This window comes from Pagrus pagrus, assembly GCF_965226575.1.
Source record: "Pagrus pagrus genome assembly, chromosome: 2".
Taxonomy (NCBI): Eukaryota; Metazoa; Chordata; class Actinopteri; order Spariformes; family Sparidae; genus Pagrus; species Pagrus pagrus.
In genome coordinates, this window is record NC_140186.1 from 8,734,643 (window position 1) to 8,878,333 (window position 143,691).

At 41.0% G+C, this 143,691-nt stretch overlaps 7 protein-coding genes across 20 annotated transcripts; 1 reads left to right on the top strand and 6 right to left on the bottom strand.

Moving 5' to 3' along the window:
* Positions 1–303: 303 nt before the first annotated feature.
* Positions 304–20,726, bottom strand: stox2a (storkhead box 2a). 2 transcript variants are annotated; one of them, XM_084373363.1, is made up of 4 exons: positions 20,079–20,726; positions 9,289–9,441; positions 3,811–6,391; positions 304–1,144 (listed from the first exon to the last, which is right to left on the bottom strand). In XM_084373363.1, the coding sequence occupies exons 1-4, from the start codon at positions 20,443–20,445 to the stop codon at positions 943–945; spliced, it is 3,303 nt and encodes a 1,100-aa protein (XP_084229489.1). In that variant the 5' UTR covers positions 20,446–20,726; the 3' UTR covers positions 304–942. The 2 variants fall into 2 exon arrangements, with proteins under 2 accessions (XP_084229489.1, XP_084229490.1); XM_084373364.1 differs by lacking the exon at positions 20,079–20,726 and adding an exon at positions 11,127–12,531.
* Positions 20,727–22,408: 1,682 nt separating this feature from the next.
* casp3a (caspase 3, apoptosis-related cysteine peptidase a) lies at positions 22,409–29,495 on the bottom strand. Its single transcript, XM_084372768.1, has 6 exons — positions 29,297–29,495; positions 28,858–28,997; positions 25,267–25,395; positions 24,982–25,157; positions 24,756–24,867; positions 22,409–23,791 (listed from the first exon to the last, which is right to left on the bottom strand). Exons 1-6 carry the CDS (start codon positions 29,353–29,355, stop codon positions 23,562–23,564), a joined length of 846 nt encoding a protein of 281 aa, XP_084228894.1. The 5' UTR covers positions 29,356–29,495; the 3' UTR covers positions 22,409–23,561.
* Positions 29,496–30,913: 1,418 nt separating this feature from the next.
* osbp (oxysterol binding protein) lies at positions 30,914–41,452 on the bottom strand. Of its 5 annotated transcripts, XM_084372306.1 has the most exons (20): positions 41,310–41,450; positions 40,215–40,385; positions 39,846–40,054; positions 39,570–39,732; positions 39,365–39,476; positions 39,083–39,281; positions 38,853–38,967; positions 38,717–38,774; positions 38,439–38,606; positions 38,097–38,342; positions 37,792–37,912; positions 37,506–37,609; positions 37,255–37,350; positions 36,922–37,106; positions 36,573–36,802; positions 36,381–36,419; positions 36,152–36,199; positions 35,347–35,385; positions 35,216–35,248; positions 30,914–34,281 (listed from the first exon to the last, which is right to left on the bottom strand). In XM_084372306.1, the coding sequence occupies exons 2-20, from the start codon at positions 40,346–40,348 to the stop codon at positions 34,139–34,141; spliced, it is 2,442 nt and encodes an 813-aa protein (XP_084228432.1). In that variant the 5' UTR covers positions 40,349–40,385; positions 41,310–41,450; the 3' UTR covers positions 30,914–34,138. The 5 variants fall into 5 exon arrangements, with proteins under 5 accessions (XP_084228432.1, XP_084228429.1, XP_084228430.1 ...); XM_084372303.1 differs by having other exon boundaries at positions 38,711–38,967; positions 41,310–41,452; XM_084372304.1 differs by lacking the exons at positions 35,216–35,248; positions 35,347–35,385; positions 36,381–36,419 and having other exon boundaries at positions 38,711–38,967.
* Positions 41,453–42,413: 961 nt separating this feature from the next.
* sart1 (spliceosome associated factor 1, recruiter of U4/U6.U5 tri-snRNP) lies at positions 42,414–46,161 on the bottom strand. Its single transcript, XM_084376000.1, has 2 exons — positions 46,081–46,161; positions 42,414–44,951 (listed from the first exon to the last, which is right to left on the bottom strand). Exon 2 carries the CDS (start codon positions 44,920–44,922, stop codon positions 42,586–42,588), a length of 2,337 nt encoding a protein of 778 aa, XP_084232126.1. The 5' UTR covers positions 44,923–44,951; positions 46,081–46,161; the 3' UTR covers positions 42,414–42,585.
* On the top strand, positions 44,920–64,533 carry pcm1 (pericentriolar material 1). Of its 9 annotated transcripts, none has more exons than XM_084375922.1 (40): positions 44,920–45,546; positions 46,875–46,989; positions 47,165–47,410; positions 47,599–47,925; positions 49,014–49,184; positions 49,648–49,767; positions 50,065–50,251; positions 50,549–50,658; positions 50,973–51,246; positions 51,349–51,499; positions 51,854–52,072; positions 52,636–52,802; positions 53,032–53,261; positions 53,681–53,823; positions 53,940–54,069; positions 54,414–54,578; positions 54,700–54,881; positions 55,141–55,341; positions 55,429–55,720; positions 55,947–56,092; positions 56,183–56,394; positions 56,851–57,025; positions 57,123–57,433; positions 57,542–57,703; positions 57,926–57,982; positions 58,163–58,335; positions 59,233–59,364; positions 60,044–60,182; positions 60,657–60,818; positions 60,944–61,050; positions 61,305–61,439; positions 61,533–61,736; positions 61,879–61,938; positions 62,029–62,179; positions 62,539–62,687; positions 62,786–62,849; positions 63,000–63,208; positions 63,354–63,446; positions 63,550–63,673; positions 63,867–64,533. In XM_084375922.1, exons 2-40 carry the CDS (start codon positions 46,894–46,896, stop codon positions 63,890–63,892), a joined length of 6,402 nt encoding a protein of 2,133 aa, XP_084232048.1. In that variant the 5' UTR covers positions 44,920–45,546; positions 46,875–46,893; the 3' UTR covers positions 63,893–64,533. The 9 variants fall into 9 exon arrangements, with proteins under 9 accessions (XP_084232048.1, XP_084232046.1, XP_084232047.1 ...); XM_084375920.1 differs by having other exon boundaries at positions 44,920–45,515; XM_084375921.1 differs by lacking the exon at positions 44,920–45,546 and adding an exon at positions 46,258–46,343.
* Positions 64,534–64,939: 406 nt separating this feature from the next.
* asah1b (N-acylsphingosine amidohydrolase (acid ceramidase) 1b) lies at positions 64,940–70,611 on the bottom strand. Its single transcript, XM_084376017.1, has 14 exons — positions 70,470–70,611; positions 70,316–70,362; positions 69,114–69,204; positions 68,839–68,925; positions 68,675–68,753; positions 68,516–68,590; positions 68,386–68,431; positions 68,147–68,291; positions 67,949–68,003; positions 67,785–67,866; positions 66,618–66,749; positions 66,219–66,342; positions 65,990–66,046; positions 64,940–65,656 (listed from the first exon to the last, which is right to left on the bottom strand). Exons 1-14 carry the CDS (start codon positions 70,536–70,538, stop codon positions 65,567–65,569), a joined length of 1,179 nt encoding a protein of 392 aa, XP_084232143.1. The 5' UTR covers positions 70,539–70,611; the 3' UTR covers positions 64,940–65,566.
* A 2,934-nt stretch (positions 70,612–73,545) lies between these two features.
* frg1 (FSHD region gene 1) lies at positions 73,546–83,620 on the bottom strand. Its single transcript, XM_084375622.1, has 9 exons — positions 83,495–83,620; positions 82,453–82,520; positions 81,157–81,279; positions 79,143–79,200; positions 78,630–78,744; positions 77,111–77,215; positions 76,828–76,919; positions 74,560–74,670; positions 73,546–73,734 (listed from the first exon to the last, which is right to left on the bottom strand). Exons 1-9 carry the CDS (start codon positions 83,551–83,553, stop codon positions 73,698–73,700), a joined length of 768 nt encoding a protein of 255 aa, XP_084231748.1. The 5' UTR covers positions 83,554–83,620; the 3' UTR covers positions 73,546–73,697.
* Positions 83,621–143,691: the final 60,071 nt, after the last annotated feature.

Consider the following 143,691-nt stretch of genomic DNA (forward strand, 5'->3'; position numbering starts at 1 on the left):
ACAGAGACTTGCATTACACCAGTATGGAGCCATTTTATGTTTATGTTTCCATCTACTTCAGTTGTTTAGGAGAATGCTGCATGAGTAGATAAAGATAATTTTTGGGTGAACTTATCCTTTACTGACAAGTGGACATATAGCGATTCCTTGACGTGGCAAAATCCATCTGCTGAAAAGAAGATCATGTGATGTGATGACTGAAAGCCCCAGACCTGATACTAAATGAACCTTGTGTTCAGATTGTTAGGCGTGTCTGTGACGTCCTACAATGTAAATGTGGTGCAGCTCATTTTGTCGAAAACATCATTTTTGGTCACATAGCATCTTTAATACCACCATTATAATAATTAGGATATCAAAAGTATCGAGTATACATACATCATTTGCATTGCGGTACACAAATCTGAGCTGATTTATGTTTTTATATCTTTCATTCGTTGTTCTCAGGATCAACTTTTATTGTCTCGACATTGTGCTGATACATTGAATCGTCCTGAAGAACTATTTCAGGAAGGAGAACATTTAATTGGACATGTATTGTTAAGTATTATAAAAAGTTTTCGATATTTCCAAATGTAACTTGAATCCTATAGTCTACTACTTTCCAATACCAATAGTCAAGAATCTTGATATAAGCCAAACTAGAGTCCATGTCACCAAAATCAAAGTACTTCAGGTAGGTTTTCTTCACCTACTGTGGTCTTGATATTCTGTAGTTTTTCTTCTCTTTTTTGCAGTAAAGTTCTTGAAGCTGTGGGAACAGTCTCTTGAAGCCATGCCTGTTTTTGTAACAGTCCCAGTAAAATGGATTCTCAGGAGTCTGAAGATGTGTGTTCATGTGTATGTGTGTGTATCGGTTGAGGAAAGCGAGGGTCAAAATGGTGAAAACACCTCGCTCCCTCTCTCCTCCACCACCTTCACGGTCTCAGTCTGTGCTGCCTGTCAGACGCTGGTGATGGAGGCCAGGCAGTTTGATGACTTCTGGAGTTTCTCAGGCTGCGTGGTGGGGGGTTCTGGGATGGCGCGAAAGCTGAATGGCAGTCCGATACTACTGGTGCCAATGTGGCCGGGGCTCAGCGCTGGATTCTGCCGTCTATTGCTTTCCACTATGCTGGATGTGTTGGATGCAAGGCTTTCACGCGTCCTGCACAAGAGACAACATAAAGTGTTTGGTTTCAAAATACACTGTGACTTAAAGTAAAAGATTTCACATGGTGTGTACTAGGGATGGGCAATCTGGCAATTTTAGATTGTGATTGATCTTGAAGGCATCCACAATCCACTTTCAAGGTGAATCGTAGAGATCGTGGTATTTAAACGAATGTGCTCTGAGTATGTGAAACCACAGAAAGATGTGTTATTTACCACCCAGCCAAATTTGAATGACTAATAAAATTGTTTATTAATGACTAATAAAATTGTAAAAAAAACAAAAAAAAACAAATCTTGAGCAAACAAATGATTGGGGAATTTAAAGATCAAACTCCATAATTGTATTTTCAACAATTATTTTCTAACCTGTACAATGTGTTTCAAAACAAATCTCTGAATTTCATGTATGCTGACTTAATATAACCGAATTGACCAGCAGATCTGCTGCGTGAACAAACCAATGGAGGGATGTAGCCTGCGAGACGGCTACCCTGACTGGATGAATTAGTTCATGTGGCTCTTCCTTGGGTGACGTATTGTAAATGATGCAACTTGAGTTAAAGCTATAGCAACATGGCAGATGAGGAGCTTGTGCCTATAAAGAACTATCCTTAAGGCAATATTGTTTGTTAACAGTACAAATAGAGAAATGTATAGGTTATTTCAAGTCTGGTTAAAGTCTATAAAGCATTTTTTGAATTGAGAATAAAAGATTGCAAGTTAGATCACCCCTTGTGTATACTACGAGTGGTGCTTAGCCAGGATGAGGTATACCACTAAAATACAAACGAAACTATTTTCAAGTGTATTTTGCTGACTGGGGGGAAAGCTGATAAATTATGACAAAAAAAAAGGAGCAACTTATTTCCGGGAGAGGAAATATTTCTTTTTTTTGCATAAAAATACACAGAAATTATATATATATATATATAAAACATAAAAAAATATTGATTCAAGCAAATTTAGGCTATGCACAAGCCTTTACCATTTTAAGACTTGAGAAATAATAAAATGATCTTAATAACAATATTTAATAAATATTTTATAGGTTAGTGAACCATTTGTTGCCATCAAGATGAAGGAATTACAACAGTGGGGTCACAGATGTGAGATCCAAGCTGCTTATAATACCATTCTAGTTATTCACACACCAACTGACAGAAATCATGTAATTAATAAATTACTGGAATGCTATAAAGGTATTGTCTGTGTAGCATGAATCTGGTGGTTGTGCTTTATTTTTTGCCAACTTCCATGTTACAACGATATAATCTGTGAATAAAATTAAATTAGCATAACAAGTGAGAACACAGAAACTAACCCCACAGTCCAGGTCTTACATGAAATGGAGTGTGAGCATAACAACGCTGCACACCTCTTAGAAACCAACATTTATCTTTGGTGGATTCTTCTCTCAGAAAAGTTGCGATACTGTTGTTAAAGCAGGAAACTGGTCCTTTGCAATTTTTAACTCACAGTTTATCTGATTAAATAAGACTATTGGGACACTAAGTCACTTAAACCTGCTTCAAAAATATCAAAAACCTGTAGATATACTCTTTATTGATAACTTTATTAGGTACACCTGTGCAGTATTGAATCCTGAATTTACACATTTTTGACAATGTCACCAAAAACAGAACATTGTGATTTTCTTAGAGATAAGAAGTCGTGGCACCGATGTTATATCAGATTAGATTATATTGTACAGGTGTACCTGATAAAGTGGCCACTGAGTATAGATACAAAGATAATTTGACTGTAAATGCAATAACCTGGGCACCTCTCTAGCATCTTTGCGATAGTTATTGAATTATCTCAGTTTGGAAGCATAACCCACTACAGTTTCCACATAATGACAATAATAACAGGTTGTCACATGACCCAAGTTTCATACTTAAAGGGTAACTCCACCAATTTTACAAATTGAAGTGTTTACAACAGGTTTTGGGGAGAGCTACTGCATATGTGAAAAACGTAGTATAAAGCCTTTTGTGGCTCCAGAGGAAGCTGCATGTAATCTGATTAATTGCCTCCAGTGATGTCACTGAGTGGCTAAGTTGCATTCCTCTAACACTGTGGGACACTTTATGTACAGTTCAAAAATAAATGATCAAAATCAGTATAGCAGACGCAGAGATATCGCCTTTTTATTCCACACATTCTTCTTCCTTTTAAAAACCTGGTGCCTACATTACCCACAATGCAATTTAGCCACTGAGTGACATCACTGGAGGCAATTTATGAGATTACATGCAGCTTCCTCTGGAACAAAAAATGGCTTTTCACCACTTTTTTCATACATGCAGTGGTAATCCACAAAGCCTATAAGAAAACCTCAATGTGTAAAATGGATGGAGTTACCCTTTAAGTCATGTGATGACAACTGAGCAAACTCCATCCACTGAAGAGAACGTGAAATGCAGCCGAAGTTCCCAGTAGGCTATTAAGTTGACCTTGAGTCAGGATTTCTTTCCGAGTGACTTTTCGTCACATCATACTACATAAAGACTGTCTGGTTTGACAGCAAGCCGGACATATCAGGATATTTTAGTTCCCACTGTATACTTGAGTTTATATCTCCCAGACTTTACCAATATTGCTGATTTGAGTAGCGGTCGATTATAATATGCATTTACAGTTAATTTTAGCACATACCTGGGGGAGTTGAATCCACTGTCCACTGTGACACTGCTGCTGTCCATGCTGTCCAAACGGGCAGAGTGGGCCGACTTCTGGCTGCTGCTGTTCTCCGTCTCCTTGGGGCTGAGTAAGGTCAGATTGGTCTCCAGTTTCCGCTGCAGATCATGGTCCTTCTCCCGCTCAAGAAGCCACTGCATGGTTCCCTCCCCACCACCACCACTGCCTCCACCATTACCACCCCCTTCCCCGTGGTCTTTGTTGTCCTCAGCCTTTGCCAACTCTTTGTGCGAGTCCTCCTCTGCCTCTTCCTCTTCCTCATCGTCTGATACATTATAATAGTCAAAGGAGGCGGAGGGGACTGTTGGCTCTAAGCAGCCCTGTAAAACTGCAGGTGACGCTGAGGAAGTGGCTGAATTGGAAGGCTGCTGGGGCTCAGGATTGTCTAGGGCCTCTGTTGATTTGGCATGTGAGGCTTTCCGCAATGTGCCGGACTTGGTGTAGCTGCTGTCCACATAGCCTGTGGACAAGGCATTGTGTGGAGGTTTGAACAAAGTGTCCTTGCTGAAGATCTCTTTCCTCTTGATCACCATACCGCCGCCTCCCCCTCCAGGATCTACATTGTGTTGGTGTGGCGTCAAACGGGCATTTTGCACTGGCTCCGGCGTCTGGCTTGGCGTCAGTCGCACTGAGCCGTTCTGTCCCTTTGCTGCCGACAAGTCCTCTTTGTACTCCATCGTGTGAGGAGAGGTGAGGTGAGGCGTTTGGCGGTCAGCCGGAGAGCCCTTTCGGAGTCCCCCTGATGAGGTTAATGTGTCATATTCTGATTTTGCCTGAGGCGAAGGGGCAGTTAGGATTGTTTCATTTGACGTATTGCACTGGAAGTACTCATCTGTTGAGGGCTTAGGAGAAAGTCCCATTAGCTCATTGTACGTTGGCAAGCTGTCTCTGCTTTTGTTCCTCTCCATCGTACTCCGGATCCTTGACTCATCCAAACTTCCTTTCCCCAAATCAGGCACATTAAAATCAGAGTGGAACTTAGCAGCAGAGAACATGATCCTTGAGTAGTGGGAGGACTTCTGCGTGGCGCGCAGGGTGCCGTCATCGGTGTAGTAATGACTACGCTCCTCCAGACTGGGTTCAAAGTCTTCTGGCGCCCCCAGCGATGGGCCTTTAAGGGAGTTGTCCATGGATCGAGAGCGTTCCTTAGCTTGATCAGACCTTTCATGACGCGACTTCCTGTCCTGATTATGACTGTGACTTCTCTGCACTCTGGACTGGCAAGTCCCACGCGATGGCTCAGGGAAGGGCATCTCTGTCCGTCTCTTGGCTAGCTCCCCAGACACGTCCCACTCAGGGGTAACTGGGCAGTACGATTCAGTAATGTTGGGGTTACTATGGACCAGGTATGTTGCGCCTCCGCTTCGCCTGCGTTCCAAGGTGTACATGGCCTCCCGAGGTGAGCGAACTAACGAGTGGCTAAAGAAGCGGTAATCCCGTTCCATGAACAAAAGGTCCCAGTTTGAACCCTCAGACGGGTCTCCCCTTGAAGTTCTGGGCTTGCTGTGTGAGCGGGACTTACCATGTGGCGCCCTCCGGTGTCCTCTCCCCCTCCTGCTGCGTGCACTGTGCTGGGCCGAAGACCCCGCCTTGTTCTTCTGCGTACGCTCTTCCTCCAGCCTCTTCATCACAGCCGTGTGCCTTGCCACATTCTCCACTGTTAGGTCTGGGTTGATACGGCGGATTATCTCCATCTCCACCTCCCGGGGAATGGGCGTGGTTGGCACTTCCTCGTCACGAAGAGGCCATTCCTCTGGGGGGAACTGGGCTGAGAAGGTGGCCAGCTGCCTCATTTTGTCCTTCTTGAAACTCAGCCTGAAGAGCCTGAGACCGAACCTTTTGGATTGCTTCTCGCCACTTCCGCCACCACCACTTCCTTCTTTCTTTTTGGTCAGAGTGTCAGTTTTATAAGGGAAAGAAGTGATGCTTTTGCTCTTATCAGCGGGATCTTGAGGCGGAGATTGCTGTACAGGAGGGGAAGTGGGAGGAGGGGGATAAGGGTATGACGGCGGTTCTCCTCGGTGCTCCTTGGCTGACGTGCTTGGTGGAGGTTCCCCGCTGTTGTGATCCTTGGGCGGCTTACTTTGATAAGAATCTCCCCTGTGCTCCTTAGGTGACTTACTTTGGAGCGCAGAAGTATGATGTCTGGACGAGTCTTCGCGATAGGAGTTGTATGAGTCATTGTGATTCTTGCGAGGAGGCCTCTCTCTCAGACAGCCAGGTGTGGATGGTGTGACATTGCCGGACTGAGGCGAAGTGCATTGCTGAGGTTGCTGCTGCTGCTGCTGCTGCTGTTGCTGTTGTTGTTGTTGCTGCTGCTGCTGCTGCTGCTGCTGTTGCTGTGACTGTTGCGGTTGGCGCTCTTGCAGCCGATCGTCCAGGTGATACCACTTGTTGTTGGTTCTGATAAGGGAGGGAGTGATAAAGTAGGTCTGGGGGGTGACAATGAAGTAGCCCTCTGGAGTTGGGTAGATCTTCCTCTCTCGCACCAGCATGTTCAGGGTATGTCGCAGAACCTCTGAGCTGGGTGTAGGCACGCCTGCAGGAAACACAGATGGGACAAAGTTGGAGCAGAGGTCATAAATTTTCACAGTAAAGTGATGTCATTTTCTGAACTTACCAGACTGCTTTACTTTTTCTGATACTTGCCTGTACCCACTTAGTTATTATATCCACATTACTGAGGATTATTTATCAAAAATGCCTTTGTGTTAATATTTCATGAGAGTACCAACAGTCATCCTGTCGATGTTGAAGTATTTGGTCTAGCCAAAAAATATTGAGATATTTGATTTGGTCGACTTGGCCGAGCATCTATGAGCTGTTGAGGAGATTTCAAAATATAGAGATATTTATTGTGCGCAATAAAACCTAAACATATCTCAGTCTCAACTATTTTAGGGCCATATTGCCCAGTTCTATTGTGGATGTACTGTACAATGTTTTATTCACATTTCTCTGAAATTCAGCTTGACATATTCAGTATCTTTGGAAATATTACCAAACACTTTATAATAACCATCATTAACAAATGGTAAATTAACTTTGGTTAATAATTATTTCCCTATTAACAAATAACATAATGTTTTGTAAATTTACTAAGCAATTTCTAATGTTGAAAATTATGTTTATAAACCTTTACAATTCCTTACTTTATGATTTATAAAGAAATGTAATTGTTAACAATAAAATATCAACTAGAGCTTAATTAACTACAAATTTAGCATTTATTAATGATGTTTATGATAAAGTGTTACCAATGTTGGCTTTAATCTACCACACAACATTAATTTGAACAGACGGAGAATTTTAACAGCTGTATATTTAAATGTTTTCTTCTTCTATTCTTCTATTTCATTCTTAGAAATTGCGAAAACATTTTTTTTTTCATTTTTATACATCCTTCCTCTGTTCACGCAAATCCAAATGCATTTTAAAATCCTCGTACGACTTCTATATCTGCTACAATACTGATACCATAATGCAGTCCAAGATTTAATGTAATGTATGTAAAAACAAATGGTACTTAACAAACTCAACACTCCCATTTCCGGATGACTCCTGAAGATTTTTAATCAGGATACAAAGCATCAGTCAGTTTACATAAATGACCAAATCAACATTAAAAGTAGTTCATTTTGAACAGCACCATTCATAACCTTTGTCTAGCGAGGCCTCGTGTTGCCTGACATTACATCACCCCAGTGTTAGTTTTTTTTACACTGACATGATGCAACGTATAAGTTCAACTCCCTTCCACTCTGCCATTGTATGGAGGTAAAGATGAATTTGAAAGACATGCTTCCCATTAAATTTGACTAACAATCTGGTTACACAGCAGTTAAACCTTTTAAACCTCGAGTTTGATGCATTTTAGACTTGTTTCACCAACATTACGAGTAACGCTGGATTTGACTGTTTTCTACAATTTAGTAAGAAGAAAATATAATATGCTACTAAAAGATTTGAGATATTAAAATAAAAACATCACAACAATTTGTAGATGGTAGAAACGGATAATAAAAAAACCCTGAGAAATCTATGTTTTTGCACTCTGCATGGTGTCGTTGTATTCAAGCTTAACAATTACAATAAGACTGGTCTGGTTGGTTTTTTTTTGTTTGTTTTTTTAAAAGAAAATAACAACTGGTTGAGGTTCTTCCCATTACTTCACACATATATTCAGAAAATGTCACATTATATATAAGTAAAACATATAGTAGAGGAGGATGGGGCAGGGAGCTGACGATGCTGTGTTCTAGTACATTTTAGGCAGGATTTTGGAGTAATTGTAGATTTAATATTCAAGTTTGTCAGAAAATAACAACAAAGTCTTCCATCATTTCCCACAGCCCAATGTGACGTCTTTAAATCTCTTATTTTGTCCAAATTTCAAAGATATTCTGTTTACTCTCACAAATATGACAGAAAAAGTGGCAAATCCTAAAATCTGAGAAACTGGCACTACTGAAAAATGTATCAAATAATTAAAGTAACTTTGCTGATTAATTTCTGGTCGATCGACTCATCCCTTGATGGACCATATTCACATCACTGCCATTTTCTTCTGACGTCGCAGAGTGGGAGGCTCAGATGTCATTCTGCTGTGTTCCAGGTTGCCAGATGGATAAAACATAGGGAATATGATAAATTGGGAAATGAAACAAGGGACTGTGAAAACCCAGAGGGACATCAGGCCATATTTTATATTTTAAAGCAACACACTTACCCGTTAGCTTCCATTAGACAACAACTAACATTAGCACTCAACCACTTCTGAGCTAACACTATTGTTTGATAGTGTTGCACACTGCGATGAGAAAAGTGTAAATGAAATCTAAAATACATCTTTGGACATCTTTATTTAAACCTCTAAGGGAAATGCACTGGATGTAATAAAATAATAACGTTAGCTAGGAAGTGGTTGAATGCTAACATTAACAAATGGATCAAATATGTTGTTTTAACCTGAAATATGGCCCGATGTCTCTCTAGATTTCTACTATCGGCCGACTTTTCAGTAGCAGATCAATCAGAAAGTGGTGAAATAATAATAATTTGACAGATTCCCTGTGTTTTAAAGGACCCTGAGCCTGACACCAGAGGAAAATGGCAGCCCTGTCATTATGGTCTATTGACTAATTGTTTCAAATCTATTCCCGTTGAAACATTATGATGATTTTACGTAATGACATGTCTCAATCCTCAGTTAATCAATAGAATGTACCCTGAGGTGAAATCAATATATGTTTAAAGCCTTCATATATGATTACTTTGCTCTTTGAACCTGGCTTTTATAAAAAAAAACATTTCCACCTTAGTATTTACAGTAACTGCTCATTTTTATAGCTACATATGCCACATGATGTATTCAGAAGTCACTCTCTGCATGCTTTAGTGCCGTCCCATTTTAGGAAGGAGGTCAGAGGAGCCTACCTGGGAAGCTGGCAGTGAGGTGCTCCACCAGAGCCTCCTGGTTGACAGGCTTGTGGGCAGAGTTCATAGCAGAGATGGCCAGGCACAAGATCTCCCCCAGCGGGATGAACTGTGACTGGCTGATAGGCGACATACTGATCGGAGACACGTCACCTGCAGGAGGAGGAGGAGGAGGAGGAGGAGGAGGCACAAGCACAACTGTGAGATCATGAATGAACAGCAGGCGCAGCGTGTGAAGCTATGATGTAATGGTCAAACAGCAGCAGTTTGCATGCTGCCTGGAACAGCTCCACCCCTCCCCTCTGTGCTTCCTTTAGCCTCTCGTTCCTCCTGTTTCTCGTAGGTTAGCAAAGCGAGGCAGCTGCTGCAGCAACCGTAGCGTGAGATCACCTGAGTCTTCGCAGCCTCATTATTCAATTCATCTCACAAACAGAAAAGGAAGCTTACACGACCCTTCAGCATGTCAAAACCAAACCGTGTTTGAAATTTAACAAAATGTAGCTCACTTTAGCACCACATTGAGAGCTTACACACAGAAATTCTCTGTTGCCTTTGTTGAATTAAGCTGGCTTTGCTGTCAGCAATAGTGAGTAGTGAGATCATCCTACAACCAGACGGCCCGGCTTCAAGCCCCTCCGAGAGCAAACATCTGCCCTGCCGAAAGGTCGTAAAGCAACACACTGAATCCACCGCTGCAGCATCTGTGCCGAGGCTGACCCTGTCCTCTGACCTAAATCTGATGATCGATAGAGAATCGCACCACACGATGCAGAAAATATACCATCACAGCCACCGTATTTCATTTCTAACCTAACATTACGTATCACCAACAGAATGAATGTTGCCTTATTGATCACCGTTTTAAAGTTATGCTAGCATTTTGCTGTCCACACTCCTTTAGCTTAGCTGAGCACTGTGCAGGGCCCTGCCTCCTCACCACACTCAGCTGAATGGTCAGCTAAGCAACACCGATGACGTTATCTCTGCTTAGTATCACAGCCCCTTAAGCTTTATGTGGCTTTAGAAGGCTTTGCTCCGTTTTCAGTAAACATGAGAAAAGCTGGATCTGCCAGTGAATTGTAAAAATAAATAAATAAATAAATAAAAGAGAAAAAAATCAGCCTGTCCTTTCCCTTTTATAGTATTTTTTGGTAAGATATACACAGGGTAAGTCTCTGAGAGGGGTGGTAGTAAGGTTGTAGTATTTATGTTTTCACATCTTACAATAAAACATGAAAAAACAGCAGAAAAATAAATAAATATTTATAGAAAAAGGGGCTGAAAGGATTAGATTCTCTGGGTAGGAACATCAGATATTTTGATATTGCATTTTCAACAAACACAAAAAACGAATCTGTCACAACATTTGGCACAAACGTGATGCGACTAATGTATCCCACAAAATCTGAACTTTTGGGTATTTAGGAAAATATCAAACAAATGAAAAAAAAAATCTCACTAAGCTGATGAATGTACATTTTGTCTCACTAGTTTTATCAATATTTTCGAACACTTGTCAGTGAATATGAACGATATGTGAAAATATGTCAGGAAGTAGGAAAGTTAAAGAGATTTTCTCAGTTTAATGAATTAAAAAAAAAAGCCAAAAGACAAGAGAATATTTCTCTTTTTCTATTTCTACTTGACCTCATTTCATACATTAGAGAAATAATTAAAAAAAGGGAAGTTATCAACATTTCCTACTCGATAACATGAAAATATTTTTCTACACTGAACTCTGCCCTTTGCCCCCCAAACCAAACTGTGTCTTTGCTAACCCCGAGTATCTCTGCGTAGAGAGAGGGTGGAGCTTCTGTCGGTGGGAGTGTCAGACTCACCTGGCGCACGATAACTTGGCGGGGACGGAGAGAAATGAGGGGGAGGAGGGGGAGGAAGATGCTGCTTCTGCACACGGATGTCTTTCTCGCTACGGGAGAGATTGTGCTCCAGCGGGCGCTCGCTAAGCTCCGAGCTGGGCCAGGCCCGCCGCAGATTGCTGCTGCGGTTCTTCTTCATCGTGACCCCTTTACCAGGTGGCCTTCACCCCCGGGGGCTTCTGGGATAAGGTGAAGGGGCGGAAGGGGGAGAAAGGGGAAGGAAAGAGGGAGGTGGGGTAGGGGGGTGTGCAGGGGGAGGTCGACCAACCTCAGGCTCAGTGCCTCCCCCGCATCAGTAAGAACGTCCCGCTAGAGCGATCACACACCAGACATGGCAGGAACCAGTGTGCACCTTCACACACATACACACGTCTCATTTACATCCACGAGCAAGCTACAAACGACCGTGTTCGCACTGTGGGTGGTTGTCATCGGCTGCTGGGCTCTCCCAGGCTGATCTGGAGCGATGGCAGCGGTGGCAGAGGTGCAGGTGATTGCGCGAGGCATCACCCTTTCATCGGCATCAGTCCCAGCCACCATTTGTAGCATCCCCATTTGCATGCGTAGGGAGGCACATTACGTAGCCGCTCTGATGTGGGAGGAGGGAGCAGGAGAGAGGTGGGGGGGCAGGGGTAGAGATGAGGGAAATGGGGCATTGGAAGCAAGGAGGACGGTGAGGAGAGATTTCAGCGGTGGTTTTGGGAATCCGCTTGTTCCTTTTGAGTAGAAGGTGGCAGGGGAAGGAAGGGAGGGGATGGATGGATAGTCAAAGATTCAAAGCTTAAGAGGCCCAGTCTTCGACAATAGCTCAATTCACCACAGGAGTGCTCGGCCGATCCCCGGAAAACAAAAGAGCCCACTTAAAAAAAAGCAGAAATAAAAGCTCCATTCACCCTAACGGGCAGTGAAACCTCAATAGTATGCCAAGCACCGGAGACGCCACGTTCACCTCCATCTTTATCCGATCAAGCACAAGACCCCATCGTCCTTTCGACAACAGCACACCAGGAGAGGGTGGGGAGAAAAAAATGGAGAGCATAGAAATAAATAAATAAATTCAAGAATAGATATCCACCGTTTCCCGCAATCCAACGGATGAAGCTCCCGAGCCGACCGCCGTAGCATCCATTCATTAACAGGGGGGGATGCAAACTCCAGTCAACGGCAAATCTCTTTCAACGCTAATGCTGCAGCTGCTCCCAGCACCTCCAGGAAGGGTGTGTGAGTATGTGTGTGTGTGTGTGTGTATGTGTACGTGTGTATGTGTGTGTGTGTGTGTGTGTGTGAGAGCGGGAGAGCGAGAGAGAGAGAGAGAGAGCGAGCGAGGGAGAGAGAGAAAGTGTGTATGCGCGCATCCGCCTGCTGCGCGCGATTCTGCGTGAGCATGCATGCGTCTGTGTCTGGGTGATTGAGGCTGAGGGGAGGGGAGGGGAGGATGCAAGAGAGGGAGAGGGAGAGGGAGAGAGAGATCGAGGACATACATAAGGCAGAGAGGAGAGCAAATATCAACAGCTCGAAACACACACACACACACACACACGCAAGAAAAAAATAAAAATATTCAGCCCTCAGATGATGTCCGGGGAATAGCTCCGGCTCTGAATCTTTGGCTGAATTTCTATCCTCACCCTCCTTCCTCTCCTGTTCGCTCACCCCTACTAGCTCTGTATCTTGAAGGATGAGGGGGGCCCCCTTAAGCCACCATCCTTCCTTCCTCTTTTCTGTGTCTCACCTGACTGTAAGGCCAAAGCTACGGACCTGACCAGCGCCACAACCAAAAGGGGAATCTTTTTTTTTTTTAAAAAAGGGGCGCTGATTTGTGTCTTCCTCATCAGTGCTTTTTCCACCGGTTGATTCAGTAACTACGCTGCGTGGAGCTGTCAAACGAAGAAAAAGAAAAAACCCAAAGCATCACCTTAATCGTGTCCGGAGTGGCAGCTCCTGCAAAGCTGCAGACTGCTGCTGACTCACATGTGTGGAGTGTGAATGGACGGTTGGAGGGACAGAATAAGGAGCAAAGTGAGAGGGCAGGACGGGGCACGGGTGGAGGAGGGAGGTGGAGGCGGGGGGGGGGGGGGGACGGTGTCACAACCAATCTGCTCCAGTTCACTGATACGAAAGAGAAAGAGGAGAGGAAGGGAAGGAGGGGTGAGGAGGAGGAGGAGGAGGAGGAGGAGGAGGAGGGGGAGAGCGACACCACGCCAGCCATTTTATTTCTCAGTAGTGCTGCAACAGCCTTAGTTGCCATGACGACGCAAGCCGATGATCTCATAGCTGTTACCTTTGAGTGCTGTTCCCTTAAAGAGCCAGTTACTCAAGATAGAAGCAGACAGACACCACACAGACGAGGACGGACCGTCTGTTACGCGGACAGAAAATACTCCTGCATCGCTGCCGAGATACCGAGATCCTCCGGCGCTTCGTGGCGCCACAAAGCGTTGAGGCGCAATTGCACAAACAAAAAATAGCTGGATGTCCTGTTTAGTGGAAAAACACATGTATCCACAGCGACTACAAAGATTTGAATTGTCGCTAGGTATCCCCTGTAAAATCATGCTGCGATCAGAGTCGGAACGATTAGTCGATTAACCGATTAGTCGGATGAACACGAGCAAATTGAAAAACGGTTTGGATTTGAAACTAAAATGGGACATTTTTCATTATTTTCTTACATCTTACAGACAAAAAGATTGCACCGATTTATTTTGAATCACATGGTTGTTAATCTGACAGATGGCTCTGTGGACCTGTAGGCCTACTTAGGCATGGCGAGGCTGTGCTCTGAGTTGAATGCTATTAGCAGCAGCTATCATGCTTGCAGTGCTAATGTGCTGATGTTTAACAGGTTGTCATCTGCAATAAATGGCCAGAATTTGAAGGTAGCTCTAAAACTATAAAGGGGCTGGACTTGCTGCTCTTTGCTGTAGCTATCTTTGGCTGGAGCAACTAGCTGCCGTCAGCAAGAAGCTCAGCTAACCGTGGAGCCCAACCTCGGATGACTAAGAGGAGTCACCGGGCTCAGTCAACCGGCCTTCCCAGACTGACTGACGTTTGTCTCTGAGACTGACGTTTGTCTCTGAGACTGACGGATGCCAGTTTGAAGACAGGGGGAGACAGTACAGAGGAGTCCCCAGGTCGGGACTATGACTCCAGGGACGAGAAGACACAGCAGGCAGGGACAGGAGAGGCGTGAAGCGACAGAGGAGCGAGAAAACGGCGTGTTGAGGCGCAATATTTTCACATCTTACTCATTTTAGACCAGTGATTGTGGAAAGAAGAGTTTGGATGAAGTGTATGGCAATTAAGCTCGTCTTAGCTCGGCAAAAGAGAGACTCGTCAATTCAGAAGGTGTACGGTTGTGTTTTTCTGTTTAGCAACGAAAACAATATAAAAATATCTCCTTTTTGACATTTTGTGAGTTCAGGTTTACCTACAGTATTAGACTAAGCAGCAAACTCGCCACTTATACCCCTGCTGGCTGAAGCTACCGGGTCTATCAGACTATCACCTCTTGCGGTACAAAGTGTTATTCGGGGACAGGACGGGCCAGGGCTAGCTTGTTGGCATGCTAACTTCAGTAGAGACCTCTGCAACACAGTACATAGAGGTCTATGATGATACATCAACACTGTTGTTTCTTCACATCCTGTTGACAATGTTCACATTTGAATGTTTTACACCATATTTTACAAATTGTCCAGTTATTGTTATTTTCATGTTCACCATCTTAGCCAGAGTGCTAGCATGTTAACGCTTGGTAATTAGCACTAAACATAAAGTACAGCTGGGTTGCCCGACCTGACAATGGCATCAGATGATGGGGAAACATAAATGTCTGTATAAAATGTTATCACAATCCATCAAATAGACTATTTCTATACAGACTAACGTCTATAGTGATGTTGCACTCTGTTTGGATGAAGTAGTGGGCTGGTAGTATCCTGCTGTTTAAGACAGTAGTCCTGAGCTGTGGTACAGTTAAAGGATTTGAGGCCTGTTACAACTTCATCCGACTTCCTTGCAAACAGGACCATTTGTGCCGGTGGTCTGCCCTCCAGTGGATCATTTATGACAACACATGTATTTTCAATTTCAGCTCTTCAATTTCAGCCAGACACAGAATAAAGAGATGAAAGAGAAAAATACACTAAAAAAAGCCAGAAAATGTTGACTTTAAGTATTTTAATAACATGTAGATTTTCAACCAAATTGTATTATGTAAGTTCATTGTATAGTTTTTACATTTAATGCAAAGTTTTTCTATCATGTTGAGTCAAGGGTTAAGGGGAACCTCGACATAAACATGTTTCAAGTGTTTTACACATAAATGTGATGCATTTCAAGTTGGTTATTCTGTCTCTTGTAATAAAAAACACATCTAGTCATTTAATTTCTACACATTGACTCGACATGATTGTGACCCCCTCCCCCCTTATGTGCTTTCTCTGCTCCTCTTCCCTCTAATCAGGTGATTATGCCCTGCCTTATATTTAAGGGAGGTCTGAGTGTTTCTGTCTTCTTCCTCAGTTGGTCTTTGGTTTTCTTTTGAGGATGCGGGTCGTTCTGTTTTTGTGGCTTTGCTAGTTTAGTTTATGAAGTTTTTCTTAGTTTAGCGAGGGAAGTTCTGGGTCCTACGGGCGACTGCATGGATGGCCCAGCCTTCCCCCATTCTTTCGTTCATTTTGGCCTCCAGACTTTGGAGAGATTTGGTTAATTTTGTTGTCATTTGTAAATGAAAATCATTTCTTTTTGCAAACCTGCTCTTGGGTATCCTCTTTATATGTTGCTGGTCACAAGATTGAGCCAACTGTTGCATTAAACCCTTTAAATTGAATGTTTGTAATAGACTTAGATGGAATTTGGACATATAATTTTTAAAAAACATAAAGTTAATGTTGTAGGCAAATTATTTTGAGTGTAACACATCCTGGTCTGACATTAAGCTCAACGGTAACAAATCTGTCTGCTGCGTAAAACATTTCCCCCAATTCTCTACTGGGACCCTCCCTTTCCTTCCAATGGAGGGAATGCACTGCAGGAGTGTTTTCCTGAACAAATGCTCCACTTTTCCTTCCTTAAAAGGCCCACACTCCTCCCAGCCCATTGTTTTTTAGCCTGCTAACGGATACAAAGTCCCTCAGTTAATCAGATTGAATTGTCAGTTTTAAAAAAGTTTCCACACAGCTGAAAATCCACAACTTTTGTCTAAATGTATTAATCCATCTACTTGTTGGCTCTCGGCCCTAATCAAACATTCTCGGGCAGTTTGGGGGATAAACCGCATTATTGAAACATGTAGCAGTCATATGAGGAAACTCGCTATAAGTGCAGAAATCTGACATAAGAATGCATTTCACAACAACATGACTTCGGTGTTTTAGACTCAATAATCGAGTGTTGCCTGTTAATTATCTTCAAATGATTGCGCTTGTTATTCCTTCCTGTTTTCCCACAGCCTTAATAATGTCTGAGCAACTTCCTACAGTCCTGTGTGCACGGCCTGTCCACAAAAATACTTTTAAATGACAATACCGTCATGTAGTTTTGCTGTATACGTTACACCAAATGCTGACCTTCTACACACAAAGGTTATTAATAGCCTATTTTGTCTGAACTTTGTTTGAACTTGTCCCACAAATTAAAGTCTCGACACTTCAGTTGAGACAATGAGTCACACAGAAACCTGCAGCTCAAGCTTCTGCAGTGGTTTTCATCTGTGTTTAGTTATTATTGCTCTACAACATGAGAACAAACAACAGCAACACCTACATTTAAGCTTCTTCTGATACTTAAAGGGGAAAAACTATCTGAATGGTTTATAGAAAGGTTTTGCATGCTAGCTCTGTTTCAGGTTAAAATGTAACTCCATGCGCTTATTATTAAACTAAAGATTGATTATGCCGCCCCTGCGCTGTTACATGCACCGTCTGACTCTTCACCAAGTTAATAAATATCCTACATTATGAGTTTCTATAATCTATATTACACAAAAACGTAATCTAATCTGCATCTGGACCAAGTGCATATACGCCGTGTTGGTTTTGGCATTATAGAGTCTGGTGAGTTATTAGCCATAAGACAAACATTCCACAGCTTATCGGTGTTTGCTTCAGTAGTGTGAGTGCAGCTACGTCATTACAGCTAACAGAGAGAGACACAGAAACACAGATACCAAAATCACAACCTATCTTAAGATTTACCTTTGGACTAAAACAGACATGAAGGTATTGAGGCTTTTAATCAATGCAGCAGCTCAATGGAGAAGTGTTTGTAATGTAGAAGTCTGGACGTTAGCAGTCGGTGCAGGAGCTGATTTGTCGAGTTGTTTGGCTTGAGTTGAAAGTATTGTATATCTGGGAAACTGTTACCAAACAGTTGCTTATTCAGACAGAGCTGCCTTAGACAGGCTACAATACACTAAAACGACTGATAGAGCTGAGGGGATCTGCATAGTCGGGCCGTTACTCTCTGCAATCTCTTACCCATAGCATTGAAATCCACTGTTTTTATAAAAATATTGATTAGAGCAGCTTTCAAGCCCGCCTTTTTGTCAAAAATAGGTTTTTCTTGTTCCTACAGTTGAATTTCTGAGCTTCACTTTGACGTTTTATCACTTTTTAAGTTGATAGGGACGTCAAATCACGTATGCATTCATCTGGAGTCACATTTCTGACCGCCTGAGGAGTCCAACATTCACTTTCCTTATGGCTTCGTTTTTGGTCTCCGTCAACACTTGAGTTAGGTAGTGTACAGAGGGTTTACCAGAGCTTTTTTTCCACTAAAAACAGCTGCTGGTGATAGCAAAACAGAAAAGTTTTGAGCTGTAAAAACAAAACAAGAGAGTGCGAAAGAATGAGTCCTAAAACCCAGAAAAAAGTTAGCATTTTTGCACTTCCAGTTCCCTCGTCTGGCAGTCACAAGGGTTTTTGGAATGAGTTGAATCGGTTGCTGCAGATGAAGTCTTAAGTCTATAGTTAACACAAGCGTAAGAGATTTTTAACGTGTTGTTCTACTAAATAAAACATAGTAGATAGTAGATACCCTGCTTGCAAGCTTACTTTAAAGTGTTTACATGTCTTAAAAAAGGCGTTTCAAGATTTAGGGTGTGACCCATATCTTCATCATTTCTTTCTTCCTGCTCCAAAGTCTTTTCTGTTTGTAACCTGCTACAGTTTGATGCTGCTCACCGATGGAGCTGATAACCTAAACTGAGGCTCAATTGTGAAAGAGACATAAATTTGGTGATCCGTGACATGCTGCACGCCTCTCTCATTCGTGCACAAACACACACAGATAGGGGAAACTTGTGAAGGCAGTATGATTGGCGCAGTGGTTAGACTTGCTCACAGTACCTCAAACCTGTCCCAGCACATACATGAGTTATAGCCTTGTCATTAGTAGATGAGTATGAGTGTGGGAATGTCGAACTGGAGTTAAACCGGGCCTGAGTCCCGGCTCTTTTATCTCAATGAGTAAGTCTACATGACATGAAGCAGCTAAGTTTAAAAGGTGAGATGCTGCCTAAACCCCCTTCATCAGACTAGCTCCGACTGGTTTTGTGCAATCTGCCAGATGAACTGTTGCCGTGACTTGCAGAGGGAGTGGACAATATCGTATAAAACCTCAGGGAAAACTATTTTAACTTCCAATTAAAATAAAAAAAGGAGGTCCATAAATGCCAATCAGCCGGGTCCTAAAGGTGTTAAAACCAGCATGAAAACAAAACAAGATGGCGACAGGTGTAATGCCAAATTTAAGGATTCAAAACGGTAGTTCACAAGCCGATAGATAGGTTTATAAATCAGCTCGATGAAGACCCTGCAGAAAGCAACTGATGCCATGAAGAAGAAACCTCTCATTAGTCAGCTAGCGTTGCCGAGGGGTTTTTCCCACTTTTGGTTCCTTGTTACTTGAGCACCTATTTGGACGGAGCATGATTTTTTTTGCAGATCATTCCGGTTGTAAGGTGCACGATACCTGAAACCTGTACGCAGCAATGTGAGCCTTCCCTTCTGCAGTTTCTTTTTTTTTTTTTTTCTTCTAGGATTTTATGACTCAAATACCTGAGGAAATGCTTTTCAGTGGCATGCAAGTAAATGTGGCCCATGGGAGATGAACATTTAAATAATTTTATTCATGTCATCCATTCAAATCATTCTGACAGACTCTGTGGTTGGTAGCCAAGATCTGCCAGATTTATAACATGTTATTGCCACTTTAGGGCCCAACAAATACTCAATATATCGGCCAATAGACGCACCTTTTTTTTTTCTTTTTTTTTTTGCAATGATCCCTGATGTCGGTGTCTAACAGAAGCTATGTAACGGAGGCAGGATTTATTTTAAAGGGTAAGTTAACCAAAAAATGAAAATTCAGTCATCTCCTCACCCGCATGCCAATGGAAAGCCAGATTTGAGGTCCATAAAACATTTCTGGAGCCAAACTGAGAGACTTCCAGAGACTTGGATTTATGCCGGACCACTTTATAGTTTGTTTGTTTTGTTTTTTCAGTCATGTTTTTACATTTGAAAACAAGTCCCCATCTACTTCAGTTGTTTAGGAGAAATGCTGCGACATTGTTTTGCTGTGAAATGTGTTGTGGACTACGAAACTCCACCCAACTTTCCATGTGCATGGGCGTGAGTAGATAATGACTGATGAATGAATTTTCATCTTTGGGTGAACTTATCCTTTAACAATAAACTTTATTCTCCAAAATGACATCAGTGCACTGAAACAATAAACTTCAGTTGGGGTATTTAAATGATCCCAAAGATCTTTATTTGAGGAGATCTAGTAGAGTAGATATCTTCATCTCACACTGTATGGAGGACTGACATGTGCACTGTGCATGGCTCTGCATGCATCTGAATGTTTCTGAAACAACAACAACAACAACAACAACAAACCCACCTATGCACTTGATGTTGAAGCCCTGTGGTGGTTTCAGGGTCCGTCGGTTCCACCCGTTCCTGAGGACCTGGAGATGGACTTCCTTCCCCTGGATGAGCAGCACGCACTCATCTATCCAGCCCAGGAAGAAGATCTCGGACAGAGCTTGTGTCAGCGCCTTGTTCCAGAAATGCTGCATGTTGACAGATTTGAAACTAGCGAAAACCTCGAAGCCGGTGTGATGCTGTAACTTTACCGATGATGATGGTGGTGGTGATGATGATGATGATGGTGATGGTGAGGGGGAATCCTCCTTATCTCCCGTGCGAGCCTGCGATAGCACCAGAGCCAGGGAGTGCGGAGCGACCTGAAGCAACTTCTCCTCCATTCCTGCTTCAGGTCACTTCAACTTCAGTCCACATAGACGACTACTGTCTTAATTCACTGTCCGACATTGTTTAGACCACACAGATGTCTCACGTTTAAATCCAGAAAACTTCATGATAATCCCAGCTGGTTTACGCATTTTAAAGACGTGGATTAAAAGGGTCGAGAGAAAAAAACAAAAAAAACACGCTGCGTTGATCCAGAGTTTGCAGCGCGACGATAAACACGCAGGTGCTCCGTGTAAAAACACTCAGGGAAGTCTGCAACCTGACACGAAGCTCAGCGCAGCCACCCGGACTGTCAGAGAGCATTAGGACCTATTTACAGCACAGCAGAGGCGAGGACTGGTGCTGCGTTCAGGAGCGACTCGGAAACTCACAACTTTCCACTTCGGAAAATCCAACACAGTCAGACCTCACCCTGAAATAGTTTAATAATCCCTTATGTTCCAGTTTCCTTTACTCCTCGATACCTCAGCATTTTATTTTATTTACCTCAGTATTTTATTTTATCTTATTTTATAACTACTTAAGCATTTTATTGTATATGGTATTTTATTGTTTTTATTGTATTTTATATATCTATGTGTAAACCCAAAACACCAAATACGTTTTTTTTCTTGTTCCTACAGTTACATTTTTGAGCTTGACTGTGAAATGTTATCACTTTTTTTTAGTAGATAGGGAAAACAGTTGCCTATTTAGTTGATGAAGGTTCTCAGTCATCCAGGTGATGCTAATTCAAAGTGCTATATTTTAAGCTAGGCAACTGAAACAAGTCCAGTTGCCTACGATATAGCACTTAAGAGTTTCCTGTTTACACATCCAGCAGAATCAAATCACATATGCAATAATCTGGAGTCACGTTTCAGATCATGAATCCAATATTCACTTTTCCTTTTGGCTCTGTTTTTGGTCTCCACCAACACCTGAGGGACGTTGCTATACTCTCCACTTTCTCCACCTCCTAGTCGCTGATTTCATACTGTGTTGTCTGCTGTTTGTTGTTGGCTAGGTAGTGTACGGTGGGTTCATCAGAGCTTTTTCACTAAAAACAGTGATAATGAAGCAAAACAGTAAAGTTTTCGGCTGTAAAAGCAAAACAAGAGCGTGGAGTCCTAAAACACAGAAATTAGTTAGCATTTTTGCACCTGAAAGAGGCACTGGAGAACCTGCATAAAGTCACATGGTTTGGATTGTCATGGGAGATGACAGTCCAGCAGCATTGACTTAAAGCAACATTATGTAGAAATTGACATTTTGTGCGGTTTGCCAACCTCCACAGATTCTGAGCGCAACACTACTGTTGTAAATACAAATCCCAGGTGGTCCCGGGTGACCATCAAGTAAACAACATTTTCAAATCTTTGCACAATACGACAATATAGAAGTTTTTCTTATAGCAAATATAACATTTTTGAGTTGTCGACTGTTGACTTTGGACTCTACGTTACCACTGTTGTGAATATTGAAGTGTATATCATGCTTGTATAGTAGAAATATTCAGGTTCAATTTGTAGATCTAGTTTGTAGTTATACACCACTGCTGTATTATTCTGTAGGTGTGTCTAAGTTTCAGTGGTGAGCCTTGTAGTGGGTGCATCCAACAGGTTGTCAGCGGTCTGTTGTTTGTGAACACTACTTTTGGTAAAGTGCGTCTGTGCTGGCAGTGAAATAATCTGAGGCTCAGCTTTATTTGGCGCTGGTCCTCAGGATCTGGTGGCCCAGTTCTTCTCACCTCCAGACATGCCAAATCTGGAGTAATCCTGCCTGTTTACACTCAACAAAGTGTTCACAAGTAGGCTCTTTACTGGGTTTGTAGAGGTTAACACTTGTGTGAGATATGAGCAACACTACCAAGGCTTTATGGGAATGTGAGAACTTTAACTTCAGTAATATATTTGTGGTTGTTGATGATCTAAATGTGCCAAAAACAAAATCAGTAAAACTGTTTTCAAGACAGAACAATGAAAAGTGGTCTTTATTTTTCAAGAAGATTGTTATTCAAACCTCACAGTATGGCTTGCTTACAAAATAGCGATACCACAAAAAATCCCAAAACTGACACGTGTAGTAAAATGACTTGAAAACTAGATTGTCAAACGTCAGTGAAATATTTTAACAGCAAAAGTGTTTTCAGCCTAAATGTTGTAAAAATTGCATATTTTCCCAAATGACCAGGACCTTGATCAGAACACATATCATGCTTTGTCTGTTATAATTCACTCAATGCTGATGGTTACATCTTAAAGTTTGACTCTGTTAAACCTCCTCGTACTAGTACCAAATATAAAACAAAGCTGCGTTCAAGTATGACAGCATCATGCAAGTGGGCTGGCTTTACTTATGCATGCTATGACGCAACAATTCATTCAAAGAAATACATACTTAGAAAAGAAAAACAGAAAAAAAAATGAATTCAGAGCTGGAATACCAACAAAAAACACGATAGCTTACTGGATTCTTCTGAATTTGCTACACAATATTATCCTTTAATGTTCGGTCTGAGTAAAAGCGTTGCATTCATCGAGGCTTCACACAACTCATCTGCTACTTATCCAGTGAAAGACCGATGATTTTGGTTGTGGATGTCATGATGTCACTAAACTGACTCAACAGTGAAAAAAAGACAACAAGGATGTAAAAAAAGAATACAAAAAAGCAGGCACACATTACACACATGATCCCTCAAGTTAAAATAAACTGAAAATGTTGATGCTGGAGTGCTTGCGGCTCATCTATGCTTCCATGATCAAGGTCAAACTTCCTATTAAACTGGCTTGTAATGTTTTTCCCTGAAAATGTATATAGTGTAAACAGCAGAGAGGCTTGTACCGGTAGAAAGTGGTGAGCATTGAATTGCAAGGTCGATTGCATTTTTTTTTTCTTTAGAGACGTGATTTTTTTTTTTGTTTAAAAGAGTTTACAAAACATTGTAATGCCTTCTATATCAGAACTGTACTCCACATGAAAAGAACCTGCCAAAGTTTTAACTTAGCGTCACATCTACTCTCCCAGAAATACGTATACCGAGGTTTCAAGACACATTCAGTCTGAAAGTGTAACCTAAAATAATTCGAGCCTTCTGAGGCGGAAGGCTCCTGCAGCAGAGACGACATTATGGAGAAAAATACATCTCTTTGGTCAGCATTGACACAATGCATGGGATTTGTTTCTTTGCGTCAAAGCCTGGTGAATTGGAGACGGACACAAACTCTGTCGCCACCTTGTGGTTCACTCGTGTCATGATGTGCTGGAGCTCCAGCTCTTTTCCATACTTGCTGATCATATCACACAGCGACTGGATGAACCAGGACCCGGTCATAGTATTCCTCCACGAGTAGTAGCCTGTAGACAGATAAGGGGTAGTAAGTAAAGGGTGAATCAAACCTTTATTTAACAGGGAAGAATCACTGAGGGCAAGCAGGCTCAATAGTTATCTAACAAAGATGGAAAACCTTGGAAGTCAACACTACAAATATCTACCCATGAAATGAAACCACTGAATGTAATATTACAGCAGTGAAAAGTATGAAAAATGTGCATGTTTTTTTGGGGTGGGGGAAAAGTACAGTTAATATTTTAAAAATGGGTTTTTCAGCTCCAAAGCTATATTAAAAAAAAAAAATGTGGCACCCAATTTGTTATGCAGGACCCAATAACTTAACACAGAATCCAAACTTGGCTACAACAAAGTGAAACTATTGATAAGAATGAAAAAAAAAGTGGCTAAATCCAGCTTAGAGGGCCAAACTTCCAAAACTAAAACATATGGCTGCATGATGTTAAAAAAAGAAATCATATTACAACTATTTTGACAGATATGATTGCAATATGACTTGAGATTAGTGGGAATAATCATTTTTGCGTCACAATTTGTAGTTTCACTTTAGTGAACTATTAAAATCATGATGACGTGACATTTGTTGGGCTCTGACCCACCCAAAAAAAAACACCCAAACATGTTTTCTCGCCTCAGTCTAAAAAGATTGTAGGCCAGTGGCACTACACTGTTTTTTCACACATTTTAACTTAATCAAATAATTGCAGCAATGTGGATATTGCGCTTGGCCATATTATGATTTCAATATCTTTCCGATTAAATTTGCAGGACTATTAAAAAATGATGCAGAGTACAGCTATAAGACTTTGAAAGGCCCTATGAATTTAACAGAATAATTTTTAGAGAAATCCACGACATTTACAGGGAAAAGTCTAAATTCATGGTGAGTTGGCATGGGATGACCAACACAACAAACAAGGAGATAATAAGTATACAAAATAGCCTGTGTTTGTGTATATGAGTATTAACCTGGAGCTGTGGAGAAAGCATAGAGGAAGTCAGCTTCTACAGGGATCTTGGTAATGCCTTCGTCGCCACTGTCTGCTTCAATGCCTCCATCCAGATCAGTGCCTCTGCAAGCCTACTCAATGACAAGACAAGACCGAATTAAAGGTGAGACAGTTAAGAAAAGCCCACGGCTAGTTAGTGCAGGAGGAAAACAAACATTAAAAAAAAAGACAAACTGTGACGATACCTGGATGAAGAAGAGTTTGGGCTTTCCCACCAGTGATATGCAGCGATCGCCTCGAAAAAGTGACGTCAGGTACTTGAGCTCTATGGAGCCATCGGTACCAAAGAACACACCCTCGTCTCCATGACTCAACAGAACGCAGACAAACGAGGCGTTGCTGCTGTGATCTTCCTTTGACGCTGGAAAAAGAGAAATGTATAGACTTTTTAAAAAATATATAAATCAGGTCAAAAGAGTCGATATTTGGAGCTTTAGTATTATTTTTTGTGTGTTCAGCTTCAAACTTACCAGAGATTAAAACTTGTTTCATCTGGTCGACTGACTGGTCGTTGTAAACCTTCACTTTATAACCCAACTTTGCGAACACTTTCATCGCATTGCCTGCATCTACATCTGTGCCATTTCGTTGGTTCATGCCTTTAAAAACAAACCAAAGACATTTTTTCTGGTTACTTGAGGGACACAATGACAACACAACTTTTTGTGGAACCAATTTTCAAGGAACCAACAACTCTTTGACCATTATCACACACTGTATGCAGTTAATATTATTAAAAAAGGCACACCCATGGTACCCCATCAACCGACTGAACTGGCACTTGTCAGGTGTTACGTCAGGTGGAGAGAACTGGCAGCATGTGGTTAGCAGGAGCCCCAGGATAGCTGATAAGGTCAGCTCTATATGTGTGTCACAGTTGACAGCTGATGGACTGTAGTGCTGCTAAACTTTCTTTTCATCCTCTTGGGAGCAGCTGGGTCCCGTGCGACAGCTAGTGGTGAAATTCAGCATTACTGTTTTGGTCCATAATTAAGCCTCATATCAACCCAGGTTGATTTTTTTTTAAGTTGGCCCAACCCTAGTAGCAGGTGTTGGGAGATGCTGTGTTAAACCTTCATTTTCTTTTCTTTACAGCTTGTGATTTTTGTGTAGACGGTACAAAACCTTTCCATTTGAATCACGCGTGTGATGTTTAGTGTGCTGAATGGTGTGAAAACCCCGTCATACCTGCACAGCCACTGTGATGGTGTAGTTTTGGAGTGCACCCATTCTTACTAGTACACCCGATTACCTCACATAAGCACACACATATATCTTCCACATGTCGTCAGCCTGATCAGCCAGAAAATGTGAAAACGCCCTCGCAGGTGTAAATAATAAAATGAGTGATGGCTGATTTCCAAGTTTGCTTCTTCCCAGACTGTTCAGTGCATCTTGTTGAATGAGTCTTGGTCTGACTTTAACACTGCTACATTTCAAACAAGGTCTAGTGGGCATAACTATGTCGTGTGCTGTCAGACTGCACCATCCAGCCACCCTGTCGCCGTCTGTATGTAGCACTTGGGTTCAGGATTAAAGACCTATCTAGTGTGTTAGCTATAGTAAATGAGGCTGTGGAGCACAACTGGCCTTCTAACCTTTACAGAAAATCGTATTGGTTCTTGCACAAAATGCTGCAATGGAAACATGCATGGTGGATATTGAAGTTACATCTAAGTGTGCGCATATCTTCCTTAACTGGAATTTCACATGGTTTAACAACTGGAAATAATTTTATATGAACTTGGAGATACAGGCCTAACCACTGCTGATGTTCAACCCACTCGTATGATGTAGCTCAAGGAACATTATGGCCAAACAGTCACGTGTGTACTCAGTGAGTCCTGCTAGACTGGTTTGTCAAACAGAAGTCTGACAGCAATAAGAAACCATCACACAGTAACTCTGTAGCTCTATATGAGCAGACTGTATTTGCTTGCATTGATATCCAAGGTCCCTCTAAGACAGATAATAAAGACTCTTTCAATAATAGCTACTGTAACACTGCTCCTCAGCTTTTATAAGCTCAAATTGCAAAATGTCCCTAAAGAGTAGGCGAGGACGACTGTCAACTCAACATTTCATACAGAATCTAAATCTATTGTAGACGTGAGACCTTCATATCCTCAGACACCGAAGCGCTGGATAAACATTCCCTTATAGATCCTTGAGGGCAGACATGGTCAAACAATAATCAACAGCTCAAGGACACATATGACAATAGCTCTAGCAGACAAGTGACTTGGCCATTAAATGAATGTTCAGAAAGAAAGATCACACACACAGACTTCTCCACAGTTCATAATAAACTTGGAAGAGGAACTAATCAAACCCAAGGTATCCATGTGATCTGATGTGTGTCAAAACATACGAAAAGTCACGCGGGCACCTGAACTTCCTGAAGGGCATTACAGACCACATTCTGAATTATCTAAATACAAAGATGTATACTGAGGGATCAGTACAGCTGCCTGCGGTTCTCTCTAAAGACAACATAAGGACTGTTGCAGAGCTAACTTGAGCATCTAATTAACTAGCATGGGATGTAGTTGAATGGTATCCACAGCAACAAGTGTTGGCACATGAAGATGTGGAGAAAATTCACCTGCTTTGTTGTACAACGAGAAGGTAGCAAAGCCTCACTTTACTGTAACCTAGGTTTGGGTAACGTTCAATACTGATACCAATACTTGTACTGGTAGAAGCAGAAAGTCATCTCAAATATTAAGGCATTACAGTTGTACCACCTTTGTTTTCTCTCAGTACGGAAATGTCATCTTGACATAAGCATGTGACCAGTGCAGCACTAAACATCCCCGAGAAAACAACAACAGGATGTGTCTACTCTGCAGGAAATGACAGCTTGAAAACTAGTTAAGCACAAACGGGGTCAACATTAAGACCCAGAGTGGGAGTAGAGTTGTGTTTGTATGAGGCTTGCACAATTATTTGAAGTTGCAATATAACCAAATGCAATATCCAAATCACAAGAAACTGCAATTTTTCAGAAAAGGCCAAACGTGAGACAGAACAGCTTTATGCTGAAGTGCTGTAGTGCTGCAGAGATGTCCTGGCCTACAAGTCTGTTTGGCACAGACCCCAATCATTTTCACCACCATTATCATGTTTTTAATGTTTTTTGGAGTGAAAATTGTGATGCAAAAATTGTCATTCTCACTAATAGTGAATCATATTGCAATATCTGTCAGAATAATCGCAATATGATTTTCTTTTAACCATACTGTGCAGCCCTAGTTTGTATGTTGTGGAGCTAAAAGCCACACGGTTAACGCAGACATCTGTCCGTCGTCAGTTGGTATAGTTTTCACATGTCAGGAATGCTAGTTTGGACCGTAAAGAACGTCCAAGCGTGGGTGTGACTAGAGGCAGCTGGTCAAACACACACACACACACAAATACATACATATAAACTTAGGGTGTTGCTACATTTTTGATCCTCAAGGGGTCAAATTGCTTTCGCCTCATTAAACAATGTTCTGCGTTCCTCCAGCTCCGAGGAACCGACTAGACAAGCTGGAAATACTACTACAGCAATGCCACAGGCCTCTCTGCAACCAGCTAACCTGTAATTAAAGTTTTAAAAGTGAACATTTCAGCCACCTGACTTATTAACCTTGGACTACCTTGCTGGTTTGGTCTACGATAACGAAGCATTACACAACGGCACATTCTTAAATTCAGATGTGGGGCCACTGGTAATTCATGAAAGTCATTTCCTCTTCATAATTAATCACTTTTGAATAATAGTTTTGTTAAGAATAAGACAAGTGCACATCATCAGAGGCCACGCAAATTTTTCCGAGGAGTCAAAAACAACCATACAGAAAGAGGAAAGCCAGCAAATATTGTAAATAAGTAGAAATTTAACACCAGATGCCTTTCAACATTATAATTATCAGATCTCCAGTTTCAGCATGAAGTCAGACTTGATTTATTTGAATATTCTATCAAATGTAATCTCATAAAGTGGTAACGTGTTCACAGCAGCTTCTTTAAGTGTGTATCATCCAAATAAATAGCAAATAACACAAAATGAACACCTGTTCTCCGGTCAAAGTTCTTGTTGTTGATGATGATGCACTGGCCGATGCTGGGGAAGCTGAGACTGTATCTGAAGCTGTGGGAGTTGGACTTGGCATCCACGTCCATGGAGGCAGAACCAGACGATGAACACTCCGACCTGAGGGACAACATACCATAATAGGACATGTAATTAAAATGCACGATAACAAGGCGAACAACGAGGAAGATGCATTTAAAGAGTCAGTCCCAGGTCTGCATTAGTGCTTAAAATGTGACATTTAACACAATATTAAACAGTTTACAGAATTACAAGCAGCTATAGGCTGTGTTTCATTATGCTAGTAACGGGTTAAGACTTCGGGGAAGTTAACCAAGACATCGTCCTCATCACTGGGCGGAAAACAATGAGCTGCCGGAGATAAGGATGCTAACTAGCATAAATAAACCGTGACTCACTCTTGCCCATCGCCTCTCCTCGCATCTGTGGAGTCTTCTCCAGGTCCGTTAGCCGACATATTTATTGATTAGAGTTAACAAATCAACCACCGAGCACACTGAGTGAAATGACTCGACCCTGCCGACAGCTAGTGCTAATGTATGAAGAGGCGATGCAGCTCAGGCAGGACGCTTTAGCTGTGCCCAAGTAGCTAGTAAACAAAGATGCTGATGTCATGGGGAAGTGCACTCGTTTTACACTCCCGCCCCTGCCGTGTGAGGGGCAAGTCACAACACAGCCTCCTCTGATGGGAGCATGGACGTAGCTAGGTTTGTAGCGATAGTGCCCAGACACAGACAAGGACATTATTTATATTTGTATACTGTATTTATTCACTTAACTGAAATATAATTTTCACTGATCACTTCACCCCGCCCGCATGACCCACGTTGAGGCCTAAATGCTATTTTTCAAGCTGCTTCTCAACACTGATATGCAACAGAAATACAATTCTGGTACCTGAATTTATTCTTGCTGGCCAAATTTAAATACTATAATCTAAAAATACTACAATATTACCCCGTAAAATACCCACTCTGTTAAAGTTTCAATTTCAACTCCTCGAAACCCCCCCAAATTCCCAAACAAAATACAGCCCTACTCCTGTTACTACTGTAACACTCTATCCCATCATACAGTCACATAATATGATCATAAAGCTGTCACACATACAGTATAGATAAACTGAGAAAAGCTTTAAAAGTAAAGGTAAAATGGTGACATAATGTTGCTTTAATGTCCTCTGAGAGGCAATTTGTTTTACAATACAGATCATATAGAGACATTAAAATGACATCAGATAGACAAAAACATCGCCCATTGCAGATGTTTGAAGTGTTCGTACAGTTAGTTTACTGCACATCCCCTAGTCCATATACTTCCCTGGACTCCAAGAGCTCACTTATCTTGTTTAAATGGGTAATAGCCATGGGAATTAAGTCAGCCTGGTCAGATACGGGTGGTACACGTCAGCCTGATGTATTCCCATGATTTTCCCACAGTTCGTCATTATCTTTCCTTATTTTTTTTTTTACGTGACTGACAACAAGACTCAGAGAAACTGTGCTGCTGGTCACCACAGTGCAGCGCCCTGGATGTGATAGATGCATTCATGATTCAAGATGTCATTTTACTGTACGACTACTGAAGACATTATGGTATGTCACATGAGGAAAGGTGCAGATATAAGTTAATAAAATGAATAATGTCTGAATTCAATTTCGCTGCGTCAGGGTACAGCCTTTTAAGGTCACAAGTCTATCTCTGTAAAACAAACACAGATGGAGCTGAACATGTTTACCAAGGCGTAAGTACACACAATATTGTGAATATGAGTCATGCAAAATTAGATGACTATTTGAGTTTGCATTTAAAACTCACTGAATTTAACCTTATTTGTGCTACATGGGTGAGGAGTATTGCCAAAGAGTTCGGGGCAGCCTGCAACTCATGTAATTAATGTGGTTAACGCTATCTGTAAAGTAGTATAAGCCTGTTAAAATGAGCACAACACAATAAGAATTAGTACGAGCCAGTTTGTTTTGCTTTGTTCAAGAAAATCAAATACACCATAGATATGCACTTCATCTCCGTTCAGACTTTAATATTGTCAACCTCTAACACAATCCTGCTAAAAAAAGAAAAACGAAAAAACTGCATTGAAGGACAGAAAAATGTGGAAAGTATTCTGAGAACAGTGAATCAGTACATATGTATATTTTAACTCATGGACATGTAGGAAAAGCTTTCAAAACAAACTCGCAATATAACAAACTCTTTCTGTAATGTACGTTAAGTGCAAGAACACCTTCAATCAACTTTTTACAAACTGGGAAGTTGTGATATTATGTATAGTGATCTTAACAGTGCAGGGCAAAAATCATAGCTGGGAATAATAAAAGGTGAAAAAGGTAGAAACTTAAAAAAGAACGTACAAACAAAGATGAAATGACAGACCTACACAAATAAGGACAATGGCTAAAAATCAAGGTTATATATATATATATATGTTGAAAAAGACAGGACAGACAGAAACCTGTGAAGTCGCTCTGTAATTGCAGAGATGTAGTGTGGCAGCTGTACAGACCTCACACATGCTCTTTTTCATCTGTTTAAATGATGTATAAAACAACAGTAGGTCATAGTGAGGAACGGTTCAGACCAAAAGAAATTAATGTCATTTAAAATAAAACAATCCTGGATGGTAGGGGGTGACTCATGGTGACATGGTACACAATGAAAACGGATCCAGTTCTCAGGAAAAAAAATAAAATAAAAGTGCATCACTGCCATTAGATTCTCTATCAATATAACCAGTTAATATCACAATTACTTTACTATTTAATATATTTACACAGAAATATTTGCAACATTAGGTTTTGTGATCTTCATTTTCAGTGTTCTCTTGTTTAAGTACACTTGAATATAAAATGAAATTTAGATTTTCATCACCCACTCAGCCCTTCCACTCATGTGACAAACGACAAAAGAGACAAATACAACGACACAACTCAGTTTTTGCTGTTTTAGTTCTCGCTTCACACGTTTCATTCTGTGCCACATGTACACCTACTGAGGCACTCTTATTGCTGTCTTGTTAAAAATCTACACTCACGACACACAAAGATTCAAATAACCTAAATCAGAATTAAAGCTATGATCAATATGTTTGAAGGAAACCAGGAGGACAAAAACACTTTTGCCTCACATTTCCCTTCACTTTACTAATCATCAAGCCGGTAGAAATCAGCACACAGCTCAGTGGCAGCCCGAAGCACGGCTCTGCTGCTCTGAAATCAATCTCAGCTGTTCAGATGGTGAACATCAACATTTACTTTGAAAGCAGAAGTGAATTCTTGGTTGACCAAAGTGATAGTGAGCGCATGAACATTAGGTATGAGGCTACAGCTACATTCTTCAAAGAGCAGCTTAACACCCAGTTTATTTTGAGCACGCAACGTTCACAGATTTAAAAAAATGCATCCGCTGCCCATCCTACATGTTAGGTGGTGGTGAGACGTATGTGATAGATTTCACACGTTTTTGAGCGTTTAATTTACCAACGAGTAACTTTAGTGTTAAATAAGTCTTTACATTGAAGTGTTGAAGAAAAAAAACAAAACAGACAAAGAGACAGAGTTCTGATTGTTTTTTTCCCCCTCATTGGTATTTTCATACTTAATTTTTCCTTTGGTACTTACTTTATCCAAATTTAACTCCTACCACTGTTACAAGTCATATAGTATTAATTATGTTATCATTTTAAATAAAGAACGCACTCTATGTTCTATTAAAATGAATGTGCTACACAAAGAAATGTCATTATTCTCAGTCAATAAAAAATGAATAGAAAAACCATGAAAGTTATGATAGTTAAAAAAAGGTTTTTAAAAATGTTCTCATATATGGAATAAAATATGTCGCCATTTAAGACCCACAGTTAGGAATACTTAAGGGACAGTTCACCCCAAAATCAAAAATACAAATTTTCCCTAATAGCTGTGGTGCTATCTAGATTGTTTTGAGGTGACTTGCTGAATTTTGGAGACACTGACCTAGAGATGTCATCACGACCCGGTTACTCAAGATAATCCACAGACCTTTTTGTGAGCAGTTCCATCTAGGAACTATTTTCTTTCTACCAAACTACAGCCGCCAAATGCATCTACTTATGGATGAGAAGTTGAGTGCCATCTAATTCCATTATATCTGAAAGTAGGAAAACACTACAGCCGATATCTCCAAAACTCAGCAACTCACACCAAAACAATCTGGATGGAAAAATAGCACTATAGGTACAGTAAAAGGAAAAATATCTGTGTTTGATTCTGGGGTGAACCGTCCCTTTAAGTTTACCGGACCAGACTTTATATATGGAGTGTATAATCTTAATTAACTACTTTCACATCGCTTCACCACTATCATGTATTTTACAGGAGGATCAGGGGAAATATCAGGGAGAAGTTAAAATCACAAACAGGTTTTGAAATGGACTAATAAACAAAAAGCTACGATGTAGATTTAGTTGTTGTTTCACTTCAGGGATTAAAGTAGCACCGCAAATCACAATAAATTCAAAGGCAAAATTCACATTTTATACCAGTTCAAAAATAATTGTTGATTTATTCCTTGAGAAACAATATTTAAGTCTCTTCTGTCAGAAACACTGAAATAGTAAATTATTGAAGACGTTGGGTATTATTACTTTGACTTACAGTGGTGCTGTGTTGGGGGAGCTGCAATAAATTCATTGCCAAATAATCTGAATGCGCAACAAAAACAAACATTAACTACACGTCAGGTGATAGGTCACTATCTCAGCAAACCTTACATATTTGAAGATGTCATCTGAATGAATTATGCCTTTGACAATAACGCTTTTAAAGACAATGCATAATGAGATTACAGGTGTAATCTCTCGCTAATCAAAGGCTGTACCAAGGAACCCAAATAACAAGCAGTGGACCAAGACAGAGATAAACCCCAGTGTTTGAGAGGCAGTGAGAGGGATTTCTGAAACACTAATGTGCTGCAATAATACAACAATGCTACAGTGTGCATTGTATCTAAGTTGAGCCGGAAGTCCAGATGCTCTTAATCCTGAGCAAATCACTGCTGGAAAAAAGAGGAGCTGAGCGGGCTGAGCAGATGAAGCTGAAGAAAAGTTGATGTCAGGCTTGATTCCCCACTTTAGCTGATGTAAGGTAAGTCACCTCTTACCGTCTTCTCATTTGTACGCACACAAACACACACACACACACACACACACACACACACAGGATAACAGGATGATTTGGCTGGGATCAGAAGATGTCGGGGCACAGGTCCCAGCTGCCTTGCTCCTTCGCCTCCCAGTACCCGCCTTTGTAGACGTGCAAGGTCTCTCCAGAAACGGGGTCGTCTAACTTCTCGAACCACATCGCCTGGTAGTTGTCTTGATGGGCGCCTAAAGGAAAAGAAAGACAATCTTTTACAGAGGAAGCTTTAGAGGGACCTAAGGTGAAGGTTAAGAAGCCTCTGTGCCATGAGAACAAGTGAGCTGACATGCTCTTAGATAGTTGACTAAAGGACAGAGATATGTAATGTTTCTGATTGGGACGTGTCTAACAACTCTGACGTTTAAACTGAAGTATAAAAAGGTGCAAAAAAGCGATTCTGGAGACTTGTGGTCTCCTGGTGGCCAGCCCGACCTACCAGCACAAAGCGTTAGTATTTAACGACCTGGGAATGGGACACAAAAAATTTAAACAAATTACACCTTTGACCGTAGACTTGTCGACTAAACACTGTCCAAAAAAATAGTCTGACAAATGTTAGACCTCTTCAGTTAATCGCCGTAGTTAAATTTAGTAACAGATGCCTGTTTATTCTAAAGCAACACTTGACTAAGAAGACATGACATGTTGTAGTTCAAATTATATTACTATGTAATTGTACGACTAATTGCGCTCATCTCAAGTTCCTGATCACTTGGTCTTCAGATGCACCTTATAAAAACTGACACAAAACAAAGAACAGGAATTGTAGATAATTATTCTTCTGCAATGTGACATGTGGAGGGAATCAGGCTCAAAACTAACGCCCAAAACTAATGGATCTCTACAGTCAGCTACAGTCTTCTATAAGGTTAAGACTATCATCCTAAATCTAAATAAGAAACTAAATAAATGAAGGGACAATGGGGAGCAACACTGATGTTACTTGCTTTTGACTTGAGCTCCATAAGGACATTCCTTGCCTTCCACTAAGAGAGAACAAGTTGCAAAGGATGTAAAGAGGAAATGATGGAAGATGAACAGGGTTTCTTAATCCAGATTAAATTAAACTACAACAATGTTTTGAAATACTTGGACTGTATGTGTTATAATCAGAATACTTGCTTAGGTAAGGGGGGAGCGATGGTCCATAAGGGGCTGAAAATAGAAGAATTAAGGATGAATCTTTGAGAGTTTATATATAAAAGATGAAAGTATAAAGAAGAACAGAGAATGAAATGTAAGAAACTACTTGCATGCAACAGGTGTATGAGGGGGAGAGTCCTCTGTGTCAGCTTAACACCAGCACAGAAAAAACAGATGTGAACCCACAACTCAAACAGTATCCACACAGAATTCTTGTTTATGTTCATTTTAGAAGTGCTGTGTGCAGCATTTAAGGCAAAATAGTATACTTATTATCCACTAAAGGCAATGGTCTGGACATTTCTGACCACTAACATCACTAATATATCACTTCCTGTCATAAAGAGGACCCCTGCTTCTTAACTCCCAAGATATTTATTGCTATCTTTGTCTGCACTTCTTCCCATTTGTGCTGTAAAGCAAAATAAACTAACAGATGATTTCCAGTTTTATCAGATTTGGAGGCAGTGTTTAAAGGGACAGTTCACTCCTTAATTATAGTGGAACTAGATGGCACTGAAGGAACTGTGCATCTACTCATGGATGAGAGGGTATCTAAGACCACTTTCATACCAAAATCAGCATGTATTTGCAGGATTTTTAAATTTGGGTAAACCCACAAAAATTAGGAAGTCGACTTCTTTCCCATTCTGTGTTTTTCTTGTTTGTCATGACAAATGTGCCAGAAAAACAGGACACAGTAAAAAGCGGCAGATCAGAGATCTTCTTTTTTTTGTGCGCTTTCAGCACCACTAGCAAAGATGTCTGAGTAACTGAAGTCACTAGTATTGAGAAACAAGCCTATATCGTCTTTCCATGAATATAAAAGAGCAATGTCTTCCTCGCTGCTCTGTTAACACAACACAAAGCACTTTTAAAAGGACATATGATGTAAAGCTGTGAAGTGATACTTGCTTTCATCAGAAACCTCATTTGCTTCTGTGCCAATCTCCACTGCATCAGCTAAACAGAACAGAAATCAATAAAGGGAGGGTAAAAGGTGAATGAAATGTTCGCAAGATGATGAAGGAAGACATTTAGCACCGTCCTATTATATACAAATATACTGTCGATGTGTTTTTGGATCTAGGGTTGATGTATAGTTAGATCGAGGGTGGGAAAAGACTAAGAGAAGAGTACTTGCTTTTCAAGGGTGAGTCATTGATTGAATCCTCAGTGACAGCTTAGGGATGAGACAGAGACAAGCAGACAAGGTATTCCAAGACAGACAGACAGAGTGGACAAAAGATGAATGGACAGAAAAATATTGGACGGAAACAGAAGACATATACATAACCACCCAAACAAGGCTCATTTCCTTTTATTTTTTTAGTACCTTCCTCAGGTGAGCTGGCTGCTTTGACAGCCTCCCTCTCCCTCTCTCGACGGGTGATGCGCTGTTTCTCTTCTAGCCTCTGTTTCTCTGCGTTCGCCTCATCCCAGCGGCCGTCCTCCATTAGCCGCTGATCAGGGCGTTTCCGACTGTCAGTTGGCGCCACTCCCTCTTCAGTTTCGTTGAGCGTCAAGGCCAGTGAGGAGAAGAAGTACATGTTCTCTGCTCCCTCTCTGTAAAAAGTTATGATGATAAAGGATCAGAGGCATGAAGCTAAAACAATTTAAAAGATGTAAATACTGCTCTACCTCCACAGATTTGTTTGAAAGACTTCTTTACAATAGAAACTCACGGTAGAGGGTTCTTTGTCCAGATTTCTTTGGCTTTGAGGGTTTGATAGACAGTCCTCTGTTTGCCTTCTGTGCCGTTCTCGCCTTTACTGCTCTGCATGATCCTGGAGAACTCCATCTTCTCATCCCAGGTTCCTGATAGCACGTAATGAGCCTTCCCATCCTTATCTGTGACTACTCCTGTTACCTGAGAGACAAACGAGCTTTCAACTTACATCATTTTTATGTTTGTAATAAACATCTTCCTGTTAAGATGCACATCATCTCTGGCTTTACAAACAGCAAGAGCTACAGAATAAAAAGAATATAAAGAATAATACAATTGAAAAGCCCACCTTTCTTGGTACATCTCTGGAAAAGTAACTGTAGGGAGCAAACTTGAGGTGGCAGCGATCTCCTGTCTTGTGGTTTACCACATCAATCTCCCCTGACTGGAGGGGCAGAAAGGAAAGATACAATATGCTCTGCTGATACGACTTAAAGGATAAACCTAGTAGAACAGTTAGCAAATATCATCTGAAGTCATATTTGTCATAAATACACGATATTCCCAAGTAGTTGTACTGTTGTTAAGCTTTGAATTTACCTGGTCAATCCATAGTTTTCCAACAATTATGTTGTGTACTGTGGTAGTCACTTTCTTCCAAGAGTAGTGATTGTTGCTTTTGTCAAACAAACACTGGATAGCACCTGAGGACAGAGGGGATAATGTTAGAGGGCAGTGATCATTTTTAACCTGTTCACCAAAAATATAAATTCCATATCCCACATCTATGGTACAAACTATGGCGTGAGTTTATATGTCTACACATCGCAAACGATTAATTTTTCTTATTATACATGTTGAATCTGTTTGGTCTGGACGCACTCACCCAAAGGCATAATAGAGAGATATTTTCCTCTGAACTTGCTGGCCAGGGTGATTTCTTGTCTGAGAGTCCAGCCCTTTTCAGAGATGGCGTGGTGAGCTGCAGCAGGTGGATGGTGGCTCACCTGAGGAGAGGCGAGAGAAGTGGAGATAGAGAAGCAGAATTTGACCATCACAAATAAATAAGTAATGCATAAAAACACTTCATGACTGTGATCCTGTGGTTAAAACCAGCTAATTTAAGTCGGAAAAAACTATAGTCTGCAAGAGCCACAATTTGAAATGATTTCCGGAGTGTATTCCACATACCTGTTCACAGAGGGAGCGGTATCCACACTCGTTTAGCCGATCAAGCTCAAAGGTTTCTCCCAGCAGAGGATTGAAGGGTTTCCCTGTGCGGTGGACAGTGGTGGAGTACGAAGAGACTGTGAACGCGGCCACATAACACATCTGCTCCAGAGAGCTCTGACATTTAGCAGCCTTATCCAGCAGCTCGTAGTACTCCAGGTCTTCAGATAGACGCTGCAGCATTGAGAGGGGCTCGTTGAAATTCACCTGGTGGGTACAAAGTCAGAGGAGAAGTTTGATGACCTTCTGATTATTCTCAAAGAAAAAGCCACTTGGTTACCAACAAGAGCACACGTTTCTTACAGGCATTGGTATCTTTGAGAGCTCCTTTCCAATACAGTTCTTCATGATGCTCCACAGATTGAGGTAATAGTTAGGCTTGTCGGGAATACGAGTCCGTCTTTGTCTAACTGGCTCTAGCTCGAGGGGCTGAGGAGACTCTGGATTGGATGCCAACGACAGTTCATCAAACTGGAAGAAGAGAAGAAAAACAGCCCTCAGGATCAGGTGGCTGGCAGAGGAGAAGACAAGTCGATACAAATCAGAACTTGCTGACAATAACAAAGTTAACACACATTTACCGACTGATCATCCATTCCAGTCTCACTGCTGAACCCGCTGACGTTGCTCCCAGATCTCCTGGTGGACAGATAAACAAAGTAAAAATAAAACCCACAAGACTTTAATATGAAATTACTGAAGCAGAGAGTTATTAACCTGTGATACTTGGGGTCAGCAGGGACTGTGATAAACTCTGCTGGGTCTTCCATAGCATCAAAGAACTCATTGTCATCATCCTCATCACTGGCATCACCTTTCCCCGACACACCGCCTAAAGTGAAGAGAGACAGTTTGACAGTTGGTGCAGGTACATGTCATGGCGGCCATGCTTTTGAGTAACATCAAGGGCCTAAAGACAGAAGTGCAGGCTGGGATGAGAGCCTTACCTTTGTTACCTAAGGCTGGATTGCTGAATGAAGAGGGGAGGACTGTGGCTCCTCTGAAAGCTCTTTCCAAGTGGTTGTGCTGTTTGGCCAGCTGCTCCAGAGTCTCTTCCAGTCGTATCCTCTGGTCTCTTTCTCCATGTAAGGCCTTCTGCCAGCGCTTACTATGGTTCTGGGCCAGGGAGAGGAAGTCTCTACATGCCTTGAGGCGCATTAAAAAACAAGAGTTACATTTCAGCAAGAGAGTCAACAACAATATTGCACGTAAGTAATAGGGTGACTTACATTGATCATGGCATTCGAGGTGATTCTGAACAGTGTGGCCCTCTCTGTGACTTGTCTGATCTTGTCCCCCATATCCCCTCCGACACGAATCCCCTCCAGTTCTGACAAAGACCTGTGTGTGCAAACAAAATAAATAAATATCCTTCACCTTTCTTTTCTTTGGGTGATATTGTTTAACAAAGGAGCTCAGTTTGATAACCGATACCTTTGGAGGGCAGACCCATGCTTGACAATGAGATCGTTGCAGGTGGTGAGGTCCTCCACCTTGCTGTTGAGCGTTCGCAGTGTGGACTGGACTTCTGAGTTACGGCAGCCTCCACCCTGTCCTGAGGTGGGGGGAACTGCAGGACAATCATCACCCGAGTCATCTGAGAGAGAGAGAGAGAGCAGGAAAGACGGTAAGACCAAAAACAAAGTTTTGTGCTGCCGTTTAAGCCATTTTGTCTCCTGCATTCTTTAACATATCTGTGTTCCCTCTCACCAGATTCAGCCTGCATGCGGACTGCCTTTGCCTTGGCGAGCTCCAGAGCTGTGATCCATCGCTGGCGCTCTACTTCTGAGTTGGCCTTCAAGTGGTAGGTCTGCGCCCCTCCGTTGGAAATTACAAAATTGCACGAGTCCTCCACAGTAATGTTGGCTGTGGCCAGGTTGATGGTGCCTCGGCATGTGTGACCCATCTCTGCCTGGGTCCTGGATTAAACAGCGAGTGAAAGTCAGTGAGATACTGCTTGTTACGTTTTCGATTTTAAAATATCTATTTAGTATATAACCCACCCCTATGTTTTCACATTGACTCCATGTTTGGCCAGGCAAAACCCTGCAAATTCATCACACGTTCAGTCAAACCTACCTATAGTAAGACAGCAGTCCATTGCTCAGAACAAACCAGCGTCTCTGGTAACCTTTAATGTAGTTAGTCCATTTGAAGAGCCATCCCTTGTAGGTGTCTCCAGGGGTTGGAGTGGGGGATTTAGGCTCCGACATCACAACAGCCTGTGCTTTCACTGGGTGAAGTTAGAGCCTGTGGAGATAAAAACCTAGATCAAGATTTACATTGATATTCCAGTCTTGGACATGTTACTGTTCGTTCTGCTTAATGCACATTTGACACATGAAATGTATGCAGTTTGTCATCCTATGTCATATATTAAGGCATAAGGATGTGTTTGTTTATCTTTCTGGTTCTTTATATTAAAAGGAAATTGTTGGAATCCAGAAATACTTATCTCTACTACAACAATGAATAAATACCGACCTCCTGTTTAGCTTTTGTTAATGTAAAACGTTAGATGCATACTCACATCCGAGTGATGGCTGCTATTTATCAAACTGACGTTACACGGATAAATGTATGAACGCTGACTGGTCCACATTTAGCATTTAACATTACAAGAGCTATGACGGTTAGCTAAGTAAACAGTAAGGGCTAGCTCTCACTATCAAACCCCCCCTAACACGAATCGGGGATTAACACAGATATCTATGATGCCGTTATGACAGTTTCTTGGATTCAGCTTTAACGTGAAATATACAAACAGCAACAAAATGGTTGAGTGCTGACATCACTTCTACAGTAATAATCTGTTTAGCTAACGTTTGCCGTTATTGCACTGTAACGGCAACTCTGAAAGACTGAGAAAGCACAGGTCACTACCGATCACAGTCACCTCAACCCGCCAGTTATTTGCCAGGATTACACACTAGTGGCCATTGAGCAGTCTGGATATTTTAGATGTACTTCCAAGAACAAGAAGCCAATTCTGGGCATCAAAGCCACTTAAAACAGTGCTGCCACTAAGCTTGCTGCTAGCTAAACAACAGGAAGCTGTCAAACAGCCGGACACGTTGGAAACGATAATAATATCCTAAATATGCGACTCTCAGTTTCTTTGTCCGATATTATAATTGACATTAAATCATTATCGTGTTTACCGCTTACACTTACCGTGCAAGACTTTAGCTATAAGAGGTGTACATGGCGTACTCAATGTAGCGGTGTTAGCTTGCAAGTGTTAGCTTTGCTAACTACTTTCGTGGATGAACCATGGACCTATGGGATGAACGACTGCTTTGCTACAGGTTGTGCAACAGGAAAAGTCCGCCGTTGAGCCCCTTGATAGTCAGCATTGGTTCCGGTGAAGACTGGCGACATGAACGTAATGAAACAAAAACACAAGAAAACTTGCATTTTTAAAAAAAATTTTTTTTTAGCAAAGATATATTTCCAGTTATGATGGATATGTGATAATCTGAAAGACTGGGCGAATTGCTAAACAGTATCTGTACCAAATGTATCAACATTATTTTTAATAGAAAGTAAAAGTTTACTTATTATTCACAATTTAATTTAAATGAGTTTAAATATTTTTCGATTTAACGGAGACACCGACAAGTAATCGCCCACCACTGTCATGGCCTTTTAATAGGCCGTACAAGGCTGCCATCTGTTGTACAAAAACAAATCCACCCTATTTTTGGAGTAATGTAGGCACATGTAAACTTTTGTGAAATGCACATTCTTAATATCAGTTTATATTCTCTTCAATGTCGTCAGTTCACTACATTTAAAAGCATCATTAATATTATTTATAATAATTATTTATAATTTGAAAGGCATATCAACCAACTACTTGTGAGGAATTATCTTATACTGTATTGTTTTTTTTTTTTACAGAAAAGATGAAACCATAAAACTGGATGTTACTCAATAATAAAAAAAATGTAACGTTTAAATTCGTGATTTTCTTTATGTATTGTCATTTTGGATTTGTTTTGTGAACCAAATTTAACTTTAAAAAACCCCAAGTGGATTTTAAAATTCCTCCTGTTGTTCATCACTACTGGACCTGTTCTTAACCTCATGCCATGAAATGTACAACAGCTGAAATGAAACTAAACAAAGGCATTCAGAATTTACACTACTTATTTACAATTATAACAAATTTACATCCTCACTAAAACAACATTATCATCCTGCGTATAGTTACCCTCCAACTTGCTCTACACCTTGTAAATTTGACACACAGAAAATAAAAAAATAAAAAAGACATTTCTCTGATTGGTATTCATTTTATTGGACAATTCTTAACTACAACAACAAAGCTTTATGAAGTAAGCATGAAATTGGATCAGTTTCTTTAAGCATCGTGTGTGTGTATGTGTATATCTGTGCATGTGTGAATGCATGTCTATGTTTAAGATAATCAACTACCCCCAAAAAATTATTTGGTGATGGTGTTTGCATTCATACTTTTCCCACTACCACTAAGCACAATATATGGTGTTTTCTGGGATTTCTGCTTCTCTTGAAGCAACGCCACCGTGCCCAGAGGAGTGTCACTGCTGCTCATCTTCTTCAGCAGTGCCTCCTCCTCCAGCTTTTTCATCCTCCTCTCGGTCTTCATCTTTCCAGACCCTTTGCCGTGGAATCGATGAGAAAGCTGCCTGAAGGCTTCTTTTGGAGTGAGTTTCCGCCCAGATTCATCCACATACTCGATCTTGACGTCAGGCTTGTAGCTTTCCTTCTCCTTGAAGTCTTGAGTGAAGCCTCTGTATTCTTCACGGCGACTGTACTTGTCATCAAAGCCCATCTTGTCCTCAATGCAGTAGTTGTCATTAGGCAAGGCGCCTTTCGGGGCTCTGACACGGGCTACTTTCTGCATCTGAGTGTCCAACAGACCTTTGTTTTTGCACAGCAGCAGGGCGGCAGCAAGGCCGGAGTTGACAATGGGCTCTTCATCCAAAATGGTGGCAGAGGCTGTAGAGAAATCTGGTTGTTTCTGCTCTTCGTCCAGGTTAACGGTGCTCCATCCAACATTCTCATCCATTTCTGAGTCTGAACCTCCAGCGTCATCTTTCTCCTCTTCCTGTTCAAAGTCCATAATGTCTTCTTGGTCCTCTCTGTTGCCGGACAGTCCGTATGTTGGAATGTCACCCAGAGTTCTGCAAAACTCTGAGGTGGCGTTGAAAACAATGTTGTTCCTCTTCTCTGGATCATTGTCAATGTCAACTTTAGCAAGCTCTTTAATCTGCTCTGCCACCTTTTCCCCAGAGTCTTTGAGAAGCTGCTTCTGTTTCAGCTTCCTCTGTTTTGCCAGCTGTTTCTGCAGCTCCTGCTCTGCCTCATCCTCCTCAATTACAGCTGGTTCAGGAGGTGTAAAGTCTTCCTCGTCGCTTATGTCCATCTCTGCCATCCTGATGTCATCAGACATTTGGGGGATATTGTCTTCCAATTTGCTCTCCTCCTCCCCCTCCCCCTCCCCTTCCTCCTCCTCTTTCACCTCCTTGCCCTCTTCATCCAGCTTTTTGCGGCCTCGACCGCGTGTCCTGGAGCCAAAGTCAGTGTTGCGGGTGTCATCGAGTGCAAGTTCATCGGCAACTGTCAGCTTCTCCTTCTTCCTGATCTTCTTCACACGGCGCTTCGTCTTCTTAAAGCCCACCATTTCCTGAGGTGTGTAATACTCGGAGGCGATGCTGAGAGCGGGCATTTCCAAAGACTGGGCCTGGTTTCGTAGAGCCTCTCTCATGGCCTGAAGCTCCCGCTCTCGCTCCCCATCAGCAAAGCCCCCCGTATTCAACCTGAAACTCTTTTTCTTTTCACCCTCAATTTCCTCATCGTACTTGGACAGAACGGAGTGGGACTTGAACGTAACCATGTCATCCACACTCTCCTCTTCTTCATAGGGCTTGTAATCTGGCTTTTTCTTTTTCAACTCCACATTCTTCTCTGCTTTTTCCTTGTCCACCATTCCCACATTTACGAGCACATCTTCCTCTTCTTCGAGGACGCCTTTATCTTCTAGGGTCAGGATGACGGTCTGGCCCTCGTTGAAGGAATCCACCTTGTGCTGCACTTTGAGTCCCTTCAGATCTCGGGATGTGTAGGCATCATTTCTGCTTTGCGCAAACTCCTCTTCCACCAGACTGCTGACACCAAACTCCTCATCCATCTCCTCCAGAAGTTTGGCTCTTTTCTCCGCCATTTCTTTTTCTTTCGCCAGCGTTCTGCTTCTCTCAACCCAAGCACATGTGTCATCCAGCCAGTCATCCTCTGCTAGGGTCTTGACTTTCCCCAATTTCTGGTTCTGGATGCGTTTTTCTTTCAGAGCTGCAAGCTTCTCTCTCATCTCCTTTTGCTGTTTGATGAGAACAGGGTTGATCGTCTCAGCCACCATCGGTTCCTCTTTGGTGCCGAGCTCCTTTTTGTTGTCGCTCATCTCCAGAGGCTTGAGACCCAGCTTGGCCCTGAGTTTGTTTGTCTCATCGATGCTGAGAGACGCATCTCCGCTGGCAGACTGAGGCCCCACCTCTGCACTGCCTTCTTCATATCCCAGATCAACTTTCTCCTTCTTCACTCGTGGCTCTCCGGTGCTCCTTTCACCTTTGGTACGGCTTTCCCGCCCGCTCCTCTCCCTGGACCTGGAGCGTTTTCGCTTCTCTTTATCCCGGTCTGAACCGTCTCTTTCTCGGTCCTTGTGGCGGTGTTTCTTATGCTCGCGGCGGCGCTCCTCTGTGTCCTTGTCGCGGCTCTTTTCCTTGTGTTTCTTGGACGAGCCCATTATGTCCTCTGCAGGTTTAACAACTCAGACTCAAAAAAAAAAAAAAGTTGTTACAACACACTTGCTTCGTGTTGGATAACAGGATGAAAAATGTTTCTAGTTGTCGTTCGCTAATTAGCCAACATTAGCTTTGAATGCTAAGTCGCTAACCGACGACACAACTCACCGAGTGCCGAGGCAAAAGTAAAACCGTGCACAAAAACGATAAAAGTAATCGACGAAGAGTGATGATGTGGAAAGTTTGTTGAGCTGTATGTTTTCTTTACGCCACTTTAACCATCTAGTCCACGTTTAGCAACACGACTTCATACTTCGTCAAACGTACAGCTAAAGACAATATTGCCGTTTCCTACAAATAGACTTCCTGTAGTCGAAGATGAGCTAGCAGCTAATGTATACCGCCACCTGCCGTATGGGGGTGTTTATGACGTTATCAGGCCAGGATCACATCCAGGAGTTGCTGCGTTTTGGCACAGAAAAGACGTTATTGTTTATCAAATGGCTTTTACTAGACCCCGACGGGATTTGTAAAACCTCTTCTGCAATATATGAAGGGCTAGACAACGACAGCTTCGCCACTTTCACTCAGAACGGTAATAACCTCGACGTCCCGTGTCTTAAATTGTAAGCTAACTTAGCAATAGCCTTTTTAAAATATCATGACTAAAAGCCACTAACGTTATTTTAAACTGCTGCGTTTGTCGTTAACGAATGCTGGTGTGGGTTAGCCGTGAGAGTTTGTAAAACCACGCTGAGTGTGCGATAAATAACCACAGTCACTGCTCGACGTTTAGCGTTAGCTAACGTCAACGAGAGCTGAGACGCTTGTTTGCTTCAACTTTTATCGGGACATTTAAAGTTAGCTCCGGGCTGGGCAGCTGTTAGCAAGCTAGGTAGCATTAGCGAGCTATCTCAACAAGCATGACAACGATAGTTAGCATAAGGTTTTTTTTAATTTATTTTCAGACAAGTAGCGCTAAATGATGTTGTGGTGTTGAATCGATAGAGGGTCGGAGTCATGTTAGTCAAGTGGGTTAGCTGGTGCAGATCTGGGTTATTACGTGTTGCCATGGCGATTGTGGAACGGAACTAGGTCACAAATGTTAAGCTAGCTAACTGTCAGTTAAGTTCAGCAAGAAATAACCTCCGTACACTCACATCTGTCACGTTTGTTGAAGCTAACTGCGTGTGTTGCGCTGGTTATGGCGCCACATCCTTCCTATAAAGCTAACATTAACGAGCAGCCCAGCGGGGAGCAGTGACAGAAAGCTCGCGCTAACTCGCTGCGTGGTGGAGGGAATGCCTCATTGTTTTTCCCCGGGAATCCGAGCGGGCCACACACACACACACACACACACACACACACAAAAACCCAACGGCAGCTTGGCTAACGTTCACAGACAGGTCACCGTGAGTGTCCAGTAAGTTAGCCATTCGGTCAACGTGCTGGTGTTTCTTAATCTGGTCGTGCTCGGAGAGTTAACGTTAGCTAAAGTTGACGGCTGGTAAGAAATGACGCACTTGATGCTTGGATGTAACGGTTAGCCAAAACAGTTGGCTCCATACATGTTTTTATGCGTTATTAACATTGGTCATGTCAATGTTTAACACATCGTAAGCAATGCGTCGATATTACTTGCTCATTGTTGTTGTCCTAAGATTAATTACAGTTAGCTAACTGTCAGATTTGATGTCGTTTTGGGGCACTAACACAAGGTTAAACGTTCAACTTAGTGACAGGTGCTAACATTCAGTTAACGTCAAGTAGCTAACGTGAGCTAGTTAACCTCACGTCACCTCTTCGTTGTGAACTACAGTAAGCTAAGCAATCAGTAGTCCACTGTGAAATGTCCTTTTACCGTAGTGTTTTTTTAATGTAGAGTTGTGTAACTTGATTGTAGTGCAGTGTTATGTGTGTGATGATCAGTATGCCCTTTTGTTGTGAATTCCAGCAAGCCTTAAGTGGATGACATGGCAACTGGAGGCACTCCTTTTGATGACAGTGCAGAAGAGCTGCACAACTGGAGTGTGACCAATGGTAGTCTGGTAGATAGACTCAACAACATGGTAAGGAATGGTCCGAACTTACAGAAACAAAAGACTCTTTGTTTCATTCCCACAGCCATTGTTCACCTTACATTTCTCATTCAATCTGTAAAGTGCTTGCTGGTCTGTAAATGTATCTTACTGCGTTGTCACTCTCGTGGCTTATTGACGCTGTGATATGCATCCTGTTCATCAGGACTGGGGTGTACAGAAGAAAGGCAACCGGTCCTCGGAGAAGAACAAGAAGAAGCTTTCAGCCGCAGTGGTGGAGAGCCGCCTGACCAATGATATTTCGCCCGAATCCACCCCTGGGGCCGGCCGCAGGAGAGCGCGCACTCCTCATTCGTTTTCCCACATCAAATACACCACCCAGATGTCTGTCCCAGATCAGGCTGAGCTGGACAAGCTGCGTCAGAGAATCAATTTCACAGACTTGGATGAGGTAAAATGGCACGTATAAAAACAAATGTAGCCTCGGTGTTGTTTTTACTGGGCTAACAAACCATGTTCATGCATGTAACTCATAGCAGCATATTTTGGTTGTATCTAGTGTGTTGTGGTCATTAAAAATATGTAATAACTGTTCATTTATATGGATTTATCTGACTTGTATCTTCTTTTATTACCCAGAGGAGCATTGGCAGTGACTCCCAGGGACGTGTCACAGCTGCCAACAACCAGCGCCAGTTAGCTGGAGAAAACAAAAAGCCCTACAACTTCCTACCTCTGCATGTAAACACTAACAAAAGCAAAGAGCTGCTCCCTCCTTCGTCCTCTGCCCCAGCCACACCAGCTATCACCAAGGAAACTAAGAAACAGAGCCCAGGACTCAGGGACACGTTAACCCCTTTGGTTCCCACCAAGGATACTCCAAGGTTGAGCCGTGGTGCCAGCGAGAGAGGGCCTGTGGCGCACAGAGAATATGGGAGAGGACAGCCAAGAATAGACAGCAGCCAGGTAACACTTTGTTTTGTTGTTTTTAAGGGTTTAGTCCACTCTTACTCTTGTTTAACTTCCACTTGATGTCTTGTAGTCTGAGGATGAGAATGGATGAGTGGAACAATGAGGTGCTCATCTCAAATACAAACAAATATGTCCATCTAGAAAATGCTGAGATGTTTTACTGAAAAAGTAAAAGCACTGACTTGCCGGTGAAGCAAGAGGAAAAGTTAAAATGATCTTTAATATCAAATGTCATAGCAATTAATTTAATAATTGTCAAGATACTTCACTCTGAGCCACACGTCAACCTCATGGTGGCACTGGAGTACAAGGTGGGATCATCACAGTTAGGAGGATTCAGCCTGTGGTTACCACGAACTTTTGATAAAATGTCATGCCAAGCCATCCTTTTTTCATCGTTGTTTCAGTGTGGACCGATGTGATTAAGTGGCCAACAGACAGACAGAGAGACAGACAGCATTGCCAGCCCCAAACTCATGTCATTAGCATGATTGAAAAGATGTTAAAAAAAAAACTTCATTAACTTTTAAGGAATTAGGTCTATGACAGAAAGGCACAGAACTGGAACGTGTTTTGATATAGAACAGATCTCCTGTGTAACAACCACATTACATAGACGATACACACAGAACATTTTGCCATTTTGATTTAATGATGTTATTATGAGAAAAGTTATTTGTTTGTCGTATAAGGTGCAATCAGTCAAGTTTATCTCTAAGTAACATCTCCACCACAACAAAATAAGAGGTTTTAATTGAAGTTATCCCTTTTCCTATCTACACATGGCATTGTCTACATATCATTGCACTCCAGACTGCTCTGTGAAACCAGAACTAGGTTGAAAGTGAGGGAGTGCTTGTGCAGCTGAAACTAGACTGTATTTAGGGCAATTTATAAATATGCCACCCCTGGTGCCCAGTGAGTATTCTGCCCAACCCCCTTTCTGCCCTTATTTCGCCCAGTCTGAGCAGTCGCTACAGATGCTCACTAACCTTTCCTCACGTCTTTCTCTGTCTTCCTTTCATTTACTCTTCTGAAACCCACACCCATCGCACCACCCTCCTCTCTGTGTACCATCTCAGGTGGTGAGCAAACTGGTACAGATTCGGGAGTACATCAGTAAGGCCAGCTCCATGCGGGATGACCTGGTGGAGAAGAATGATGTGCCGGCCAACGTGGAGCGTCTCTCCCATCTCATCGACCACCTCAAGGAGCAAGAGAAGTCCTATTTACGGTTCCTGCAGAAAATGCTGGTTAGTTTTTTGCTTTTCTCATGCTCAGACAAAGGTAGATAATGTTCAGTAAAAATGTGGTCTTTCATTTGTAAAGCTTGTTTAGCTAATTAATGGTTGAAATGGAGCCTGTTTGTGTTTTTCTCTTGGCAGCTAGCCATACACATACATGTTTAATGGTTGTCTGTGTCTGTGGCCTCAATAACTTCTAGTCAAGTCATGTTTCATGCTACCTTGCATTGCTGTGACATGACATAGTTTTGTATGTGGTATCATTTTGCCTTGACCAGGGAATTTGTGAAATGTATTGTAGTATTTGCAAGAAACATTAATTTCCACATATTTCCACTTCTCCTGTATGCAGGCTCACCCATATATGGGGCATTTGGGGGAGCATATCGCATTGGATAAAAAAAAGTGTACTGCATACTTTCCTATTCAACTCTCTTTGAGTCACTGGCTGTTCTTTCCACTATCTTTATAGACACGAGAGCATGAGGAGGACGATGTGGGGACCCTGGACTCTGCAGTGGGCTCAGGTTCACTGGCAGAGAGCACTTCTCTTAACATTGAGGTCCGCTTTTCAGATGCCTCAAATGCAACGGTTTGTGGACTGTTTCCAAAGAATCTGCCACTTTCTGCTCTTGTTAATGGTCTCTGTTGAATTACACATAGCTGTGATTATTAGTGTAAAGTGATTGTAATTTGTTTTCAAGACAAGAGGAAATATAAACTCAACGATTTGTCCCTCCTTTGCTTTTTATAATTGTAGGCTAGTCTCATTTGCTGGTCCAGTACCCAACAAGCTTCCGTTACCTTTTTCCGCTGAGTAGCACCACAGTACTGTTGCTGTTGTGGTAGATTCAGTGTTTCTAATGCTATGTGGGTGTGAATTTCTTAGGGCGGTAGGCCAGAAACTGTGCGAGCTGACCAGAAGGAAGAGTTGGAGAATCTGCGTAAGCAGCACGAGCTGCTGAAGAAGATGCTGGAGCAGCAGGAGCAGCTCAGGGCCCTGCAGGGCCGACAGGAAGCACTAATGGCCATGCAGGACAGTGCAGAACAGGCACTTGCTGTAATTGAGGACACTGGTGAGATGCACATCAACAAAGAAGCCAAATAACTATCAAGCGCAGACCAGTAGTTGTTTGTTGTTATTGTCTTTTTTCCAAAAGAAAAAGTAGTATACATTACTTTTCCAACAATAAAAACTCAGTTGTGATCTTTTTTAATGAAAATGTAATTGAAAGAACTAATAGTATTATCAAGGTTATATTCATGCAGCAATATTTTCTGATAATTATGTTTCTAGCTTTTTAAGTCATATAAAATTATTAGCATTAACAGTTAAACCTCTGTTTAATTGCTCTGACATTTGTTGTCATTAGTTGTCACAGAAACCACAGGCAGTGTCTCAGGCCTGAGCATCACATCTGAACTGAATGACGAGTTAAATGATTTGATCCAGCGGTTCCACAACCAGCTACATGACTCTCGGGTACAGTACACTCTGCAATGTCTTTGATATAGAATTATGCCATCGATTAACATTTCCTACATTGAACTGTTTTCTATCTTCCGTACAACAGTTGTATTACTGTGTTATGTCAATGTCAGTGTATCAAGATATTTCTTTTTTACAATTTGATGAAGAGACTATAATCTGTAATTGTGGCATGTCCACCTGGGATCTGCCTTTCATTTGACAAGCTATGTTAACTTAATTTAAATCCTTATTTTATCAAGAAATGTGTCTTAACTGTTTTAATAACTAATTTGTGATTCAAGTTTTCCATTATTTATACCTTACAGACCAAAGCAGTGCCAGACAACCGTCGTCAGGCAGAGAGCCTTTCCCTCTCTAGAGAGGTGTGCTGGTCAAGGTCCCCCCAGGCTGTTGGTCCACCTCAGCACAGGCCTCTGCTCCACTCTGCCTCTGGTCCCCACACCGGCCTAGACACGGGGGCAACAGCTGCCAGTGCCAAACTCACTAAGCTCCAAGAACTCCAAGACAAAAAACAAACCATGGACAAGATCCTGCAGGAGCTGCATTCACTCAGAGACCAGACGCTCAATAATAACTCATGTAAGAGCATTTCTGGAGTCTTTTTTCTTTCTTTTTTTGCAGTCTTTCTTTGTTTTTTAAAAAAAAAAATAATGTAATTGAAAGTCATGTGGTTCCCTTCAGGCCGTGGATTGTCAACACAGTGCAGTCTGAGCATGGGAGGATCTACAGATTGTCAATCTGCTCTCTGCACTAATGGGGCTTCAGCTTCCACCTCCTTTCATCCGTCACTCACGCAACACCAGGACAGCTCCAATTCCACAGACAAGCTGAGGTACACACAAAAACACACACAGGTTCAAGCAGCTGAATAGACAGATCAGATGTCAGCAGCAGGCTGATGTATAGTGTGGGGGTGGTGTAATATATGTTGGTGTAGAGAAACCTTGCACCCCCAAAACCTCCCACAAGTCCACTTGTAAGTTTCAGCCTTTGCTAAAGTGTTCTTAAACAAGACGTTCAGCCTCCACAACGTATAAGGCTGTAGGTGACTGTACTTTGTACTACAGTAGAAGGATGAATTGTGAAGACACTGTCCTGGCGTGTCACATAACCTTTTTAATTATTAACAAAAATAGTAGTTTGCATTTCAGTCACGCAATTGTTGTTCTTTGTCCTCTCCCAACAGGAAGCTAAAAGAGGTCCACAAGCGTCTGAATGAGCTTCGGGAATTGGTTCAGTACTACGAGCAGACTTCTGATATGATGGTGGATGCGGTCAATGAAAATGTGAAAGAGGATGATGATGATGATGAAGAGGAGGAGGAAGACGAGACGGAGGATGGTTCTATGTTTGAGGCCATGTTTGATTCTGAACAGGAGAACCGCCATCCTGTAACTAACATCAGGTGTGTTTGTCTAAATAAATACATTTATAGTTTTATAAATGGAATAATCTTTTAACAAGAAATTGTCTGATTGGAGATCAATTAAGAGATTAGTCATTATACTAGAGCTGCAAAGATGTGGTCAATTAATTAATGAGATGATTGAAGGCAAATGAATTGCCAACTATTTTGGTAATCGGTTATATATTCGTTTATGCCAGTTTCCAGGCAAAAATGTGAGCATATGCTGCTTTTCCTCGTCTTATATTGTAATAGATTGATTACTTTGGGGCTGTAGACTATATGAAAGATTTGTGATATCATCACCTGGAAATTGTGATTTGCATTTTTTTTGTTTTTACATTATTCTGCTGTTTTTATAAATGATCATTCAACTAAGCATGAAAATAATCAGATTAATTAATAATGAAAATGATTGTTACTTGCAACCCCACATTATACACAGATTGAGTTTCAGATCAAATTATAGTATGGTAGAGTTTAGCAAAAGGTCACGGTGTGTTTCGTTTTACTACTGGTATTGAGATGTTTCCATAACAGTCACTGCACTCTTATCTGTTTAGAAACCCACAGCGCAGTGGGAACTGGACAGACTTGAATAGCCTGACCAACGGGCGCAGCGTCAGGAGCGGTGCCACAAACAACCGTGATGGCAGACTCAACACTGAGTGCGAGATCAACAACCGGTCAGCAGCCAACCTTCGCAGCCTCAACATCCCGTCAGCCATAGGTACACTCACACACACATACAGATATTTGCAACATTAAATCTCTCTTCTTTGAAACCTCATTTGAATTAAGTGGCAACTCCATGCATTTTAACATTTGAGATAAAATCACATACATTAGTTTGGTAAGACTTTTATGAAAGAGTGCTATGTTTGCAGGAGTTTGTTATTGAAGCTCTGTGTTCTCTTTTTGTAATCTAAATTATATATCTACAACCTTCTCTCATTTAGAGTGCCAGTACAATAGGGACACCCCCTATAATCAGGTGAAGGATGATGATGAGGATGAAGACGGTCTCGGTAATGATGAAGGGGCACAGGCTATGGCTCCAGACAGTGAGGCATCAGGGTCTAGTCGCAGAAGCAGTCTGGGGAACAATGAAGGTTTTGTCCAGAAGGTTCATCGGCAGACAGCGAAGCAGAAACTTCGGCAGCTTCAGGAGCTGGTGGCCATGGTTCAGGTGAGGAAGATGACAGAATAATATGAATGATTCCGAGTAGAGATGAAGTTGTTACTTTCAGAATGAAAGGAAGAGTTGTTAATGCCCTGAGGTCTAAAATTTCTGACTTTCACACACACTGGGATAAATGTTTTTTGTCATTTAATCTGACATGTTGCATTTTTTTTACAGGAATATGAAAAAAGCACCGTAAACAAATAATGAACCTTTGATTGCAAATAAAATATGGAAATGCTATTCCTCAATAGTAGTAGTAGTAGTAGTAATATTTTTTTTTTTTTTTTTTTTTTTATGAGCTGAGGTGGTTGTGGTTTAGGTTTATGTGTCATGGCATCAAGAATTATACATTTTCTAGCATAGAGACATTGATCCAATCTAAAGCTGAAAACTATAAATTGTGTGATTCTATGTGACTCTAGAGTGATGACACTGATGGCACAACAGCTAATGAGGATGAAGTTTTACACCAACAACCAAATAATACCAGAGCTGCAGTGGCTGTGTCGGTGGGGACTGGATCCAAACAGAGCCCCAGAGAACTCAGTCTCTCCAGCAAGGCCAGGTATAGTAAATGTCTGAAAAATTAATCATTGCTTTTACTGTATTCAGAATTTTTACTTTTTACCTGTGTGTTCACCTGGAATAATTCACATTGCATCAAACCTATTTTGGACAAAGGGAGAAGCTGTATGAGGAGAAGCTGCGTCAGCAGAAGCAGGAGCTGAAGCAGCTCCATGAAGAGCGTCAGAGGCTCATTGAGATCCAAGGGAAGATCCAAGACCTGCAGTGGGCCTGCCCTGACCTCCAGGTATTATACTCACAACACACACACAAGGTTTGCCATATTAGGACCGGGCTTTGGTCCCAATAAGGCCTGCTATTCCCAACAAGGTCCATGTTATACCAGAAAAGGTCTCGGGTAACACAAACGTGCATACAGGTGCTAAAAATATCTTAACAGGGGGACTAAATAATAGGAACACCTTTCAGTAAAAAAAGGCATAAACTACAACCTACAAAAAAGGTAAAGTTTCCACAGAAACAGATTGAACAGAAACAGGACATTCTAAAGTTAATGAAGGTAGGATTTATTAGATGACTGCATTATACTGTATACCCTATTAACCTTTAACTTTGTCTTCTCCTTTCTAGTCATCTGTGTCCAGCACAGTGAGTCAGCAGGGCTTGCTGAGGAAGGCTCCAGCTTCCACTCCAATCATTGGCCAGACCCCCTCCTCCTCTGGACCCAAAACCAACTCAGCTGTGCTCAAACCCACTGCTCCAGAAGCAGCTACGTCTTCAGTCACTGACCATGAGGTAACAGACTCCACCTTTCACACAAAGACCCTCGGTCTCATCAGCGATCAAATATCAAAATGAAATCTGTACTTTTAGAACAGAACAATACAGATTCTGGTTGTGTTCCCTGTGTTGTCAGCAGCTTTGGTCGGAGATGCGTCGGCACCAGATTTTGCGTGAAGAACTGCGGCAACGCAGAAAGCACCTCGAGTCCTTGATGGCTGAACACCAGAGGCGTAGCGGTCTCAGTGACTCTCCTCGGAGGATTGATGATCAAGAAGGCCTTGCTACACCCTCACAGCCTGTCAGTAGGGATGAAAGGTAGGAGACCGACTGCTCTAGGGGCCTGTCTCTCCAAGGTCCGAGAGAGAAGTCAAATATTAGTCAGTTTACATATTTTATAAGAACCAACGCAGCAGCCACATCTTATAACATGCATACAGGCATATTGTGGTAGCTGTTGTAATTGGAAGTAAAGTAAAGGCAGTTATTTCCTGTTGTTTTTTCTTTTCTTTCTTTGACAAATGAAGAGATTTAAACAAATGGCTATTCCATAAAATGTTTCTGCTGTGATTATTAGGACAATGGCCACATGGGGTTCCACTCCCTGCCACCTTGATGATGATGATGATGACGATGAGGATGATTATCGCTCAGAGATGGGTGTAGAAGAGGAAGATGAGCAGGAAGAATGTGCAGAGAGCAGCTCGGATGATGACATCCACATCTACTCATCCAGCAGGAACCAGTGCTCCTACAGTAACAGGAAGAACCAAGGAAGGTGAGTCGGAGAGGAGGCAGAAGAAATCAGATTGTGCCTATATCTACAGTATAATCTGTCTTTAAAAATAATGTATTCACTCTATAGCAACCTGAAGCCTCCACCAGCCTTCTCAGGTGAAGGTAGTGGGAATCCATGTCTTCATAACAAGACTAAGGCCAAGCAGCAGCAACAGCAGCAGCAGCAGCAGCAGCAGTCCAGAAGTTTGAACCAGTCTGCGAGCCAGCATGGAGGCACACGGCGACAAGAGAACCTGCGATGGGCCTCTGAACTGTCCTTCACCGAGGGCTCATGCCACTGGCAGGAACAGGTCAGCCAGCTGCAGAGACAGCTGGACTTCAGCACCAGCATGTGTCAGACACTCCTGCAGGACCAGCAGGTTGGTACACTGAACAAATGATATACACACAGACACCTTGATAATTTACACAAGCTTGCACCGCATCTGTAGGCTTAATTTGAAGTCATAGTGGAATTGTCAGTGCAGTCACTCATAGCTTTCTGTTCAGTCTTTATTTCGGTGACTTTTTAGTTTGTCTTTCGAAACATCATGAAATGATTATCAACAAAAAATAATTTTCCTCTTCTCTCCTCTTCTTCCACAGACACTCTCTTATATGTTACAAACCCTGCTGACGGGTCAGTACAGCGTGTTACCCAACAACTTGTCATCACCACAGGTCCACCTGGTCATGCACCAGCTCAACCAGTGTTACACCCAGCTGACTTGGCAGCAAAACAATGTACACAGGTGAAAACACTAGTATTGTACTGTACTTCATCCCTATCAAGTAGTTAATCTTTTTTAAATTGTCTATAATCTGTCACGCCTTTTCTCCAGACTAAAGCACGTCCTGAATGACCTCCTTCGCCAGCAGCAGCAACAGCAGACGTCGTCCTCAGCACCAGGTTGGCAGACACAGAAGCAGGGCTCATCCCAAGAATCCAGCTCCGGTCCCTCAGTCTCTCCTGGTGTCTTCCTCCCCTTCTCCTCTACCCTGCATCCTTCAGCCAACAACATGTCAACTGCTGCCATATCTCCATTCCCTCCCAGTATGACATACATATTTATGAGCCTAATTCTCTCACAAAACCTGTCTAGAATGGTGTGCAGTAGATGTACTGCAGCAACAGAAAGCTTAAAGATCTGAATGAGGCTTAAAAGACAGTTTTTTGGATATGATGTAGAGTGCCCAAAACCCTCTCAGCTATTCTAGATCAATAAATCTTGGTAATGCCTCTTTGCAATGCAGAAAAAAATGAAAAAAAGGTTTTGTCTTCATGTAGTTCTAGTACAGTGGCCAACCAATATTGGTGCTATATGTAGGTATGAGTACTCTTTTTCAATTAGTTCTTTTGAATGGAAGTAAGTGATGTATTTTAAAGTGACTCAGTCATGCATAAATGAAAGGCCAAAAGTCCTACTGCCATGATTTAATGTATTTTTTTGGACCATTAACACTTAAGCTTTGAATTTAATGAAGTTCTTTTTATTTCTTTAACTCTCAGGCTTTCACTTATATCCACTCTTCCCTGGTCCCATGGGTGAGTTCCCTCAGGGTGCAGCAAGTCAGGCAACCCCTGACCACCAGAAGCAGCAGCTAGACCCCAACACTTCAATTAAAACAGAGTACATGAGTTTCCCTCCTCCGCTGCAGCGTTCTCCTCTTAACACAGAGAGAGGGTATGTCCGTCTTTGCCTGAAAAGACATTCATATTTGTTCTTGTAAAAAATTTTGTTCAGATTAATTCATTAATTAATTTTCATGTGACTTCTTTAGAGCAACTGGCTGGTTGAAAACTTCCTACACAAACAACACCGTCCAGCATCACCGATCTAATACGGGGCCCCACGAGTCTCCCTCCTCCTCCCCCACTTTTGCCAACCGCCACTCGCGACCTCAAGAATTTGACAGGGCTTCACAGGAAAGCTTCAGCAGCATGCCCGATCCTGTTGATCCCACTACCATCACAAAGACTTTCAAAGCCGGGCGCAAAGCCTGTGCACAAGCCAATCTAGCCTCCCGAAGCAAGACACCCAATACTAAGAGTCGTCGCAGGAGGAACAAAGGGCACAACAAGAACAGTGAAGGTATTTAGATTGAGTTGAATCTCTGCTGTATTGTTTGATTCAACCAAATAAGCAAATGTCACAAATGGTTTCCTTACCTTTTGTGTGTCCTTTTTTTCTTTTTTTCAGGCCATGAGAGTGACAGTGCAAGCAGTACTGCTGACTTTGCCCAAGAGAGGGCGCCCTTGTCTCGTCAGAAGGATCAGAATAAGAGTCTGTTGGACAAGCTGACCCAGGAGAAACTAGACAGCAAAACTAAGCTCGGGAACAAACGAAACGATCTCTCCTCTGGTAGGGGTCAGACTATTTATAGTGAAAGTAATGCACCCACTTCATCCCTCTTGTGTCTGTGTTCTTTGTTTATATTTTTATCCTTTTCCTATATTTTTAACATCTTTTCCTTTTTGATGTAATTTAAATTCATGTTTCTTTGCACATTTGTCATGACAACCTGTTTCATTTTAATCTTTGGTTAATTTACGTTGTTGTCACTTTAATTTATCTTACTCACAGCCTATGCTTGGAGAACACCCTTCCTTTCTAACAGAATTGCATGCACAGAAGCACCAGGTAAACTCACAAATCATCATTTGGTCTTCATGTCACCTCAACATCCCATGCATGTTGTATTTATGGCCTAACCTAAAATGCCTCTAAATTGAAAGGCAGACTATTACTACTACTATTGTGTTTTTTGTTTTGTTTTTTTAACTTGTGAATGAGATTATGCTCGTATCCATCGAATCTCAGATGCAAGCAGCGACTTCTCACTGTTCGAGGCTCTGAGGGAGACCATCTACTCTGAAGTGGCTACTTTGATATCCCAGAATGAGTCCCGTCCCCACTTTCTCATCGAGCTCTTCCATGAGCTGCAGCTGCTCAACACAGACTACTTGCGGCAGAGGGCGCTGTATTCCCTACAGGTAAGAAGTACAGACATGTTACTACTTAGAAACTGCAGTTAAATATTCAACTGCAGTTTCCAACTAATATGGATATATCATTTATGCTGGGTTCAGATTATAAATTTTCAGGCTAAGTTACACCTTGATTTGCCCCTAAAGAGAACATGGGATATGTTCATGTCCAGAATCTAGGTCAGGGTTGTTTGGCACAGAATATCTGGTCATGTGACTGGTTACAGATAAGATTTGATGCCTCAGACTTTATCCAGAAATAATTTAGGGCTGTTTTGATCATTTCAAAACCCTACTTTTTTGAGAGGCTCTGGACCAAATGTCTCTGCTTTCTTGGCAGACAAGACCTGCAGCAGATACAATTAGGAGGAAGAAAAAGGGGACTTTTGAAATGGCGGTCAGGAGGCTGAGACTGGATTTTAAGAAGACTGTAGATGGCTGGTGGAGATGTGGTCTTGAACTGCAGATAAAGAAGAGATAAGAGTAGTTGAGCAAATCATGAGGACGAGAGTGAGAAAAAAACACGAGTCTCCTCAATTCTACTTCGGTCAATTATTCTGTTTTAGTACCTATTTGTTTTAATGAATTGTACTGTTTGAAGTATTTATCTTGTGATTATCTTTTCTGTTATATCATTAAAATGTAATAATTGCTTGATGTATAATTTAGTTTTTGAGCCCAAAACTGCTCAAATTTCTTAAACTGCAAAATATCCTGTGTTCATCACAAGTGCAAAAAAATTCAGCCCCAAAAATCCAGGATCAGTCGACTTCCAATCTTTTTTTTTTAAGTCATGTCCAAATTTTAAAACTCCTCAGATCTGAGCCTGACCGCAGATGTAGATATAGGATCCCGTTTAAAACTTGGCATGATTCCATTAGCTTCTCCCTGTGTCTCTACTAGGACATTGTGACCAGTCACCTAGCAGAGAAGAGTGCGGCTGAGGACCAGTTGCCCCCTCTCGGTCCTGTGGTGTGGGCTGCAGGCTCTCAGTCTGAACTCACACCCAGTGAGAGTCTGACTACCAGTGATGCAGTAAGAAACACATTATTGCTTCTCAGCATGGCACTCTCACACATTTCCAATCTTTCTACCTGCCCTGAAGTCTTTCTCTCCATCCTTTTTTTATCCTGTCATCCAGCCCCCACTTTTTTATCACTTTGACTTGCTTCCTCTTCTACATTTCAATACATCTTTCATTAGTTTCTCCCTCTCTTGTCTCCTTTCATCCTTCCCTGCCTTGTCTCTTTTAATCTGTCCATGTCTCTCTTTATTCTCCGATTTTAATTTTCCTTCCTCCTATCTCCATTGTCTTTGAATTTAACTTGACAGCAAGACTTCAGAAGCCTGTCTGTAAAAAATGACCCTCATCTCACCACAACTCTTTTGCCAGATCAGACATGTGTTCTTTGTTCTGGGCCAAGGTCCCCAGAGTTATGCTAATTGGAAGCTAGGCCTTTTGTCTGCCCAAATAATGCCTTTGTTCAAGAATGATGGATGAAATGTCTAATTTTCCAAGTTGGGACAAGCCACCACTGCAGTTGTTTATAGAATGCGCCGCTGTAAATTCTTTAGGGAGATGTTGGGTGGTGGATCTGTGATGAATCATCCATTCTCCTGTAATCCAAACTGTTGGGGTTAAAACCTTTTTGGTTTCAGAAATGTCAGATGTATTCTGTCGGTGCCTCATATCAGAATCTTTACTTTTTTTCAGGAGGTGGTGGAGGTGGTGGAGAAAAACCTGAGGCTCACCCAGGACGCAGTGAAGAAGAGGGATGACGCAGAATCTGTGGACAATGAAAGCACCTTGTCAACCTCCTCCAACCTGGAACCATTTGCTAACGATGATCTGGGTATGGTGACGCATGTAGAATGTGTTTGATTTTGGAAAACGAGGGGCTCAAGCTTGTAAAACTGTACACCTGTTTATAACCCTATGCATATCTTAAACGCTTTGCTTGTTGCCTTTAACTACGGGCCCCTTCTATTTTTCCCAGCAGGTCAACTCAAGGCCTGTCTTTGTAAGGCAACCAGGTCACACCTCAGGATCAGTAATACATGGCCAAACGAAAAGAATATCCAGAAAAAGCAAAAAAAAGTTTTGCAATGAAATGGCAGACTCATATTTTGGGAGCTTCAGTGACAGATTAGGAGTATGGCTGGCCTACTTTGTTTGATCCTGTAGTGTAACCCTGGTTACTGACTGACTGCATTAATATCCATTACAGTCGTCTCTCTCTTGCTTCATCGATTTTAAACTTTCTGGGTCCCATTTCTGTCTCTTTTTTTTTCACTTCCCCGCTCTCCTTTCTTTGCTGCTCTGATAGGCAACACGGTGATTCATTTAGACAAAGCTCTGGCCAGGATTAGGGAGTATGAACGCATGAAGCTTAAAGCTGAGTTTAACCCCTACAACGCCAGCGCTGCTGGTGACTCTGACGTCTCAAACGCTGAACATCCCTCTGCTAACCCCGCTGACCAAGTGGAAGGTACTGAATCATACAAGGCTGCCCGAGTTAACCGTGTGCAAAGACCTGTAGCAACAGAATCATCACATTCAGTTTGCTGTTTGAGTTAGCAGAAATTGTAAATGAATGTTTTTGTCTGTGAGCAGGAGGTGCAGCTGCTCCAGCAGGTGATATGCGCTGCCCTCAGATTGACACACAGCAGCTGGATCGTCAGATCAAAGCCATCATGACAGAAGTCATCCCATTCCTTAAGGTAAGATAACCAACACGAGGAGCTGCAGAGTGGATGTTGTTAGCTTTGTGCCAGCAGAAAATGTGCTCATATTGAAAAATTGTGCTTTGCCCACACTTGAATTAAGCCATTAAATTAAAGGTGTGCTTGTTAGTAATTAATTGCTAAAAGTTTTAAGGCACAAATTGAATGTCAGTACTAAGTGCACTATTATGACAGAAAACCGCTATAAACGAGTTAACTCACTCTGTAATGTTCCTCTTTTCTTTGATTAGGAGAACATGGATGAGGTGTGTTCCCTCCAGCTGTTGACATCTGTCCGGCGCATGGTTCTGACTCTCACCCAACAGAATGATGAAAGCAAAGAGTTTGTTCGCTTTTTCCACAGACAACTGGGAGGAATACTGCAGGTATGACCAGTGCCAATACCAGGCGACACAAGTTTAAGCAGATCAAAAGAAAAACATCTTTTCTGACACTTCACCTCTCTTCTCCTGCTCCAGGACTCTCTAAGTAAATTTGTGGGCCGTACTCTGAAGGACTGTGGTGAGGAACTCCTAGTGGAGATCTCCGAGATCCTCTTCAATGAACTCGCCTTCTTCAGGCTCATGCAGGATTTAGATAATAGCAGCAGCATTGCCCTGGCAGCCAAACACAAAAATAAGAAGAGGCCTGAGCAACCCAGTAAAGCAAAGTGCAGTCTCAAGGTTAGTTGTCTGTTCTATTCCCTCTTTGTGTTTTTGGTAACCTAATAGACGTATTTATGAGGAAATAATTAACACTGACGTAGAGAAATGTGTTTGAATGAGACTAATGTGAATATTTGTGTTAATTTATTCCTCAATTTAGGAAAATGCTACAGCTGGTGGTGATAAATCTGTTTCTCCCGCCTACACAGATGAAGACAAGGTCAGTCGTTTTAATACTGACGATGAAATTGTAAACACCACTTAGTACAATAGTTATGTGTTATAAAAATGTTCTCTCTTTGTCTGCCAGGACCAAGATGAGGCTGAGCAGGAAGGGGATTCTACTCTGCAGGAGCTTTACCTGCAGACAGAGAGGAAGAACAGCAGGAGCAGTGAAGCCTCAGAGGTTGAAGAGGAAGATGAGGATGAAGGGGATGGACAAGGAATACCTCTGTCAATCAGTAAATGAAAATATTTTGTACAAAGGGCCCTTTGCCAGGAGAACATATTGTTAAATAATTTTAGTCAGACTGTGGCCATGTTGTGATCCATCAATGTCAGTGAGAAGATGCCTGTAATGGATCTTCAAAGTTAAATCAGGATAATGTCAGTAACAGTTGTAAAGAAAATAAAAATTCCAGTCATGCTAAAAGCATTTTTGTCACTTTCACTTAAAATATTAAAATCATGATGTTGTGACATGTGTTGGGGTCTGTACCAAACGCTGTAGAAGCAGAGTAGTGGTTTCTGGCACAGCACTATAAACACAAGAATGTATTTATTAACACACACTCATTTTTCTGTGTGGTCTTTCTTTCAGGTCTGTCCAAAGCAGAGACTCAGGCCTTGACAAACTATGGCAGTGGAGAGGATGAGAATGAGGAGGAGGAGATGGAGGAGTTCGAAGCCGGACCTGTTGATGTTCAAACATCCCTGCAAGCTTCTGCCGACGGACAGGTGGAGCAGGAGGTTAGTGTCGCAGAGATATTTTTTCACCCAACAACCTTAGCTTCGATTATTCAACACATTTTTCTTCGTCTGACCTGTGTGACTGTGCTGTGCTTCAGGGAACAACATGTAGTGACAGCCAGGAGACCAAAACTGAACAGAAGAATTCAGATGATGAAGATGGTGAGGTCCTCTTGACATTTTCAGTGGAAAATTCCCTTCAAGCTTGAAAATGTCAGATTGGCTTTTTAGTCTGATAGGAATCTTGTATTTTTAGACCCGTTGTTGGTCCATCATCTTTTTATCACAGAGGCTATTTTCTTTTTGGTTTAGCAGAAATCAACAACTCTGTCAGGGCTCTGGATTCAGCAGAAGAGGAGCGTGAAATGGACAAGTGCCAGAGTCCTCAGGAGGAAAGTAACGATGGGGCAGCTGCTGCCTTAGAAGAAAGCTCTGCCGTCTCTGATGGTCAGGAGGTCCCCAAGGAGCCAAACACCACAAGCAGCCCTGACACGGACTCACCCGTCATGATCAATGTAGATGTAAGTCCAAGCCTGAAGATGCTTAGTTTTATTGAAAATATGCTTGGGATATTTTTGTTTATCAAAGTAGAAGAGGCACGATTACTTGCCAGTAAAACACAGAGTACTTTGTCGTGTACTGATTTTATTCGTGTTGTTGATGCAGGAGATGGGCTCGGGTAACACCAGTCAGAAATCTGATGAGGAAGACTTTGTGAAGGTGGATGACTTGCCATTGCAGCTTACAGTCATGTGTGAGGTGTGTAACAGCTATAACACTCATCAGATGTTTATATATTAAAAGGGAGAGTCGAGGTGTTCGCTCCCTGTGAAAACACCTAACGATTAACTGTGTTCTGTAGGAGGAACTACAGAAGAGAATAGTGGAGGAGCAGCAGAATAACAACCTGTCTGTCGAGATCCTCAATGGGAACACTGAATCGCTGACTGGGCTGGTGGGAAATGCACACGCACTAAAGGAACCAGGTATGGATTTACAATCCTTGGCACATAGTGATACACTTCTGTTTGTGTGGTTGCCAAATAGGCCTACCCTACATACAGAAGCCTCTGGTTACCATGTTTACTTCCGCACAGGAATGAGCTGCTATTTTTGTCTGTGCATGAGCTGAAAGTCCAACCCTAAAAGTAAATTATGTGTTTTTCTTTTCTTTTTCAGACATTGTTGGTGCCCAGAGTGTGTAAAGATTTATACCGATGTCTCAAAATCTACTGTTTTTAGCAACACTATGCTTAAACCCTCAATCTGTATTGATTGTATAATTGTTGATTCTTTATCTGCTAGTTTTAAAGGAGCAAAGGCTCATGATATTGGTCACAAGTTAGCTGTGACACGCAACAGATAAAACTAAACATCTGCACATAATCAACACATAGTTCCTTTTATTCCTGAATGTTTAATGTGAGTTATGGATAATCTGGGGAGGGGTCGTCTCTAAGCTGCTGATTACTGACAGTTAAGCCTCTGTTTGAATCTTTATATTACTGAAACTCCTCTTCAGATCCGCCTTAGTTTCTTTCTTGGTTATGGGATCAGTTTGACATAAGTTGTGACTTTTTAAATGTTTTATTTGTCTCGGCCTGGCCTTATTGCTGTTCAGCTCATCTTATCTGCACTTGATTCCTAATTATAAAGAGATTACAGTAGGATGGAAGTTCAGCTGTAGCCTGGCTGACTTCAGCTATTTGTTTCTCCAGCTTGAACACTTTCTTTCTTTATGTGAGAGCTCAAAGCTCCGACTTAACTTTTATCCCTTCAGACACATCTTTATACTGTTTTGTTCTGTCAGTCGTTAATCTCCATTGACTTTTCATGTAATTAAAATGTTGACTACAGTAATAAGTTTTAAATAATAAAATGCTGGAAGTTTCAAAAATGTTTGTGTTGACAAACTTTGTACATCATGTAGATTATGATTAATTTTTCAAGCAAAAAAGCCAAATATTCTTTGCCTCTACCATTAAACTGCAAGGATTTGCTGCTTCTTTGGCTGTGTGATAATAAACTGAAAACTTTGGGTTTTTTGGCTGTTTGTGGGTCAAAACAAGACATTTGCAAACAGCACCTTGAGCATTTCCCACTATTTTATAGACCAAATGATGTAAATACTTTTATATCATATAATTGAAATTTTAATTGCTGATGAAAATAATCATTAGGTGCAGACATCGAAGAACTTAATTCAACAAACAAACCACTCACATGGTAAAAATGACATCAGAGACAGAACCTTAAATTTGACAATAGTTTAATTAACCATCTTTAAAAATGAATAAGGGAGTGCCCAGCGATGAGGTACATCGAACAGTATCACTGCACAAAGTGGTCAGTCAATGAGGTGAGACAGACAACTAAGCTGTTAACACAGGACTACAAAAGTTAGTGCTAAAAAAACAAAACGCTACAGCAGGGCCACAGTGTGGAGGCACAAAATGGTGAGTGTGGGCTGGATTTGAGATTTTAACATAAAATGGAAAAATAATTTACAAGTGCATTCATCTCAGGGGTCCCTATGCCCGGGCTAAGCTCCACTGATAGACTCATCATGCAGTTATACACATAACAATTACAGTGAAACAAAGAAGGAAACATTTACAGTTTTTATCCATTTTTGTACCGATTTCCCTCACAACGGAAAAAAGTAGGATTTAGTATTTTCATTAAAGTATTCCTGAAAAATTAAGAAAAAGTCAAAATAACGTCACTGTTGAAACAAACTTTGGTTTATGTGATTAATCACTTGTGCAAACATTTAAAGGAACAAGTTTTGTTCCAAAATCAGCTGAACTCGTCTCCATCGCAGCTTCTCAACGCAGATATGCATCCACAAACTGATCAGGGTTCAGCAGGTCGGGCCGTTACCAGGGCATGCAGGGGTTCGGGCAGTCGCGGATGTACGACTCCAGGATACCCTCAGACACCTGCATCAGTGTTGTGTATGTCGTCAACTGTGGAAAACACAGCGAGAGAAATTTATTTACACTGAACTGCAGCCTAATGTCACCAAGCCATGAACCCAGACAGATTCCATAGTCTGACTGTCAATCTACCATTACACTCTCAGAACCCGTCCACATGTATAAGGGCATTTCTTAAAACATAGCCTTTTCTATGAGTTTTAGCCTTTTGAACTCTCAGACCACAGACCACTGACCTTAAGATGAGGGAACTGGATGTACAAAATGCTAACTTATTTCCAGGCTTTAGGAGTCATTCCTGAGGAACTCCGATGCAGGTGTCTGATTCAGATGAGAAGTGAAAAAAGTAGATCTGTGACTCACCTTGTTGAGAACCGGTTTGGTTGAGAGCACGTCGTACAGGGTCTTCAGTGAGATGTTCTAGAAAAGGAACAGATCAAAGGTGTCTTAACGCTCAGATTAAACAGGAAAGTAACGTATCAGACTTGTACTGAAGATCTACAATTCACATGACTGAGCTTTAACGACATCTGAAGACATTCACAGAATTTGTTCAGTTCTGTCACAAGAAGTTGGTTACATCAGCACTCACTTTCTGTGAAGTCTGGTTCATACACTTCATGGCAGGAGTTCTGCGATCGTCCAGGAACAAAGGCTCCTTCCAGTGATCGTAGTTTGTCTCCAGGACGAACCAGCGGTCCTGCTTCAGGTCAATCCTGAAATACAATAATTCAACAAAAGAAAAATAAACTCAACACGTGACAAGCAGCTAAACTAAGCAACTGGTTTGTGAAATTGAGTTAAGTCAGGTGATCTGAAACCATCAGCTGTCAACACTTCCTAGTTAAGCAAGTTTCACAAGAAAAGCTGCGTCATTGGGACTTTTGAGCCACACGCACGAGACCAGACACGGAAAAGGTTACAATCAGTCATTGTGTAGGTTATAGGCTTTAAATGCTCTACATTGTACAGAGTGAGCTCCAGTACTTACTCCAAGATATCAAGACTGAGCAGTCTGGACCTGGTGATGATGCAGCCTTGGCCCGTCTGGTTTCCTCCGAGGATGAAGTAGGCTGGAGCCAGCAGCTTGGTCTGAGCCAGGCTAGTTTTGGCTTCCTCGTAGCTGGTGAGAACAGGTCAAGACTCATTGTTTGGACACAGAGCGGACACTGTCGCCTCACGCAGAGAGGCTGTGTTCTGGAACAAACCGCTTCAACTCTGTTTTACAGAAGCTTAAAACTTTTTCTGTGAGCCACTTCCTTTCATTAAATTAAACTTTTATCTTCCATTATTTTACCCTTAAATCCTGTTTATGGTTCTTTTTATATTGCTTTGAGTTTTTTTTTTTTTTAATATCTTGTCTCTACTGTTTTATGTTAAGCATTGAATAGCCTTGCCGCTGGACTGTACGATACAGATTAATTTGCCTCTGAATTAATTACAGCCTTTTATTTAGGTACCCTGTGGAGCTTTTGTTGTAATATAAATGTTTTGTTTTTTGAAAGCATATCACATCATCTAAATCCTTTGGACTTAACAAACAAATGTCTCTGCCCAATAAAAACATTTGCAAAACCTTTTCTTAGTCTTTTGAAACGTTCGTCCTGTACATCAGTATCAATTTTGATGATCATTTTAGTCATTTTTCATGCCCAAACATTTCTTGAAACAGTAGATTTATTTAAGTTGCAAATTTTGTACAAAATACTTAAAAAATGAGCTCCACATCAATAAACTACTAATGATATAATATCAGTCACAAGGCCATGTTTCTACATTGACTACGTTGCTTTTTATAATTCAAGTACATTGTCCTGATCGTACTTTTTCTTGCAGCAGAGTACTTTTACAATGTAGTATTAGTATTTTTAGTTATAGGATTAGTTCACAGAAAAATTTCAATTCATTCTTCGTCATTAGCTGCTCTTCCCAACGCCGCCGAAAAATCTAGTCAGGTTTTGTAGTCCACGAAACATTTCTGGAGCATCACAGCAAAACAGTGGCGTAGCATTTTCTAAACAACCAAAATACTTCTTCCCCTAGTGTGTCCTCATGTACACGCAACTAGAACATGACATACTAATAATACAGGGACCTGCGACACAAGTGGCCAAAAACTCCACAATGTCCCTTTAAATTACAAAGAGGAATACTGTACCTATTTGCATTTTCTAGGACAGAGCGGGTGAGAAAGCTCATCCACATCCCATCTCTCTTTCCCAAGATCCACTCCAGGATTCCTGCATGTGAACAGATTTAGATGATGATGACTTAGAACACAAAATGGAGGCCGTCTCTGTTAATATGTGTGTAAATACTCACCGATGTATCCTCCATCCAGGCTAAAGCGTTCATTCATTGTCAGAGTGAATACGTGCTGGGGGGAGAAAGAAGAATCTTTTTAATATTTTCTTTCAACCAGAACATTGCAGGAAGTGCAAAACGACTTAACAGCCGCCATTGACGTTAAATTATATTTAATGCTGTTTGAACCTTCAGCTGTAATTCTAAATGACTTACAGGCTTGATGCCAGTCAGCATGCCAACATATCCAGCAAAGTTTGTAGACTTGAAGACGGTCTGGTTATTTTTCTTGAAGTCGAGGTTGACCACCAGAGGCTTCAGCTTCTCACTGATGATCCACGACTTGTTTTTCGCATCCCAGCTGTGAAGAGGCACAAGTCCGTCTCATGAGTGGTTACTTTACAAGATCAGAGTCCAGCTTATAAAGTGTGATTCTGGGCGGGCGTGATTCTTACCCCATAAATAATCCAAAATCCAGATTTCTACCATGAACAAGGTTACCTGTACAAAGGCCGAAAGCATTTTAATACTCATTAAGCATTATTTCAAGAAGGTTAATCAATCTGATCGTGGACAATGACTCACCCTTATCGTCTTCTGCAACTACTGATGTGCACACAGTGAACACCTCATAGAAGATGTTGAACAAGACGACTTCGCCTAAATTAGAAAATGGACGTCAGTGGGGCATTTTTTGTTTTAATGTTACTAAATTTAAAGTTGAAAACGTTAGTGTTTTCTTACCGAGAGGAACTCCTGAAGCAGCTGCAATTCCTTTGATTTCCTCACCATAAGGGTTTGGGAGAGTGTCCACCATCAGAGGCTGCAAACCATAATAAAACACAGTGTCCTAAAGCTTTTTGTGGCAATAAAAAGAGACAGAAACAGAGAGACAAAAAGAGACTCACCAGCGTGATGTCGACCAGCTCGATCAGCTTCCCACTGGGCACAAAGGCGTTGGCCAAGTCTCTGATGGCCTGAATCATGCTGACCAGCTTCAGAGAAAGAGATCACGAGGAAACATTTTAAAAAGTTGATATTTTTCTAAGACTATTTTTTTTCGATGATTGTTGACTGCCATCACATTGATAAAACTCTTCACGCAGACCATGTGGACCAAACTATGAATAATTTTTCATCTCTTTGAGAATGGGTTAGCCATTAAAATAAACAACTTTCTTACTTCGGTTTTCTTGTCAGTAATCAGAGCTGTCCATCTCTTGATGGGCGGCAAGTCTAGGTCCACTGTGTACCAACCGACCGCTCCCTTGAACCTGATTAGAAAGGAATAGATGTAAAACTAGTGAAGCATGACAATGCAACTAATGATATCCTACTGGCAAAAATCATTGATTAGATTAGACTGGACTCTGTTAAAAGGCATGCATTATTCTATATAACCAGTAAAACCTAGTTTAATCTAATGTGGAAACAAATAGAGTATAGGATAAAGTTGTTAGTTTAATTAATTTGCAGCAATTTAGGTAATTTTAGGCATTCATCAGGCAAAAATCCCCCAAAGGTTTCTGGCTTCAGCTTCAAACAAAACAAGCAATTAGCAGGTGTTACCTTTATACATTTTACACTCTTTATCGATCGTCTATATATCAAACAACTATTAGATAAATCACAAATCATTAGTAGCTTGATTAATAATTAAAGTAATGCTGCAGCCCTAGTCTGATTTCCTTAAAATGACTGGCATCATTACAAAAGTATGCTGCGTTCAAGTGCTGTTAGAAATGTAACTTTGACATTTATGCAACGGGAAAGAGAAAAACTGATGTAAACAAGTGAATCTTCCCTGAAATAAAAAAGAAAGAAGATTATCTACACTTGCCTGATGACTTTTGTTTATAGTTTGCTGATTTGCAGATTAGAGGAAGAAAGCTGTATTGTAAATGTATTCTCAATTAAACGCACACATCTTTTAGTTACAGATCTGTCACCTTTAATCCCGGCAGAGCTAACAGATCAATGGATTTAAACTCCTAAAGAGTCACAAAAGACTTTATATACTGTTCTCATAAGCTGGGCAGCACTTATTGTGCTGTGTCAACTGATATTAATGTGTACCGTTGGTGGATTGACTGATAAGTTAATGATCAGTGTTGGAATGACGCCTAAATGCACATTGTCTTCTCCTCCAGCAAAGGCTTTATGATATTAGGTTTCTCAAACAAACAGCAGCCATGACAAGGATAACAAACACTTGTGAATTTAGATGTTCAGGTTTTCGAGGAACACGTGAAGGCAACCTAGTTAAGTAGCAGTTGTAGTCGAGGCACAGACGTTACAAAACATATATTAGTGGTTCACATGGCTAACAAACTACGCAGTTACTTTCTGCTCTTTCTTTGACGATTGCCGATTTATGATACTTACGTAGGACCATTTGGTGGATACATTTCTGCTCGACAGTCTTCAGTATACTGTAAATTAAAGCACAAATACAGTTTAATGTAGTTAGACAACACACCCAGGCAATGACACAACACTGTGTTAAGCGTCACAGTGATAAGGCGGGAAAGTCGCTTACCGGTGGTATAAACTGTGTCGATGCGACGGTAAATAAAGCCGCTAAAATAAGAAATGCACAGTGACCCATTTTGGAGGATTTCACTCAAACTGTTGTTCGTCCTGTGTCGGTTCCTGACGAAGTTTCATGCGGAAGTTCCTGCGACTGTTTATCCCGTGACAGTGACCCTATTTTATGCACGAGAGGGGAAACCGGAAGCTCTAAACGAGACATAAATCTAATTTTATACAAATAAAAAACAAATAATTCATATGACATTTCGGCGAATACTGAAAACTAATTGAAATGTTTTTATTTTGTTCGCCATAAAAGCGAGATTCTTGGACAAAATGAGTAAAGACGTGATCTGGACACCCCTCTAAACAGCTACGCTAGTGGTTTGTTCCACACGGAAGTGAAGCTAAATAACATGACCACTCCGACCACTCACATGGTTGACTGCATTTATTTCCTCCTGTGACACCTGCTCATCTATAATAAAAAGTGTCTTAATATACCAGTTTCACACCGAGGGGAAGTTAGTTTTACATTTTACATTTAGTTATATAATCAGTTCGATAACAAACAATACACATCATATGCACCAAGTGATTAAAGCTGGTGGCAAAGAAGAAGAAAAACACTTTAAAGCTAAAGGAATAGTATGTGAAAATGGCAGCAGATTAAACAGAAACCCTTAGAGATAAATTCAATCTGTGGTCATCCAGATATACTGTATACTGATGTAAGTAACCTTTAAAAAACAGTGATGGAAAGTTCATTCAGGGCTCTGCTTAAAGCTGAAGTAGACAATTGTGGAGAAAGATAGTTGATTGTTGGGGCTCGTTCCCAGGTCATCAAATACTGATGCATTGTGTTGGCGACAGTCAGGTGGCTTTTTGAATACCTACCGAAAGCATCCGTATTTGACGATTTGGGAATAAGACCAAATAATCCACTATCATTCTCCAGTACTGTCTACTTAAGCTTTAAATTGGCAACTATCTTTGAGGTACTTGTACTTCACTTTCACAGGAATACATGTATTTTTTCCCTCCACCAGATTTATTTGAAATTGTCAGATAATAGTTCATCTTCATATTAAGATTTTAGATGAGACATGCATTATGATATAGCAAACAGTTTCAGAGGTCTATGATTTGTTTAACACAATAACAAAGATCTAAGAAAAGTTTAAAGAAGCCCAAAGTAATACAAAAAGAGCAAAAATTATGATGGACTTGTTTTTCCTTCTTTCATACGCCATTTATCGTCTCACAATTGCTCAGATTTATCTCGACTGTTTTGATGCGAGTTGCCAAGTTTTGGCTGTGGAGTTGTTTGCCTTTTCTTAAATTCAATGGAACAAGCTTCAATCAGCAATCAGCTCGCAGCACTCAAACACCAAACAGCCCTGTAATCCTCATTCACTCCTTGATGGCGACCCTGTATTGACAACTGCAACTCTATTCTCTTTGGTCTCCCTCTCAAGTGTCTTCTTAAACTTGGAAGTTGGTCCAGAAGTCTGCAGCCTGCATCATTACCAGAACTCCCTGCATAGATCATATCACTCAGGTTCCTCAGCAGCTTCACTGGCACCCTGATAAACATCGCATTGACTTTTCATATTCTGCTTCTCACCTTTAAGGCCCTTCATAACCTTGCTGCTCTGTATCTTCCTGAACTCCTTCATATATATACAGATCCTCGGAGACACAGATCATCTTCTGCCATCAAACTTACTACACCATCTGTCTTCTTGAGTACCACACGGTCCAGAGAGGCTTCAGCTGCTCTCCCCCACGCTTTTGGAACTTTCTCCCAGAAGACATCGGAAATACAAAATCCTGTCTCAAAACACTTAAAAAAAGAAAACTTGCATACTCTGTGTGATTCTGACTCCGTTTTAAAATCAAGATTTTATAACTTGTTATTGTTTTAACTTTTATGGTATACCATTGCTGCTTGTTTTTTTAGCTTGGTCTTGTAGGGTGTCCTTAAGTGCTTTGATAGGCACCTATAAACATAAATTATTATTGTTATTATTATTATTACAATGAGGGATGGAGTGTTACATAGCCTCTTACTTTTTTGGGTGACATTTATCCTGATTACACAAACTCACGGCAAACATCACACCAAATACTGTCAAACCGATTAGTCACAGTAAATGAATAATACATTCTGACCTTTCATTAGAGGTTAGGTAAAGGTCTGTTTTGGCAAGTTGTTTTCCCTGTGAGTATTACCAACCCCGTCATAGTTTATATAACATTATACTGACCATCCAATCACTGTATGGAACTACCAGTGTTGTATAAAGTACCCAAAAGTCACACTTTAGTAAATAAAATGTAAAACAAATGGACATTCTACTAGAAATATATTTATATATACAGTTTAATAAAAAATGCTACAGTTGAAATATGGATTATTTCACATCAATTGCATTTGGTATATCACCACATTGCACCGTTTGATCAGCTCCATCCTCCCACTGTCAATGTGAGCCTTCATGAACATTTTAAATGCGCAAGGGAGAGCTTAAAATAATCTGTTTTTCTAACATATTGAAAGTAAAGATATTGTGTTAAAATATTATTTAGGGAAAAGTGAAAGTCAACAATACAGATAGTACTTGAGTACAAGTCTGAAAGTATGTGATATTGAATGTACTTAAGTATCAAAAGTAATTTTCTGACCATAAATGTACTTTGAAAGTATCAAGTATCCAAAGTACAAGTAAATTTTACATAAACTTACATATGTGTACATACTGTATACTATGGGTCAACTCATTATAGGCCTGGCTGATTATTGGATCCAATAATCTGCATTTTTCTGATGATCAGTATCAGTGTGTTTTTTATTCAACTGTCAATAAAATAAATTACTTTAAAAAAAGTGACAATTTGGCTCCGATGCAGCCTGCAATCTGCAAGGTAACAAGTAACTGGAGTTATTAAATAAATGTAGTAAGTAAAAGGTACAATATGTGACACCAACATGTGGTATCCTAAAATCCATGTTTAACAGACAGTGAATCATTTACACAGAACAGTTGAATGGGTCACAGTGAGGATGAATCACAACAAAACTGATTTGACCATGTCATTTTATTCAAAATATTTTTTTAAAAACAACAATAACAAAAACAAACCGAACACTAAATGTAAGATCAAATGGCCAAATCTATAAAATCAAGACATTTACAAAGACATGATGGCAGTAATCTATAAAGCTGAGTCTTCACTTGCAGTACCTGTCTGCTTTCATTTTGCTTCTCCTGTAAAGAACACAAAGAGATGACATGTTACGTTCAGTGTCACAGTGTGTCAATACTGCGTTTAATCAATCGATTATCTGTTATCATTAAGTCAATATCAACGCCCCAAATCAATTTTTTTGAATTTGAAATCAGCCACAAATAAACTGTGACTTTTAAATGATAAATTTACAACTGTGTTGGTCTAAGTAACTGATTATTGTGTGTTTAACACGTTGTACAGTCAGTGGATATGCAGCTTTGTTTGTTGCTTCTGTTGACAAACAGATTATATGACAGCGTGCATAATTCTCACATATCCCACTTGTTACGAGTGCTAGGGTGATGATGTGAATATATTTCTCAGTTCTTTATAATGACAGCACAAGGCTCCCTGAACTAATTGCCTTTGAGCCTTCATTTGTTCAAATAACACATCTCCTGCTGCAAAGTAAACATAAAAAGATGAATGGAGGCTGGTCCAACTGGAGTGAGCATTACACTTTTATGTATGATTTTGGTCTGGATCAATAAAAAAACACTGATAAAGAAACATACTTTAGAAATGTGAAGTCTCCGACGTTTTGAATTTCATTTTTACTTAACCTCTCAGTTTTAGCTTAACATTTTAACCAGATTTTTTTCCCCAGAAGTGAGAATAATGATAGTCTTTGATGTATTTTTAAATTAAGCCCAAATCTGAGGGAATACCATAAGTGAAACAGCTTTGGTTTGGTTTTATGCCTGCTTGGATAAATCTCCTTTACACATGAAAGAACATTAAAGGAAGAGTGATAATAAAAATGAGGTGTTTGAGAATAATATCGAACGAGCTTATTTTCACACCTGTCAAGCAAAGCTTCGTGGAACTTCCCGTCTGTTCTGGCTCTCTTCAGCGTGGAGGTGTCGCCCTCATTAACCCTGAGCCGCCGATCTTGAAAACTTTGAAACTTCTTCCTGTAATTCGAACAGCAACAACAATCAGAGTATTACAAACGGACGTGCAAAGGTAAATGACAGTGAACTCCATTAACACACAAAAACACTGACATTTTCGCAACTTATCCTCCCCTGAGAACTGACACTGTCTTAGACGCTTAATATTTGAAAATATCCTGATAATGAGCCTAAGAATGAACTAAGGCACTGAATGTTGACAGTGGCAGCTAAATACCAATAAGTTGAATGGCTAATCCGACTCGCTGCCACAAATTAACATATTCTGTACCTTTATTTAAATATTAAGCTGAGGCTGAAAGTTTTATCAGGGATAACAGTGGAATTTATTAATGAGGGTGAAGGAATATCCTCTTTAATAATAAAGATTTCAGCTTTAAATTATGCATGTATATAAAGAAGCTCTGCCAGAAATTTAGCAAGGTATCACTGCACTGTTTTATCGGCTGTGAGGAATTTGTCCTCCCACTGTCGGCGTGAACCTTCATGAACATTTTAAATGTGCAAGGGAGAGCTTAAAATAATCTGTTTTTCTAACAGAAGCGATCTCAACAATATATTTAAATATCTACCACAACAGCGCCATAAACAACAGAGGCATCCAGTCAGAAACTTCCTCGATAGTTAGTTTCTCTTCGCTCTGCCTTTGTTTTATGATTCCCAGGCTGCATTCCATCCTGAAAGGCATTTTAGACGCTAAACACTACATCAAGACACAGGCTCAAGGGCAGCCATTATCAACATGTCAACATGATGAGTCCATTTCCCCAGCATTCATCCAAAACAATAATAGAGCCGCAACACAAGCCAAAGCATGCCAAGCAAAAAAAAAAACAGCTTCAGACGTATTGCCTGGGACTTAATAGGCCGCAGACGGGCCGTATATAAAACACTTGCAGCATCGGAAGCTGAAATGTAGCGTTGCCTGCTCTCTCATCCCACACAACAGCAGACCATCAATTGCATCTTTAAAGGCGCAGGACTGATGAGGCAGGTCGCTTCAAGGCGTGATCTCTTATCCGGGGATGTGATTTTGTTGTCAAATCTTATCGGTGCACACCGACACAATGTGTAGATAATGGGAAGGAAATCACTGTTTTTCTCCGCACTCAGATTGAAGTGCTTTGGCACTTGTATCAAATGGGGCTGAAAGGTGTATTACTTAAAACGTAAAACGTCAAGCTGTTGTGAAACATGAAGTATAATTATTGTTACAATGTGACAGCAGCTTAAAGACAAATACCACTTAAATAAAATCACTGCAAACCACTAAAAAAGGACAAACAATAGGGGTGTAACAATTCACAGATATAACTTTAAACTCTTTTTTAATTTTACCCAGTATTTAAACATAATATTCACTCCGAGTTCATAATGTGCAGCAACACACGTCATTTCAAAGGATCTAAACATCTTCATGACAACTAAGCAACTCATCTGCTGAGAAAGGCCGAAGGATCTGACTGAAAACTTCAGAAACACAAAGTCAGTGGACCTAGTGTTGAGAAACTCTATGTCAAATCTATTAGTTGTTAACAACATATAGAAAACTATAATGGCACTCAGTACAACGCATACCTCCACCTAGGCCCAACAGTCCCCTTTATCAATCAAGCCTACGCCCTGTATCGCAATGTTCTGTTCAGTAGTTTTTGTGTAATCCTGCTGACGACCAACCAACCAACCAACCAACCAACCAACCAACCAACCAACCAACCCAGAACATTTATTTCCGTTTTAATTATTGTTTGCATGTTTTTTTGCCCTGTCTGTATCTGTATGTATTTAACGTTGTGTGTGACAGCACGGCTGCACACTGTGTAAACATGTTGACTGCAGAGCAGCCAGGACTAAAGTTTTTCATGGATCTGGTGACATTTGAACACATATGACAATTAATTTATCAACCAAGTCAAGTCCAGGAATAAAAGCTATGTTTGTAAAACCTTTGTTAGGGACATAATGTCAGAAAGGAGTTTATTACACTCTCTAATTTGTGCACATTAGCAGCACTATTGAGCCTAGAAGATGGTGAGACACAGTTAATATTAAAGTTTAATGCAGAGAGAAGCCAACATGGGTTTCCTTCATTAGTTATTGATAGGGCTGCATGCATGTTAAGTCAGAGCTAAAGTAATCACAGCAGAGGTTACGTACACATAGTTGACCTCACAAGACTTCACGTTGCCCCTGTCCTCCTCTGCAATGTCATCTTTACGCCTGGGCTCTCGTTCCGCGGTCGATCTGATCTGTTCATCATTCAGGGGAGAAAAAACAGAAAGAAGTTTTGCATTTAATATCAATACCTTGAACTCCCCTGAAGCGAGGTCACAAACATTTACCCCTTCCATCTCCACTGTCAGGACCCCACAGAGATTGCATGCTTAAAAAGAAAAGGATTAACATGCATCCTTGTGGAAGGGCACAATTTACACATCACCTTCAGCATCTCGCCATCCCCTGCTGTCTTGCTCTTAGCCTCGATGTCCCCACTGTCACTGTAGGAGATGAAACAGCTATTTGCTGCCAGGAGAGCCATTTTGCCCTGAGGCAGAACAGAAAGAAGACAGTGGAGGAAGCAGTAGATTAGATAGAATTGCGGTGGGATTGGTTGTTGTGACAGGCATGAAAGGTTGCCTGATATTTGATGTAAGAGAGTCTCAAGGTTGTGCCGGGCAGGTTGTTTATAGGTTCAACAAAGCATCAAGGCGAGCAGTGCGCGACAGTGATAAGGTAGATGCATTCTGCATAATGAATTAGCTGTTCCTGACGACAACGCACCGTTATCTCTCACGGGCTAAACTCAAATCAGACACGAGGCGAGCCGTGAAAGACTAAAATATCAGTCCCTTACTGTATGATGTGCAAAAAATATTATAATATAAATATATTCAGGCAATAGTTAATCATATGGGCACCACGAGAAATAAGAAAATATAAAAGATGCAAATACATTTTAATAAGTTAGAGCTATTACATTATCCATATGATATTTATTTCAGCATTCTTTTGTCTGTTTAGACATTTGAAAAGCTGGTATTCTGTGACATTTTGGCATTATTGCTTGAAAAAAATGACTAAGTAGTTAATAGTTTCCGATCACTTTACTGTTGAGCAACTTATCGATTAAAAGTGTGATCGATTCAGCTCTACTTGTATTGAAGGGTTATCGATGTATGATACCGAGGGAAATTATAAATTCTCTGCCGATAATGTATTTACAGCCGATAAATACAGCTGATACTACAAAGCCATATTACTGTCACTGACTTAACAAGTGCAACATCTACACACTCCAACACAGTGGCGGATGATCTGAGTCTTTTCAACAGCTGAGGTGCACACAAAGAGAGTCGAGGCTCACTTGGGGAAAGCTGTGATTTTTATCGATGTGCCCTCAATACACACCTCTCTTAGAAGATGTCTAAGTTTGAGTCTAAATCTTACTCTTTCATTATACTCGTAATCATTTTGCCCATAAACCTGGTAACTCTCGCCCCCTAAAAAGGAACTGAACCATACGACGCGTCTCGCTTCGTAGCGCTGTAATTCTCATCACTTCCACGCAGTCTACCAGAGAGAGAGTCCAATGTGTCATCGCTGCAATTTGCACAACATGTTCCGGAAACGTTCTGAGAGGAGGTGAACAAAACACAACAGCAGTTTTAACACAACAAATCTAATTAGAGTTATGGAATATTAAATCATCCATCTTTGCTTCATACATCTGAGCATTTCTTATGCTCAGGTGTGCATTAAACTACAGGTATCAGCCATGAGTGGTAGGTATTTATCGGTAACGGCTCAAAAAACTCCATATCACACAACCTGAAATACATCTCGGGTATTACCCTGTATTTGAGACCTGCTTCTTCGTTATTTCAATTTACCTGCCGGCCAAGAGGGTTAAATGTAGGTATGCACCCAGGGAAAGGAGAAACTATATAAGATCCACTCACCTCCTGAAAGACCGGTTCCCATTGTTCCCTGGAGCCGATGGCATCGGAGCGCCCCACCACCAAACCCTCAGAGTTGATACCCAGGTACTTGCCATATCCAGACTTCAAGGCTATCCTGCAACAGCAAAAATGACCAAATTAAATATTCAATGGAGGGCACAGGCACAACCTTTACAATGCCTTAAAAAAAGAAAACATAAAAAAGGCTGATCTGATGTTTATTGGGAAAGCCAATATGTGTTATTTCTGTGGCTATACAGAATTGCTTTGTCTTCATGACAGGAAAGGTTAAATAAAGTCCGCAGAGAGTTCACCAGAGATCCAACAGCTAAAGAAATCGCTCCAGAAGGAGCAGTCCTCCACAAAGAGAGGCTAGAGGGGCTCATGGAAGGGTAAATTACTCTTGTACATCTCGACACAATAAGAGGCCCCTGCAGAAGCCTGGTATTAAATCTGTTGGTGAAGCAATATCTGCGGATGCAAATACACTGTATTTTGTCTCTGCGTACTCACCTTGAGTCTGACACCTTGATGGCAGTAAACTGTTCTGGAGGGTCAGGTCCTTCATCCTCTGAAACACATCAAACAATGTTTACCTTTTAAAGATTTTGCGGTTTTTAGTGTTTCTTTGCAAATGTCTTTATCTTGGTCCATACACAGAAATAATACATTTTCCCCTTGTTTGTTGTGTTGTGTTTTAATATTCTCTAATTCTGAACACTGATCTTTCAGCTTCTGCCACATTAAAAACAACCATTTAGTATTTAATTAATTGTTGTGTAACAGTTATTGCCATTAGTGCCACAATCAAATATGCATAATTTCTTCTCACATCAAGTTCCTTGAGAGCTGCCTCCCATTTTAGTTATGCATTCTTGTAATTAATAATTCAAACCCTCTGGCTAGGTAGTGCTGCGCTGATCTGGGTCCAATTCACCAGCAATGAGACATGGAAGGAACTGTTGTGCTGCATTTAAATGCTTGCTTTATTTTAAACTGATGTCTCTTGGGCTCTTCACGATTTTATAAATCTGATCTGCCTGTAATTAGGTCACTTCCTGACCTTTAAAATAAATCAAACTTCTGCATAATTTGTAGTGCTTCAAACAGGGTTCAGGTCAAGGGAGCGCCGAGCCTGCGAGGCGTTAACGAGGAAAGCATTAATAAACTAGAGGCAAAATGTGACATAAGATGCTTTTTCAAAAGGCTAATTATCTTTGAAAAATGTCAGATGGTGACCCTCAGAGTCGGCTAAGAGAAAATCAGTGTGTTTCCTCTGACCTGCAGGTGAATGTGGACATATTTTTCCGTTTTCTAAAGTGCTGCATCATCTACAGCGTGGCTCCTGTGCAGACGATCCAGTCAGGAGGGGGAAATCTCTAATCTCTGTTTCTATACAGCTAGCTCGCATCCTCTTTCATCTCCTAGAAACGAGCTTACGTGCATGCCGAGGATGAGGACCCACGTAGGGAATTGGGATGTTTCGATCTCCCAGCCATTTTCACTGGTTCTCACAGAACGTGGGCTGAATTAATTGTTTGTAGCGGCTGAATGGGCACCGCTACCTCAGAAGTGCCTGAAGGCAGAAGTGAGCGAAAGCTCTGAGTTAGCTCTGTCCTTACCCTCAACTCAACCCCTGTTCAGCCTTTTCAGTCTGGTGTCTGGATTTACTACTTAAATACGTACTGCTTTGTGGACTGAAAGCCCCACAACGCCTGGAGCATACAGTAAACGGGTATCCCAAAGTTTGCCCAACTTTGGGATAAGTGCAAAAATGTAGAATTGCATCTTCATTTAAAACAGCTGACATCCTACATGGTGCTATTTTTCCATTATGACGCTACTCTGCAATTGCTCCCAGGTAGAGCCCCACTCTTTTCTCCTGTGCTACATACATCGTCCTTGGTGAGGTTGGGTGACACTGATCATCATAATCATAAATGATTTATGCCAACATTAGTATGCAAATGACAAAGAAAAGCGTCACTCCTCACATTTGAGAAGCTGGAAACAAAAAAATGCAGCGCTTGATAAAGTTTGAAAATGATTAATAGATTATCATAATAGCTGCTGATTATTTTGCTCTTGATTGACTTATTATTAAATCAAGTAATCATTGCAGCTCACATTCAAACATATAAAGCAAAGACCTTGATTAGTAATTTTGTTTGTATTCATTAACTGGACAATTCTGAAAACGGTGTTCAAAAACAGTAACATTACTATACAATTCAGTTTGAAGTACAATAACACTGAATCATTGCCCAGACAAGCAGTCAAGAGTATTATTTCATGTTCTGCTACAAAACATAACCTAAAAAAAACCCAAAATGTGTCCTGTTCAGGTTCAGAAATGCTCCTGGAAATAAAAATTAATAGTTGAAATCTTTGTAAAATACTTGTAACATCCGATTGTGAATCTATCGAGTGCGAAGACAGAAATATGACCTGCAGCATCAACACAGCAGTTCTCATGCACAGAACTAAATGTTTGAAATGACTCTGTCACTACAATGCATCCTCTTACCGTTGTGTGGTGCACCGACTGTGAAGAGCCCGCTGTCCAGGGCATGGATGTACGAGTTGTTCTGCATCTCTATGGCAATCATTCCAGTGATTTCCCCGAAGCTGCCGACAGCCCACCAGCCACCTGGTGAGAAAAATCCATGTTGAAAGCTATAACATTAAGGCTCAGGATCCACTCAGAGGAGTAGCAGAAATACAGTTTTACTTCTAGCTTCTGAACCTTATGACATACAGTCAGGGTGACATTACAACAGCATTAGTACTGTAAAGAGGCTCCTGGCTGTTGTGTCTGTCGTTGCATCATTTGTAACTCGACCACTGCAGCTTTTGAAATCTCTTTTAAAAGGTAAAATCTATGATCTACATATAAACACAATGGCCACCTTGAACCTTAACATATCTCACCCATCTACAGTAGATGCTACAAGAATATTCACTTTCTTAAGGAGAGGTTAATGGGACATAACATTTGGTTGGCTTCTGCAACACAGATTCGAAAACAGTTTAGCCGCTATGTTACACGTAAATTAAAACAGAACTGAATGATTTGCAAACCTTTTCGGCCTACATTTAATCAAATACAGCACAAAGACAATGTTCAATCTGAAACTATAAGCTCATTCTCAATGCAATGCCTGCAACACCATTCAAAAAAGTTTGGACAGGAGATTTTTTACCACTGTGTTACATCACCTTCTTTTCTTCTTTTAACAACACTGCGGGTTTGGGAAGCGAGAACACAAATTATTGACGTACTGAAACTGAAATTCTTTCCCATTCTTGCTTGATGTATGACTTCAATTGCTCAACAGTCCAGGATCTCTGTTGTCGATTTTGTGCTTCATAATGCACCACACATTTTCAATAGTCTGGAATTGTATCTTCCTTAGACCAGAAGACATGTCGTCCACGATTTCCAAAAACACTGAAATGTTGACTCATTAATTTGCATCAGTCCATGTCAGATGAGCTCGGGGCCCAGAGGAGTTGGCTGAGTTTCTGGATGTTATTGATGGCTTTTGCTTTACAAGGTGGAGGCTTAACTTACATTTGTAGATGCAGCTGTAACTGTGTTTAGTATTTAGTAGTCTAGTAGTATTCAGTATGAGAGTGTATCTACAAAAAACAACAAAGTTAGAACATTAAACATCTTTTCTTTGTGCTGTAGTCAATTACAGGTACAGGTCGAAAATGATTTGCAAGTCACTGCATTCTTTTTTTATCTAAGTTTTAAACGGCGCCGTAACTTTTTTGGAAAGGGGGTTGTGTAATTTAGAAATACAGTCTATACACCTACCAACAACATCAGGTTTTTGTTCTTCATCATCCGCTTTTCTCTTCCTATCCTTATGCTTCTTCTTTTTCCTGTGAAAATACACAATAAAACATTTTTAAAAATGTCTGCATTTGTAATGAGCTTAAAATGTTTAATCAAACCTCGCAGGTGGGTGAGCTGGTTTGTGGAAAGTGAATACATTTTCCTTGATATTGCAACTGTGATAATGCAACCTTCAAGATCATGAAGTTGTTGTTATGTATTACGGTTCTAGGACACGAAGCTGCAGCACCTTCAGACAACACTGAATCTTGTTAACCTGAAAGGTGCACTGTGTAGTTTCGGAGAAGAAATCTGAATCAGAAGACAAATAGTCTTCAGTCTTCATTGACTGATATTTTATTTCCTAAACTAAACAAACAAAGTCTCTTTGATTTCATGGCTGAATAAACTCGTAAGTGAAACAGAACACAAGGCTGAAGTGCTTTTATTTATTTTTCCATTCAAATGATGGGACCTCTTGTCATCTATTTTTACTTGGACTTCACTAATATGCTCTGACATAACCTTACAGTATAAACAAATATTAAGAGGCTTTCTTTGTCTAAAGTTAAGGTAAACCACGTCAACCTAAATCAACCTATTTTACATTTCTGACGTTATCTGCTGCTTAAACTATATTTGGACAAAGTCAGGTAGTTTGTTTAAAGTTGGACCACAGTTGTTGTGTTTGGCTAATGGCTAGCCAAAGAAGGGGGACTAGCGTGTTAGCTAGCTACAGCTAACTTATGAGAGTGAGTTTTAAGCTCTGCGGCAGCCTTCTTCATGATAGTAGCTGACAGGCTTTTATATGCAACACTAACTTAGGATGCAGTGGAAGAAATATCTGCATACAAGTCTGCATTAGCAGACTGGTTTAATCAAAAATAAGGCTAAGGCTAATGCGCCAAACACATTAGCCGTAGCTATCTTTAGCACAACTATGATGCAAACCTAGTTAGTTAGCTTCGAGTACAACTGCAGGTTGTAGCGATTAATGTTACTGAATAAAAGACACACTCACCCTTTGTTAAGACCTTTTAAAACCAGTTTGGTTGATTTTACGCGAGAATATTCAGCCATCGCTTCACCCAGTGGTTAGCACGGCTACTAAACAGTGTGCAAGTTGTGTTTCCTGACTGGGGACGCAACTACGGCGGCCGCGGAGGCACACTCAAAGTCGGATCCAAACCTCATTGAAACAGTCTATGATTTCGACCTAAAACTGTCCCACTACCGACTTCATCTCAGGGAAATCATGCATAGGATACTTTAATACACTTACAGAACATGAAAAGTACTTAAATATAAATACCTGTAGACCTTAAATCAACACTACAGTCAACATAACATTGTAATCTGACAGTCTTGCACAGAATATCCCCACCAATTTGTGAAATTGTTTGAAATTGCTGTTGACACTTTGCAATAGAGGTGTCGAAACATTTGCATTTACTTTGCTGACTTTGAAATAAGTTTGGGTGTGATATTTTATCACCTGTGACCAGACGGTGAAGCTCCCCCACACAGTCATACCCTGACAGTGTTTTATCCTGATGTGCACCTTTGGGTGATTTTTAAATATCCATGCTGGTCTAATACACAGTCAAGTTGGAGAGAGGAGAGACTGATCACTGCTGACGTTCAACACCCTGTGCATCACACTGACTGAATGTTTCTTTCATATAACATATTTAATCATAGCAGATCATAAATCATAAAAGACATGTTATTATTACATATATTAGGATGAGGTCAGAGTCAGAAGTATTGGCATTTGTTAAATGTGAAATGTTCTCTGAGTCAAACCTTGAGACCTTTCCCTCCATCGCAATCAGCTGGTCGGCATTCAGTGGAGTTGACCTCAAGGATTCATGGATGGTGTCCTCAAATAACTGTATATGCTAATGTTGCCTCATTTAGCAGGAATGGCCCAATCAGGAGCCTGTGACAGGAGGTAATAAATCACTTGTGGACACTGTGAGAAGTAAAATAAATTAGACAGTGGCTTGTGTTATCTGCTCACTGCAGTAAAATTCAACTAGTAAGAACTCAATCATCGAACAACAAAAAAAAAAAAAGTGGACAGAGTGGAGAAAAACTGATGAGGGCTGCCCGAAACCAGCCAGACACGCCATAATAACTCCAGCACAACAACATGTCTTAACTGTTGCCGGAGAGAAACTACTGTAATACCCCAGCGAGACTCCTGGTGTTGCTGTATGTGAGGAAAAGTTGTCTAATGGAAGATTAATCTGGTCAGAAAAGTCTCATAAGCTTTAGGGAAGTTAGCCAGTGGGGTTTACAGAAGTCATGAATCAACATTTTACCCTGCCTGAGCTGAATCCCACTCGTACTTCCTCTGTCATTTGTCAAATTCAATGATACTTTGACAGCAGTCCCTGTTGCTGATGGGATTAAACAGTCATAACTTGCACTGAGAGAGCTGAGTGGTTAAGCCCATAAGTACTTAAAAAGAGCTGAAGGAAGACGGCGTCAAGCAAAATGGTAACGCACAGTACCTGATGGATGACACCTGATTCTGCAGGTTATTTATAGGTGCCACTCTTTAATATAACAGCGTTTATAAAGGGTTTCTAGGCTCCAATACGGCCTTAATACATTAATTATTATTATTATTATTACATCTTTTTCTTGTAAATGGTCAGATGGCCAGTTAAGAGCTAACCTCTGTTAGCCGAAGCACTAAACTTGTGTTGTTACATTAAACTGTGGTTTGATGTTTGATGTTCCTCTGAACAGAAACTCTCAGTCTGTTAGCTGCGTTAGCTCTATTAGCTCCGATATGTGTCAGCTCCCTTCGCCAAACACACCATCGGACTCTGCTGCCCACCAGCTGCTCCCAGACAACAAATAACCAGGCCTCCTCCTGCCGATTTCAACATCGAATCTGTTCACAGTGTCGTGTCAGGAAAAAACAGGGTCCGTCCCTTGTTCACTTGTTCTCATTTTATGGGACACTGCTTGTCCCCAGCTGTGATTTAAGGGTCTTTATCATCACATAAAAAGACAATACAGGTTGTGCAAAGGAACATTTAACTTTACTTTAAATCAAATAAAACAAATATTTTGATACGTGATAAGAAATAGCTGTTACCTCCTGTCATCTGTTTATTGATTACTTCGTCAGTGGCAATGCTGAGTTGAGTGACTTGAAATCCTCCTCACAACATGAAGGATAATATAAGTTGTGCAAATAATAGAACAGTGCAACACTTCTCGCAGTCTTAATGTTCAGAACTGTCATCTGCTGAAGGATGTGTTAATGCGGGACACTCCCATGTCCTTTGTGTCTTTCTTGTCCTTGTTAAAGTGCCTTTTGTCTAACAAGTCTGGCTGCTCCATTAGCTGCCTTTCAGCTGTGAAAAGGCACATTTATCATCCTTTATGTACACTGTACCAAATCCACGACAGCGCTAACATGGAATTAACTCCTTCTTGTTTAGGGGAAATGTTATTCTTGATCATTTTTAACCCTAGATTAGCAACACAAGGGAGGCAAAAACTTGCAGGTATCTTTTATTTAAGGCAACTTATACAGTAGCAGTGGGGTTTGATCCTCCAGACTGAAATTATTGGATGGATTGCTATGAAATTGTGTGTAGACATTCATATTCTCTAGAGAATGAATCCTAATTATTCTCCAATTGCTATTCAGTCTTTGAGGCCAATATTGATACTGTTCGTGAAGCATACATTTGCTTTCTTTTTCTTTTTCCTCAGCTGTGTTTAATACATTTACAGAAGCGGGACGTTCATAGTTCGAAATGAACTTGTCACTTCTCTCTGGAGGCAAAACACTGTTTCTTAATTGCCTCAAACATATCTTTGATGTTTTGAATCGGCTGATACGTCCTGATACAATATATCAGCGACAGACGACACATCAGCCTCAGGAGGTCAAAATGTTCAAGTATCAAGTTAAATATATCTTAACATCTTTCCCTGAGTATGTATCCCAAAGACTTTAGTGGTCTCCTATCGTAATCTAGCGCTACTATATGGTCGAAATGTCCGCCTGTTTACTGCTGATTAGGAAATGGTAGCAAGTGTTAACACGCTGCACAAATACGGAAACAATGGCAACAGGTGCTGTAGACTCTAAAAGGGTATTGCAGCCATTTTTATTTGGTCGTCCATCAAGTTGGGGGACTCAGAGACAGGCAGAGTAGGAAATATCCAGACATTTGGTGCATAAACTTCAAAAACACTCGATCCTACGGTTAATGCCATCTGTCACGAGACCTTTCTTGTCTATTAAATGTGCTTATTTTTCAAACTAATCAGATTCAAGTCAAACATGGTCCCAGTGGTCACTGCGTTCCTCCAGGGTTGTCCCCCCTCACAGTCGAGAGGAAAAGAGTATCCGCTTGGGAACCTCATAATCGCTCCTCTGTTCTTTGCAGATAATGTGGTTCTGTTGGCTTCATCAGACCCTGACCTCCAGTATGCTCTGGGGTGGTTTGCAGTCAAATGTGAAGTGGTTAGGATGGAGGCAGCATCTGCAAGTCCGAGGCCATCGTTCCCCTGCAGGAAAAACATTGTGTTTCTTCTTCCAAGTTGGGAGTGTGTTGCTGTCAAAAGCGAAGAGGTTCAAGTATCTCACAGTCTGGTTCATGAGCAGCCCAGTCGCCAGGATACAATGTTGGCTGTTAATGTATCTGATATATTCACATTCGTACGTGTTATAGGTCTACATACTATATTGCCATTTCTACAAGATGTGTAGGGCATCTCCAGACAGACATCAGGACACATCAAGCTGTGTTTATGGTGACAAAAACAGGTATTTTAAGCTAAAACACAATCTTTTCTGAACCCTAACCAAGTGTTTTTTGTGTCTAAACCTAACCAGACCTTAAGCACAGTATTGTCATAACATAAAATAGAAAATTGAACCTAAAGAAACGTAAAGTTTCAGCATAAAACTTTTTCTATGGTGTTCAGAAATGTCCATTGCCAGTGTTTATTCTGGTGACTGGGTTGTCATGAGGTTGGGTAATATGAAGCGTAACGGTCACGGGCGGATTGGTGTGGCGTCAGCAGTAATGCGGGCGACTTATCGGACTGTGGGAGCTGAACTGGGAAGTAAAGCTTTCGATTTACCAGTCCTAAACGGACGGATGGACATTAAATGGTTCCTACATGTTGTTATATTGCACAAGCTAATGAGGTCTTTCATTTCAACACCCTCGAACATCTTGTAATTAGTAGTTTTGTTTGTTTGCCCCCTCTCTTCCACTCTTCTCTGTCTCTTTCACCTGTTTTTCTATCTTCATCCTTCTCCCAAAAAAAACCCGACTTACTTATGAAGTCACTTCTGTCACCCCCACCCCTGACCCCCTCCCTGTCCTACATCTGTCACGTATAATCCTCCAGTGGGGATTTAGGTGATAGAAGGTTAAGTTGCTGACAGTGTGGAGCAGGTGTTTTCATAAGTGGCAGCGTGCTGTTACATTGCACTATGGCCGCCCTCTCACTTTGTCAATGTCATCGCTCCTTCACGATGTGCTTCCTCTGCTTTCACGGTGTGTGTTTGTACAGACTGTCGAAAGTTTATGATGTGGACGTCAAACCCGAGAGCGGGAGACAGATGAAGATGGATCAAGTAGCTCGGTGCCCCGGGGCTGCTTAGTTAAAAATGGTGTAATGATGTAATTTCCTGAGAGCGGCACAGGGGAGGAGGAGTGAGACGTCGGACAGGTGGAGAATTCAAATGCATGGCCTATTTAAGCCATTCAGTGTATGTAATGTGTGGTTATTTTCATCCCATATTTCACTTAAATTGATGACAATATTTAGGCAAGACGTAGAATAAATCACAGCACATAAAGGTCCATGTACGAGCTTAATTAATGACAGTGATTAAATCATATTTGTCAATCTGTTATGGCAGTTTCTCATAATATCATGCAGGTTTCAGCAACGTATTCAGGCTTCACTTGACTAAAATTACCTGTCACACGGTAATTACTCGATGGAATATTGCATCTCAGCTAGTGATTGAATGCAGAATGAAAAGGAAGGACAAGAAAGTGCCTAGCATGCATATTTATTCTTCTATTATTAAATGAAGGGTGCAAGAAACATTTATTAACAAAAGACACACAAGTAAAAAAGATTAACCTGAGAAGTGCAAGGAGAGCTATTTATCCTCCGATGAATAGAGTGCCTGCCTTAATACGTTTCATGGTGGACTGGACGACGGTATTACCAGACTTCATGGAGCTCTGCCTCTGGAAATTGACTACAGTCTACAGTCATTTAGAGGTCTTATGGCAATTTCGCTGCAGGTTATGGAAGAGAGGAGTTCAGCGAATGGATAAACACCTGTGACATTTCCTTTCAGCACTACGCATGTTCAAGGTAACAGTTTCCACACCACCTTTTTTTCACCTTTCTGGCTATTTTTCTAATGCCTCCTCTGAGGAAAACTCTCTCTGTACTGTACTTTTCCCCCTTTAGTCCTTAATTCACATGACTGACACGCTCCATTGCCTTAATTTGAAATGTAGATACCGACTTCCTGATGTAATTGAATCACAGTTTACTGATATTGCGCTGCACAAATGTGCTGTGAATACACGGACGTTTCCTCGCCAGGCTTTACTGCTGATTGCTAAATAATGCAGTGTGATCAGACTGTTAAAATGAAACATGCACTGCAGTTCGCTCTCTTTGTAGGTGAAATTGAACTTGAAGCATAAAGTCATACTATCAATGACCTCTTTCAAACATATGCTACTCATCAAGGTTATAGAGGAAATAAAAGATGTTGAAAACTTTTACAGCCTTTTACAGCCTTCCTGCCCTTGAGGCCTGTGTTCAATGCCAGGATTTATAAAAAAAGTACGCTGGCCTCTGTCTAATTATAAACTTTCTGAAACCAGTCATTTTGTGAGCCACTGAAAATAAACTTTTGGTAAAATTTTTCTTTACGTCCTGAAATAGCCCTGCAGGATTGTTGCAGGCGTGTTATTTTTCCAAGTTCATAATGATGACCTGTGTACATCTCCTCTCTTTCTTTCTCTCTCTCTGCCCCATTGAAACGAGCTGTGGCTTTTTGCTCCGACCGGTTGGTGCTCGCTGCTCCGTTTGCTTACGCAGTCTTGTTCGTGCTTCAGAGCACCCCCAAATCCCTGCCTCACTCCTTCTGTCACTCCCTCCTCCCTCCTGTCTTCTCACTCTATGCACACCGTCTACACAGTCCTTTCAACCCCATCTTCACAGACCTTGAGATTGCCTTCCATCAGTTGTGAATGTTAAAAGAGACTAATTTATTACCCAGCCCGGGTCCCTCTGCAGCAGGGCAGAGGAAGGCAGTCGGGCTGCAAGAATGACTCATCGAGGCTTGTAGTTTTTGCTCACTTTCACTGGGTGGCAGTATGCACGCACGGCTCCCGTGCACCAGACACAAGCCACCTAAAGCCCAGCATGTCATGCTCCCTACAGATCGCAAATTTGCCACTGTGAATTTTAGGCAGCATCCTATAATGAATCAAGATTAGTAATTTCTGAGTCATGCATATATGTATGATCCAGATGAACAGAGAAGACTAAGAGTAAGATTTTATTTTGCCTTCAGAGTGTGCTGCTTTTTTTTCTCACAAAAAAATGTGAGCCAGACGTGAATCTGCAAACATTCATGTAAAAATGGTGTTAATTAATTTTCAGATAGCATTCAGGAAGGTTTTCCTTATTAACACATTCAAAGACTCACTTTAAATATTGAGAGCATAGCCCCAAGTGTGTGTTTAGCTGCATGGAGGCAAATAAATTGCCTTATTTACACACTCCATGGGTGGTACAGTATATTCTCCTCGCCTAATTATTCCACTGCTTTTAATAGAGTAATTGTACCCTCTTCTGTTTTGCGCTGAAGGTTTTGTAGTACTCGAACATGACATAAAAGCTACTTCACATCAACATTCCACCTACAAAATCTCATGTCACTGACGGTTTCCTCGTTTATCTCCACATTGCTCGGTGTGTCTGTGCAGCATCAAGTGAAAAACCTCTCAGAGTGTGAGGGGAGTGGCTGAATAATTCACAGTCTTGTGTATTTTTAAACTCATCCTTACATTCATAATGCAGAGAAATTTGAATCATACGACACTGACACGCTGTTAATCTTTTAGTGACTGCACATCTCTGTCGGCTTTTATCTGTGAATCACTGCCAGTTTGCAAATACACGGGATGCACTAACCAGCACACGCACACACATCTGTACAAAGTGAGATTTGCAAGCTTGTGTTCACTTCCTTCTAAAGCTCCACGAGCACAGATGGCCTCTCCTTTTCCTCCCTTCTTTCTAACAGAAAAGAGTTACTCGCTTTGACATCACCTGCTACAAACTGGCAGGGGTCCAGCGCTCGCTTTTGAATCTGCTCCAAAAAATGACCAGTGAAGAGAAAAGATATTTTTCATCATTGTTCATCCTAAACAAATCGGAGGATCCAAAGGCCGTGTCTCTGTCGCAAAAAGCACCTCTGATTAATATGCAGTGTACTGTATACAGCACACGGCGGAGTGAGAGGAGATGGAATGAGATGGGACGTGAATCACCAGCTGGATCTGAACCAGGTTTGAACCCACAGTCTCACAAGCATATGGTAATCATGCAATAATGAACTGTTGTCTGCTGTGCACTCTGCAAGGTATTCTCCCGAACATATTGCTGTGGGTCTGTTCATGCCATGGTGGCACACGCACACACACACACACACACACACACACACACACACACACACACACACACACACGCACGCACGCACGCACGCACACACACACACACACACACACACACACACACACACACACACACACAGCCTCCCTACAACCTATTCCACCCTGGGCAGTAAATGATTGTTTAATCATATTGAACCACGCAAACAAAGACACAGATTTGAATGCACACACAAAAATAACGGCAGGCTGCTGTTTTTGGCTTTCATACTTACAGTCTCTGTGAAAACGTTGTTAAAAGGTCCAGTGTGTCAGACTTAGTGGCATCTAGTGGTGAGGTTGCAGATTGCAATCAACTGAACACGCCTCGTCTAACCCTCCACTAATATAATGACCACTAAAAGGCAACAGGCCCTCTCAAGAGAGCCAGTGTGTGGTGTGTCCATTCTGGGCTACTGTAGACATATGGCGGTGCAACATGGTGGACTCAACACACTAAACACATTAAAGGCACTCAACACACTCATTGACCGTCTCTGGCCCTAGTTGTTGCAGCGTGGCTCTCTGCCAGGTCCATTTGCAACTTTTTATCCACGTATCCATACGTTTTCTGGGGAAACAATTATGGTTGATATTTCTGGTGCTCGGTGGAACGAGCAAAGCAGTAATTACCGAAGTATAATAATAACAGATGCAGCGGGGGCACTGTCAAGGTTTTAGAAGCGTTAGCTAGGTGGACCAACAATAGTAACATGGGTTGGCGTATTCAGATGATTAAGTCGCTAACCTAGATCTTCATAAATGAAGAATATGTTGCTCCAATCACTCTGAGAAAAATAATTAGCGTCTTGTTAGCATGGAAAATGCTGGTTCCGGTTAAGTGACGAGACGTCAGGCCTGCAAGGTGTCGTAGAGGCTGGGAATAAAGTGGATTAGACACACGCTCAATTAGAAGTGCCTATAACTGGTGTATCATAAACACCAGTAGGAAAAATAACGAACACAGACTACCACTGCCTGGATGTATGGAGAGTTACATCTTCTCATGCAGGCGCAGAACGTACGAGCTGGCTGGACGTCGACCAGAGTAGATTTGGATTCTGTGTGTCTGGGCCCTAAATTAACGAAAACACAAGTTTTTTTTTTCGCTTCAGTTGTCTCCAAATCCCTCACTGGAAGACTGGACCTTTATATAATCTTATCAATGTCAAACTTATGAAACTTTTCACTTCTTGTCATCATGACAGAAGTCATCTCAGGGCACTTTTCATAAAGAGCAGGTCTAGTCTGTGCTCTTTTTTAATATTATTTACAGAGACCCAACAGTGACAAGGAAGACTTTCCTTTTAACAGCAATAACTGGGCTCTAGGTGGGCGGCCCAGACACACAGACAACATAATTTAACAGAATACATACTGGCCAGTCTTTTCACTTTACGGTAAACCTTTTATGGCAGCTAAAGCACAATTAGGGCATCTATCTGGATTGCTTCAGCGTTTACAAGATTACCTTTCCAGGTGCTGATAAAAACAGGACTCATGTATCAAAATCAAAAGTGAGTTGTTAGACACCGAGGCTGCGAGCCAGTGTTCTTCACAAGTTCATATTTATTAAATCTCAAGCGCAGCTGTGAGAACAACTGGTTTCACAACTGTGAGTATTTATGTTTATGCTAATCTCCACAGTTTGGCTGTGGTTTGGTTGAGATTGTGGTTATGGTTAAATACTGAAACAGACTCGAGGTTTACGAGACAGGTCTTCAGAGCTGAGGCACTTTGTTTAGCCATCAATCACTCCACCAGACTTTTCCTTTTCCCTGCTGTATTATAATATGACTTCCACACTACTTCCTGCATTGGCACTAAATGTCACCAGTGAATGCAAGTAGATGTTGCAAATTAGCTCCATATTAATGTAATTTTGAGGAGACGGGGGTGGGGAGTATGGAGAGGCATTCAAGCTGCCATAGAAGGGGATTCAACAGCATGAAGTGCCACTTGTGCATAATCAGACACATCAAAACAACTGCAAAACAGGTATGTTTGGTTGTTAGATACCATCTCGTATTTTTTAGAACAAATTATGCGAGTCACTTGACTCGCTTTTATGTATGAAGTGCGCTATCTTCGCAAGCCTCGCCTTGCTTTAAAGACTCGCGCTGTAGTATCGAAGAGAGTGAGCGATGTCATGTTGTTCCCTGCAATCAGACACACTCCTGTTGGAAAATAATCATTTACACTGACACAGTTCAAGTGGAAAATCAATGTTGAATTCCTTGCAGATTTCTTGAACTTATTAACCACCATTTACATGCCAGTTGTTGAGGGATTTACTCTGATAATGACTCATATAATTGTGTAAATACAGTATTATAATTAGTCTAAGTGTTTTGTGTAATTAGAACCTGTTTGGCACACTTGAATAGTGATGTTTAGCGTGTTTTCTGATCTCATTTTAAATGAAAGAAATGATCATCTGCTACAGTATGTTTAAATACAGAGCTCACTTACAGATACTGTACTTGGCAACCAGCCCTTTTCTTCTTGCCCCATTCTAATCCCATAGAAAATGTGTTAGGATTATGCACAAAAGGCACTTTTTAGACACAGATGTGCATGTTTGGATTAGCAAAGCCCTGTAATGGAGGCTTGCAGAGAGCAACCATCTTGTTCTGAGGCACATTGAACCGATGCATGGTTGCTTTCCCTTTTAACTACCAGACATTACTCATCTGTCTGTCTGCCAGCACAGATAATTTCTCGCTGGGAGAATTTTGTTCTGTTGCTTACAAATGTAGAAAGCAGAGGGAAGAGTCTCCCCTTTTTAATTATCAACCTCAGTAGCCAATCTCCTTGCCTCTACAGTGTCTTGCGAACAACAGCCACTAGATCAAATACACTCATTTGCATCTGAGGCGTCCAGAAAATTGAGTGAGTGAAGCTCGGTGCTCTGCGAGCCCGTACCCCTCAGTGACACCCCGCCTGTTTTTAATACATCTGAAACACAATTTACATGTATATGTGGAAGAAAATACAAATTAGACTGACTTTAACTTTTGTGTTAAAATTAGCACCCTGGGATCGTATAATTTTTTAGACACTTGCGAGACACATTTTAATTCAGTCGAAGGTACAGCTGCGAGCTTGTGAAAGTCACAGATCTCAGTAACACTCGGTGCAAAGTTATGCTATTTACCATCGCTATCTTTGCTTTCTCTCAATCCAATGTTACTTTTCTCACTTTGTATCTCCTAGAAATTCAAAATGATGTGCCAATAACAACATCTCATGTCCCAACCAAGCAGTTATTGTACAAAAGGTACAGTAGGACCATTGATGTAAAACCAAACGTATTGATGTGTGAGGATATTAGTGATGCTACATCTAATGTTCATCATAATTCACATCATTTCATAAGAATGGTACAATACTAACAGTGGCTGTTTAAACAAACTATTTCAATTCACCTCCTGAATGTGTCAATCCTTAAGTCCATATGACGTACTGGTAAAAAGGATAGAGTTTGACATCTGATGCAACTTTGGTAAATATTGAGTGAGAGTTATGGACACTGTTGTCTGAAACAGTGGTGGCAAGTTAATATGAGCCCTGACCAATTACTGAGCTGAAAAATGGTTTCTGTTTTTGCCACTAGTCAGCAATGGAAAGTTTTAACATACAATGTTGACAATGTGAGAGTCAAATGTTGTCTTAATATTCTACCTGTCTTACTGCTAATGGATAGAGATGTGCAATGTAGACACATATTACATCTCTCCTGTAATTGAATCACGTATTTTTAAACATACTCTTATTGTGATGGCCCACTGTCACATGCAGACTTTTCAAAATGTACACATACACTGGGCAAAAAAGGAAATCTACATCAACGGTTTGTGTAATTAAAGCATCATCTTAGCGGCTTGTCATTGGCAGAAATGTTTATTGCGGGTGGATGCCAATATTTCATTTTAGAGCCGATATCTGCCAATACTGATGACGGGCAGGCCTTTGGTTGTAGGTCGCAGATGGTCTTCCTCATTATCCTTCTGACTTCCTCCTTTGCTGGTGTAATAATTACTATAGAGGCTGCTGCCTAACAGCAATGATCAATATAGTTTGCAATAAGCTGCTTTTAAAGTCGACCTATATGGTCGTTTTCTGATGAGGATGGGCTGACTGATAAATACCTTATGTGGGAATAACGGTTTAGTAGTTGTGAATGATTTTCTAACCAGTTGTGTTTATTTTGCTGCCATAGTTCAAATTTGAGTTTTTGTTTGTGACGTGCGCTTCCTCTTTGTTAGTTTGGCTCAATGCACTTTTTCTGACCATTTGAATGTTTATACTTCAGCTGTTTCGATAACATTTGTCAGGTCACATTCTTTCGGGGTTATAAAATATGTTCCAACTATATAAAAGGAAGGACATTTCTGTCCACTTGGAGGATGGGAAATAGAGCATCAAACTATTCATATTCAAACCATTCATCCGACTCTGAGTGGATTTGTGAGTAACCTTCAATTTGAGGTGGATAGTGGAGTTGTAAGGAATTGAAACTCGTTAAAAGTACAGACCAACTGAAGTGGGAGCCCAGGGTCTCGGACAGAAATTAAGATCTGCCACTACAGACATAATATCACCGAGGATATTGCTGCCTTCTTGGACGTTAGAAAATAAATCATTTAACTATCCATGTGACTAAGTGTGAGCAACCTTCAATCTGAGGTGGACAGTAAGGTCTAAGGGAATAAAACTCTTCAAAAGAACTGGATAACTAAAGTGTCTAAAACAGAGATGACAGAGAAGATTAAATGTGTCACACATGTGTGTCTTACACATTTATTACCATTCCAGGTGGGTTTCCGTCCCCCATCTTCAGCTCTGCGTTGGTCTCCACCAATTCCAGAGAAGAAAATAGGGCTCATTAGCTGCAAAATGCTTAATTTACATTCTTGATTCACATGAATGTCCTTGTGATCCTTGTTCTGTGGACTAAAATAAGAAGGCAGAGAAAAAGAGATTTTTACCTTGTCATGTGATTATAGGCAGAATTATAGAAGGTATAGGTCTTTTGTGTTTCATATGACTAAGCCTACAATTAGAAATATTTATTCCTATCTCATAATATATCAGACTTTGAACCTTTGTCTGCCTGCTCATCCCTGTGTCCAAGGCCATTTGTTTATTTAAAAAGATCTAGGCTACTTAATTGTTCTATATGGGTTATTTGGGCATTTTGTTGAAAGTAACTAAAAAGTAGTGTAATTAGTAATATATTACTCTACGCAGACAGTAATATTGTAACATAATATATTACTTTAAAATGGAGGTAACTAGTAATATGTAATATATTTGCTTTTTGTCATGGGAGGAGGAGGATGGAGTGGATGATATGGATCAAATGGACACTTTTACCCAGGAGACCGCTGTTTCAAGTTCAAGTAGAAATTCCTAAACCTAACCAAACTGCGACAGAAAAACTGAAGAGAAATGGAAAATATTGAGTGAATTTAGTGAAAATAAAAAAATAACAGTATATCATTATGTTCCAAGTGGGATACAAACGGCAGTTTTCTGAGTGAGAGTCCAATTCTTAACCAATTAAGCCACAGCAGCTTGTCATTAATTATGATGTTCAAGGAACAACACCAACACAGCGATATATCAGAGACACCATAACTGGTGGGTCTCACTCGCCCCCCAGGGTGAAAAAGCTGCAGAAGTGAATTCTGAGCTGAGAAAGACATTACAAATTCATAAAAAATAAAGTTTGGATGTGGGGTTTGGACTATGGTTGGCAGCATCTCCATGGGTACCAGACACAGTACATTTGTATTCATCGCAATACAACAAATGCACTAATGGTTATGGGAATTTCACAACAGCGGTTCTGCACTTAACTCCAGAAAAATGAATAATATGGCTCACTGTTATGTTTATTAGAGGAGAGATAAATAACCACCATCTTTTGATTTACGATCATGACCCACGTTCAACATGAAATATTAATGAGCGCTTTAATAGATATTATAAGTACGCAGTGATATATTTGAACACATTCACACACAAACCCACACTTATATTTCAGTATGAATTCCCCGCTAAGTACTATGATTATCCTTAAATCAACCGATAAACAGATTCACGTTTTAAAGCAAACACAATGACTGAAATGAGCTCTGAGTAATTTCCCCCAAACAATTAACCTTCCCATCACATAGGTGGTGTGATATTACCATACGAGCTTGTCATTTTGCCACCATTCAGAACAATGGCAAAGCATAAGCTTATTAGATGAGTAGGGGTGGATTCACTCGGGCATTGACAGGCTGTCAGTGAGGAGGAGGTGCGCAGAACCATATGGCTCTGTTTACACAAATCACTTCAGCAGCATGGTGTCTATATATCACGACTATCAGGCTGCTTTGAAGGTTATCTTGGTTGAAACAGCTTCGTACTGAAACTGTCGCTCACACTTCATACCTGGACTCTATTTGTCAGTCCTTCAGACCGTGCTCCTGTGTAAGCAGGTTAAACAAATGCAAGTCAGTCTACCATGAAATAAAACGGTCATAGCGTACTAAATCTGAGGTACTTGTACTTTACTTGAGTCTTTTCATTTCGTGCTACCGTTCTTTTCCCGAACATTTGAGAGGGAAATATTGTAGTTTTTATTCAATGCAGTTATTTGCAGCGATGGTTTGTAACTAAGTAAGTACTGTACTTTTGTGTAATTTTGAGGTACTTGTACTTTAATCCAGTATTTCTATTTTCTGCTACTTTATACTTCCATTCCTCTATATTTTGGAGGCAGATATTGTACTTACATGTACACTGCACTACATTTATTTGATCACTTTAGTTACTAGTTAATTTGCAGATTGCATGCTGCATCAGAGACAAAGTAGCATTTTTAAAAAAATGTTTTTATTGATTTATTCTCATTAGCAGCTGGATAAAGCGAAAACGTAATAATCAAACACATTCTCATATCAAAAGAAATCAACAGGTCAATTGTCTGTGACTCCCAAAAACACATATATCACAGTTACCATGACCAATGCAGAGAACCAGCGACAGACATAGCCTACTTGACCTTCATCACACGTACCTACATTATGTAAGTAACTTACATTATCCCATGTACGTGACCCATCATAGCTACGTTAGTAAGTTTAATGTGCTTAGTTAACCCCAACTGTCCATCCCCGACCTCCTCCCTATAAAGATTTTAACTCGCAATACTACTTTTCCTCACTTCCTCTTTTGCATCCGTAATAATTACTACAGCTGCTAGAGGTCGCTGTCTAACAAGACACGTTAATATGGGTTGTAGTAACTTTCTTTCATAGTCGACCTATATGGTTGTTTTTCTGATGAAGACGGGCTGGATAATCGGCCTGGTCAATTATCGGTCGACTCGTGCTATACAGTATTTAACATACATGTCAATATTTGTATACTTTTACTTGTACTTCTACTTTTGGTACTTAACTGTATTTATTGTCAGAAAATTACTTTCGATACGTAAGTACGGTATTAGTACCTAAGTGAAGAAACTTACTGCTGTACTTGCTGTACTTGCTGCACCACTGTATACTGTAGACACAGAAGGTACACTCTCCCATTCATCAGATATCTTCACTTCATCCTGGCCTCCATCCCTGGCAGCAGCACCCTGGGTTATTTTAGACAAATCAATGCAGGCCTCCTAGCTTTCAAACATCGTCGGTCATGAATATTCTCATCAGGTCCGGACCAGTGGCCGGTCAGGACCTTGCTCAGAGGACACCCTGGGGGCCACAGAGGAGCCAATCAAGCCTTAGCACAAGGGTCACTGGTGATTATGATGCAGGGCATATTTTCATTACCATCCGCTGAGGCGAGACAGCATGACAGGGGCCACAGGTTGGTTACTCATTCCTTACAGCTTCTCGCTCTTTACAACTTCAAGTCTGCTGCATTTAAAAGGGGGGAGATTTCAGTCTGTAGAGGAGTGGAGCAATGCCTACATTAAAACGAGGCAGGTCACGCTGGAAAACTGAGACGTTTTTGCTGCATAAGAGATTTGTGACCACATCTGTTAACTCTATCAGACCTAAACTGCACCGAGGAGTCGGCTGCAGTTCTTTATTTTACAGGTAGCCTACAAGACGGGAAATAAACAACAAGTCAGGCACTCTCAGAAGTAATTCAGCATGTAACAAGTAGTCTTATTTGCTTTCTTTGTGAGATTTAGATGTGGGGGATATCTCTCTCATTGGCTGGTGTGTACTGACGTAATAAATAAAACAGTTGTCAAGGTATGAAACACATTTTATAGTTATCGGGGCGGCCCTGACGAGTCTGGAGCAGTTCGGGAGGTTTAAGACCGGATCTGTTCACCCCTCACATTAACAGATAGTCTGGGTCGGGCAAATCAGACGGATATCAAGCGAATAAGTGTGGGATGGCTGAGGCTCATGAAAGCGGGGGTTGTCCATTGTAAAGATGGCGGTTTGATTCCCAGCTAGTGCTGTCAACATGCAGAAGAGTCTTCTAGCGAGACATTGAACCTCAAATTGTTCGAAATGGTGTAAGTGGGTAAATGAGACCCGGAAATGTAAAGTGCTGTGGATAAAAGCACAGTATAAATGCAGTCCTTTTACCGAGTGCATTTCCCCAAAAAGGTGATCTTTTCCTTTAAAACCATCTAACTCATACATTGTGAATCACTCTCTGATTGACCTCAATCACTTACTGCTTTTGAAACTCAATCAGATGTCTCAGATGGCAGAGGAAGATTTCCTCCTTCTCTCTAAATGTATTTTTGTAAATCCATTTATTGTTTGCCTCCACCTCTCTCCCCCATTAGCACGCACAAAATGGCTCATTTATCATCTGTGAATGAATTAGAAACCAGGCTCCAGATGTCCTCTGCCGTCTCGCGTCTCTTGTGTCTCCACGGATCTGTCTTGTCTTGTCTCCCACCTGTCTCTCTCGAACCCTCTCTGTATGCTGATGGCGCTCCTCTGATTGGCAAGGCATTAGACAGACACAGATGAGACACGAGAGGGGGGAAGAAAGAAGAGGAGGGGACGGTGGCGGTGGCGGTGAGAGTAAGTAAAGAGGACAGAGATAAAGTATAAATGTGTTTGTAGTAAAGCACTAGAGAGAGACGGTTGAGGACAGAAGGGGCTGAGAGGCGCAGAGTCGGAAAGAGGAAGAGAAGAAAAGAAAGTTAAACAGAAGTAAGTGAAAGAGTAAGTGCGTGTCACTCATGTGTGGATGAAATATTTCCCCTGCCCCCTCCGTCGCTTGGTATTATCCTTCAAAGAAACAGTTAGACTGGAGCCAGTGTTTTATCAACGCAGCGCTGCACCTTCTTTTAGAAGATGTGACGAACGTGCAGTTGCAAAGCTAAACAGCCACACGTTAGAACAGAGATAACGATCTCTGCGTCCAGCAGGAAAGCTCTGAGTTCAAACCAGAGCTTGTGCATTTTGATGAAATGCATATGAGCCTCTGAAGCTCAGTGTTACTGAAAATAATTCTTCAAAAAAACAGTGTGTATTCGCACTGGCATCATTTTTTTAATTCAATGTTTCATTGGTAACAGTTCAGAACATTCTGACAGGTTTCATGTCATTATGAGTAGTAGTAGTAACGTATTTTTATACCTGTAAAATGAAGTGTCACCTCTTCATTTTCATTCAGTGATGTAGCAGAGACAAATCTCCTTTATAGATTTTTTTTAGGATTTAAAGCTGCATTGAACATTTTTTTAGCCACCAAAGGGCAAAACACAAACACAAAACAGACACACTTCAATTCATTTATCCATTTTCTGGTGCATTTCACGCCGTCTGTGTCGTGATGGCAGCAGTCTCAGCAAGGTAGCCCATACCTCCTTCACCCCCAGCCACCTCCTCCAGCCCCCCCCGGGGGGTTCCCAAGGGGTTTTCAGGCCAGATGGGATAAGTAATAGTTGTTGGTCTGCCCCAAGGCCTCCTCCCAGATAGATGTGCATGGAAAAACTCTAAAGTGAGGTGTCCAGGAGACGTCCTTATCAGTCGCCCAAACTACCTCAACTGTCTCCTTTGAACGTGAAGCAGCAACGGTCTGAACTTTGAGCTCCTCCTGGATGTGTGAGTGCCTATCTTTACGGACACATCTCTGCCTACTGTTATATCCAGCGTACGCAGAGAGACATTGTCATTCACGTGGAGCCTGATTTCTGGCCACCAAATGCAATATTCGCTTTTCCTGTAGCTGGTTTTTTTGTCCACTAACGCCCAAGAAAAATATCTGTTGATAAAGTCTGTTTATATCCCTCGGTTTTTGGTGGAAGCAGCTGCCTATGGAGTTTGACTCCTTGGCTGCCATGTTTACCGTCATTGGTAAAAAAAAAATAAAATTTCTATCTGTGGCTTGTTTGAAAATTCCACTGCTGGATTTCAGTAATATGAACAACCAAACAACATATTTATAAATCATCAGGTACCTCGTAGGCTTTCAACTCTGCCTTTGGAATTGATTTCAACATTTTATTGAATACTCTTGAAACTCTCCCGGGCCTCGCTCAGTTATTGGTGAGCTGTTAACCCCTACAGTTTGTTTAGCCACACCCCTGCAAGGCTTTTCTCTTGGTCCTTCCAAGGTCGAGATTTAGTCTTAAAGGTGACGGTGGCTTTGCTGTCAGTGCTGGTAGACGAGGACTGACACACCTCTGGAGATCAGACACCATGAGATCTCATTTAAAGTAAAGAGTTTTAAGGAATATTTACAATAAACATGCTTTTAAGTGACTGTTTTGCTCTTCTTTTTTGTTAAATAGATAAATAGATAGATAGAGATAGACAGATGTGAAAATTGCTATTTACATTTTATTTAAATCTTTTTACCCTTTTATTACTGATCACAATAGCAGAGGCTGAACCACAACCGAATGATTCAACAATAAGCTAAACAAGGCGTACAAGCTCCACAGAGTTTGTCTCTTGGATCTCTTTTAAGATAAAAAGTGATCATGTGGCATGGGATGGTTTGAAATATGTATATTTTTGCGTGCGTGGATCGTCAGAAAAGCAAGAAATTGTGAAATGGCAACAAAAAGAATACAACATCTGAAGTGAAACACGCACAAAACATCCAAGTTATCTGAGCCTTTTGGCTGGATGAAGGCAGAATAGTGAAAGTGAACTAGTAAACTTGAATCTTTGGACTATTTTTGAACTTCTCTAAACACTGACGCTGTGTCAAATCACCTCCTCCCACACCAGACACACAAACACACACTTGAAGACACTCCACGGTCACAGAGAGAAAACTATGTGTTGCAGGTACAGCCATTAGGGAATAACATTATCTGAACAAGCACTTCATTTTGAGTGCTCCCAGGAGAGTGAATACGCCTCTGGTGTTGTTGAGAGATGCAACATAATTGATGATTGCTAACAGTTCGCTGTGGTGCTCTGTAATGCGACTGTATCAGTATCAAAATGCTATGACAGTCGACTCCCTGCAGAGAAAGGCCACTCAGTATGTCTGTCAATAAAACAAAACCCTGCTTTGTTGTTTTCTCCCATGATGGCTGAAAATAACAAGGAGAATATTCCCTCACTCTTCTGTTGCAGAGATTCGTGCTCTAGACAGGAAAGAAAAAACGCCAAAAGGGGAATATTGAGCTGGCTAACAGTCTATGGCAGTGTTTCTTTAGTGAGGTGTGAGTGACATTAGAGAAGAGGCAAGTGTGTAGGTGGAAAATCCAGTCACGCTGTGAATCTGGTATGCAGAACAATCCTACATAGTGTGAGTGAATAATTTTATCTCATTGATCAGGCCAAATCATCTCAGGACTTTTGCTCTGCCGGGCGTGCAGAGATGCTAAAGAGGGCCGGACCTGGAGGAGAAAAACGAGGAGTCGTTTTCTGAGTGTGGGAGAGGGAAGAGCGCGGAGGTGACGAATGGGTGCACCGCCTGTAGTGGGTTATTTGTGTAGGAACGTATGATTGTCTGTCTTTGTATTTTTCCACAACGTGATATGTTAATACAGGCTAACAGGCCCGTTGTGCACAGCCTGTCAGAGCTGTGCATAACATCTGAGAATAACTAGATGACACATAAGAAAACATCCATCAGGGCTCATTATTAGATCACTCAGTCGTCTGCTCGTGCTCTGGAGATGGGCTGAGTGATAAAATAATAATCACTCATTCTGTCTACAAAAAATGAGTCACAGAGGACTGTAAGGTACAGAGAAATACTGCAACACTGGATGATCTTCTAAATTTCAGGAGGCCATAAGTTCATTCTCTCACATGAGCTGCTGCTCATTTAAATGCTATCTGCTAGGTCCATTTCTATATTTGACGTTTCTCTGAGATCTGTCTGCAGTAAATAAAAAAAAATAAAAAAAAATCTCTGTTGCTTGCCCTGCAGGGAATAAATTGGCAGCTAGCGCGGAGTCAGTCTGAAAAAACACCCTTGTATTAAAACAGTGAAGGCGAGCGTTGTTGGAGGTGTGTTGTTTAAGATAAAAGCAAAACGATGAAAATATGAACCAAAAAGTCCAGTCTGAGTAAAGATTAAAGACGCCCTCGTCACATGTATTTAGGCATAATTCTTTAATGGGTGTCTGACATGGTTGCTGCAGAATAAAGTAAATTAATTAAAATCCTCAAAATGGCACCTATTCCTTCTCCCTCATCAAAAATTTATGAATATGCAAATATTTTTCATTTCACAAGTTTAACTGCTGGACAGAAGATGTCTCCTACTTCATTGTTAAGTCCACTCTCAGTTTTTATGCACTGGAGGCTTCATGTTATCACTCTCTAGTGTCTGCACGTCCATCATTCTACGCAGTGTGGCTCAAACATTCAACGGTACGACGGCTAATCAGACGCCAAAACACTGCGTAACAGGTTGTTATACTCACAGACAGAATTTTACAACTTCCTTGGAGTTCTTTGTCTAGTCATTTTAATGTTCGTGAAATTGGAAACACACCCCTCATACCCGAATGATTCAGTAAGTGGTTTCCCAGTAACTTCCAAAGAAACTTACATTTCCACCTCTAAAAATCTGGTTTGGGTGAAAAAAAAACTCTTCTCACTTCTACGTACGTAACTTTAGCTATGCATCTGACATCAACTACTTTAATAGGTTAAAATAACTCACCGATGACTTCTGGTTCTGGTTTCACTCCTGAATGAACGGTCGTTATTCTGACGAGGACGACCTGAAAAAATCAGACAAATTATGACGTATTAATCAGGTGTTTATCTAAGTCTTCAGGTATGTTAGCTCTGAGGAAGACGCAATCAGATGTGCTTTGGGTTTAATGAATTGCAAAGCAGGGCAACGTATCTATCATGCGCACATGGCTGTTAGCCATTTCTTATGCTAAAAAATGAACAAACAGAGCAAACATCTCTATGCGCCTCATAAATTAAAGTTGGACATGTCTCGTAGAGAGTGCAGAGAGATGATGGCATTTACAATATGATCAAAACAAATGGACCAAAACACCGTGTAATGACTCCCAATGTATAGAGTAAGATTGATGGGAGGGGTTAGAGAAGTGTAGTGACTAATCTCCACACACAGCAGTATTTTCTCTTAATTAAAAGAGGTGTTCATCAAAAAAAAAAAGGCGAGATCATTGGCTTGGTGTGAGTTAATTAATGGCATGCTGGGCGTGTGGAGCAGGGAAGACTTGCCACCCTGATTTATCATCAGAACCTGTTTCCACTTTGCCATACATGATACATCACAGATTTTACAGTACAGCTTCCTGCCAGGCGATGCGATATTTTATTGCAGCCAGGATTGAACTTGAACAGAGAACTAATTATCACCTGTCAAATACTTATGCTATTTAGCATTAATTTAAGATGATGAATTACTATCAAACATGTTGGACTCCGCTGTCGAAACCACCCGATTCCCGACTCTTCAGTTACATGATGTAACGTACGTCTAAGCCACCTGTGCCACCAGGATACTGATATAATGCAATTTACAACAATGCCCTCCAGTGTTTATTGCAGACATATTTTGCATGATGTTTATTTGCGAGTTTTATCAGCCTATAAATTCAAATTTATTAGCATATACGCATATAAAACACAACCTACGTATCTTTTTAACTGCACTGTATATTCCCGCGGCCCTCCCCCACACAAATGTAAGTCGTGTTCATAAAATCTGATGGATGACAAGATTTGCTCACAGCTCCTCATCTTTGTCTGAGTGTGTAGGTTGTGTGGCAGGACCCCCGATGGTTTATAAGGATGACAACAAGTTCAGGTATCGCTTCACAGACCTGCCTCATCTCCCTGCAGATCGCTATCGCAGACTTCTGCAGTGAAAAGTGTCACCTCGGATGTCTAATAGGATGTTACTCATTTCCACAGTCGTTGATTTTATAAATGAAACCAGTGGAATATATCTAAGTGACAGACACAAATAGAGCTAATAGCAAATGCAGAGCATCTGGCCCAAGACAGTGTTCAGTATGTGACGGGAACATATTTACTGGCGAGTCGTGTTATTATGGAAAATTACAATGCCTTTTGATAAGGGCCTATATACGCAGCTGCATATCAAAATAACAAAGCCACAAATAAAGGTTGACTGTAATGGGCATCCAAGCTAATATGGCTGCCCTCACAGATGTGCATCCAAGTGGTTTTACTTATCCATTTTCCATTTTCTCATTCACACCTTATTTACCATCCCAGCGATCTCATTTGCATTGTAATGATTAGACTGTATGCATGCAAAATAGCTTTTTAAAAATGGTTTAACAGTCCTAAATATATTCATGAGATTCCCGGGAGAGTCGAGCAAACCTGTCAGAGTGGGAACCCGCTGCCAGCACAAATGAGAATGACTGCAAAAATCCTCTGTTCTTCTTCAGGTGTGCAAGACTGGAGAACACAATGTTCAACCAAATGCTCCAGTTATGGTATATGCAGGGATCTGAACGTTTTGACTATGGGTAGGTAAAGACAAAAGTAACATCTGTGTTGTGTGTTGAAGTTATGGATTGATTAAAAAGGCAAGGCAAACACTAGTCTTCAAGTAAATTTACAAGCCTTCGGGAGTCAAGGCAGTTCATGTGTTATTTATACACTGACTCATTTACTGAAAAGACTTTTCAGACAATCACCTATATAATATTGATATATTTACTCTGGAGGAGAGAATTGGGTGCAGAGCCAGACCTTCTGGAGGTATAAACACCCAGAGTCACATCAATTCTGCTCTGATTCTGAGTCATTTACCAACAGCGGCAGAGCTCAGGGATGATCTTTTAACTTATGAGATGAAAAAGTGGATTCATCTTCACTCCTGTTTATCACCCTGACTGCAGCAGTGATCCACGGAGATGATCTCCAAGAGAAATGTACTTCATTGACGTGACATTACAGAGAGGAGAAGGGAAAAGAAGAGAGAGAGAAAAACAAAGTCTCAGGTGAGTGCTGAGTTTAGTGATTGACCTGAATGCAAACACACAAACACACACACCCTCCGTGTCACTAGCTTATAGCTCTCACTAAACACTGTGTGAGTGATGTGAATAAACACAAATGATCCTGCAGTCAAACTCGCTACACTGGTGGTGAAAACACCATGAAACAATCACAGTCTGTCTGACGTGACTCAAGCACAAATGTTCATGGACATATTAATATTTAAAGGTTTTATTCACATTACATTTAGTCTCAGTCTTTAACTTCATTTCTAACTCTCGCTAAGGTTACAGTGAAGAGCTACATGAAACACACTGTTGCTTTTCTCTGGGTTTGAAAATTGTTGTAAACATTTGGGATAATGTAAGCACAGAAGGAACCATATATAACAAAGATCTAGTTGTGCATTTTAATGCAGAATTCTTACATATTATATCTTTAAGTATGATCCCTTAGTGATTATTCATCCTTGAGCAGCTTCCCAACATATTTTAATACCATCTTTATAAACCTGTCTCTTCAGAACAGTTGAACAGGGAGACATGAGCTGGAACTGGAGGCTGCTTATGGTGAAATAAAGCTTTGATAATGTCACTGTCTTCAATTATGAAGGCTGTAAAGCTTTCAGAGCGGAGTAACGGCGTGTTAACTAGTTGCCAAGGTCAGACTATAGAGAGAACTGACCAGGCTCGTGCACCCTCACTACTTCTTCATGATATCTTTGACATAACACAAAATGTTATGTCCAACCTAGACACTTACATTAGTTCCTAATAAATAACTAATAAGTTAATGTCATTACCAGTAATACCTGGTACACTGGCTTTTTACAAGAAAAGACACTATCGATAGCACTGTGTTAATTTACTGCTTATGCAAACTGAACATTTCTTACAGCTGCAGCTTCACATTAAACGCATTTAACATGAGTTGACTTTTATTTTGAAGTAGCCTAGGCACAGGAAATGCAATGTGTTCACTTTGCACTGCTATTGTTTATCAAAAAATGAGTCACCAGAGCAAAACAATGACCTTTTTTCGCATTTTTTGACAGCTGATCAATTTCAATTATTTCAGGGAGAAGTTTTCTCTATTTTCTTTATAGGTTCTTTATTAGCATCGGGTTTAAATCTCAAATATTGCCAAATAGGCACTTTTGTTTTTTGCTTTGACAACTAATCCTCTGCTATCGTCTTGTTAGTCATCTAACCCTTGCTCATTTTACAAGTGAAATGAGACTCCTGCTATTCTGTACTGCACCTCTGCTGCTGGCCCTGCTGCACAGAGCAGAAACTTGCAGCTGTTTGTAATTGTATCGTCCGTCGTCCAACAAAGTACTTGTTTTTAAAAAAGCAAAAAGATGTGGGGGGCAGTGGGAAAGTAATGTAATCGGTATAGGCCAACCACCGTGTAACACCAGGAACACTGACTAGCACAGCAAACCTGCTGGATATACATATTTCATTACAAAACTTCTATAAGACAACATATGCTGATTTTGTGTCTTGTAGCACAGTTGGTTGCAGTTTCTGTGAACAGGTTTGAGTGTCCTGCTGTAGTTCCCTCTAAAGTCAGACCCGCCAAAGAACAACTGCCAAACTTTAGCATGATGTTCAGCTTCAGCTAAGCTGGAAGTTAAGTATAGCATAAGAGAGAAAAAAACAAGGCTGATGAGGTATGAATAAAGGGAGAGGGCTGAAAGAAGAAAGCTGTGGTATTTAATTCACCCAACAGTTTCCTAATTGGATTTTGCTTTGATGTCCAATACCAGTCACCATGGGACGGAAAAAATGAGGGCTTTTCTTTAGGGAGATTTATTTTATAGCTGGTTAAATGGTCCATATTTCCTTATTAACTAGAGAGCGGAGTTGCAATTACTTCCAGAGACAATAGTGACACTCGTCCCAAGTCTTTTGTCTTTGGTTTTGTAACCTTGCTCTATATTTGAAAACGTTTATCTTCTCTTTCAGGAACGGTACGTGTCTGTCTAAATTAATTTTCAAGTGGGTTGGAACAGTTAGTGATGCTGCAGAAAGAAAATAATAAAATCTTTCAACTCTAAGGATCTCACAGGAGATATAGCACACCGTGTCAGCTCTCGCGAAAAACAATTTATGTGACGGAAATGCTTAAATCCCACACACCTGTAAGCTACTCCAGAAATATTTGGCAGGATTGTAAAATACCTGAGCAATAAAGAAGGCATCCTTGACAGTCACCATTATTTTATTCTTAACTTTGTCCTTGAGGATAAAAAGCAATAAATTAAACCAATTTTAAACAGCTTGAGCTTTGCACAGGTTTATTGCAGCCTAGTACATACACCTACACATGATACGACTCTAAAAAACATACCAGGAATGGAGAACTTGGGGATGTGACAATGTGTTTACGGCACTTTGACAACAACAACAAGGATTTCTTCATCGGAGTCGTACTCTGTTGGGCCTCATGGCTCTGTTTTGGGAATCAAAGCACACAAAGCGCAGTTAATGGAGCATGATGCAGGGATAAAGTGGGGAGTACCATATTTGTTTTACATTGCTGAACATACCCACAGGGCAGATTAGGCCGACCGCAGCCCATCATGTCCCAAACTGCCTCCTTTTAACCAACATTCAGTTTTGAGTGCAAGTGAACAAACAGCAATGGGCTTTTAAGGTAAAGGTTATTCATATCAGAGCGTTCCCCTCCCTTAAAACCCACAACACTCTTTACTTCTATAAATGCAACAAAAAAAAAAAGAAACGTCTCGTTCCTGCCACAAAAATTTCTCCAGAGTGAAATCTGATGTCCTTTTATGGGAAGTACAGAGCTGCCAAGATTGAATACGTAGTGCTTCAAATTGAAGCAGCTCTGAGAGAGATAACACATTTTGGTTACCCTGTTGCTCCGGTCCAAGGAGACTCATTCACCAATGTGGGCAGCATTTTAATGATGTTAGGTAATGAGATGAACAGAAACTGTGTGGACCGTTTGGATACTGAATGTGGACATCCACCAACCAGACCCTGATATCTTTACAGTAAATGACACAGCAAAAATCCTGACTCCATGTACCACATATCTGATAGACTTAATGAAAAGATACTGGCGTTTTTGAAGGAGGGTATAAAATAAGTAAAAACATGCCAAACACATAATCCCTAAATCAAGTTTATGCCTGCATAACTGATCATGTCATGAAAAACCACAGAAGATGATGGAGCATTTTTCACCTTTGACCTGGTCTAAGCTGCACTCATCTAACTTTGGTGTGGGGAAGGTCTTGGAGAGTCATCAAATCCTGAACATGCACAGTCACACTTTGTTTTTGTTAGCAGGAAACAAAACCTCTCATCCTTAAGCTGCCACTGAAACCGAACCCCAAGTCAGTCGGAGATTCAGTTGTCTGCATCAGAGACTACACGCTCTCCCACAGTGCCTTGGGTCCCTTTACCAGGATTTCAGTTGTATTTCATTTATATCTTTTTAAGTAAAATAAAGTTTGTGCAATCATGCGCTGATCTCTAAAATTCATGCGGGACTATCACGCACTGCCCTTACTGAGGAGGAAATAAAGACTGAAAGCTCAAAGAGAGGATAAGCTGGCAGGATAGATAGGACTCTGGATGAATATATTAAGAGCCCGGCTAACATCTTTCTGTCTGTGCATGTCTCATTGTTCAACTTCGTCTTGAGGACATGTCCACCTGCCATTACTGGTTTGTCTTCTATACTGATATTTCATTGTCAGTTCAATTGAATATGGTCAAAAGCTGCAATGAAGGAATCAATAAAGTTGATTGAATGTGTTGTCATTTTGATAAAACCAGTCAAGTCAACAAATAATCAGATTTTATAAGCTCATCGTATGTTATGCAAGGACATGTCAAGCAAATGTAGTGGAGTATATAGTTCAGTATTTCCCTCTTAGTGTCAACTTTAGTTTTATAGCTTAAATGAACAAATCACACATTAACTAAAAGGGCTTTACGAACTGCGTACCATAACGTTGCCGTCTATCTTAAGACCGTCACTTTGCGCATGGACAAAGTCATTAAGAGAACTTGTGTCATGATGAGGGACTTTTAATGATGCTGATCATCTCTGTAGGAAGAAACCATCTACTAGAGTAAAGCTGTGTTCAGTTACCAGAGTCAAAAGGTGATTAAATGTCGTGTTTCAGCAATTAACACATACTGCTCGTCTTATTCTGTTATTTTTTCTTTGTATAGAGTTTTTAATTAGACAATCTAATGAATAATAAAGATACAGTAGGCCCACTTTTATATGAATGCAAAACATTTGCGTTTCCTGCACACAAGGTTAAGTAAGAGTAAAGGATTGAAAACTGTGAGAAAGCAACTGAAGAAAACAATAATAACAACAAAGCTTGTGGGTGTGCAAAATTACAAGGCACTGAAATCGTTAAACACTTTGCATAAGTCTTAACATTTTGCGTAGTTCCCCCATATGTCTTAAAAAAACATATCTTTAAAGTACAGTAGCACTTTGCTGTTTAACGTCTGAGTCATGAAGTGATCGGCTACACTTTGCAAGAAAGTAAGCCTGACATTATGTGAAGTAAGCTGCCTGATAGAGTCCTCACAGAGCTGCCTGCCGTGGGATTTAAGAAGTTTTAAACTAATACCCTGTCATATATTTCCCACGTCCCAGGAAGTTCTTGTAGGATATCCTTATATAACAGTCCCCACTTTCCTCAGCATCACTTTTGTTTCTTTAGAGTTTGTCCTAAATCTGCTTTTTTTTTGCCATGTTGACACTGTAGGTCAGATTGACCTCCTCCTAGGTGCTTTTAAAATGTGCTTAAGACTTCCAGTGTAGGTGGCAGAGATTGTGGATGTTGCCTAGAGACATTTATTTCCTTTCTGATGGTAAGTCTGACTGGGCCTCTGCTCCGTCCATTATGTGCTGCAGAAATGGCATGGTTTGAAATCACACCTGCCTGCAACAACTCACACGCACAGAAGTGTAATAAATGAAATGAAAGAAGAGTGGATAGACAAATGAACGTTGATGAGTGATGATACTTTGTTACAGGTGGAATAAAATTAAGCAATCGTCGTCTTATCAGGCGCTGTGACGTTTACCAAAATACTGAGCAGCTGGCCTGAAGATGGACTTGAGGAAAGATGTAAAGGACTTAAAAGTTGCAGACAGGGAATGAAGGAAATGATGTGATTCATTTGCCTTTGCGAGGATCACTGACACAGTTATGGTGGCCCAACACACGGATGGATTATGAGACGATGGACACGTGTAAAAGGCTCCTGAGACAACCGCCAGCTGTAAAAAGTACAGGAAAATATGACAGATGACAGATACTCTGATTAGGTATTGTGAGCAAAAAATGAGTGACTTTGACTTCCCAAATTAGAAATCATAATTACAATCTTACTTGAGAGAACACGGGAAATGTGCAATTTCTTCCAAAGCTTTCAAAAGTCAACACAAAAACAAAAAAGGTACTACAGGCAGGAAAAAACTCTCAGCTCCCTAAAAAAAAAAAGGCAGAAAGAAGTGGAGTGAAGGTAGCTTTGTGTTGGAGTCTCTGAAACAACACTCTGGCACAAAGTGAGGCGCTGTTGGAAACTGTTTGGTGATTCAGAGCACCACACTCAGAGTGGCAGAGTGCACTCAGGGAACTCTGAGGGAGGCATGTCAAAGTCCTTTTAGGCAAATCTTGCCACTTGGTGGCCATCTCGGCAACACCCCTCCGTAGTTATTTCAGGCGAAAACCAGGCTCCTATGTAAATGAACGGTGAGAGACGCAGGACTTCACTTTCAAAGGAAGGATCATAAAACACAGCATGAACAGAATCATCAGTCAAATCTGACAAAAAATGCTTTTAAAGTTCAGTGAATTTTCCCCAAGATCAGGTTTAAAATGCTTTTTCCTCACAGGTTATGCTTCAACTACACATGTGCATACTGAAATACGATGATTTTTCTGTTAACTCGTTATCATATATCAAAATCTTCATTCTTTGGTGGTCAACCTTTAGGGATGGTGGAAAAAAAATAAATAGATTTAATACAGTTACTGTGAGGTTATATAGTTCAATAAAATTAAATGTATTTTGTAATTATCATCCTCAAATCCATCTTTGATGAACTGGAGCAGTCAACGAACTTAACTCAGCAATGAAATGAAATCTAAACATAACCATAATTTGAATTAAATGAATGCTGCCCTCTCTCTTTAAATGAAAGCTACAAACAAGACTTTTTAGACTTTTATCATGTGTGAATCAGCCCATTATCACAACTCGTCTCATTATTCTTTAATTGTTAAAATGTGAGTGACTCATATAACCCTCTGTTCTCCATCCACTTTAGTATTTTGGTGAATAAGGGGCTCATTTATAACCCTTTATTAACTGCTTTTAAAACAACAGAATTGAAATGTTTTTCCTATGTTTCCTGAAGCAAAAATCCCCTTTATTCACCTAATATATTACAATACATTGTTCTGTACAAATGAGTTTCCTTCCACTTGCATGGCCGGCCTCCAACTTCTCATCAAAGGCTGTGAATAGCGGCTCTGCCACGGTTCTTGACCCTTGTGCTTGATTCCAGTAAAAGACTGCACTGCCTCCCACTCGTTTCTTTCAACTGAGAAAACATGGCCTTCACTGTTTGTTTCAGCACTCTCCCCATCACTTTACACTGCCTGCAGCCAATTTTCAGGAATAAATACTAATAAAAGTAAAAAAACTCCAGAGTGGTATCTGCAGAGACTGGAGAGGCTTTATGGGAGTTTCCACACATCATGGCTACTCATTATGTGTGCGATGAGTTTGGTAATCCTTTGTCATGACAGGAGTGACTCAGGAGAGGAGTCAGGAGGGTTTTCTGTGCATTTAATTTTACATGTGCGCCTTAAAGGGGAATTCCTGCATTTTTTCAACCTGGGCTCAGTGTGTACATGTTTTGGTATATAAGTGAGTCACTAAAACAACCCTGACTTTCAAAGATACGTCCAATATAAGTGGTTGTTTTTGCCACTCACAGGCTGAAGAAATATTTCCAAATGGAGGTGTGAAAGATAAAATATGTAGGAATTCTGTATTAAAATGACTTTTGGCATATATTTTGTTGAGTTGTGTACTGTTGAGAAATCCTTAAGGTCACACCTTTGTTTCATTTGGTCGCTGCCGCTACTTCCAGGATAGAGAAGTCGCCGAATGAGACTAAACTTAAGCTCTCTGTAATGTCTCCATGAAATAAAGTCTTTTCTATCCAGCTGTCTGGCTGATAAGAGGGAATGAAGCTGAATCCACTTTTTATTCTCAAACATTAAAAAGTAATCGTTGAGCTCTCCTCCCGTCAGATCGGAGCAAAATCCGATGCGACTGTTTGTTCCTCTGGCTTAGGCCTCAAAACTCTAGCTGGCTCTGATCGACTGAGCTGTGGCTCCTCCCCACAAAACACTCTGCGGATGTCTTATGTTTAGTTTTGATAGGGAGCCTCCGACCAGCAGAAACTACATATTGTATATTTAAAATGCAAGATCCTTGTTTTTTCATTTTCAGAAAGGAATCTTTTGCATAACGTCTTCAGACACATACAATAACAACGTCCAGCCTATCAGTGGCACAAACAAGCACTTCTAGTGGACTTAACTTCAAACAGGCGTAGTTGCCCCAAAGGATCATGTTGCAGCCATTGCAGCCGTGTCAGCTGATGTGATCTACTGAACCAATTCAAAACTTTTGGTAAGTATGAATCAGTTACACCAAAACATGTCAATTCAGAGCCCAATTTAAAAAATACCGGCGTTCCCCTTTAAATGTGGAGGATCAGCCGCTAAAATGTTCCTTCTTTAAAGTCGCTGGACGTTGAATCACACAGTTGTCCTGTGTTATTTACGTCTCCTCTGATTTGTATTGCATAAACTCACTCATCTCCCATTAATGCCTGATCCATATGCTGCTTATAGAGCTGCGCGGAGAAGCAAAGCGCAGCCTATACAGTGCAGCAGGTCTTTTCTCTCTTGACAATGTTGACATCTGATGGATTGCTACAGTGAGGATGAATATATTGCTGTGATCATTCATCTTGCCAAGTGTGACACATCAGCACAACAGGGCATAACTCAAGGTACATCAGCCGCTGTTGACAAAAGACTTGACATTACCCAAGGGCAAACAGACTAACATCAGCTCCTAAAGCTTAAACAGCCACAAATTAAGACATGATAGCTGAAAGCAGGCTGGAGATAGTGTAGTTTAGTGTCTTCACTCTGACAGTAGGGGTGACACTTACAGGTTGCTGCAAACACTTCTTAATTTTACTGACTTTCTTGAATCTACATTAAATGGGAATTGGTTCATGAGGACTACAAACTGTTAAGTAAAAAGGTGAAAGTATTATTTAAAAAAAAGGCATTGTCAAGGGTTATTTGAAGCCTAATGAGTAATTCATTTGAGTAACTAGTTTTTGCCCTCAAGCAGCTCACAGAATAAAGAGCTGCAATTGTCAGAGCTGATTACTTTGGAGGAATTTAAGTCAGTTTTAAGAGATAGTGAAAATAGTACTTTTGGTAAATGTGACTTCTCTTCGCCATCATAGAAAACAAAGAAACAAACAAAGACAAAAAAAGACTAAAACAAAAAGAGAAAAATGCTAATTATCAGGCCTGTAGGGACGAATCAGCTGCTTTCTGTCTCACTGCTCACCGTCACACTCCTTCTACCTTTGATACTGAATGTGAACATACAAATGGGTCACAAATTAAAGCAACAATATGAAAGCCAATCCAGGATTGACTTTTGTCTGGCCTCTTCCTCGGTCACCCTCTTTTTTTCTCTTCTTAGCTTCCTCCAGTCAAAGTCCTCTTCGCTCTTCCAGCATGTCCATACTGAGAGTACCGACCCCGCCTCTTCCTATAGCTAGCCGAAGATCCATTGTGTGTGGTGTGGTGCCGCAAAGTGTTACTCACTTCTCGTGGGAAATCATACCTGCTCAATCCAAGTTACACAGTGCAAGAACAGGCTTTCAGGGTACGGAGTGGGATCTGAAGAGGCGGCGTTCCCCCATTACAAATCAGTGTACCTTCAAAAGGTTTGGGTTTGGGAACTGTTATTTAAAGGTAAATTATTATGTTTCTTTAAAGGAAAAACTAATATGTTTTTATTGTGCTATGCATACTAATACTAATTCTCTGTCTGTCCATCTATGTCACCCACCCTGTCTCTCTCTTTTCAAAGACTTGTTAAATAATGTAAAAATATCAATGCCATTACATTAATTTCCATTAAACACGATCATAATGCAACCGCAATCGAGCAGCGTCTGCTCAGATGGACTGCAGGCTGAACGGGGGTATTATGCACTCGCAATTTGCCTCCTAAATCAATCTATTTGACATGCTGTGCACAGCAGGGGAAGTTAAAGAGATATGTATGTGAGGAGGAGGCTTTGGTGATGCTGTCATTTTAGCGTACAAGAATATCCTTCTGATGGGGTCTAGAGTCTGGAGCAATCTGGAAGGAGCTCAGTGGAAAGACCCAAAGATGCTGCTGCTGATAAAAAAAAACCTGGAGGTGAATGGGGTGGAGGTGGGTCTCATCCATCCGACACTGAAATGACAGCTGACAACAGCAGAAGGATCAGTTTGAAAGTTTGACAGTGCAGAGATGATGGGCTCGCAGAGTTTGTGGCAAAATCTCAAGAGTGTGTGTAAATAAATATCTTAAGCATAGAGCGCTGTTTGTTTGCAATAACCTCCTGACAGAGAAACCCCGCATCATCCACCAGCTTACATACATTAATTGCCTTTTTTCACGATGTTTTATGCTTTCACATCTAAACGATGACAACTAAGCGTCAGATCACCGTGTATAACTGTGTATCTTAAAATGTAACAGTTACGGCTGGAACAGAAAATAAACAAGATTGCCTTCTCAAATACGTCCACAATGCAAATCAACTGACGGTTGTCTACCAGGAAGTGACAGTCGTTGATTTATGCTTTTTAGCCGAATGTAAACATGCCCATCATTTTAAGCGACAGATGCTGCTGCTGTCTGGCAAGAACTATGTATTTACTCTATAATTAAGAACAACATATGAGAACAATTAGTTGAAAAAACAAACAATAATCACATCTACTTAATAATTAGCAAAAAAGCTAATGACTTTCAAACCGTTTACTGGCTGCAGCATGTCCGTTTCATCTGTTTTGTCACATGTCTATCTTATCAGGGCTGAACTTGTAGCTCAGTCGCAGAATCACAGCCTGTCAGTCTAATCAGTGTTTCCATGGTAACAATTATCTCATTGTTCTCATTGAATCTTGCTTTCCTCCACTATTTTGGACTTGTTTCAAACACGCTGGTAGCTGAATGTGATTCATATCATGGCCTCTATTGCAGGAGATAGTCTTTTGTATCAGCACCCACCACGTCAACACAATTCTGTGGCAATCCCTTCCTTATCAAGGATAAGTTATTTGGCAATGAGCGTAATTCAGGTTATTTCCTGGGTTCCCTCAGAGCCCTGTGTGTGTGTGTGTGTTGTTGTTTGCTGTGGTTTGATAACATTAGACTACTGGGAGTAAATCTGTGGTGGTGCCCACCTCGCTCTTTGTGTGTACGCCTGCAGAGCTCAGATTAAACTTGAATTATCGGTGTGGGGACTGCCTGCTGCTTCTTCCTCCTCAATCATAGGGGTTCATCTCTTGGTTGTTATTGCTGTTCTGCCCTGTAGAGAAAGAACTACAGCCGTCCACCGTGTCTCTCAGGACACCTAAGAAACATGTCACTCACTTCACAAACTTCGGATGTCGACTATTCTGCTTAAATATTCTATCATAGTTCGACTCTCATGACTGTGTCCATATCCGCAGTAATCAGAGCTATCACAGCGAGGACTGAATGTAAGAATGTGGTACTATTCAGGGTCGGAGGGGATATAATGAATAGAGCTGCCTTGAGCAAACTATTGAAATGACAACATCGGTTTATTTTTCCAGACCTCATTATCAAACAACATTCTTCCAGTTCTTCCAACATTCAATCTCGTTTTTTATTTTTTTTTTTACATTTAATCACAAGTAGGTGTTGCTATGCCAGCCACTGACGTCGATATTAAGTTTTTTTTCTCAACTGTGCACGATTAGAAAATAATCATCTCTTTTAGGCCACGACAGCAGTGTCTTTCTGGTGTATAATTATAATGACATGCTTCAGCCTGCCTTTGTTCTCAGTTTCGAGATTTGTCGTGCATATGGATTTGTGTTTTTGAGGCAATGCTTGCGGCCACATTGTTTGCTACTTTGTGCGTTCTGGTAAAGCTAAGACACTATTAAATTATGCATTTTGAAATAGCAATTTAATTTCAGCATGATTCATACCTTGTTTTTGACACACTGGTAGCCTAATAACTAGACTATGTTTACAAGCATGAATAATACCTCTGCACATGCCCGCAGGGGTTTCGATGCAGTGAATTATGAATTGAATGAAGTTCTGTCTACCTGAGTTTTAGCAGAATTTGACACATATTGGTTATTTGTCACAGGAGATTGGCAATTTGAGTTGGGAAATTGCACAAGTAGCGCAGGATATGACATGTCTACTTTTTAAACACTACAGTTCAGAGCAGATGGGCGGAAACAGGAGGCTCAGGGTCGAGTTGTGCTATTTAATCATTTTGCCTGCCAGTGCACCAGTTGTTGCACCTAATAAGGAGAATGAGAACAAAAACAATACGGTCACTTCACAGTCATGTTCTTTGTTGCAAGACACAAAGTCACTGGAGTGATAGCTTCACTTTTTTCGTCCAAGATATCAGTTGAACTGAAAGTGAAAAGGAAAAGTTCACCAAAAAAGAAAAGAAAAAAAGAAAATTCAGTCCACATCTGCTCAGCCCTACGCCAGTGGAAAACCTCGGAGCTAAGCCGTTTTTGAAATAACTCCAAAAACGTAACCTTGATTGTAATTGTGCCACCCTGAATGTCATTTAATGTTCCCAATTTTGGTTGAATTGTGGTCTTACTGATTTTGCTGCAAGTAGAGAAAAATAAGAAAGAAGAAGACGGAATAATGTGGAAAACTTTGCTGTTTTGACGCCTTTATATACCACAGAACATGGTGTCCTGATTTAAAGGCGATGTAAATAATTCAGCATTATTTCATTTTCAAAGAAGATGCATATTCATTTTCTTTTGATCGACAAGTTGTTTCAGCTCACAAAATGTCAGCCATTTTCTGTTTGTTGTCGCAAGTAATGCATCTGTTAGGCAGATTTCATATTGAGCTGTGAGTTTTGCATTTTTTCAAGTTGATAAATAAACAAACACATAAGAGTTGTTTTTCGTTTGGTTGTTGACTTACAACAACGGTTGCATCAGTCTCATCCGTGCTTGTCGATATTTTTCTGAAAACACCCAGTTGCTATTTTTCAAGCTTTGCTGCAGGAGGATCACCAGGGAAACAGCCAGGATTTTAGATATACTGAATTCATGAGAGTCCAAACTACCCCCAGAGCGATTTGACTAGAAACAATACAGAAAATCTGTAAATGATTTCACATTTATTTATTTAACAGTTTAATTATTCTTTCTGCAAATTCTGTTTTCTTGACATTATGGTCTCAGTGCTGCCTCAAAGCCTTCCTTGGGGAGGCTGAAGCCGAGAACTTTCCTCGCTGACCACACGCAACGCTTATTTTGAATCTCTGGTCAACATTGGATGTATGGGCAATAATTCATGCTGAACGACTGCTGTGCGAAGCTATTAGCTAGATTTATTTTCAGGCGCCATTGTGACAACTGCTCACACTAACCAAAAATGTCTGAACATGTTTTGGAGTTGGTCTTGCAGAAACTGTCCATCACGAGGCTTTTATTTTGCTCACTGGGACTTTAGTCTGCAGCGTGAGTGGCCATAATTTTACATCCTCGCCTGGTTGATTGGCACCTCTTTCTACTGTATTTCACAGCTGCCATAATATCATATAAATAGCTGATGAGATCTGACATCACGTTGTTAAAGTTTGTAAAGTGGAAGCGTTTCAAACAGTGCTGTCCAGTGTGTTGCACTTTAAAAACAAGCCTGCAGGTATTTTTTTCTCCGCTGTGTTTTTACACTGTTTTTTCTCATTCTAAGTGCGCTCTCAGGAGAGGCACCATGTATATTAAATGAAATCTGACCTCGCCTGACAGTCATGTCTTCCTTTTTCCGAGCCTCAGCTTCATCGTACATGACCACAGACTATATGTGCGCACGTCTGCAGAGTGACTGACGGCTCGAAATCGGCAAGGGGAAATGAAAACCTGTTTGTAGCTCACCGGTCGGACCTTGAATGATACATGAATCACACATGCGCTGGGAGCCAGGTGGTTTCTCCACATCTGAAAAGAAAGGCCATAGGTATGAATGAGGAGGCTGGGTTTTGCATGTGTTCGCCCCGCGGTTACCTCTGGGCCATTCGTGAAAATCACCACGTGCTTTCATGTACCATTAGAGACTCTCTTTTAAGGAGCATCCCTGTTGTTGGAAACAACAGAGGCTTTGACTGATAGTATGTAGGACATGCTGGCTTCATTATGTATCCACCCTCTTGTGAATATTTGATAAGCACGGAGTCAGTGGAGAGGTGATCCCTTTAGCTGAGACGCTCCCGGAGGACTGAGACCAGAATGCTAACAGCAGGCAGTCTGTGTCTGAGCTGATGGAGTCAGACACTCACTGTGGCTGGATATTAACCAGAAATGGTTACACTGTGTTCTGCCTTGAACTCAAATAGAAACAGGACGCTGCTGGTGCTTTTTGAGAGAGGATCCAATATAAGATAGTGATTAGTCTTAAGTGACTCACCGAGAGACTAACAGCACAGGCAGGCTCCCCTTTGACAATTTCCTTTTGTGAATGCAATTTCCTAAATATATTCTCTATTATCCTATCAATGTGTTATGCCTTTGTGTGTCGGAATAAAGTGCTGTCACTGTGCAAAACATAATGTATGCTAAATTATTCAAAAAAAGTCAATAGGAAAAATATCTTTTGTTCCAAAGATACTGTGTCAAATCAAGTTCCCATTTCATATTTTTACCGTCAAATCCTCTTTACCCATATGTTTGAGCGTTACAACAGAACAGATTACAGAAACATACACACAAGCTTTCTTCATCTGCATTCAAAAATCTCCCTGAGAGGATATATTTTACTAAAGACATGTTTGAATCAATAATATACAACTGACACAAGGCTACACTCAAATCAAGTGCAATAGAAGGAACTACTTAAGGCCCATTACCCAGTAGGCAAATTACACTACTCAGACTTAAAAAAAACATTTGAAGCTCTCTGCGCAGTGCAATTTCAATTTGCATGCAGAGTTGCCGGTAAACTAAATCAAAGTATGATGCAATATCTATTTGCTTTATGTCAGTTATTTGGTTCTGTCCATGACATCGATTGCACGTCTGCCCATCCGGGAGAGGAATCCCTCCTGTAGTTCTCCTCCCGAGGTTTCTTCAATTTTTTCCCATTAAATCATTTTTTGGGGAGTTTTTTCCTTATCTGAATTGAAGGTCTAAGGAAAATAATGTCATATGACTGTCATATGTTGTACAGCTCATAAAGTCATTATTACACATCGTCATGCCAACTGAAAGTCGGATTAAGTTTCGTAGTCCACAAAACATTTCTGGAGTTTCACGGCAAAACTGTGTTGCAGCATTCTCATAAATAAATTAAGTAAATGGGTACTAATAAAAAAACAAAAAGAAAACATGCAATGGCTCCACAGCTCATCCAGTAATGCTATGCAGGGTCGAGGTGAAGTCTGAACAAGTGAGTATTGAGTCTTCTTATGCTTTTCATTTTTTTAACGTTTTAAAACAAGTCTCCATCTACTTAATTTGTTTAGGAGAATGCTGCATCGCTGTTTTGCTGTGCAGCTCCTGAAATGCTTTGTGGACTTAACCTGACTCTCCATCCGCATTTTTGGGTGAACTTATCCTTTAGCAACTATTGAATAGATTGCCGATCCTCTGACTTTTACTCTAGCACCAATGCAGGTTAACAATTTGCTTAATTTGTCAACCTACAATATGTGAAGGCCCAGAATTTTCCTGTAGCTGCACCATGAGTTTAAAATTTAGGGATTTAATTGAAAAAACAAAACATTTTTATTTTTGGATAAATTGATGGAAATTTTGATTTATATATTCATGGTCCGAACAGGATGAAGAATAATAACGTTGATCTTCTAACCCTTTCATGTTGGCCAATTTTTAATTTGTCCAGTAGTTCGATGTGTGAACAAATACCCACACAAATCATGACCTTTCCATCAGCCTCAGCTGTACTTTGTGTCAAATGCTAATTAGCAAACATTAGCATGGTATCATAAGTGTTGAACATGATACATCAGCATGTTAACATTGTAACTATGAGCAGTGTTGCTGATGCTGATGTTAAAATTAAGCACAAAGCACCGCTGTGCCAAAGCCTCACAGAGGTGCTAGCATGACTGCAGGCTCTTCATCGTGTTCATTTTAAGGATAGGATAAGGATTTAAGAATAGCTTAAAAACACATAATACTGATAGCAGCAGCAAAACTGATCTTTTCTCCTCTTTCATGCTCTTGCTTAGTCACTAAACTGACATCATTTCTACTTACTGCACAACGATAATGATACCGATCTATTTGATATCTGAATACAAATATAAAATGCTTTTCAGACATTCAGCGTGTCATTTCCTGTGTTGCTTTTTCCACTCAAAAAAGAGCATTTCTAACCTGTTAAAAAAACCTCGTTCCCCGTGTCTTTCAGCCCCTTCGCACCAGACCCTTGTCATCGCATTTCAACTTGTTAAACACAGGTGTAACTAATGACATGAATAATGGCTGTATGTGTCAGATATGCTGGCTACTGACCTGCCTAAATTGAATGGAGCAATCCTTTATTGTATTAGTTACACCTGTGCTTTTATGACAATTGAAACTGTCTGCTGTGAGGCATAAAGGCCTTTGAGTCACACTTCAGTGGTTAAATTTAAATTTTGGCTTTTACAAAGGGGGCAATAGTCTCATTTCTATTCAAATTAACAAAGTTGATTTTCTGTCTTTCAGTATTTTTTCCAGTTTTGTTGGACGACACAGAGGTCCAAGAGAAATTCCATCCAAAACCCGTCTTTTCAGAATCAAATGCTCATCACTTGAACAGACTTGAAAAGTGCATGATATAAGCTGGTAATTTCATCCTGTGACTGTGTTTGCCTTTGAAGCTCACCATTAAAACGAATGCAGCGTACAAAGCCAACATTTAAACCTCTGTGATGAAAGCCAATGACATTAGACATACAATAAGCAGGAAAAAAAAAAAGTTTCAGGGTGTCTCAGCTCATCTTGAAGGATCAGGTGAGAAGCCTCAGTGTCTAGTTGGGGAGGTTTTGGCATCTGGTGGTGCATGGGAGGCATCCAAATTTCAGGAAAGCCTCGGGCGAACCTCCAGACAAGCTGGAGGGAGAAAATATCCCAGCTACCATGGCGATGCCTCAGGATGCCCAAGAATGCCCTCACACACTTGTTGTATTTTTTCCTTTTATCCCTTTAACGTGATGTTATTTTCAATTGAAGACTAACCCTAAGCAAAAAAACATTCTCATGGTATTCATAATATTAGTACTGATATACTGACATGATGCTCTTCTTAAACTCAAGATGGCCATTGTATTATTCATTAATTTGAGCTTGAGCTTTCATCTGGAGTGTATGACCAGCAGTGGCGAAGAAAGTATTCAGATCATTTACTCAGTTAAAACTGGCAAAACCACAACAACCCGATGAATGTAACAACAATTACTAAATGTAATCCACATTATAAGAACGTTTATTTATAAAACAATAGATTCTAGATAAGTTGTAATTACAGGAGGTTTTCCTGGAGCTTCCAGGTAAAAGTCAATGCGGGAGTGCCTTTAATCTGCATTCTTTCTAAAGATCAGCAGGGGCGACTCCACTGGTTTCAAAAATAACTTTGATTGTATGTAAGCTTATGAGAAAATGACCCTACTTCTCTCTTGATTTATTACCTCTGCAAACAGTTTCCTAACAAGTTCATGGTCTCAATCGCCTGAGGTTTATTTAGTTAATTATAGACCCATTAGAGTCAAAGAAATAGGGTACGCCTTCAGGTGGAGCTATCTTCTGAAGTCACCACTGTAGTGTGTGACTTAACTGACTGAATACAGAGTAACTTGGTTCTTTTCTGGTCTTACCTTTTAAAAGAGCATTTTAGAAACCGTCTATTCTGCTGGGCTTCTAGTATTTGCATCCAACCCTCGGGATCTATTGAGAGGCTCTGTGATCCTCCATTACTTTCAGGTTATCAGTCTGATCCATGCAGGTCAGGTCCGAGCCATATCCAGATCAGGATATTATTTCCAGCTCCACCCTCTTGTTCAAATATGGACCCTTCTGGCTCCAAAAAACCCCAAACAGGACACAAACATAATGTCAAACTCAAGGAGGAACTCAGTGAATCAACCAATACGTCACATCACAGTGGGTGCACGCTTGGATAAAAGACTCATGGTAGCTGCAGGTGTAGTTCAGGGAACTTGGGAGTTTGGATAATTCCCAGAACATTCGCATACCTGGGTCAGCCTGCCCCCTGTAATGAGCTTGAAGTGTGAGCATGAGGCAAGAGAGGAGTGACTCACATCTATCACACACACTTATGAGCTGTCGCTGATGGAAACCATTCCTCATTGCACCCTTATAATGTGATAAAAAAGAAAGAAAGCTGCACATACTGCGACTCAATTATCTGAGTATATTTTCTATCCTATGTACTGTATATGTGCGTGTGACAGTTTCATTGACATGTACTTTGATAAATGTGACACAGCTGCTGTGAAATGAATTTATATTACACATTATATATATTTTCATTTATTTAGCTAAAGACCTCGGAGATAGAGTGTGATAATGGCGCAGAAGACCATCATATTAGCATATTATCACTTGGGCCAATATTTTATTGTTGAAGCCATGAATTATTTATAGCATCTCACCAAGTTTTAAATAGACACGTGAATTGTCTTTTTACTGACGGACAAACATGGACGGACCCCTTTTTCTCAAACCACACAAATGCATTGTAATGTAACTCATTTATCTCTTAATTTGTGAGCAAGCTTCCTCTACATTACTGATTCATAGATTCATCAGGCAGAATAAGCACCTCTGAGAGGATTTTGTATTGATTTTTAAATACATTCATTTTGTTTCATAACGAGTGCAACGTGAATCCTCTGTTGACGGACAAGCGACTCTGAATTCAAATCCTGCCCTCTTCATATTTGCATGCAGCAACGTTGAGCCTGGAGGCACTCCTCTCTCTTAACAACCACACTGTGCAATGGCCATTAAGAGGTACAATCCTTGGGTACTTTATCTGTCCTGAAGGCTTCTCAGACAAGATTTTCACTTTTGACATCCACAACGGCAGCAGGGACCCGATCCTGACAGGATATTCAACCCGCAGGTTTTAATCCTGACAGATAAATCATTAATTTAAATTTTAATACCTAATTAAAGGTGCAGAATCAGTTAATAAATACATGTAATAAGGTGGCAATATTACCAAATCCCATGAAAACACAGTCTGTCCTCATCAGAAAAATTACCATATAGGGCGAAAAATGCAAGCAGCATTTTACGTCCCATATCACGTTTGTTGTTAGGCAGTAAGCTCGAGCAGCTACTGTATATTGATTATTATAGGAAAAGGAGGAACTGAGGAGAAGTAGAATGAAGGGAAAACGGCATTAAGGGAGGAGGCCGTTGATGGACCAAGGATTAAACAAGCACAGGACTTTCAAACAGGAGTCGTGGTGAAGTTATGTCATATAGGTTACTCAGGTAACGTAGGTACATTTGTAACGGAAGTTACAGAAGTAAAATAGTGATTCTGACCCAATCCATGATGTTTTCTGAAACCTAGCCAAGTAGTTTTGGTACCTAAACCTAACCAAGTTGGTTTGTTATGTAAACTAAATCCCAAAGTATTGTTGCCTCAACCTGACCAAACTGTGACCATATGACGAAGGTCCAATATGTGTGTTGCTGTTATGCTGCAAACAGTCTTGTTGTTTTGGGAACGTTGATATATGTCGTTTTGGGAGATGCTGACAATCGATCTATTCAGTTTTTAGGTATGAGGATGTTTTGAAAACACCAGAACAAACATTATGTTGGTCTGTCTCCTTAGACTTTCTTGCAATGCTTCAAGCCCATTGTATTTTAATGGAGATGTAAATCTTTAAAAATAGGCAATGAATTTACAGACTTTCATTTCATTTTTTAAAAATGTGATTGTATGAGAAATCTACTCAAAATAGATCACAGTACACATGTTAACCATAATGAAGCCTCACGCCATCCAGGGCAAAGGTTGGATTCATTGATACATTTTCAATAACAATGGAGGTCTAGGAATGAGCTAGATGAAGCAACACAGACAAAACTTCACAAATAAATAGTCTTTTCCTGTTTCTATCTCACTGTAACGTTGAATCTATTTGCATTTAGCCCTCCTGTATAACAAACCATTCGCATGTCAACATCAAAGCCGAGCCATGGAAAGCTGCAGCGACTTCATCAGCCCTGTTTACTCTTTGATGACACGCTAATTGAACACAACGTTGAAACAACAGTGAGCTGTAACCTGCTCTGGTAAATCACATAAATCTGTTATCATTCAGGGAAACTGGAGAGAATTGTGTCTGAGACTTTGTTGCTGAAGTTGGAGTAATAAAAGCAGCAGCAGTCGGAGTTTCTGGGACTCAGTTTGGGAAATGAAGCCTCACTTGTGGTGGTTCAGTGTTTTCCCATCTGTGGAATGAGGTGCAACATCAGCACTAAGCTACCTTCCTGCACACTCACAGATGATTTAACAGCCAGCTCTTAAGCGCAGCCATGGATTAATAGAGCTTGACACAAAGCCTTTTCACTGGCTTTATCTGTTTCTTCTAAGCTCGGGGGAATTGAGCACTGGTGCTTTTCCCAGCGTGACACCAGTATCATTTGTGCTGTTTCACAGTACTTTTTCCCCCTCAAAACTTAGGGGTTTATGCTGTGTTGGCAAGCGTTGCCACTGACTATTGGCAATCTTTCTCCTCGGAGATTCAGATCAAAGAAGAATTGGCTCTTCTGCCCAAAGATTAGCCTAAATCAAGACCCAGTTCTTTGCAAAGCCTCTGTGGGTCATCTAAATTTGTCGAAGACCGTCAGATACAAGTGTTAGTGCTGATGCGCCATTGGATTATGCGAGGTTATTGAGGCTGACCTTATAATCTGTTTGTTTACAAATACACTTTGTAGCGGCCGCAAGAGACAAATTGAAGTTTTGAAATTTGAGACTCATCCGAGTTATAAATATAAACAGCAAATTGGGAGGACATTAGGGGGTTTTGTGGTCTTTAAAGAAAATCTGGGGATGTATGTTTAATCTATGTGCACCTGATGCCCTGTGTTTTCCATCAGGCCGTCAGCAGTCATGGAGGAGGTAATCCGATCCTTTAGGCCCTTTGTCCATATAGTTTTTTTTTTATTTTTTCTGGGAGCCAGCATTTTTTTTCAATTGTTTCCAATGAGGAGAGAGCGTACGTGGCTGCATGCATACGACACCCAGCACTTTTTCATCCCACACACTTTTTTGAAACAGTCTCACTCCCAACTTGTCAGATACAGCAGCAAGCTACACAATGCTCTGCTTACCCCTCTGGCATCAGTCAGTCAACTTAGCAATAATATATATGCAACGTACAGTTAGACTTTCAAAATAAAGCTTGCTGAAACTCAACTAGTGTTGTGAAACAGGCATGGTTTGAATAGGTTTAAGCACAAAAACTACTTTGTTAGGTTCAGGAAAAGATCATGGGTTCAGTTATAATAACTTTGTGACTTACTTGAATTATTTCATGTTAGTACCTTACCTACGTGACACAATTTAAAAATGAATCAGTCAGAACACTTTCACACACCTTACTCAACCCCCCCCAGCTGCTGCACGGAGTGATGACGTGACGTATCAACATCAGGTGGGGGCACGTACTTAAGGAAGAAATGTGAGATCAGATCTATTCAAGGATGTTTTATTAATGGACACAGTGTTGGAGCCCCTGTTCATTCCTATGAAAGCTGCTCAGTGATATTTTGGAGCCAAATAAGCTTGAGTTCCCGGGTATGAAAATACCTGGATCGCCGACTAAGCCGTCTAACTTCCGGTTTAGCGCCCGGCTAACCTGAAGGGGGATAAAATAACTTAATCGTGTCGCTCTTCTAGACTTTCCAAATGTTATTGGACTGAATGGCTCAAATTATGATTGTGAAACGAGTCCTTTCGCGGGGGTTGCGACAGAATGTATCCACTGTTTTATAGACGCTTCTTTCACAATGGGTCTGTTGTTGTTTTCTCTTCTGTAACAACTGTTTCCGGCGCATTCGTGACGTGAAATGTGACGACAGCGACGTACAACGTAACGCTTTAGATAAAAATGCCTCTCAGAAGTGGGAATGGGGTCAATAGGCGACTTTTAGCGTGTTAACCTGCATTTATAAAACCTGTGTAGACCTGCTAATTTTGGTGGAAGAGTGGTTCAAATAGAGTTAAGTTAGCCAGCCATCTAATAAACATACAGTGTTATTTCTCTCACCACACAAGCTATTTAGTCAATCTATAAAAATGTATTAAGTAACTATATAACAGTGAAATAAATGCAGTGAAGTAACAATATATATCTCAAGGCCCTCAATGACCAAAGGAGGACGTGTGAAAAGTTACTTGATTTCATTTTTTAGTCAAGTGTTTTGGATACAGTCACAAGTACACATTTTTGTCTCTCAGTGCGTTTGTGTTTTGACTGTCAACTTAAAAAAGCCCCCACGTTAAAGCTCCTTCAGGGATTTGACTTGAGAGTAACTCAGTGTAATATTAAATGTAAGTTAACTGGGGTTTTCTTTTCTAAACACTTCTGGTCTCAACCTGCAGGTGACCTTCCAAACTACAAAGTCAGACAAAAAAAAACAACCCAGATCCATATTGAAGTTTTCACAAGAAAGCCAGCCAGCAATGGATCTCTGCTGCTCAGAATGTGAATGAAGGCACAGCGAAGGAACCGGTGGAAAATGCTGCAGAGATTAAGTGGAGATTCTTCTGAGATGAAACGGAGGATTGCGCTCCTGTTAATTGTCTCCCTCAGGGAAAGAGTCAGCTTTTCCTCCTTTCAGTTTAAATTGTAGGATTCTTGTGACTTCGTTTGTATTTGGAAGCGATTTCCCAATGAAATCTTGCAAAGTAACAAAATGTAGCTTCGGTGACCTGCAGGGTTCACTCGTACCTCTCACAGTAGGTCTAAACAAATGTACACGTTGTGGCTGCTTTCATATGGACTACAACATGCACTTTACTAATAGATCCATATTGGCATTAATCATAACACTCTAACTGTTTACAAACATTTCCTTTAAGCCATGACCTCATGTCCTGTTAGCGGTCCCTCTGCCATCTGGTGACCCCGTGGTTTAATCTTTCTCGCGTGACACAGTCGGTCAGAAAATAGCTGGTTTATTTGTTTGGATTGAGCTGTGGGATGCTGTGCAGCGCTGCAGTTTTTGCGGTGAAACGGAGAACAAATCCTCCTCTTTAATAATCCATGTTGAGATCAAAGGAAGAAATGGCAGTCGTGTTTTTATAGAGACGCTTCTCTCACTGTAAAAAAACGCTGCTCTTTTTTCTCCAGCTGCCTTTTTCCGGTGATGTTCCTATGTTGTGTCTAGAAACTCTCTGTGGACTGTTAGGTCTTATATTGGCAGAAAAATACTGCCCGTGCACGACTGACAGCGGAAGATTTTTGACCTCAAAACAATCCTCCGCCAAACACACGATATGGAAGAACAGTGTGGATCATAAATGCCTGCAGCTAAAAGAGGGAGCCTCGGGGATCATCGACAAGCTGTCACCAAAATACGATGGAACAAGAAGGATTTTACACCAATTACATAGAGTACCTGCTATAACCGGATGGATAGCGCTGGATCTATGGGAATCAGTCATCAAATCCACAGACATTTGTTCTAATTTTAAGACAAAGAAGAAGAGAGGAGGACAGTTTTTGCTTGAGTGAAGCACAAGTGTCCTTATTAAAACTGCAGTGTCAGCGCTGTCAAATTTTATGTCAAGTTTAACTCACTTTTTCAAACCCAAATGTTCCGATCCATTTTCTTTCAATTCATTAAAAGGCCAGAGTAATGGCAGCATGATTCACTCCTACAAAAAGCCAGATTTTTTATCTCACACACATCTTCACACACTTTATTTTAGAGTACACCAATAAAATTTAATCGTATCATCATTTGTATTAATTTGGGCAAAAAAACTAGAAATTAGACAATCATTAGTTTTTAAAAAACTGGTTTAACATAAAAATGTCAACAGTTAACATTCATGTATCTCTTTCCTCCCTCCCTCCAAAATATACTGAAATAAACCTGAAAAAAGAGCTTAAAATTGAGAATTATTTGACAATCTGTTACTTACTTCTTGTGTTACTAACACCCCAGAAAAATGTCACTTTCTTTCTCCGAGGTCAAAACTGCAGGCGCAGCACATGCATGGGTGACTGTCTACTTCAGAGCTGCTTCACAGCTGACTGCAGAGGCCTCAGTGTCTCAGAGGCTGATGGTGAATCACTTACAGTTTAATTGGTGTATACCACCTGAAATGTATGGCCTCACACTACTGACTTTATTATAGGGCATAACAGTATCCCCACATGCAGCAGTGACCCACCATCAACACCCACAAATCTGTGTAATTTTTCACAACTCAAATTAAAAATATTATAAACATTTAGGGTTACGATGGTCAGCGGATATTAACCGCTCCATGGAAACGATGACTATGAAAGACTAAGTCATCTACAACAGTCAGACTATTTCTCAGTTACTTGCATTTCTTCACTTGTGCTTGTGGTTTTTATCCAAATCCATGTACTTCCTACACGTATGATGAGAAAGCTAAAGCTGGGAATCAAAAAAACATTTAAAGAAAATAGGGAATAAAAAACATACTCGATCTTTTGTTCAAACAGATGAAAATACTCACTTACTTTGAGTATGGCAGAGGGAAGTAATTTGATGTTTACCTTAGCTACGATTGAAGGTTTTAGCATTAGCATGTTGTCAAAAAGAGAACGGGCCCTGTCCAGGATGAGCTGCCCTACTCTGCCACTGATTGGCTTACCCTGATATTCTTACCCAACCAATCACACTCCTCTTGCTTAAACCCAACCAACCAAAACAATGACGAGAACTGGCCATTCAGATACGGCGGGTCATTACTTTGACCTCCTGGGAAAATGATTTTGCTTCCTCCCATCCATATTTTGATGTAATGCTGTGTTTAATCTCCAGCTGCTGTGCATTGTTGAACTCCTGGGTCAGCCAGCCGACCATCTTCTTAATGATAGTCCAAAGACAAATAATTACTTCAAGAGGACTGAGTCCAACAGCTGGACGCTCAACGTACCACAATGAAGTTATTTAATCTTTTATCAGAACAAGTCAAAATGGCCCTGTGGGAAACATCTGGGCCACACGGAAGCTCAGTGTTTAACCCTGTGGCCTCAGCGATGGTCAGGGTTGGATTACCAGTCTCGTTCGTGGTGATCTTCGACAGTAGTGCGGGGATCGGGACAAAGGTTTCATTAGTTTAAGACACACCTTCAAACAGGTAGCCCAGTTGTGGTGGAAAAAAATTCTCTATAGCTTTTGCCTCCTCCTCCTCCTCCTCCTCCTCCTCCTCTCTCATCATTCAGGCTCTTTTCTGCTGGCCCACGGGCCCCTGGGAACATCTCTCTCTCCTGGCTCCCTCTGCCTCATTATTGACGGATCTGGATCATCATACCCTGGGCTCAGATGAATCATTGCTCTCTTCTGTTTTTTGGCCTGTCCTCTTCCAGGTCACCACTGCGGAGTGGAGGTCGTATGACTCGGGCAACACTTGGCGATGCCTCGGCCTGCTCAGGCGTCCCACTGGATCCACACACTTCACATATAAATTACAATTCAATGATTTTGTTGTTTTGTTCTGTACATACAACATCTATTGCATGTCTGTCCATCCTGGGAGAGGGACTCGAGGGTCTAAGGGCTATATTAGTGTATTTTAAAATAAAGTGCGACCCTGTGATTTATTTGGTCAGCATTCCTTTTTTGTGTCCTAACGATGTGATGATTAGAGGACGGCTGTGGACCGGAGTGGCAGAGCTCTCGCAGAATTGCCAATTGGGAGCGCCTGCTGCTGACCACATGAACACACACACACACACACACACACACACACACACACACACACACTCATACACACAAATACAATGATCCAAGAGAGAAGAGAGAGGCAATGTGAGTGTGTGTGACAGAGAGAGAGAGGGTAAGAAAGAAGGCGAGAGAACATCAATCTTGCCCAACATGATTTGCTGAGTGGATGAAAGCACTCCATCTGTCTTATGCTGTTTATTGAAGGAAAATTGGTTGAATTTAGCACAGTTGTTCCACAAACAGCGAGAAAAAAAAAAGATTAGGAGATGTCCTTGTCCACACCTGTGGTTGGACAAGGTATTTCAACCTGAGCAAATAAAAAAAAACCAAAAACCTTGGATATTAGACTTTATAGATTATTACCTCGAATGTGTCTGTGAGTGTTTGGACAGCGGCGCATTTTCTTTTGTTTTTGTTCACATAACAACAAGGTTAAAGTGCTGACTCTCAGCTTTAAAGCACAAGTAAGTAATGTATTTTAGAAGCGTTGTTGTTACATTTGTTTAAATTCTCCTTACATCCCAACAGCATCAATGAATCAAATGCTCAGACTAAAATGAAAAAATAATAAAGAAGGAAAAAAATCCGGTATCGTTGTTTGGTGCATACCTGTAACAAGTCCATCAATCATTTCCTCTGGCCTGAATGAAATGATTGGACGGCCTACCTGCCAGTCTGGCTCGGCCGTCGAGCCGTCACACAAGAATTGCAGAGAGTGCAGCCAACATTTCCCAATACTATCATGCAGTACTAACAATAACCATTATCGATGTCCATTATTATGTTTGGTGTTTCCTTAGATGTGACTGGGTCATGAAGTTGTTGGATACCAGCCCAGTCAACCAGATATAATGTGAGGTTTTTATGCCTTAACCTAAGCAGACCATAGGCACAGTGTTGTGACATGAGACAAATAGAAAATTAAACCTAAACAGATAGCAACAAGACACATTAAGTTTTACTTGGGTTGTGGATACAGCTCGTGGATGATTCTGTGCTCCTCTTGGGGCAGTGGGCAGTAAGCAGGCCTGAAGGTCGGTGGTGGGAATATTAAATTTAATATTTTCAAAACATTGCTAACTTTTGATGGTTTTTCCAACCTTACCAACCTCATTTTAAATTGGATCGGGGGGTTTCACAAAGTACTTTTCATACATAGTCCTTGGTTTTTTGACCAGCACAGCAGGACAATGACAAGGTTGTGCCTGCCCTTTTGCTAAACAATTTCCAATACTGTCTTTTCATATGGTTTTGTGAAACAAACCGGATCGGGTTAACAACGTTCACCCAATACAAGTCTCTTAAATGAAAGTGGGAAAAGTCAGCAACCTCATTTCAACTGTTGTTGCTCTTTATTCATTTCAGATCCAGAAAAAAACATCAGTCCAAATACTTACAGACTGAGCTGTAAAATTGTTGACACACAGCAACCAACCCCAGCACACTTAAATTACTTTTAGTCAAGACTGGAAGTCTAAAGAGCAATTGGTACATTTTTGCCTTCTCTTTGTGAAAGTTAATAAGTCAGCATGTAAGTGAGGTCACAGTGTCCAAATCAGTCTTACTGAACTTATTGGAGTCTGCTGTGTCAGCACACTTAGACGAATTAACAAGACAAAGGTTGTGCCCTGCCAAGCTAACAGGCCGCAGGCAGCTCTCAGGATAAATACATTTGCTGCAAATTATATTTAATTCCTTGAACGTAAAATATTAAAAGGTGCAATATCTAAGAACTGGCAACCTGTTGAAGTCATACAACAAACACTGGGTAGCATATCGCCAGAATAACCGCTAACAGTAGCTGCCGTTAGCTCAGTTCGCCGTGCAGCTAGCAGTCCAAAGTGGGATGCTAAACACAGCAAGACGATACACAGACATCATAACATCAGTTATTCCTCCACATTCTGTTGATACGTTTAGTGAAGTCTTGAATGTTTTCAACCAAAACTATTTTAGAAAAAGTGGCACAGCTGCCTTTTTTTTTTTTTTGCTTGATAAATGACTTTAACACACAATCAAATATCAAACTTTTGTTGAATACATTTTCTAATTGACGTACTGCCTAATGGTTTCATCACTGATGTTCATCTTGAATCCTCGCCAGGGACAAAAAAGCCACTACTGATGATGATAATCAAGGATGATGATGATTATTCTCATTAAAATAATTGATAATTAAAAGCTTAAAGTCTACCACTCACTCGTGTGCTGTCTGTCAATAAAGCTGTGAACTACTTGCCGTGGTCAGAACGCCCACGATTAGCAGCATAATTACAGGTTAATAACCCTGCATTTTGTTTTGCAGCAGCTTCTTTGAAAAAAAACGGAGGACAGCTTTCTGCGAGGAGTCAGCCCAAGTGATCACAGACACAACACATGTTTGGCAGCTGGATTTCTCTTCCTGCTTCACTCTGCTGGGATTTTGCCGCGGCCAAGTTTCTCTCTGCTCGGCTCCTTTGTGTAGTTTCTGCTGCTTAAGCATGTTTACACTGCAGCAGACATGGCGGTGACTGGTTGCGTTCATGACGAGCACAGACTTGGCTTTTAATTCCTCCTGGCGTAATTTAACGCACTGCTTCAGACAGCAGGACCAGAACGACTAGCCACACTGTCAGTCAGCCTGACGGAGGAAGTTGTATCTTTTTTTTTTTTTTTGCCTGGCTTCATCGTTTTGCAGGATATGTGACAGCACTCATCTTTGGTTGTTAGTTAAAATGAGGAAGGGATGTCATAAAGCTCATAGCAGGTGGCAGCCAGCCAAAGTCCCAGCAGAGTGAAATGTAGAGGTGTGACACTGCCTCTCTTGCTGGAAAAGAGAAAAAAAAAGGAGTTTACAATGACATCAGGCAGCTTTAACATCACTGCCTCTTTTCTAGTAAACAGAGTGAGCTGAACCACATTAAACTCAACTTCAGTACACATCGGGAATATTAATTACAGTCTGTGCACGCCAGATTTCCGCTGCTGTTTCTCGTCACAAATCTCAACACTTAAAGGCACTGTGATGATTTTCTGACCACTAGTGGTGCTAGAGAGCAACTTTCTGGTGTGTGGCTCCTCAGACAGATGTGACACAAATTTCTGCAGGCTGTGGTATGAAATTGTGTAGATGTGGATGTCTGGCTTTAGAGGTAATAAAGATTACATTTGAAGAAATATGAATCTTCAATAACGGATAAGTTCAGACCCAAAAATGAGATTCTGAGACTCTCAGGTGAAAATTTCTGGAGCTTCGGGGCAAAACAGCATGGCAGCATTCTCCTCAACAACTGAAGAAGACGGGGACTTTTTTTTAAAGAAAGTAACCTACTTTGGCTAAAAATCAATACGGTGTTGTTCGAGGTTTGAGAGAGGGTGATGAGGAAAAAACGGGGCACAGACAGACTGTGCAAAGTTCAATTTCGTTACCACTAACACTACATATGATACCTTACGGTTATATTGCTCTGAATCATATTGTTTTTCTTGTGGCTTGGTAGCAAATGTTCTATTGGGAGGGTTGGTATTGGTTGTTGCTGGGATCATCAGATATAGCCGGTAGCCATGGCAGTGCCCTGCTGCTGTTGCTCATTCGAAATACAGAGTAACAACAACTCTGGGCAGCAGACAAAGCTGCAGGAGCTCCCTGTCTGAAAGCACCTTGAGGCTGACACTGCTTATACTCTCAAACTTGGCTGCATGCATGTTTTGCAGTCACTATCCCTGGTATGGGTGGTCGAATTTTAATACGCTACATCCATTTCCTCCCAGAGAAGAATAAAGATATTAATGCACTTAGGTTTCGTCTGATCTCCTGCTCATAATGTCCTCGAGTAAACAGCTACTACTCTTCCAGTAGTCCAAGCCCCCGCCGTGCCATACCTCCGGGTCAAGTATTAAGTAGACATCAGAGGAGGAGCCGCTCCGGACTAACATGGCTACATGTGTGCCTCTCTGCCTGCAGGGGAAACACTCAGTCCACTAACATCAGTCTTTACTGGACACATCGGAGCACAGAGCAGCTGGAGGCACTAAGACGGAGCAGCGGCCGGAGCAAAGCCAAATAACTTCAGGGGAAAGGCATTTATCTTAGTCTTATTTCTTGCATTACTTTCCTTTTGTTTTTAAAGTCTTTTTTCTTTTACCTATTTTATATGTATAATTTTTGGGGGATGTTAAAGTAAGAGAAATGATCACTACCTCACACATCCACTATTTCCTGCCCACCGTTGTATGGTAACATCAAGGTCCAGCTCAGTCTTCAGGATAAAATATGGGCTGTTAACAATTCTGGAAAACACGTCCACGTCCACATTCACATGACCTTATACATGTCATACTGACCTGATGGTCAGTGGTTAGCACTGTTGCCTCACAGCAGGAAGGTCCTGGGTTCAAATCCTGCTGGGGCAAGACCTACAGTAGAGTTTGCATGTTCTCCCTGTGCTTGCGTGGGTTTCTTCAGTGTGAACTGTGCTTAACCTAACCAACCTATATACAACGAACAAAAGATGCAACATTGAGAAATATAACGTTTTAGCATATGTACGATTTGCCAGCATTCAGTCTGGCGATTGGGTTGCGAGGTGATGACAAATAACCCGAGTCTGTCCTCATGAGGAAAAACAACCATATAGGTTGAACTGAAGTTACGCCACGTGCATAACGTAACATAGGTTACCTTGACGATGGCCTTGTACCTGTGTCGCTGTTAAGCTGAACCAGTCATGTTGTAATATGTCATTTTGGGAGATGCCGAGAATCTACCTATTCAGTCATTTATGTATGAGTGTGTGTTAAATGATCCATACATGAATATATAAACATGAGCCTCGTGATACTGACTCAATGATATCACTGCTGCTAACATTGCTGCTGAACATAACTGGAAAACTGAAGCTATATTCAGCTTCAGATCCCTTTCAACCTATTTTTCAAGCTTGAAAATGTATCTCAGACAGCCAGTTGCAGGTTGGTCGGCCAAAATGAGCTTTAGACAGCAACCGTTTTTCTAAATTCAGTCTGAAGAAATACTTCCTGCCACAGATTTAACCGTGGAAGCAGCTTTTTTCTGGTCGAATTCGAAATAAAACTTGAAGGAGGTGTCAGAGGTGACAGTGAGACTTACAGTGTCTCTGATCCAGGAGGAGGTTAAGTGGGATGAATCTAAATCACTGCCTGCATTCATGTCCAACCGTATGATGGCATTTGTTACTGAGGTTTTGGTAATACGATTGGTTCGGCGTGTAGGCATGTTTCTGTGTGTGTGTGTTTGCAGTAAACGGGTGTTTTGTTCTGGTTCCAGCAGCAGCTCCGGGACTCCAGGCAGAGGCTCATGCACACTGGGGAAAAGTCATTTGATGGATTCCCAGCCCTCCCAGGAATAACAAAGCCCTTTTTTCTCCTCACATCATTGAGCCTATTTTGGTCTTTATTTGGAGATGAAAATAATGACATGCAGCAGATTTATTTACTCAATATCCATCTTTAATAGCCTGTCCGCCTTGTCCTTCTATTCCAATGAAAAATAGAGTGCTTGACCCATGATTTTGTGCGATTTTGTGCTGCACTGGCAGGCGCACAAACAAACAAATGGGCTTTTATTTCAGTTATATTGGCCACTTATCTGAACACAAAGATAACACAATGTGAGTCAATAGGCGCACTGATTCCTCTGTCTTAATTACAGAGCTCCATTAGGAGCCAGAATGATCCTCAACAAAAGTCTTCAAAGAGCAGAATGCAAATGAATGTAGAGACTAAGGGAGAGGAAATGGTGTTATTATAGTGGAGAGGAACGAATGCTGAGATTATGAGAGCTTTACTCGTCCGGGCCTCAAACTGCGTTTGTGAGAAAGGCTTCTCTGACGACAAGACTCACAGTGTAGCTCCATGTCCTTGCATTCATTTCCATAGCTATCTGCAATACTTCACAGAGAGGGGGGTGAGCTCTCCTCTTAGCCAAACACAGGAGCTTCATGCTCCTGCATAATTCACTGTCGTGTGCAGTAATCCACAGGGAAGCTGGAGAGTAACCGCAGAGCTTTTACTGGTTGGAAAGGCTGGTAGATTTAGGGTCATGTGTCACTAATGACTGAGAGAATGAACAGGGAGCGACGTTTCTCTGATTGGTGAAAACCAACTCTGTAATTTACAATGCAAATTACATTAATTCATGACCTGAATTGAATTCCTGATGATAGAGAGTGTGTAAGACGATATATCCTCATGATGAATAAAGAAATCAGCTTGTATTCTTATATAAAATGTGCATTATTCCTGCTTAAACTGTGTAAATGCGACTTAGTAGGTATATAAAGCAAGACTTAAGATGGATTTATACTTATACGATGAGGGATTATGCCATAGCTGACGTGCATCTCCTCAAAGTCTTACTATACATCAGGGCTACAGAGACATCTCTTGTGGACTGCAAGAACTATGATTACGACATGATGCCATATTGTGAGGCTATACCGAAGTGCAGTGGTGCTATGAGCTGAATGCTACGTCAACATGTCGACATGCTCACACTGACAATGCTAACACAGCGATATTCAACAGGTAGTGTCTGTATACAGCAGTCGAAACAGTGCAAATAAAGGCTGATGGGAAATTCGGCAAAAAAGTCAACAGATCACCACAATATATTATAATTAATTCTTCTTCTTTCTAATTTCATGGGAATTTTAATGAATATTTATCAAAATATTTTAATCTAGACCACTGACCTACCAATATTTAACATTTCCATCCATGGAGCCATGCAGACGGACCAAATATATCCAACCACGTCCAAATCTTGCCAGATTTATAGACATTTGATGCGCTTTGCACCTAAAGTTCATGTTTCTTTATTACAAGCCAACAGCTGCCACAACCGATTGTTAGTGTAGCGTACTTAGTTGGGTCTGGGTGAGTCTTTAAAGCTAATAAAGAAAGTAGTTTTTATTCTGCATCTTTTACACAATAGAGTTTTGTAGGACAGCACAGCTGGATGCACAAATGAAGTGTTATTGTCTGTTTCACCTCTTCTTTCATCAGCTCCTCTTCTCTGCAAGCTGAGGTGTCAAGTCAGAGTTTACACTAACTAGAGCGTCAGTAAGATGAAAATAATGTTGGATTTAAAATTCCTCTAAGTGTGTGTTTTCCTCACCTTCAGACAACCTCAAAAGTGAAAACAGCTGTGAGTAACATGTGCTATCACAAGCTGGGAGAGTGAAAAGTGGAACACACGACCCGCTTGTTTATATATTTGTTTATATATTTGTTTATTTACACCCTCTGGCTGTCTGACAGCTGACATGTGAGTACCGCCTCATTTTGCTGGTGTGTATGGTCCGTGGACGTGGACTCTTGTTAAGGCGGGTGATAAATCCCAATACAGCTCCTTTTTAAAAAACAAGCCATTTTCAGCTTTTTAGCTGTCACATGCATAGTCCTTTTGGGAATTTGTTAGCACATATGTCATCAATCCAAGGGATCAAAAACAAAAACCAAAAGTAGGGTGACAGTTTGTCTACTGGGTCTGCCATGTTGTAATTATGGACTGAATGCATTAAAGATATATCCGTGAGGCGTGCAATTTTGCAAAATATTACAAATTTGGCACAGATCTCAGCGGAAGAAATTGAACGTTTTTTCATTGGCAGCATTAGAAAATGTGCTTTTTTTTTTTAAAGGAGGAACATATTGCAGTGCGCTGACACAATTTTGCTCACACACAGTCAAACAAAGGAAGTAACCTATCGAGACTCCGCTGTCTGAGGAGGATCATTATTTCTTTTGGTTTGAACTCTATGTAAACTCTGTGACTCACACTCCCTCGCATTCACTCCAATTTTCCACCCTCTGTCTCTCACTTACACACACAAACACACACTCTCCATCACACGTACGTGCTCACCACATCTGTACTCACGTCCGTGGTGTGTGTGTGCGCATGTGTGTGTGTGTGTGTTTGTGACTAGACAGCGTAGACTCCAGTGTTCACAGAACGATACAAATCGGAGATTCCTCGCGTCTAGCTGTGTGGGTGATGAGCGTTCAGCTCGAACCAACTGCTCCTCTCCTCCCGTTCTTACAGTGTGTGCCCTTCTCTCTTCTTCCATGTGTTAGTCTGTCATTTCCTCTGCCTGGTCCCTGCAGGAGTCAGGCTGTCTGCTCCTTAAATAGGCTTGACCTCAGTGCAGACTCTGGGGCTGCTTCAGTCTTTAACTCTGCACATGCTTCTCCGTATACATTAGTGTGCGGTGGTTTCTATGGGGGTGGGTGATTTTCTCTGCCTGTAGCCACACTTACTGGAGCTGCGGGTTGAGTAGCTTTTTATGCCTCCTGAATGTTAAATTTTTAATTTCAAATCAGTTCTTCTCCATACGCTGTCAGTCGCTTGCTCTAAATGCTCATGTTGTATTCAATCATGAGTTCAGAGACAATGGAGGTTCACGCCGAACAACAAATCCACTTCATAACATCGCTCTCACACACCAGGGAAATTTTAATAATGCATAATGGATACAGAAGAATAACAGAAACACATAAATAATAATAAAAATGGTAATGGCATGAAAACAAACCCAAGCCCTGTCAGGGACTAGTCCTTGAATACAAGTGCTGATTTTTCATCACAAGCAGTAATGCCCCAAGAGACACTACAGAGAGAGAGAGATCAGCATGTAAAGACATACATACCAGCACATCTATTAGTAATGACAGTGGCTCCGATGTTGGGTGGTTATGCTTTTTTTGAATGATAGCAATCTTGTGTGTCTGAATCTGTGCAGCGCATGTGTAATCCATGACATGTCAATCTGAATCAACTGCTGCTCATTCTTTTGCAAAGCACCCTGAAGAGCAGCCATTGTTGTGGCTCGGTGAGCCTGTGGCTGGGCTGGCAGTAGTGAAGTCCTTGGGGACTGCTGACGGCTTAACAACCGGTCAGTACAGGGTGTGGACTGGTAGATGCCATGGTGTCCTTGGCATGTACCTATCAGCTGTGCACTCGAGATGTAACCATTTGTGTAAAACATGGTTGTTGGTGGTTTGCTAAGATAGCCTATCTTTCTGTGTGTATTTTTGTGTGTACACATGTTTTATATAGTAACATTCAAACGGCTCTTTGAGGAAGCCCACTCCAGGTGCACCGTTCCATGAAAACAATGGTTTCTTCTTCTTCTTCTTGGCCAGTCACCTAATATCTGCTGCTCACATCAATCCAACAGTACAGCGACACACCTTGTTAGCCTATCATCTTGCTGCTGTCTTTTAAATATGTTTCTCTCGGCCTTTAATTCATTCAGGCTGCTGTTTTGTGCACCCCCTCCCATCACTGCCCAGTCTTTGCGGATTCACTGGTCTCAGCAGAGTCATCAGCCACCACCATCAGTGTCCGGACTCCGGGGGGGCAGCTGCTCAGGGCAGATGACCCTTCCCGTAAAATCTTCCCGTAGACTTAATTATCACATATCATCTGCCGTAATAAACACGCTATGTTTTTGCTATGCCTCAGTTACAATGCCAACACGCTGATATTATGCCCAGAGCCATTCTGCTAGTGCAGCTAAAAAGGTGAGATTAAGATATGATTTTGCACAAATATAACAACACAATGTGTTGTGTCTTTACAAAAATCTGTTGTGGTGATGAAACTTAGACTGCTGAGGACATCAGCATTCAGACAGAGTCTGAGGGAGAAATGAAACAATCATAAAACAAATACCTTGACCTTTATTCCAACTCAATAATAAACTATTAATGTAATATTCTAGGCTAAAAACAAGTTGCCATCAGCTATTTTTATATACAATCACACACTGTGAAATTGTTTGTAAGTGTTTCAGTCGTATTCACTTTTGAAGGATCCCTGAGTCCTGAAATCAATACAGCATCTCAAGAGGAAAAAACATCTCTAAATTAAGGAGCTCCAATAATAACACAACAACTCTGGGGATTTAACGTATTAAATACAAGAAGAGTCATTCTTTAAACGCCTGATTTATGATGCAGGGTTTGCGAGGAAATGGAAGTTGAGGTAGACTCAACTTGGGCTGCACTGCTGCAGTTGGCTATGTGCTCACTGCCACTCCTGCTGCTCAATGTTATAGCTTTTCATCAGTAATCTTGCCTGCCAAACAGTCCGCTCATGAGCTTCAGGATGACCTTATAGAGAGAATAATAAGGTTTACGGCTCATATCCTGCTTCTTTCGCTGGCAATGTACAACGTTGAGTGTTGATCATAGATCTCTTATTCTGATCTGCTGCCATACTGAACAGCCAAAAGAAGGGTATCTGCAGGCAACGTAGCAGCTTCTTATTAGCGTTATTTATTTTGAAAAGAGGATCATTGTAGTGGCCATAATAGTGAGCACTGCAAAGTCCCATGCCAAATAAGATCATACTTTAGGACACTTGGCTTTATTGCCAAGGCGCATCTTAACACGGTTACGTGAGACTGCAGAAAATGGACGGCAAAATAAATTGCAAAAGCCAAATAACAAAAATGAATTACTTTCCGATGCCCAATTCAATGTATAAATGAGACACAAATGCTCCTTGTATTCCATTATGGTCATATCCCCTGATGTGAGTGCTTTCTAACAGCATGTTATCTCAAGTGTGCATCGAGCGAAAGCACGGCCTGATAGCTTATTTTCTGGTTTCATATGTCAGTTAAACTCAAACAAAATCAGGAAAGAGCCACGTATATAAGAGTCTCATCATCTCATCACATCTGCAGCGATGGTTTTAGGAGAATGGAGCCATTAAATCATAATGAAAATCTTCTATTTGACTTTAATCTCAGCCTGCTGTTTTCATGGTACATTACTGTTAAACTGTAGTAGCCAACAACATGAACCTCTTCAGGTTCCACCTGTTCAAAAATGTGTCATTACTACAGTTAAACCTCGGATTATTTTCAATGCCAACGGGGGAGCTCGACTTCAGCTCATTCACATGTGATGGAGCGTAAAGCACGTGTAGAAAAAAAAGTGTTTACTTCATGAATTATAAATGCTGCTGAAATGACTGGACATAAGCTCGGCAAAGACAGATCCTGTTAGGCAGCCTCCAGTGAGGTGAATCAAAAAGTTAGCTCATGAGTTACATCTGCTCCATAAGCTTATCACTGCTGGTAGGGATTGCCATAGAATTATATGCAAGACGCAGTGTTTACTTCGGCTGTGCCCCATTGATAAGGCAGAGGGTTAGAGCGGGCGGGGAGAAAACTAAAAGCTCCAGAGAGACCAATAGTTTGTGCAGCAGCAGAAAAAAATGGACTGCAGTTCAGGACCACACCATTACAAATGATACAGTGCAAAGCTCCGGACCTAAACCCGGAGGGCAAGGAGGAGCTGAATGATGACACTGTATAATAATGAGTTTTAATGAAATATGTATGTGTCAAATAGGAAGGCCGTAATATAAAGCTAACCCAAGTTTCTGGGGATAATTGTGTCCTGAATATGAGAGAATAATACCCTCAGAGTAAAAACACTGAGCTTTTGATTGTTTTAAGTGGTACGACCATTGAGATAATTTACTTAAGTGACAAGCTCTGATTCATGCACACACACACACACACACACACAGCCTCACACACTCTCTGTGCGTGCCTCTATAGCAAAATCAGCTTCATAGATAGAAAGTTGTGGTTGCTATCAGAATCACTGTTAGTTGCAGTGAACAACAATCACTTCTGCATGAACCCTGCAGGTGTTTTTG

Excerpts from the sequence above, each read along its gene's own strand:
- stox2a (XM_084373363.1), bottom strand. The coding sequence starts at position 20,445 with ATGGAGGAGAAGTTGCTTCAGGTCGCTCCGCACTCCCTGGCTCTGGTG. Across the intron at positions 9,442-20,078 it reads CTTCAACATCAAGTGCATAG|GTGACGTGTCTCCGATCAGT; the intron begins GTGGGTTTGTTG and ends CTCCTCCTGCAG. Across the intron at positions 6,392-9,288 it reads CCTCACTGCCAGCTTCCCAG|GCGTGCCTACACCCAGCTCA; the intron begins GTAGGCTCCTCT and ends TGTTTCCTGCAG.
- casp3a (XM_084372768.1), bottom strand. The coding sequence starts at position 29,355 with ATGTCGGCTAACGGACCTGGAGAAGACTCCACAGATGCGAGGAGAGGC. Across the intron at positions 25,396-28,857 it reads GAACTTTGACCGGAGAACAG|GCATGAACCAACGAAATGGC; the intron begins GTGTTCATTTTG and ends TTGTTTTTAAAG. Across the intron at positions 25,158-25,266 it reads GAAACAAGTTTTAATCTCTG|CGTCAAAGGAAGATCACAGC; the intron begins GTAAGTTTGAAG and ends CTCTTTTTCCAG.
- osbp (XM_084372303.1), bottom strand. The coding sequence starts at position 40,348 with ATGTCGGAGCCTAAATCCCCCACTCCAACCCCTGGAGACACCTACAAG. Across the intron at positions 38,607-38,710 it reads TGGATGATCAGTCGGTAAAT|TTTGATGAACTGTCGTTGGC; the intron begins GTGTGTTAACTT and ends CTCTTCTTCCAG. Across the intron at positions 37,610-37,791 it reads TCTCTCTATTATGCCTTTGG|GTGCTATCCAGTGTTTGTTT; the intron begins GTGAGTGCGTCC and ends CTCTGTCCTCAG.
- sart1 (XM_084376000.1), bottom strand. The coding sequence starts at position 44,922 with ATGGGCTCGTCCAAGAAACACAAGGAAAAGAGCCGCGACAAGGACACA.
- pcm1 (XM_084375922.1), top strand. The coding sequence starts at position 46,894 with ATGGCAACTGGAGGCACTCCTTTTGATGACAGTGCAGAAGAGCTGCAC. Across the intron at positions 54,070-54,413 it reads GGGCCTGCCCTGACCTCCAG|TCATCTGTGTCCAGCACAGT; the intron begins GTATTATACTCA and ends TCTCCTTTCTAG. Across the intron at positions 55,342-55,428 it reads AACAGGAAGAACCAAGGAAG|CAACCTGAAGCCTCCACCAG; the intron begins GTGAGTCGGAGA and ends TTCACTCTATAG.
- asah1b (XM_084376017.1), bottom strand. The coding sequence starts at position 70,538 with ATGGGTCACTGTGCATTTCTTATTTTAGCGGCTTTATTTACCGTCGCA. Across the intron at positions 68,591-68,674 it reads TGCTTCAGGAGTTCCTCTCG|GCGAAGTCGTCTTGTTCAAC; the intron begins GTAAGAAAACAC and ends TTTCTAATTTAG. Across the intron at positions 66,047-66,218 it reads TGAACCAGACTTCACAGAAA|AACATCTCACTGAAGACCCT; the intron begins GTGAGTGCTGAT and ends TTCCTTTTCTAG.
- frg1 (XM_084375622.1), bottom strand. The coding sequence starts at position 83,553 with ATGGCTGAATATTCTCGCGTAAAATCAACCAAACTGGTTTTAAAAGGT. Across the intron at positions 79,201-81,156 it reads AGTCGGTGCACCACACAACG|AGGATGAAGGACCTGACCCT; the intron begins GTAAGAGGATGC and ends GATGTGTTTCAG. Across the intron at positions 74,671-76,827 it reads TCTTGTGAGGTCAACTATGT|GAAGAAGTTTCAAAGTTTTC; the intron begins GTACGTAACCTC and ends TTCGAATTACAG.